General features: G+C 38.9%; 2 protein-coding genes and 1 long non-coding RNA gene across 5 annotated transcripts in view; 2 read left to right on the forward strand and 1 right to left on the reverse strand.

Annotated features, from left to right (window-relative positions):
• Nucleotides 1-6,341: 6,341 nt before the first annotated feature.
• usp25 (ubiquitin specific peptidase 25) lies at nt 6,342-35,265 on the forward strand. Of its 2 annotated transcripts, XM_053516158.1 has the most exons (26): nt 6,342-6,554; nt 9,771-9,848; nt 10,565-10,709; nt 11,545-11,668; nt 11,765-11,927; nt 14,578-14,664; nt 16,137-16,274; nt 16,479-16,555; nt 16,871-16,944; nt 17,773-17,924; nt 18,077-18,204; nt 18,295-18,390; nt 19,931-20,095; nt 20,286-20,560; nt 20,640-20,710; nt 21,579-21,807; nt 23,187-23,417; nt 23,972-24,111; nt 25,285-25,443; nt 26,796-26,891; nt 29,249-29,427; nt 30,191-30,269; nt 30,470-30,549; nt 30,903-31,026; nt 32,785-32,980; nt 34,345-35,265. In XM_053516158.1, exons 1-26 carry the CDS (start codon nt 6,513-6,515, stop codon nt 34,524-34,526), a joined length of 3,510 nt encoding a protein of 1,169 aa, XP_053372133.1. In that variant the 5' UTR covers nt 6,342-6,512; the 3' UTR covers nt 34,527-35,265. The 2 variants fall into 2 exon arrangements, with proteins under 2 accessions (XP_053372133.1, XP_053372132.1); XM_053516157.1 differs by lacking the exons at nt 25,285-25,443; nt 26,796-26,891 and having other exon boundaries at nt 6,345-6,554.
• Nucleotides 35,266-54,833: 19,568 nt separating this feature from the next.
• LOC128545407 (uncharacterized) lies at nt 54,834-107,286 on the forward strand. Its single transcript, XR_008365862.1, has 4 exons — nt 54,834-55,467; nt 84,011-84,060; nt 105,463-105,500; nt 105,913-107,286. It is a non-coding gene; the product is annotated as an uncharacterized LOC128545407 (long non-coding RNA).
• A 33,862-nt stretch (nt 107,287-141,148) lies between these two features.
• The window catches only part of wscd1b (WSC domain containing 1b), an 18,728-nt gene continuing 15,697 nt past the window's right edge, over nt 141,149-144,179 (reverse strand). For both annotated transcript variants that reach the window (XM_053475792.1, XM_053475793.1), the window contains exons 7-9: nt 143,907-144,071; nt 142,399-142,599; nt 141,149-141,670 (exon numbers count right to left, since the gene is read on the reverse strand). In XM_053475792.1, the coding sequence (XP_053331767.1) occupies nt 141,318-141,670; nt 142,399-142,599; nt 143,907-144,071 (719 nt within the window). In that variant the 3' untranslated portion in view covers nt 141,149-141,317. The remainder of the gene's footprint in view (nt 141,671-142,398; nt 142,600-143,906; nt 144,072-144,179) is intronic.

A 144,179-nucleotide genomic window follows, 5' to 3' on the forward strand; every position in this document is an offset into this window, starting at 1 on the left:
TAAATCAGTGTATGCAAACAGAAAAAAAAAGTTTGGGAAAAGAGTAATACCTAACAGTCCTTATATGAGGATCACATGAGGATGTATAGATGTTGTTGAGAGAAGATTTCATGTCCTTAAATGAGGACATTCAGGTCTCAAGAGCTTTAAACTCTATATGCTAGTCTTTTTTTTTTTTTATGAGTTGGTTACAAATTTTGATTATATTTTAAAACATAATGCTTTATTATAACTCGCACAAGAAATTCAGTCAGGGGTACGAATAGAATTCTCACCTTTACCTGAATGTCTGTGGGGTTCTTTCAGGAAGCCACACACACACACACACACACACACACACACATTGTTGTAGCTGTGAAAATAAAATCAACTGCATAGTATTTTTACATCGCTTTTTCCCTTTTATGTCAATAAAACAACTCAACAACTGCACCATCAAGGCACAGATTGCACAGGACCTTTGGAGGTCTCCTGCAGTATCTGGCACCAGGGTGTTAGCAGCAGACCAACTAAGTCATGTAAATTACAAGGTGTTGGCATTGGCTTCTCATGATGCTCCAATCCATTACCTATTGAAGTCTCTTAGATCTTTTGGTTTGCCCAATTTTACCTGCGTTGCATCTAGGACATTAACGTCGGGAACCGACTGTTCATTTATTGTCTAATATATCTCACTCCTTGACAGATCACTGAATATCTCAATATAAGGAGATAATCAATGGTATTCAGTTTGGCTGTCAGTGCTTTATCGTTATGGCTGATCAGTGTATTAACATGCAGTTGTACAATCAATCATAACAGAAATTATCATGGGACAGGGGCGCTAAAACTTTGAAAGCTTCGAGAAATGTTACATAACACTGAAATACACAAGCTGCACATCTACATCTCTCTCTCTCTCTTTTTTTGAGAGTTTTCATAATCAACAAAGGCGATCCAGGACGTGAGTGTAACCTTTGTTAAATTTTGTTTTTGGAGCCACTGACATTGAGCACATCTTAATATACAATAAAAATAAACTTTAAACATTTATTACACACCTGATTTGTAAAGTGTACAGTCAAAAGACTAACGTCTCGGAGATCCCTCGGAATGAACCAATGCATATTCGTTTGTTTCGTATTCGTATGTTCTAGCTTTGTCTTACATCCATCCAGGATGCACACGTAAGTCACACTGTTTAAATTCAATGTTCACTGATCTAATTTAACATATACGGTATATGTGCATACTAACAGTCAGTAATTACAACCTATTCATGGCTTTAAATGTTTTTTTGATCAATTTAGTAATTTTTATAATTGCATGTTTTTTTTTTTGTTTGTTTTTTAAATCATTACACCGAACGTCTGGCTGGCAAGTATTATGATGTCATAGAATACAAGAGCCAATCAGCTTCCAGTATGCAAATCCAGGCCATATAAGGCTCGCCCCCCTCTAGACATGTAACCCTGTGTACTCATCTAATCTTGATTTCATGATAAGGGACAAAGTCTAGGTGACTTTTATTGTAATGACAATTTTCTTCTGTAAACCTTCCACATGCAGGATTTTTTATTTTTTTTTGCTTGGTGTTATAATAATAATAAAAATGTATGGCCTTCAAAACAAGTCATGAACAAGGCCATATAAGAGACGCTGCTCAGTCAGTGTCACGCTGTAATCAAAAGTAAACATTCACAAAAGTCTGAGATTATCTGAGCTCAAAGGTGACCTTGTTGGTTTTTTATTTATTTATTTATTTATTTGAAGCAGTCGTACAGCAGGGATGGAACAAACGTAGGAAACAACAGCCTGACGTGCACCTTTAAATAGAACTACTGAGCGTCTTTATGCTTCACGTACGAGAGAGAACCAGGTCAGTGAACAAATGAGAGCTTCTGCGTTGTCTTGCAGGACAGGACCTTATGTAGAAACAGTGCACGCTTACGTTTCCCCTATATGGTGGCTCACATTGAACAGAGTTATGCAACTGTTTAGGCTGGGCAATGATGGTGCAACAGTGTCCTCTGCTGGAATTTTATTCTCATTGCAGGCAATTCAAACAAACTAATTAAACCAACAAAAAAGATTTCTGGGCTTAAGGTGAATTATTGATGTGCATGTTATAATATGTACAAGCTAGCATTACTATCGACCAAAACACAGTATCGGTGCTGATTTTATTTGATATTTTTATAATATACATTTAATACAGAAAAAGTGTCCGCCGAAAGAAGCTACTGTTGAAGTTTATGCAACGTGGAAGTGACCGATCTTGCTTCCTTAAAAATTTCAAATTGCTAACCTCAGCGGCTATAGAGAGATGATTTTATATGTGTCTTGCTTCAAACAATAATCATTTAAAATGCAAATTATTAATATTTCTTTATGAGTATTGATACTAAAATCAGTCTAAGCAAGAAGTATATGACCTGTAACTATATAAAAGGGCATAAAATTGTATTTGGCAAATGTGGGTTGTTTTTTTTTTATCTGATAAGAATTCATTTCATCAAATATGATGAAAATTGGAGTTATATAATTCTATCTGAAAATTCACTTTTTCACCTAGGGGAGACACTTTTTAGCACCAATACCATGTTTTTGGCCGTATAGTAACAACTTATAGCAGCTCCAAATAAATGTATTAGGAATATTTGTAATTGCTGATATTGTCAGGAGACACGACAGCTACAAAAGAACAATCTGCTTTAACTTGTGAGATGGAGATTAAAAAAAAAGAAGAAGATGCTGGTTTAGTAATGTAAACTGTAATGTCACTTTTTTACTGCTGTGGTATAAGGGGAATAAAACACATCAGGGTGTGATGTTTTGGAAAAATATTTACATTTCAGGTCATAACAGTTTCATTCACTTACTGCTTCACACCACAGCCCTGAGTGTTTCGTTTCTTATCATTATATATTACATAATCTTTGAAATGACTGATAAAATAAAAGATCATATAAAAATCAAAAGGTGTTCAAGTCAAACTGGGACTTTTGATAACAGAACACAGTTATAAGAGTAAAACCTCCCTTTATTTTACTATTGCTTGGACACCATCAAGGTAAAAGGTTTTCTCAGTACTGCCTGCTGCACATCTGAAACTCTGGCCTCCCAGGAACTCCTTTAATGACCCAAGCATGTGGAAATGGCTGTTAGCGAGGTCAGGACTGTACAGGGAATGTGACGACAACTCCCAGCCGAGTTCCTGTAATGTGCATGATCTTGTGTACATTTCCCACAGACAGATGCGTCACTTCTTATCTTCTTATCCGTAGATTTTCAAGGATCTGAGCTGAATGTTCACGTGAACACCTTCAGTGGGCTTCGAGACACCTCGATCGGGATCGCCCTTCACGGATATACGCCCTTACCTGTGCTGTAAGCGTCAATCACGTTTACATCCTCACTCACCAGAAATGTCATCACAAGTCCCGGTTTGACTCGAACGCCCTTCATCTATAGAGTTTATGTTATATATACATGTATATTATTTGTTACTGAAATAGCTTTTTAGTGATTTACCCACCAGTGTTGGGAGATCTGACAACGCTAAAGGGAAAAAATATTTTAAAAATGATAAATAATTAGAATGTGATTTAATTACTGAGTTATGTCTGCAGATAAAGACAAAAGAATGAATCGAACGTTGCCATGGTGACCAGAGGAACCGAGATACTGTAGGACATGAAATGTAATAGCTATTAAATCTAACCTACAGCAGAGTACTAGGTGTGTGTGTGTGTGTGTATGTGTGTGTGTAAAGGAAAATAGTTGTAGGAAAAAAATTCACTTATGTGGTTTGGCGTAATTAAGATGTATGAATTTAAGTAGCAAAACAGAATGTAGAGCACACACACACACGCAATTCAACACAGTTTATTAGAGAGTTATGTGCTCACTATATCCTCTACCTCTCGCTCGTTTTTTTTCGCGCTGCATACAGGAAAGGGCCTTCAGCCCACTCGATAGGTCACAGCACAACCTCGTGGAGGCGGCTTACCTCTCCTCAACGCAGCCCACTCCATCTCCAGAGCGCTTTTCAGAAAATTGTGTTTACGTCATATTCTGCCGGCTTAAAGACACAGCTCACATTCGTACAAAAATAAATAAATAAATAAAAATGTACAAATTTAAACCTACAAAAACAACAACGTTTGGTGCTATGAAATGAGTAAGGAATAAAATACCTGGAGGTGTGCAGTTATAGGAAAGTAATCAGTGATGTGCTGTGATAAAGCATTCGCTAATGTTTCTTCATTTAAAGAGTATAAGGCTACAGTTACGCTGGTAAAAGTGTTCTATATCTCATTTACCAACCCGATACTATTTTTTGTTTGTGTTTGCTGTGAGATTGTTCATCCTATGATTTCAGTCCTCCTCTTGTACAGTATATCTGACTTTACCTTGAACAGATGATGCTTCTAAGCTGACCCGCAAGGGCACGATGCTCGCCAAGTTCTTAGGTTGGAATAATGTAAAATTTTAAGCTGTCATTCAATCCTTTTGACTGCTTTTCTTTAGCGATCTCTTGAAAACCCGAGCACTTGCGATACACATCTTCTGATTTTGCCGATAGAGCGACATCGTCGAAAATGTTTTACGAGGTTTGTTACTATAGATATATGAGAGAAATCGATTCAGTGATGTATCCGTGATTCTTTTGTCTGGCAATTCATGTATTAGCACACTGACTCCAAAATTGACTCTAACTCATCTTCTATATCATGGTATCCTGTATACAGTGTTCTCGGAGGGCATGGAGTCTATCCTAGGAGATAGGAGGTTAGGGCACAAGGTGGGGTGCACCCTGGACTGGATGCCAAGTCATCACACACACACACACACACACACACACACACTATGGGGCAATTTGGGACCACCAGTTAGCCTATCCTAACCTAACCTAACCTACATGTCTTTGGACTAAAGCAGGAAACCGGAGTAAACCCTGGTGATTCCCATATCTCCTATTTGTTTTCGCACTATCCTGCCACAGAAATCCTTCACCATACTATTTCTCTTTCTTTAATTTTCATTTGCCTGTTCTGACTGAGGATGGGATGCAACAAATCTGAGGTATACCTGCTTCAGGAACACGCACGTATATCATAATAGGAATCAAAAAGATCAGATTGTGATTTGTGCTGTTCATAGTGTTCTAAAACAAACATATCTGAATCACATATAAACAAGGAACCCTGTCTTTTTACCTGCAATGTGAACAAAGCCTTAGGTTCTTATTTGCCAAACCTAATAATTTGCATTTATTAAAGTACATTTCGTAGTTTTTATCCATTTATGGTTATATGCATGGTTATTCCTGCTTTGGGTCTGTGTGCATGGAGTTTGCATGTTCTCCCTGTGCTTGGTGGGTTTCCACTGGGTACTCTGGTTTCCTCCCACAGTCCAATGACATGCAGGTTAAGCTAATTAGCGTTCCAAAATTGCCGTAGTGTGTATGTTTGTGTAAGGGGCCCTATGATGGACCTGCACCCCGTCCAGGATGTACCCCGCCTTGTGCACAAAGTCTCCTGGGATAGGCTATAGGCCCCCCGCGACCCCGTACACAGGGTAAAGTGGTATGGATGGATGATAAATGAACTTTGCAATCTTTTCAAAACGTTGTCTATCACGCCTGTAACCATGACAACGCTCACCACTTTAGCTTATCTATATACTCCGGCTCATTTCTCTGTCCACATTTATTAATAACGAATATTAGCTATACTAAACTGAATTTTTTTCTCGGTTATTATCAATTTCCTTTTTTTTTTTTTTTTTTGTTGTTGTTGTTAATTAATTTGTGTTTGTGTCGTGTTCGGTGAAGATAAAACCTTCAATTTGAGTTTATTACAGTTTATTTGGGCAGGCTTGTCAGACAGGAAGGGCAGGGCCATGAGTAATCTTTAGCAGCTGGAGTTTCATTTCTTCCTCTTTTTTTTTTCTTAAAATAAATAAATAAATAAAGACCTATCCTTTAATAAACCTACAGAGTTTCAGTTTCAGTTCCTCTTTAATTTCGTCGATAACAAACCGTTTCGTTTCATTAATCACACCCCATCATCATCTTGATCGTCTTTAATCACCAGCCTGCGCATAAGAGCTGAGTATGGCGTTATAACGCGAAACTATATAAAGCAGACCAAACTAACAGAAACTCCAGTATACACCAAGGCTCTTGTTCTTCTTCTTCGTGTCTTTCTGTTTTCCCCACTCGTATTCCTACAAATCTGACAACCTGCGCTGTGATTGGCCAGCCCTGTTGGCAGATCTAAGCTCCCGTTGGTTCATTTGGAGAAACTCGCGTTGTCAGCCAATCCGATTAAACGGAGGCGGGACAACTCGAATGCGGATAGGGAAAAAAATCAAACACAACACTATCCCATGGCTGTGCTTCCCATGGCGCCCGCTGCTGCGCTGCTAAGCGGGGGGACGTTTTAACTACTCAGCAGTTTATCTTACACGCGTTTATTTATATATAGATATTTTTAAAACTCCTGAGTGATTTTCTTGTTGCGGCCATGACCGTGGAGCAGAACGTCCTCCAGCAGCACTCCCAGAAGGTAAACACGCTCGTGCGCTGACCGTTTTCTGCTATGCGCCAGTTCTGGGGGAAAAGTTAGCATTAGCTTTAGCATTAGCAATCAGCTAATCAACCAGCTAGCCGGTCTCAAAATCTCCATAGTTTGTTTGCTTGCTGATTATTTCTCTTTTGGGATTGGGGTTGGAACTGCGTCGCGTTAACGCCGGTGTGAAATGTCAGCCAGTGAGCTAGCTAAAGAGGCTAATGTTGACATGCTGCGCGTGACACGCCTAGAAACGAGTTGCTAGCCGTGCAACGCGTCGTTTAGCATAACGTGACCGCTTTAACATGTCTTGTGTTTTAGTATTTGATCATGGTAAACATATTTCGACCAACATCTACACATATAATGTGTTTATAACGCATTTATTACACTCTTGCCACTGATGCACGTGCAAGTCAGTGTTTAATATTGTGTGTGTGTGTGTTGCTGTGCTATAGTATACACACATTAAAAAACAATCTCGTTCAATCACAATTAAAGGCGCAGTAAATGGTTTAAGCCCCGCCCATTCTGTGAAATGGGCGTGGCTTGTTGCACAAAAGATGCTAGCTTTGCTTTAATCTCTTGTCGTTTGACGCTTATCATAGCGCAAGGTGACACGAGCATCTATGTGGTTTCGTTAAAAATCGACCAGCGAGAAATTCCGTCCTGGGTGTGACGTTTTTATCATAATACGATACGCTGCGTCTCACCTTAATCCTATCAGGATAGCGGTTGATGGAGTTTCCGCATTCTCCCCGTTCTTGATGGGTTTCCTCCGGGTTCTCCGGTTTCCTTCCACAGTCCAAAGATATCCATCTGAGGTTAATTAGCGTGCCCAAATTGCCCATTGTGCGTGAATGTGCACCACTGCGGGTGTAAAAAATGGGGAAAAGCGAACAGACGGCTACCAGGAGATCTACGTCAGGCAATATTGGACATAAAGTATATTGGACGAGAATCGCCGACTCTCTCCTTTAATACTCTTAAGCATAACCTTTACAAGTTAATGTAGTGAGTTTAATTGAAAACCACCCATTACACATGCACCAGCCATAAATGTCACTTAAAATTTTTTTAAAACACATGTTTTGTTATTGCACTTTGTGTCATTTGAGGTCTCCTCTCTCCTCCTCTTTTTTTTTTTTTTTTTTTTGGCATTGCCGCTGGTAATCAAATAACGGTTGTGAAATCATGTCCTCCGTGTTGGGAAAGTTGGTGAGTCGTGCCATGCGAGGGGAAAGCAGAACGAGTTAAAACAGCAATGCTGACGGTTCAGTGTTTTTCAGAAATCGATCCGTATTGCACACACAGGTGAATCATGTGAGAGTGTGTGAGAAAAGAAAGAGGTGAAAGTTTAGAGTGATTTGTTAGCTTGCAGAGGGTTGGACCAGTTATTAAGGATATTAGTATTTGATCAGTGTTTGGGTTTTCTGTGCAGGTTTCGGAGAACAGAGGTGCTTTAATTTTATATATATATATACACACACACACACAGATACAGGGCTCCAGATGATGACTGAGACGTTCCCCAACACGCGGAATGTCATACTTTTGCGACAAGTCACCCATAAAAGAAAGCAGCAATCTTTAATCCTGTCATAGTCTCCTCGTCTGCGTCTGCCTGTCAAGCACATAGGTTACGTTATAGTACATAGTACTCGTGATGTTAATCAGACCGTTTAACCCTCATACACTTGCAAAGCTTTAGGGCGTGCTCTCGTTATGGAGCGCAACTCGCTGTACTATCACAGGTACTATGTACTATCTCTTGTACTCTCGTGTTCTCTGCACAGTGAACGCATGCACACATAAACTCTAAGACATTAGAAGAGATTAATCTGGCACTTAATTTGCGAGTACCTTCTAACAAGCATGACTTAGCGTGATATTCCTCTGTAGCTTGCAGTTCAGGGGGCACTCAATATCGGATTTGTTTTTGAAGGAGGACGAAAAGCTACAGCATTTTCTACAGCATTTTTTAAATTGTTTTTTTGGTTTAAATTATATTTTCTGCAAGCTAGCTTAGGTTTGCTAACGTTAATCAAGAAATAGTGAGGATTGACAAAAAAAGTAAATACTTGGACACCCCATGTCCATCCAAACCTGCATCCTGTACATCAGATGCAACTGAGATTGAGACGAGTCAAACTGTGAAAGTTCTCAGCCCAGCTGGATTCGGTCTTTATTCAGTCATCATTATCAGATAATGTTAGCAAAGCCCAGCTAACCAGGTTTCTTGAACCCATGAGTCAAATAAAAAATTCAAGAGTTAATTGTAATTTTAGGAGACAGTAATTTTGTATCCTAAATATGTTGTTTTACCTCGAAATATTTTGTTTTTACAAGTCAAAAGTTCCTTAAGATTGTCTGGAGTTTGGTAGATAAATAGATAGAAGGATAAATGTTACTTAATCCCTCAGATGAACATAAACTATGCGAGTGTGTGAGCCATGATCAAAATTTCCCCTGACACTTGCCAGACAGTTTCTTTACTCGTCATCCTACGACATTAAATTAAAATTAGACCCAAAAACAGCTGGTTTGAGAAGTGACCCATGACTTAGTTCTGAATTTAAACTGGTGTTAGGAGTGTTTTTTTTCCCTTTAGTCCTTCATGTTTTCTCAAATTTTTTGTGGGTAAAACGGTGTCTGCATTATTTATTGCTGTTTTTTCGGGAAAGACGATTTGAGAGCCCGAGCGCATGATCTGTGAGAAATCTCTCGGACCCGTTTTGAGTTACATCAGAGTCACATAGCCGTCATGACACACATGTGGTTTTGGCTCGTCACTTCTAATTGCTCATCGCTTCACACAGTTCCTTCTTTGGGCCTTGTGAAAGGCTTGTGTCAGAGATTAAAAGTGGGGTCACTGGTGGGTGATTTTTTTCTTTTTTTTGTTATGGTTTATCAAAAATGACTGACTGCAACTTTAAAAAAGTTAATTTTGCATATATATATATATATATATAAAAAAATCTAGTTCTGTTATATAATTATATTTGTATACGTTATTATAGTTGTGATTATAGTTGAGTTATTGATCTGTGGGCCGTAATGTCTCCAGAAAGGATGCCTGCAACGCTGCATTGAGCAACAATCAACTGATTCAGATTTCACTTGTAGCTCAATCACGCTGCCTGAGTGGTGATGTTTATACGGGACTTTCCTAAGTGTTAATACAAATATTGATTTATGTGTCTCTTTTCACAGCACCAACAGACGTTACTAAATCAGCTGAGGGAAGTTACTGGAACTACAGATGTTCAGCTCTTACAGCAGGCACTACAGGTAGAGATGCTCTCTTAGCGCTACATCGCGCATCACAAAATGATAGATAGACTTTATTCATCCCGAAGCTTTTCTAAGCATGCTTACTGTAACCAAGCCAGAGCTACATGACAAAGTGTTTTGTTCCACTTATACCTCAGCGGTTCGCCAATCCAATTTAGTTTATTATAAAACAATACGTTTTATTTTTAAACATCTGTTTATGGTAAGGAGGTTAACAATTAACAAGTAAGAGTTTTTAACCCGATAATATTTGTTTTGCGTAAAATTTTTTGCTAGCTTGCAGTTCAGGCGGTGCTCAATATCGGACATTATGTTGTCCGTGGCTTTGTATTTGGATGAGGACGAAAACAAAAAGCTATATATGGACAGGCTTTTGAAATTATTTTCCAGTTTAAACTGTATTTTTGTTAATTTGTGTTAGATTAACTTAATTAATTTGATTTGATTGTGGCACACGAACTGTTGAAGTATAAATTAAATGGAGAAAACCACTGAACTCGATTGCTAACATGTCCAACCATCAAAGTTAAGGAAAATGTTAGAATTTTGCACTGTTCGCTTAAAGTTACATTTAATGTTTTCTAACACGTTAGTTCCCAATTTCAACAATATTTTTCTCATTTTCTCATTGAATTCAGCCACGAGTAACATCCGACAGGATTTACCGTAGCGCGTCACCACGCCAATATCTCATGACTGCGTTATGTTTCCAGGTCAGCAGCGGTGACCTAGCCGAGGCAGTAGCCTTTCTTACAGAGAAGAATGCCAAAGTCCCTCAACAGGATGAAGCCACCTACTACCAAACCACGCAGGTCGGCAACGACAGATACATCAGCGTGGGCAGCCAGGCTGACACGAGTACGTATATACACCTGATAGTGGTTTAAAGGAGCACTGAAAACTTTTTAAAACTTTTAATTTTTGTTGGTCATATTATTTTAATCATGTAGCTACTGTTCGTGTCGGCCTCAGTCCAGATGACCGATGGTTAACTTTTTTTTTATGCTGCGTGTGTTGACTGAAAAGTATTTAAGAGTGTCGCCTCCCTTAAACATGACTCATAAATACGTGAGTAAGTGTATATATAAGCTCTCGGCATGTAAGAGCCGGCCCTGATAATTATTTAGTGCTTTTTTTTTTAACCCTTAAAACACAAGCAGCACAGAAATGTGCCTGGAATCACAGCATTGGTTAACGAGTACATTTGACCTCTACAGGAATAAAGTTACAGTTACAAAATACTCATATTTTAATTTTATGTTTTTTTTGGTCATACACCAACTTGTGACTTGTTTAAAAAAAAAAATATATCAGATATTATATTTTCCATGACTTTGTTTTTAGATGAGGGCAAAAAAAAGCTATATTTACCGACAGGCTTTTCGAATAATTTTTCAATTCAAACTGTTATTCTGTTAATTTGTGTAAGATTAATTGCTTAACTTGTTTTAAGTAATTTTTATATAACGGATTAAAATCAAATCAATTTCATCATATTGCCTAGACTGAAATGTCACTCTGTATTGCGCAATCCTGATGTGCAAAAATATGATGTGTTTATTAAACTATAATGTTAAAAAGTTTTAAAAGTTAAAGCTTGGTGTGCAGTTTAGCGTAGTCTGTTTCTTTCACTTCATTTCGGGACTTTCATGGTAAATTAACAAAATAACACACTGTTTGGGTGGTGCTCCAGATGTGATCGATCTGACTGGAGACGATAAAGATGACCTGCAGAGAGCCATCGCGCTCAGCCTGGAGGAGTCCAACCGGGCCTTCAGAGAGACCGGCATCACGGACGAGGAGCAGGCGATCAGCAGGTGTTGTACATCACACACACACACAACGCGTTAAAAAACCTCAGACTCTTTATTGTCTTTATTATTATTATTCTAACGTGGTGTTTTCTTTCTCAGGGTGTTGGAGGCGAGTATAGCCGAGAACAAAGCCAGCCTGAAGCGCACCCACACTGAGGTGTGGAGCGACTCGCCCAACCCTCACGACAGGAAGCGGCTGGGTAACTGCCCCGTGGGCTTAAAGAACGTGGGCAACACCTGCTGGTTCAGCGCCGTCATACAAGTGAGCTCCGTTGTGCCCAGGTCTTACTTTTCAGCACGGCTCTCTGATCTCTAAATCGGTCTGACATCGAGTCGCGAAAGTGCTCGAGGCTTGTTTGACACATCACACGTAGAACAGGATCACTTTGTATTGTAGTGTTGTCCAGAAGGTTGAGTTTTTCTTTTTTTTTTTTTTTTTTATCCCAAAATTGTCCCAGTCGCCAGTGCAATGTTTGTTTTGCGTAATGTTTCTTTGTAGCTTACTTATGTTAACTTGTCCACCACAAGGGGGTGCACTTGCAGTTCAGGTAGTGATTAATATAAATAATATTGATAATTAATTTGTGGCTCTAGAATGGTTTAAATTACACTTAAATGTTCGTCATTACCGTTAATAACTAACGATTAAGTTTAACAAATTCTGTGACCCTAGAGGGTAGTTAATTTTCCATGCAGTTTGCAGAACAATTTAGTTCTCGTTTTCTCTGATATAAACTTTTTTTTTTTCTCTCTCTCTTTTGTTGATAAGATTAAAGATGCAACTCGTTAAATCCCCAATTTTGGTCAAAACAACAGTTGCTCTTCTGATGACCCTGTGCTCTAGAGTATACAGCTGCTTCAACGGATACTAAATATGGAATATTGCACAATTATTTTCTATAAATAAAAGCCAGTTAGAGATGGGATAACAAGATATCATTATATTATGTGTAAAATTACCCTGCTTGTTTATAGAGCTCTCTAATATCGCCGTAAACTCATTTCACGTAGTAAACAGATATCAAACGCATCCCTTTTTAAGGGAATAGGAACGTTAATTCTCCCCGATCCTGCCAAATAAATCTCCACTCGTGTTGCTGCGCTGCGCTGCGTGTTGCTCTCCGCCGGCCAACAGTAAAACATGAGCCGTGATGTGGAGTGATGTGTGTTTGGGTCACCGGATACACACGGTCACATGCTGTTTTCCTCGCCGCGTGTAACCGGACTCTAGAAGATGCCAAAGCAGAATCATTCAGAGGGCTACGGGGAGTGCTGTTGACATTCTGAGCTGTGCAGAGGCTCGTACATTAATAATACAGCCAGGAGTAACGCTTGCACAAGAGTCCAAATCAAAACACGCTTTAATCAGTTAAACTGAGCAGCCAGCTAATGCATGGCACCTTGAACACGCTGTCGCGCAGCAGTTACACGGGAAAGACTTAGGACGTAAGAAAATTTAATTAAATACCAAATAAACATGGGGAAAGTTCCTCCAAATTACAGCGCGCCACATATTTAATGGTTAAAACACCGATAATGACAAAATGGTGACTAAAACAATCTTTTTTTTTTATACATCATAATAATAATACAAAGATTTTCCTCCGTATTTTTTACCCCCTCCTAATTTAGTCATGGTCAGTTCCCGCCCATCTGGCTGGCGGCTCTCGCTCCGACAGACCACAGCCAAGAAACCAGAGAGGGCGAAGGGTATCGCATTCTTCCTCTGAGACATGTGAAGCCAGCTGACTGAATCTTTTCAACCTGCTGCTCACACAACATTACGGAGCACGTTACACACACTCCGCCTGTGATTGGCTGTTGTCGCCGTGATTGATATGGCTGCCTCCCCCCCCAGTGTGAACCTTCTATAGCGCAAATACTTTTTTGTGTTGCACAACTTCTGAGTCTGCCTCCTATAATCTTTCAGTGATTAAAAAGTTCAGACGTCTTCGGCTAGAGTGAAAAATATAAAATGAATTAAAAACACCTACACAAGTGCTTTCTCCTTTTGCAGGGTGCTATTAATTTTGTTATAATGAAATAGTTGTTTACTTTTTGTTTTAGATTTCTTTCTGTCAAGTAGGGCTTGGCAATATGACTATCGAAATCAGATCTGGGGGTTCAAACTCTCTCCCACATGCTTAGTGCAGGACTGGGTTGCCAGGTCAAGCTGACAGATTCTAATTTTGTGGTGCTGAATATCACACCGAGTTCGACTAGAGCCCTAATCCATATGCACATACTACTACTCAAACGTTTGGAAACACAAATTTTCTTGTTGTTCTGGAACAGTTTTTGCAACAACAGTACTGTGTCAAGTACATTTGCAAAACCCCACCAAACACCATGATGAAACTGTCTCTAATGAAGACCTTTACAGGAAAGCAAGACCAAAACTGGACGGGTCGCAGTCTGATCCGGGGTTTCAGTAGCTACAGTATGAGCTCGGGACGTCGTAGCCGTTTTCTCGTTGTAGTCGACTTCGCCTACTGTCTCGTTCAGCGTGGAGCGACAGTCTGACGTAAAGGTTGATGACGTAAACGACACGTCTGTGACTGAAGTCTATTTCTGTTTTATATAGATGTAGATACAGATCTAGATTCCCCAAAGTTCATTGCTTTGAAGATTAAAAAAATATATATATTTAGTAGAAGTGATTGCAAAATGTAATATTTCTATAATTTATTTATTTGACCTGGAAACGGTAATATGATCAGAACCATAAATTTCCGTTGGAGCCTTAAACATTTGCACAAACTTGAAATTATGTATTTGCCTTTTATGTACACCAAATTTTTTGTGAATAAATTCTTCACATTTAATCCTTTCTGAAATAAAAATAAAAAAAATAAAAAACTTGCTATTTTCATCAATTTTGACATATTTGCGTTTTTTTTTTTTTTTTTCAGTCCTTGTTTAACCTTCTGGAGTTCCAGAGACTGGTGTTGAACTACTCTCCTCCTACTCGGGTGCAGGATTTACCTCGGAACCAGAAGGTAGATCATCCACTACTCTACTCTAGAACACTCACTCACACAGCAACCTGACTGTATTATTTCCACACACACACACACACACACACACACACACACACACACGCATGCACACACCAGATTAGATTTCATCCCAGTGACCTTTGGTGAAGTCCTGCAGTTCCCCGGTTTCAGCCCAGTTCCCCCGTTAGCCACCGTGCAGGAGGAGTGAACTGAAGAAAGCCATGTTTTTTAGGCTCTATCTGTTATTTGGCTTTAACACTACGTCTAATCTGCGTTAAGCGGCTTCTAGGGCCACCGGACCGCCGAGCCTCGTAGGATTCAGTCCTGCACTCGATTACTCGCTTCCTTTTGAAGGATGGTGGAAAAGCACAGGAAGGGTTTAGGCTGTAATCTCTTAGCATGACAAATATCACTCGGAATTCAGGACATGTTTAATTACTATGACTAGAGATTTTTGATCGTAAAAAAGTTACCACATTCCGAATATTTATCCACGTTCAGCAGAAAGTAACCCACGTCTCCAAAGGACACTCCTTCTTTGTCTCAGAGCGGCAGAGAAAAAGTTTGGACTTTATTCAGCTGTACTCCTGGCATGTCAGAACACGAGAGATTAAGATGAACTGTGTTGCTTAATGGATGGTATTAAAAATTATTTCCTAGATAAAAAAAACAAATATAATTGAAAATCATAAATCTAACCATCTTCCCAAGCTGTCAGAAAAACATCATGCTAATGTTTCTTTAAGTTGGGTCTTGTTTGATAATCGTAATTCTACACACATTTCTATATTTGCTTTGTATTTATTAATTTTTTTTCTTTTCCACCATTAGTACAGTACAAGTACAGTAGCTCTACTTTGACTTAAACGGAAATATTAAAGCAGTGTCTCTTATTTATGTAAAACAAATTAGGTGAAAAGCAAATCAGCACCTGAATTCAGAAACCCTGGCGCAGCTCAACAATTCCTGAAATTCACTAAGAGTCTGCAAAAACTTCAGGAACTTATAATTGATTTTTGTTGTAGCATTTCGTTGCCATTTTAATATATTTTATATATAATTTCTACATAATTATGTACAAAATCATTAAGAATTTCTATATACGGTGGAACCTTGAATCACGAGCATAATTTGTTTCAGAAGTGGGCTTGTATTTCAAAACGCTCATAAACCAAATCAAATTTTTGCATAAGTAATAATGAGAACTCAAATTATTCGTTTCACAGACCCAAAAAATACATAAAAATTATTATTAGAAAGTATAAAGTAACAAAAAAACATTAAACATTAAAAACCTAATGTACGCTCCTGGGATTTGCATAAAAATAGAAAGGAGCGAGTGTGACAAAGTTACCAGAAAAACTCTCCATCATGCTCAGTGAAACTTGGTATTGTGATGGTATTGTATTAAATTATGTAGATATGATGTATACATATGACTTGATTATAATTTTTTTTCTTCGTGTGTTTAGGAGCACAGGAACCTGCCCTTCATGCAGGAGCTGAGGAACCTCTTCTCCTTGATGGTGGGTTCCAGGAGGAAATACGTGGACCCGTCCAAGGCCGTGGAGATCCTCAAGGATGCCTTTAAGTCTAGCGAGTCGCAGCAGGTTTGCTTCCGATGTTTTGCGGTATCCCTTGAGTTAACGCGCGTATTAACACACACAAGTGATTAGCGGTGATAAGTGGCCATCGATTGGTGCGGCTCTGCTGCCGGTGTTTTGCGTGACCTGTGTGTAAAAATCCCTGCGGCTCTTTTATGACTTTGTGTGTGTGTGTGTGTGTGTGTGTGTGTGTGTGTGTGTGGTTTACAGCAGGATGTAAGTGAGTTCACTCACAAACTGCTCGACTGGCTAGAGGACGCGTTCCAGATGAAGGCAGAGGAAGACAGGTAAGCTTCAGCACACATCTGCTCTAGCACCTTTACGTTTCTTTTTTTTTTATTTTTATGACGAATGGGCGACTTTCCTCGTGCACCCTCATCAATCAAAGTGACCTATGACCTTTTGAGTATTATGTATGCCTAGCCATTAGCAAAGTGCTACGATGATGAATGAGCTGCATTTACCTACATGACTTCGATTAGTTCCATTTGAATGAGCACCGAACCTGACCCACGGGACGACGGGGTTACATTTACCCAAGTGCTACTGATTTTCTCACTATAGTTCTCTTTCTCTCCCCCCATTAATCCCCCCCCCTACAGGGAGGGTGAGAAGCCAAAGAACCCAATGGTGGAGCTGTTTTATGGGCGCTTCCTGGCTGTAGGTGTCCTTGAAGGTAAGAGTTTATGGATAGGGAAGTTATGGTCAGTGGAGACCCTTTCGTCCTTTGGTTGTTTGTCCTTGATCCTTGATGTGGGATTGACCTTCTGACAGAGATGGGTTAAAATCAAGATCATAGCAAAGGCCTCAACCAGAACAAAAACGTGGGAAAATTATGAACTTAACATACTAGGAAGTTTTTTTTTATTCAGAAAATATAATACATGGGTGTATGGGAGTACCAGACTTGACTTAGTGTTAGAGAAATATGATCTGTGGGTCTGAGGAAAAGGGTACAAAGATTTAGTCGTGTGGATTGGTATGCTTTACATTGTTCATGTCAAAGGCGTATAAGAATCACTTTGTCAGACTGACATGAACAAATTGGACTTATGAACATGCTCCCGGAACAGAGCTGTATGGTTATGTTGTGTGGGACTGTAGGAGTCTTGGGGTTTTCCATATTCGTTACAGAGAACACTTGACCCCAAACTTTGGTTTATTTTGATCAGTTTATTTTGATCTCACTATAGTCCTGATCTTGCTTTATCTGACTTTCATTTGTTCAGTCTCCTGAAAGCAGCCATGCTAGGACAAAGATAAAAAAGTGAAGACAGCGGTGCATTCGTTTATCGCAGCTTAGCCTGAAATATTATTTAATGATTAAATGTGAAAGCTTGTTGACAGATGGACAAAGTATTAAGAGGCAAAGAAGTTGTCTTTAGTAAAAATTTATTAAACTAAATTCCATAGTAAGCGTCAGAATAATTTTTGAGGTATGAGGTGTCATACCATAGAAGTATGAGGTGTCTTTAAGATCTGCATGTGTGTTTTTTTTAATCAGGGAAGAAGTTTGAGAACACGGAGATGTTCGGACAGTACCCGCTACAGGTTAACGGCTTTAAGGACCTACACGAGTGTTTGGAGGCCGCTATGGTGGAGGGCGAGATCGAGTCTCTGCATTCTGCTGAAAACTGTGCCAAGTCTGGACAGGAGGTGAGTGTGGATTTGTCTAAATTTGGTTCTTGTTTTTTGTTCTGAAGCCATTTTGTAAAAAGTCAGGCGGCAGGTTAAGCACGGTTTAAATTAAATTCTCACCATAAAAATAAATAAATAAAGTTCTGATTAGTTTTTCTTTTTCCCTTCAGCACTGGTTTACTGAACTTCCCCCTGTTCTGACCTTCGAGCTGTCACGGTTCGAGTTTAATCAGGCTTTGGGCCGACCCGAGAAGATTCACAACAAGCTTGAGTTTCCCCCGACACTCTACATGGACAGGTGAGTGACGTCCTCATCCTCTGTCTCTCAGGCATTAGAAAGATACGGATACTGAAAACGGTTTGACTGGGAAATCACTCGTCTGCTCAGGTACATGGACAGGAATCGAGAGATCACACGGATCAAGCGGGAGGAGATCAGAAGGCTGAAGGAGCACCTGACCGTCCTCCAGCAGAGACTTGAGAGGTGAGGATAAAAACGGCTAGGCCATACACACACACAACACACACAGCGTTAAAGCGAGTCTCGTTCTCCGCGAGTGTTAATTCAGCACAAAGGCGTCTCGTGTCTTCGGTAGCGTAATTGAAAGCTGTTACATTGTAAATATTTGTAAAGCAATATGTCCTGTAGTGTGTGGTGAATGTCTGAGCGGAGACGAGCTGTCACTGTGGCAGACCTCACAACAGCACCGTGCTTAGCTTATATTTATAGAGCCTGAAATTTGGATGACTTTCGTTTTCTCTCTCGCTTTCTATATCCGTCTTTCCTTCTTGTATCAGTCTGTCTTGCTTTCTGTCTCTCTTTCACACCGTCTGACTCTCTGTGCATCTTGTTTTTTTAATAATATTTTTGTCTCTCCCTCTCTCTCTCTGTATATCTTTTTTTTCCACTTCATCTTTCTTTTTATGCCTATCTGACTCTCTTTGCCTCCGTCTCTCTTTTTTCCTCCTTACCGCACTCTGCTCTCTTTTTCTCTCCCTTTCTGTCCATCTGCTCTCTTTCACTTCTCGTTCACATCTCATCTCTCTTTGATTGTCACATCTCTCTCTCTTCTTCTCTTTCACTTTGTCCACATGTCTCTCCTTCACTCTTTCCACATCTCTCTCTCTCTTTCACTTTCTTAAGATTTAAGATTCAAAGGTGCTTTATTGGCATGACAAATATTTATATTCGTATTGCCGAAGCTTAGAAATAGATTGCAAGAAAAAAACAGGAGTAGATAGTAAAAAAACAAAAATCAGAATAGTATTAGAAAGAATAATTATACTCAATAAATGTATGGAACATAAAAGAGTACAGACATTTAATTAAAGTAAAGATAAAGTGAAACTTGTGAACATTATAAAAGGAAAAAAAAGGAAAGCATATATATACTTCCCTCTACAGTTAATGGCACCCACGGTCAAGATGTGTTCTTAGGCTTTTAATATTTATCTAAAAACTACAATAAAAATGACAAAATAAATGCTTCCATTACATTTATTTTACCTGAGTTGTTAGGGTGCCAATAATAGTGGAACAGATGAATTTTTTTTGTTGGGCGTGCCAATAATTGTGGAACAGGTGATTTTTTTAAAAAATATATACGTTAGGGGTGCCAATAATTGTGGAACAGGTGATTTTTATATGTTGGGCGTGCCAATAATTGTGGAAAAGGTAATTTATATAATTGTGGAAAAGATAATTTATATATATTTCTTATAGTAATGTTTTATAGTCATTTTTTTTTTCACTTGAGTTAAAGGTTAGAATTTTTTATTTTCAGTGTGAGGTTATGCTTCTGCAATAAACAATTAATTTATTGAAAGCTTAAGAACACATCGTAACCAGGAGGGCACTGTACATTATAATAATAATAGTAATTATTAAGTATTTTTATTATAACGGTGATCAGTGTGTATTTGTTCTTTCACTCTGTCTCACATGTCTGTCTCTCTCACTGTCTCTCTCTCTCTCTCAGTATTAACCAGAACATTCTGTCTCTCTCTCTCTGTCTCCCTCTCAGATATCTCAGTTACGGCTCCGGTCCTAAGAGATTCCCTCTCGCGGATGTTCTACAGTACGCCATGGAGTTTGCCTCCAGCAAGCCTGTGTGCACTTCACCAATCGAGGACTTTGACACATCAGCGCCCCCTGGTGGTACAACATCACTGGTGCCTCCTACACCGAGGTGAGCCACTAGCCTGGTCGATACATCTGTTTACAGTCATCCGATTCGTTCCGTCTCCATCACTCGGTCTAATTTGTTGTCCTTTTCTATTGATGGAGACATCGTTGTGATTGTCTCGCAGTGTGTTTACTGTTTAGTGAATATAATAGTGTGTGGATTGTAATCTGTAATGCACTTTAAATCTCTGCAGCGTGGCAGAGCAGAGCCCTTCGCCTCCTCCAGATGGCCCCGGGGCGTCTCCTCAACCTCAGCAACCTCAACAGCAGCAGCAGCAGCAGCCTCAGCAGCAGCAGCAGCAGCAGCAGCAGCAGCAGCGCATACCCATCCATAAACCCTTCACCCAGTCCCGCGTGCCCCCCGACCTGCCCATGCACCCTGCACCACGACACATCACTGAGGAAGAGCTGCACGTGCTCGAGGGCTGCCTGCACCGCTGGAGGAGCGAGGTGGAGAACGACACCAGAGGTACAGTGATGACAAACAACACACACACACATGCTTTCATGTACGTTTTCACAAGCTTACCATGTGCTTGTCATGCCAGATCTTCAGGGGAGTATATCCAGGATCCACAGAACCATCGAGCTCATGTACTCAGACAAGACCATGATGCAGGTCAGATTTGTTTATTTTTTCTGTGTAAAATTATAAAAAAATGTAATAGAAATTCTGTGTGTTATTTCTATAGTAACAACCTGTATGGTGCAGAGTGGAATTAAATGTTGTTATTTAACAAAAAACATGTATATTTATTTATGGAAGTAGTCAGTGTCAGTGCTAGTCGATTATTTTCCCAAAACAGGTAGTCCACGACTTATGAACGAGTTTTTTTCCGAGAGCACGTTCGTAAGTCTAATTTGTTCCTAAGTCGGATAAAGTAAGTCTTATACACCTTTGGCACAAAAATACAATGTAAAGTAAACCAATAAACTTAACTAAACCTCTGTCCCCTTTCCCCACACTGCCATAAGGTGGCCAAAAACCATAATAGCTCCTAAGGAAATTAATCTTGCACAAATGTAAGCGTCTTGTCTATGCACCTTTAAATCGCTAGGCGAATCTTAGACAAGACATTTTGTCTCGGAGCTGTTTTCCACTATATTTGACTGTGAACTCTGACTCGTTGAGAATTTTCCGAAATTAGGACTATTCACCATCGGGTCATGTCATCGTGGTTCGGTTTAACTAAAATCTGTGAGGCCGACTCACACATACGATATACCGGACTTTTTTTTTCGCTTACAAAAAAAATTGTAAATATTGGTATCTGGTGCACTGCAGTGTGTATATTTTTTTTAGTACAATACACGTGAGCTACTTCCGTGATTTACCCGCAGTTTGTTTGTATCTGCGGAAATTCGTAACTTGAATGTTCATAAGTCGGGGACTACCGGTATAGTAAATGACAGAAAGGAAAAAAAATGCTAAACTATACCTTCCACAAGCACTATTCAGTCACTCAACCCTATACCGGTCTTTTTAGGTGCCGTACCGGCTGCATGCGGTCCTGGTGCACGAAGGCCAGGCCAACGCGGGCCACTACTGGGCGTACATCTACGACCCGCAGCACCGCTGCTGGATGAAATACAACGACATCTCGGTGACCAAGTCGTCGTGGGAGGAGCTGGTGAGAGACTCGTTCGGAGGCTACCGCAACGCCAGCGCGTACTGCCTCATGTACATCAACGACAAGAAGCCCTTCCTGGTTCAGGGTAATTACACGGAAGCGCGCACCACTTCTAATGATGATCTAACGATCCTTGTTTTTTTCCTCAAAATGCGAAGAGCTTTTTATAGGAACCTTCTTGTTCATTTTGCGTTTCATATTTATGCTCACAGCGTGTCGTTTCGGTTAACATCATTTATTTTGTGCTGCAGCTTTGAGATCGCGTAGCTCATAAGTGTCTGTCTCACTCTATAAATATCTGTGCTTCTTTCCTCACACTGTGTCAAGACACACACACACACGCTGATGTTTGGTAAAGATTTTGCTGAGATAGATGTAGATCACAAGTTTATTTACTCCAGTGAAAAACTAAAGAGATCAGTTTTGGATAATGGATACTTAATACTTGTTCTGTTATTTGCTACAAATGATAAATATTCATTAATCATTTAATTAAGAGAAATAAAGTATAAAAAAAAAAAAAGGAAATCTAAAAAACACTAGAGATAGAGAAAAATCTATTCGGTTATGAATCACGATGCTTTTGTGTGTTGTCCCGAGTGGCGCAACAGAAATGCATTTTTATGACGTTACATTATCAACAATCACAGATGTCTTACTAAAGTCTCCAATTTGCTTTTTTTCCCCAAATTTTGTGAGTGAATTAGTCTCAAACCCACTCATCACTACACACACTTACACCAGAGTTAATCAAAACATTGATTAACTTAACCTGCACATGCTCTGACGAGTTGAGTTTGAAACTTTGGAGGCGTTTGAGGAGGTAAAACATCGCTGGCTATTTATAATCCTACAGGTCTGAAGTAATCACACATTTTTATCCTGTGTGGTAGAAGTGATTTATTTGCGAAGTTAGTTTAGAAGTAATAATTATGGCGCATAACATAAGAGATACGTGCTGCTTAGGTAAAATGTAGCGTTTTTTGTTTCATTTCATTTAAAGTTAAAATCTTGTATTTATTTTATAAACTTTATAAGAAGTTGTTCAAATGCTGCGCCTGGTTTATAAGGGACGGGCTACATTTAATTACTCGTTAAGTTTTTCTAAAGGTTTAAAATTGTAATAAAATCTGGGGAAAGAAGTAATATCAAATTGTAATATTTTATAAAATCATGATCCTTTTAGAATCACAGTTTTAATCAAATCTGCACCGAGGTATCATGACATCGTATCGTATCAGGAGATCGACTAGTCATTCCCATTCCAAAGTCATGCATAATGAAGGTCTGTTAAAAAAAAAAAAAAAAACAGTCACGTTTCCTGAGATTACAGTAACACCCCGTATCCTCGAGAATGTTACGGTTTTGTGTTTGTACGTCTGGAAAGCAGGTGCCCTAAGATATCAACATTGGCTGAGTGTGTAAACAAAAGCCTCTGTGTGTGTGTGTGTGTCTCTCTCTCAGAGGAGTTTGATAAGGAGACAGGCCAGGTGCTGAGCGGCCTAGATAAGCTGCCTCCAGACCTGAAGGAGTACGTGAAGGAGGACAACCAGCAGTTCGAGCGTGAGCTGGAGGAGTGGGACGCCATGCAGGCCAGGAAAGCCCAGCAGGAGAAGATGGCCCTGGCAGCAGCAGCGGCCGCCGCAGCGTCTCCTCGTCCCATAAGCACCGAGACGAGCCCTGCAGAAAGCACCGGTCAGACTTTATACCAGACACGTCATACACATAAACAGAAAAATAAAACATAGCTCTATATGTTGGATAAGCACAAAGTCTACAAACTCTGTCATTAGTTAAAGTTTTTGCAGCTTTAATTCTGAAACTTTGTAGGTGTTACGCAGGAAAACATCATCATTGATTATCAGGATCATCAGCATCATAGAGTTCCTGTGGTGTTACTGATGGTAGATTAATTCAACACCAAAATCATTATCAGTCGTTTAGAATCGCATGTTCAACATCGAAGCACATCATATTGAAAGAATCGTTCCTGCGAGGTGCAATCAAACTGTTTTATTGTGTTTTAAACAAGAGTTGTTTGGTTTTTTAGGATTTTTTTCCTTTTTTTTCTTTCTTTTTTTTGGTCATGCAATTCAAAATGCAATGCATTTCAATAACGGTGTAAAAACAGGTGGATGAAAACCCCTCCAGAGACTCTTCACATATGGCTGAGAGAGTTGGAGTGGTCCTAATGAGTTGCTGACTCGCTCTGAGTGTGTGTGTGTGTGTGTGTGTGTGTGGACTCTCAGCTTGCCAGCAGGACCTGGACTACATGGAGCAACCGTCGCCCACGGACGACTCCAAGCACCTGCAGGAGGACACGGAGAGAGCCATCAACAAAGCCGCAGCTGAACAGGATGAGAAGAATCCCGAGGCCCTGCTTTACGCTGTAAGAAACTAAACGCACACACACACACACACATGCACATGCACGCTGAGAAGCCAGACGAGTGGTGTCTGGGTCAGTTCCTCTGGGGGCGTTTAGCTCTTTTTCTCTCTTTTTTTCCTAATGAACTCGGAGGACCTACTGGGAGACGCTGTTAGATTAGTTTAAGCGCAGATGAGTGTAAGGGTTTTAAAGGCACATACTACTAAAGGTGTGTACTAGATCGTATTTATTTAGATCACATGATTCCTTCCGGCATCAACTCTAATCTGCTTTTATGTCCAATAATGTTTGGTTACTTTGGTTTTTGTACCTCGAGTAGGTTTGGTTTGGTTTGATGGCCTTGTGCCGTGATTATCATGTCTGCTCTGAGAAAAACGCTCCAGCACGGTTCTCACCAAATACTCGAAGCATTCACTTTTTTTTTCACAAGCAGTTAAACCTGGATAACATTTCCTTTCTGTGGATCCGTGCTGCAAACTGAATGAATTCATAAGGCCATGTTTCTTTATTAAATAACACAAACAGTACTTGACGCTCACCCCTGACACGAGCTCAAGGAGCAATCCCTTCATAAAGAAAAAAAAAACAAATCATAATGCTCGAATTGTAAACTGTCTTGGGTTTTTTTCTTTCTCCTACATCATGAGTCATGTTGTACCGCTAAACACGTGTCTCTTCAGAATATTGAGTCTTTCAGCTGGTTCTTGGGAAGTAGAAGAAGTGTGTCGTACTTTCAGAGCAGGATTTGTAATCACTGATATTGTTTGACAATTATTGGTCTCTTTGTGTTTAGTTGTTCAATATTCATTCAATGGTTTAATATAATGTTGGCCCCGCCCCCCTTTACAGCTATAGCAGCTAGGTTTAGCAGTGTCTGACCTCACACATGTGCTTCTGGAAGAACAGTCAAAAATTCCCATAAACACACGCCTAAACCTTGTGGAAAGCCTTTCGAGAGGAGTTGAAGCTGTTGTAGCTACAAAAGAGGCGGAGCCAACATCATATTATAAGAACTTGAATGGTACTCAAGTTAATACGCATGTAAAGGCAGATAAGCGAATACTTTTGGCAATATAGTGTGCATGTTATATATTAAATCCTCATTATGTTCACTGTTTTATTTCTGTCCCTGTTCTGTCCCTTGCTGTTGTCCTCACCTCCATGACCTGCAAGGCTGAGTCCCATGCCTCCCCTGCCCAGACCCCTCTCCCCGACCCCGCCCAGGATGGCTCCTCCTCCACCGCAGACGCTCCCCATCGGGTGGTGGAGGTGGCCATCCCTCACGTAGGAACCTTTGTCATTCAGGCACGAGAGGGGGGGTACGACGACGAGGTAGTGCTTGTTCCTGCTGCAGCCTATGTGTGTGATTCTGACCTGGGGTTTTGTCTAGACGCATCATTAACAGCCTGTTTAAATTTCATGAGTACTTGTTAGTGCGCTGAAATAGCAGACACATGCTCAGGTTCTCTGACGGGGGTTTCTGCGTTCAGCATGTAATCGGACATGTGGTTTGGACCTGACATGAGTTTATATGTCTTTAAACACACTTTTTTTCAAACCCAATGTTGGGTTGTGCTTGTTGCTTGTGTAGTATATACGGGAGGAGTCTCCAGTCTTAGACGTTTTGTAACAGCAAGAGGTAAAGCAATAACTTTTGTTACCACTGGAACGTTTAAGGGTGAAGGGCATTGGTCATTGGTGCCAGTTTGTATCGCGATATAATTTATTTTATTTTTTTTTTATTCATTAATATCATATCAGCCAGTATCTGGTGATAGTTTTTGTTTTTTTTCGATTTCATTACAATTCTGAACAAACTTCACAAATCATTCGCTCCTACCCTAGAGGACACTGTGCTGCCTGCTGATGTGTGAATAGTTCAGAGCATGCCACCTGCAGGATTATAGAGTAACAGCACCATCTTACCACCTTAAATTTAACAATATACGTATAAATCAACAAATTCTTGGATTCATGTACCAGAAGTCCCCGACTTACCAACGAGTTTCATGTTCAAAAGTCGGATTTGTTCTCAAGTACGACAAAGTGAGTCTTACACGCCTTTAATACGAATCTACAATGTAAAGCATACCAATCCACTTGACTAAATCTCTGTCCTATTTTCCATCACGTGGCCAAAAACTGTAATTGCACCTAAGGAAATTAATCTTACATAAATGTAACAGTGTTTTCTCTGCGCATTTAAGTAGCAAGAGAAATCTCAGACAAGTCATTATGTCTCAGAGCTGTTTTCCACTGTATTGGACTGTGAACTGCTATCTTGATCCGGAAGTACAACCGCGGTCCGTTCGTATCTGCGGAAATTTATAACGCGAATGTTCATAAGTCGGGGACTACCTGTATTGCATTTTTTTTCCTCCATCTCTAATAATTGCATAGTCCCTTGATTTGAGTAATGATTAAGACATCCTATAGAGATAAAGATTTTTGTAGATCTCACCTGCCACATTTATCAAGTTCTCAGGCTTGTAGAAACTTCTAGACCGCACATGTTCGAGCAGAACTTGTTTGTTCATTAGGTTTCTGCATGACGTTTTGCACACTCTCAGAGCCGCATGTTTGCTTTGGTGTGTATGTCTGCACCTGACTCGTGTGATCAGCATCCTCCCCTGTGTAAAATACCAAGGCCATACCGTATTAACGTGGTTTCCTTCCTTGGGCAGACAATGATGACTCCAAACATGCAGGGTATTATAATGGCCATTGGCAAAGCCCGGAACGTGTATGACAAGTCTGGTCCTGAAGCAGCCTTTTTCAAGGTACTTCTTTAGCATGGAAGACTGCAGCCCTGGCTGTGCTAACCCTCTGTGTGTGTGTGTGTGTGTTGCGTTGTGAGCTCTTAACGTTTTGGTATCATTTTGCACCAAGACTTAATTTGGGATTTTGCAATAAAAATTTGATAATGTAATCAGGGGTCCAAGCACTTGATGCTGCAATCTTATTGTTTTTTGTTAGTGGTCCAATAATACAGTGAAAGAACACTGTTCATTTTGTGGGTATTCTTTTCTTCTTTCTTCTTCTTCTTGTGTTTCTTCACCATAAAAGGCCAAAAACTGCAGGCCGAACCGCAAGTCATAGTGACATGAAAATACCCCCGATACACAACACTAGAAGGTGCGATTTGTCCGATAGAGCAGCGACTCAGCAAGGTGCAAAACGATCTTCATTTGCTTATGAGCTAATCTGTTTCACGCCATCAGTTAAAGAGAGTATCTTGTACATTTAACTCTTGACATGTAATTGTAGCAGGATAAACACCAGAATCTGGTTACCAGTCAGCTAAAGCTAGTTTTTCTCATTAAGCAGGACAGGAATGCTGCAGAAATCATGTCAGGACCATAAATAAACACAAGTCTGTTAGCCATAGCAATAGTCCCAATAGTCTCAAGTCTAGTCAGAAGTTAGTTCTGTGCTAACCCTAAAGTCTCCAAAAAAAAGAAGTGAAACTCTGTGCTTCCTCTCTTTTAGAACAAATTTGATAAGACATCCACAGTACAGATAACGTACCTATTCTTACACATGTATCTAAATTCTATCAGCATTAGCCGTTTCTACATAAGTAAATCCTGCAAAATACCACTATTCTTATTTATTTAATTTTTATTAAACAAGAAACCACTTGGAAACAAAGACAGAACCAGGAAAATTCCATCGATCCAAATAGTTTCACCATGACGGTTTATGAAAGCGTCATCTCTCGAATAGTTTAAGGTGTGAAATTGCCACGAATACTTTTATACCAAAGTCTGCATCAGTGAACAGTTGGTGATCTTAGCAAAGTGGAATTTATATCAACCTAAAACACCTTTCCTGTTTTACGGTTATACTTTCAAACTCAGACCACACAGTTAAAGAACTGGGTTAATTTAGGGTCGTGTTATCACCCAAATGAGGATCGTTTTTGAGTTTAGTTCATCTATTTAATGTTTCTTCCTCACGTCATTTCTGAGTTTTTTAAATTTATATTTAGAATAATTGTTTTTGTAAAGCTGGATGTGAGCTGGATGTCCATTGTAAAAATTCCTATATATGTTAAATTACATTGAATTGAACATAAATGAATTGAGGTTGACATGTTCGCCATGTGTCCATGTGGGTTTCCCCGAGGGTTCTCCAGTTTCCCTAAAAAACAAACAAACAAAAAAAAACATGTCGATATGGGCTATTGCCAACAATGGTTCAGCTAGTTATGACAGAGTGCTTGGACCCCAATAATCGCTCCCTGAAGCTGTATGTCTAGTTAAACTGTGAACTGTTGCTTGGTTGTGTAAACAAAAATAAGCTGCTTTTTTTTTTTTCTTTTTCTGAAAGTCAAGCTTGTTGCACAGCACAGTCGTATAACATCAGTGCATTCGCGTTTACAAAAAACTATTTCCATTTGGTTTGTTTTTTGACATTTTGTCTTAAAGCCCTGGTTTTAATTGCCTTTTGGCTGCCTGCATTTTCACCCTCTTTAATTCCGCTTTCGATTCCGCTACATCTGTCCCGCCTTGACGTGTTTTGTTGATTGGCAGTGCCACCTTGACTGCGAGTCAGATGACTGACAGCTCTTAAGACACTAATCGTCTGTTCCAGCGGGCTGTGACGGTGCCTGTGCCGGAATAGCGGTTGACGGATAAATCATCAGCGGCGGTCAAACTCTCGCAACTCTCATAACTCTCGCTGCTGTGATCTGGATCGTCTTCGAGTCCCAGCGAGAGCCGCCATCTGTTTTTCAGTCTGTCAAGAAAGATGTCTAATGACTGATGCGCATTTTTTTTTTCTTTTTATACCCGTCTCTCCTCAATTGACGAGACATCAATCGGGCGATGTGTACACCAGCTCTAACTTTGCTGGTTTTGTTAACGAGCTCTTACAGAAAATCAGCCCAAGATTGTCGAAATAGATCGTCATACTGTATGTGAGCAGATTAAGGCATGTATCTTTACATTGCCAGTGTCAATCATTGTGTGAGGACACGCCCACACACTGTGTCCACATATCTAACCAGATAGTTGTGGACGTTTTTTTTTTTTTTTTTTTTACTTGACCGTATTTTATCCTTCCTATGCAGTTAATTTCCTGTTTTGTTTGTTTGTTTTTTCTTTTGTTCTTCTTCCTCCTGTTCGTCCACCAGGCGCTTAAAGTCGAGTACACTCGTTTGGTGCGGTTAGCGCAGGAAGATACGGCGCCTCAGAATGACCATCGGCTGCAGCACATCATCGTTTACTTCATCCAGAACCAGGCGCCTAAGAAGATCCTGGAGAGAACCCTGCTCATGCAGTTCGCCGACAGGAACCTCGGCTTCGACGAGAGGTAAAACACAGCGCTTAATTTGTCTTTTTACGTTTTTTTTTTTTTTTCCAGGATGACATCGACTTGCATGATGTAGCAAAAAAATAATACCAATTAATGCACCATTAGAATAATGTTTGATGTTAAATAACTTTGATCCTGCAGTGGTTGTTTTCGAGTCTGATCGTAACAGTTTAAGTGTGAAAATGCAAACTTTTCCTTAATTACGTTTTAAAACGTACAATTTAAAATATTGGTTAGAAGTTAATCTATGTTCAACTAATAGGAAAGCTGTACACCAGTTTGTCTTTATTTCTTAATTATTTTTGTCTTTATTGTTTAATGTTTAAAATAATTAACCATTTCATTCTTTTTATCTGCTCAAAAAACAAAAAAATCTGGCCGTGCCATGTTCCTGTTCCCGAATACCCGTTCCCTTTCTCCTCCCCCTCCACCCCCATGTGGGCTTGTATCATGCCAAGTGTGCCACGCAAGCCGTGTTTATAAGCGAATTGATTTCCTCCTCCTCCTCTATTTTGAGGAGTGTAATTAGATTTTACGCAAGCGCGGCCCAAACACGCCGCCTCTGGAGCTGTGTGGAGTTTTTTTTTTTTTTTTTTTTCATTTTTTCTCGCAGTAATAAAGAATGATTCATAGCCTTAGGCACGAGGCCTCGGGACACGGCTTGCCGTCTTGTCGTCTCGTTTCTCAGATTAGCTCGTGAGTCACCAAAACCCCCACCACCCGGCGCCGCAGCTCTAACGGCGGTACGTTTCTCTCTTAGGTGCAAGAGCGTCATGAAGGTGGCGCGAGCCAAGCTGGAGCTCATCAAGCCAGACGAAGTCAACATGGAGGAGTACGAGGTCAGCAGCTTCATCATCACAGTGTTCCCAAATGCCTGTTACGCTTAAAAAATTTTTTTTTTTTTATTATTCCGTCATGTTCAGGTCTTGAATAACTTTTATATAAATATTAAATGAATATATCGTCTGATTTCACTCGATAAGATGCTGGCGTATTCCTGTCGTACGTTGTTTCTGACTTCTTGTTTTTGTCTGAACAGATATGGCATCAGGACTACAGGAATTTCCGCGAGACCACCATCTTCCTAATGATCGGCCTCGAGCTGTTTCAGAAGAAAAGGTAAAAGCACACCTGAGAAAACTGTGACCTTCCTTGAAAAGATATGGTTTTTTTTTCCACTTTTTTTTTTATAAATCCACCAGGGGGCAGCGTTACCATTTGCTATCCTTTTGTGAGCCTCCCTTATCGAAGGCAGGATTGAATCCTTGTGAGAAATGCAAATCTTTTAATTAGTACATTTAATTACGGTTTATTCGTAGACAGTCGCACTGACGAGTCGCAGTGAAGCAGAACCGGTTTAATGATAATAACACCGGCACGTCACGCTCACTCAGGACGTTGTGCTCAGGGTCTGTTTTCCGTGTAAATGCTGATCTTAGCGGTGCTCCGCTCTTCTTTTCTTCCTATTTTAGTTACGTGGAGTCGCTGATGTACCTGGTGTACGCGTATCAGTACAACAAAGAACTGCTGTCCAAAGGGCCGTACCGGGGACATGACGAGGAGCTCATAGGACATTTTCGCAGGGAGTGCCTGCTGGTGAGTGTGTGTGTGTGTGTGTGCGTGTGCGTGTGCATGAGTGAGTGCGTCAGCTCCAGGACAACCCTTTGCCCTCGGGGTCACCCCTCCCATTTATATATATGTGTGTGTGTGTGTGTGTGTGTGTGTGTGTGTGTGTGAATCTCCCTCAGCTGTCTGAAGCAAAGTTTATCATCAGAAATTCAAAAAAATCATTAAGAGATTAATCTATAAGAAACACACACTCATCGTAGGAAACAAGACATTAATCTGACTCTTAATTTGGAACGAAGCAAATAAGATATCAAACCGTGTCACGGAGTACTTCGATGTTTTAACAAAGACGTGTAAGTGATGCTCAATTTTTTATTTTTTTTTTGTGCCGAAATTTGGACCGTGTTTAAAGAACTGTTTAGACTTTACTGTGTCACCATTATAAGGAGTCATGGAATTTACGAATACATTAATCATCCAGTTTTATTGCTGCAAAGAAGACGTTGAAATCCTGCCATCACCATTAATCAGTACCAACACACACGCACACAAACACACACACACGCTTACAGACCTAACACACCCACTGCCCTAGTTTATATTACCCCAAATAATTGAAGGATGATGCAATTGGTTTTAATACAAAACTCCCGAGTGTAATGCAACCTGGCTGGAATTTTAGACGTGCTCGAAAAGATTGTTGAAAGGTCAAGGATTTTTTCTTCTTCTTCTTCTTTTTTTTAATTTATTTTTTATTTCTCTGACAAAGCGGATAAAGGGAACACTTCAAATGAACAACTGAATTTGAAATGCATGGCGTTTTTTGCTTTCTGAGCCACAAAGGCTTAAAAGGAATGGGTTGAAACTTCACCTTGTATCCCAAAACACGTCACATATCGTTTCAGTTTGTGTTTTTCTCATCATTCGGGGCCGACCCGCACGTCAGACCCGTAGACGATCCCTCCGGCCTTCCCCGTCTCTCCGTCTCCCTGCTCATTAAGAGCGTTTCACTCGAACGGCTGTAGCGCTTTTGTGTTTGAAAGTGCCGCGTATCTGAAGCGTTCTCATGAGTCGTGATCATTTTGCTCGCGTTTACCGCGTGACACCTGAAAGCGAGCTGGGGTTTTGTGTTTGAGTTTTTTTTTTTTTTTTTTTTTTTTCAGCTTTATCAAATAATCCTCAGCCACGTTCTGTTTGTGTGTGTGTGGGTTGCTTACTCTCAGTGTGTGCTCCTTCTAAGAACTTTGGGACCTGTGTGTGTGTGTGTGCACCCAGTAACCCTAAACGGCTATTGTGCTCTAATGTAATCATCGGGGCTGCGACTAGGAAGCAGACGCTGCTGCGAGTGTAAACACATTACCGTGCCGTTGTCCTCGTTTCACCTCCACCATTTTGGAGCCGTGCGGGGGCTCTGGCTCACTCTCAAGCCCTGGCTATTTCCCCCCGCTGTTCTGCTTTAATTGGAAATACTGCTAACATTGACATAGCTAATGTACTGTGCAGCTTTTTTTTTCTTTTTTCTTTTCCCTTTAATGCGACACACGCCTATTCGCTAATTCCGCAGTTGACTCGCAGAGGCCTGCAAGGTCAACAGGGTTGCCTGTGCCGCAGGGCTCTCGAGAGCACATCGGAAGGCACGTCATCAGCCTCTTGCGTCAGTAACGTGCAAAAAAAAAACGAATAATCAAAAAAATGTTCCAGATGAGAAATACTTTAGAGAGAGACGCGCACAAGCCCCAGGAGCTTTGTATATAATGCGTACATGTACACGTATGGTTTCCGCAGAAGCTGAACGAGCACGCGGCGGCCATGTTCGAGAGCGGAGAGGAGCCGGACGTGAGCAACGGCCTGAGCATCATGAACGAGCTGGTGGTGCCGTGCATCCCTCTGCTGCTCCTTGACGAGATGGAGGAGAAGGACATGGTGGCCGTTGAGGACATGAGGAACCGCTGGTGCTCATATCTGGGACAGGAGATGGAGCGTAAGGGCTGGTGTAAATAACGTACACGTAGATAAGAGGAGCTGATATCGAACATATGTTATTTAAAAACAAACAAACATGAAAACCTTTTAGCGATTAGTTCCTACTTGAGATAAAGACGTGGACTCGCAAGTAAGTGCATGTGCAGCTCTGACTCTGATTTACTCTTTAATTATATACGATTTGATGAAGCCAATAATATTTATCGTATTGAAAGTCTTTGTTACACTTTTAGCTGTTTATAAATCGTTCGAATTCGCCTTGAAGCTGAAATGCGACGACAGAGTAAATCCTTAATACAGGCAGAGACACAAGTCATGTTTCAAATTTCTGGTTGGGTAATGCGTCATTTACATGATTTTTTTTTTTTTTTCCTATTTAAGCTCATGGACATCATGGAATAATAGGAATAATAGCTAAAAAGCTCAAATTTGAGATAAGAGAAAAAAGGATTAAATCCTCAACTTGTGCACCGAATAACGTAGGATAGCATGACGGAACTGAATTAATGCGGAGTCGCCTGAGAATCTGCAGCATTCTCATTTAATAATGACGGGAATAATGTTTTTTGACCGCGTATGACCGACTAAAATATGAAGAGTGAAATTCAAATAAGCAAAAAACACTCCTTTATTAGATATATTATACAGCGTATATGTATGTAACGTCGTTATTTTGTTTGTTTTTGCAGGAAACATTCCTACATAATGCAAATTCCAGGATTCATGCAATTCAGTAGACTTTATGTTCAGTGACATAAGGCAGTGCCTAAGATATTAAACATGCGTTAATATTTTTCTTTTTAAAAAGATTCTATTATTATGCAAACAGTAAAATTTGTTCTGACAGCTCTAATGGAAATCCATTACGCCTGTTTTTACAAGCAGCACGAACCAGACTCGAAGTTCGAGGGAAATCATTTAGCTGTGAAGTTTGTGAAAATTGAGATGCATGAACAAAATATACTGTATGTAACTGCAGATTTGATTTAAATCCAGTCCCTAGTTTTACCGCAAAAAAAAAAAACATCCAGCTATGATTTAACGAAGCATTTTAAAGCACACATGCACACACACAGGCGCTCTTCTGTTCTTAAAAGTCTAACGTGAGGCTGCTAATTAATTAGTAATGCTGCTGTAAAATCCAATCAGCGTCCTGCCGTGTGTGTAAATTATCATCCGGGTTTTATTTGCTAGTTTTATAGTTTTATTATTTTATTTCGCCGTCAGATCAGATTGGCAGTTTATTGTTTCAAGTGTCTCAAAGTGTTTTCATCAGGGATCACAGCGAAAAGTCTGCACCACTTATCTGTTGTTTATTTGTTGTCTCTCCGTATCTAAACACACATTCCTGTGTGTTCGCAGCCAATCTTCAGGAGAAGCTGACCGATTTCCTCCCCAAGTTGCTCGACTGCTCTACAGAGATCAGGAGCTTCTCTGAGCCGCCCAAGCTCCCGCCGTACTCCACCCTGGAGCTGTGCGAGCGCTTCGGCCGCGCCATGGCCTCCCTGACAACACTCAGCCGGACGCCCGCCGACGGCAGATGAGCTTCTTCACGGACTTCTCCTCTTATAACCCACCCACATCCTCCTCCTCCTCCTTTCTTCCCAAAGCCTTCCTCCAAAGCAGGGCTGCTTCGGCTGTTAGTTCTCTTTAGTTCACTTTTTTAAATCTTCATCATCATCATCTTTATCCGTATCATTATCACTAGCATTTGGAATATTTGGCTCATTTTTGTTTTTTTTAAGCTATAAACAAATGCACAGAGGAGAAGGAAAATGAGCGTTAGCAATTTGGGATTATGAACTTTACAGCTTAGAATTTGCAGCATGCTGCTCTGGCTTTATCAAGCGAGGTCAAAAAAAATGTATTCAGTTATTTTAAAGTTGTTTTTATTTGCTGTTTTTTTTTTTTTTTTTTTTTTCCACTGATCACTTTTATTTCAACGAGTCAAACCTTTTTGGAGTAAAAAGGAAAGACCTGCTGCTCAGCCACCCCTTTATTACAGCATTATCGCTATGTTATTTTGTTTGTTTGTTTTTTATTTCTTAAAGGATGGGACTGAACGTAAAGACCAGGAGAGTCAGAGATGGCTCGCAATGTATAGAGATGTGTGTATAGGTCTTCGACCTGAGGACTGCAACTCTCAAAAGTTTTAAGCGCTTTGCTAGGCAGCCGCGGACACGCCCCGCGGCTTGTTAATAAATTGAGAGAATAAAGTTTTATTTATGGCGCTTTTAAGCCAGATACCTGTTTTGCTCAATTAAAGCTTGTTATTTTGAATTACGTGGGCTTCAAATGAAAGAGTGACACATTTCTTTACAGAGAGAGTTGGGTGGGAACGTTTCTCGCACGAACACGGTGTTTGTGTTTTGCAATCCATTAGGCTGTTTGTAAGAGCTTCGGTTCTGCGCTCGGATAAGCTTTCACAGCCATACTCTCCATCCAGACGTTCGCTACGTGCTGCTTTGCTCTACAGCGAGCAGGAATAGGTGCTGCGTTCGTGCATTCCTGAAAACATTTCCTGCAGGGAAAGAAGGGGCCATGTTTCCTGCCACACAGAATTTGGGCCTCATGGGATGTGACACAGTCATGCTTTGATACTAAACACTATGCTGACCATGATGATATATTTACAACTGCTAGCGAATCTCCTTCCAAGAAATTACGATAAGGACTAAAAAATGTCATTATAGTTGAGTTTAGAACTAGCTTCAATACAATCCAGTGCACACGTTGTGGTTTGTTCACTCATTTTCACTAAGCACTTCACCAATCACTAAAGCGTATCCTGGGACTATTGTCCGTGAAATAGGAAATACAGGTACACAAATTCACAACTACATACAAATGATCCACAATCATTATTATTTTTTTTTTTAAGCTGGGAGGAACACAGAGCGACCTACATGTAGAGCCTGAGAATCTCCACACGGACGGTAACTCAAGGTCGGGATCGAACGACGTGAGGTGGCAACACAACCCGCTACGATATTTGTGCTGTCCGTAACTGTTAAAGTCAAGGTTAACATGATGGCACGTACAGTATACCAGAGTCTAGAATTAAAATCTCACAAAGCAACTCGTCACATTTCACCTTTTCGAAATGTTACTTCATGGTGAAGCTACATAAGAGAGTGATGATGATGTAAGCAGGGGAAACAGTCTGACAAGTAAATCGGAACAAAATGACAAAGTGACTCAATCGAGCTTTTAATGAGCACAAATATAACCTAGGAGAGAACCATTGGCATTAAAAAACTGTCGTGCGGATGGGTCATGAGGCCTGTTTTAGTAATATCTGGATAAAAGATAATAATTAGCAAGACATGCTCACTGAATGGAAACGACATGCGAAAAGGGAAAGTCTTCAGACAAGCGTTCCTGCCACCTGCTTTCCAGTTTCTTCATATTCCATAAGCTACATTTTGCATCTCAGTAACTTCCATACATATGCTGGTGAAGGAACGATTGTTTCAAAGCTGCTACAACGTAACTGATAGCAAGAAAATAACTTTTCTTACCGATAATCTGTGACAATAAATAGTGATAAAGAACATCTTGTGCATGTTGCACTGTCACTATCGTTATGTTGTTTGTACCCTATATTCTACTAATAATTAGGATATTAGCCCGATAATAAAAATACATCATGCAACCACCTCAATCAGAACTTACTGCCCCTATCTGGACAAACAGATTGAAAAAAAAATTGGAGAATTAGAATTTTAGATAAGAGGGGTGATGTAAACCTTTAATTAATTTGTGACAATGGTTCCTCGTACTTTTAGAAGTATTATTTTACAATTTTGGGATAAGAGAGTCTTGGGATAAAAGAAACTCCACAGATGTGATAACCCGATCCTTCTGTACATTCAGGTCTTCGTAATTTTATTGCCACATAACGTTGCTGAGTTTAGACCTGAGCAACTGAAGCAACCACAGATCATAACCCTGCCTCCAGAGGCCTGTACAGTGGACACAATGCATGATGGGAGCATCGCTTCATGTACTTCCCTTCTTACCCTGACACGCCCATCACTCTGGAATAGGGTCTGTCTGGAATCATCAGTTCACATGAACTTTTCCAATCGCTCCAAAGTCCAGTCTTAATGCTCCCTAGCAAACTGAAAGCTTTTTTTTTTCTGACGAGTCTCAAACAAGTGGTTATTTCTCTGTGTGTATGGAAACTTTCTTACTTTCACTATTAAACATAGCTGTGATTTCCACTATTATTTTTTTTCAATCCAACTTCATGAATCATCTAAGGATCACAAGGAATGTTTTTTTTCTTTACCGACCACATTTTATCCATGAAGCTGACAGTTCAGCACTATCCTTCCAGGTTTTAATAATGTGTTGAAGGGTTCTTAACATAATTCCAGTCATTTTCCAGCATAAGTTGTTTGATCCCTTCAGAAACAGTGAGCTTTTTGGCCAGGCAGTGTATTAGCCATTTAAACACTTGATCTGATCGCTTCTCCTTTTTTGGAATAAATATTGTCTTTTTGCACAAGCCTGCCCCACATTGAGGTACCTTAAGGTGACATGAGGTGATTTTCTGGGAATGCAGAGGAAGTGGCACTAAGAGGGCTCACGTTCTTTTTCTACTATATTTCTGGCAGGTTTGATGCTTCATATGAAATAAAGAAAGTTATGTTTTAATTGAGCACTCTTTATAAACTCAGATCAAACTAGATCAGCGTCCATGTGAACAGTTTAGCTGGACTCTCTAATCAAAATGATTTCATACGCCCCGATCTAAATCCTATTGAACATCTGAAAGAGTCGAAACACGCAGTCTGAAGAAAGCACCCTTCAAACCGTGGACAGCTGGAGCAGTTTACTCACGATGAGTGGGCCGAAATACCTGTCGACAGGTGCAGAGCTCTCATTCAGAGTTACAGAAATTGCTTCATTGCAGTGATAGCCTCAAAAGGTTGTGCAACAAAATATTAAGTTAAGGGTACGAGCATTTTTGTCCAGGCCAGTTTCATTAGTTTGGTTTTTGAAGTGCTTTTGTTAAACCATAATTCAAAGCAATGCCTGGTTTTTATTAGTAAAAATTTTTTTTGTTCATTTATTATTACTTTTGTCAGTTTCAAATCACTTCAGTAACCATTTTGGGTTTTCCAAGGGACGATCATAAAATTATTATTGCTAAGAAAAAATAATGTAATGAAAACGAACGGTGGTCATGAGCTTAGTCCTTAGTCCTCTACATTTTCCCCACCAAAGGCGACACACACACACACATATTTAGATCTATAGTAGAGACTGTAGAATCAGCCAAAATAATTTTGACACTTCATAAAAAGAAAAATAGTATGATAAATAGTATGAGATTTTAATACTAAATTTATTTTCATACTTTATATATTGCTGATATAATCATATGGAATCATATATAACAATATATAAAGTATAGAAATAAATTCAGCACTAAAATATTTATACGTTGTAATTTTTTGGCTGACTCGCACACAAAAGTTAGAACACTTCTCCAATTTCAACAAATATTTTAGTATATCTTCCCAAAGGACAATACTATAGAAATGAAACTTATGTATACTGTATTTTAGAGCCGTCAATGTGCAGCTTGTATAGGAGTAGAGATTTACTGTCCTCTGAAAATAACTCATTATACAGCCAATATTGGCAACAAAAGTAAGTACACCCTAAGTGATAACAGCTGTACATTTTAACCGTGCAGAGTCACATGTCCTATTCATCATGTCCCTGTGTTTGTTAGTGGCCGAGTTTGTCTCCAGACCTGAACATATTGAGCATGTGTGGGACGTCCACAAGCGGAAGGTGGCGAAGGGCTGTGTGTCTAAGATCCAGCAGCTTCGTGATATTATTATGGGGGAGTGGAAGTGGATCCCAGCAACAACATGTGCAGCTCTGATGAATTCCAGGCCCAGGAGGACATGTTCACTTAGGGTGTACTCTTTTTTTTTTGTTGCCAGTTATTTAGACAATAAAATAAAGTCTGCATGTTGATTTATTGTTAAAGGACAGTAAATCTGTACTGCTATACAAGCTGCACATTGACTACTCTAAAGTATTTCCAACTTTTATATATATATATATATATATATATATATATATGTGTGTGTGTGTGTGAACACTAAAATGTGAAGGGTGTACTCACTTTTGTGAGATACAGTATTTATATATAAAATGTGTGTGTTAAAAGTAGTCAAAATGAATAGCTTAAAGATTTTATTTAAAGAACAGAAAATTAGCCGTTTTTGCTAGCTGTGCTTTTACTCGAATAAAACTACATTTTTAGTACCAATATTATAGCTGCACTATGATTTAACAGCCGTAAACCCTTTTTCTTACGTATTATTACATTATTTTGGTGTTGAATATTAAATAATCTTGTTTTTTAATAAACATACTGAGTTTATAACAAGGAAGTCGTTTGAACTAAAGCAATTCTGAGGTAAGTTAGGCGCGTGTTCGCGCTGCATCCCAAATAACAGTTCTCACTACGTTATGGAAGAGTGTGCACTGCAGAGTGTGTATTTGTGCGATCTTTAGAGTACAAGGTGCGGTTTTGAACAGAGCCATAATCACGTGAGAGCGGATGATTGGCTAGTAGATTTGTGGCGGGATTTATTTTTAAATTAAAAAAATTAACGGCAATTGCTGAGAGGAAAATAACGGCATTTGTTCTCGCTGCAACCGAAGGAGAAAATACAGAGAGAGAGAGAGAGAGAGAGAGAGAAAAAAAAAAAACAGATTTTACATCATTAAAACAAGCGTAAAGGGATAAAGGTGCATGAGCTGAGGTAAAAAGTTTTTACCTTCCGTTTTAACTGTGATTTATAATGTTTCTGGTAAAAAAAATAAATAAAAATAATAATAATTATTTAGTGTGAAATGATGTTAGCGCCATATTAAAGGACTTAGCTCTCTACCTGAGGAAACACTGGAAAAAGTAAAAATCTGTTCATTTAATAACTAATGACTTTTAAGATACTAATAATAGATATTTTTTTTTAATAAAAAATGATAATTTCATGTTTTGCAATTAAAATAACACTAATTTATTTAATTTATGTAGTCTAAATATATACAAGGGTGAGTCAAAAATTATTAGCACACTGTCTGTAGAATTTATTTTAGAAAAGACAACTGCATAATTTTTTTCGACATAATCTCCTTGCTTTTCAGTACACTTTGTCCATATGTCATCAAGTTCCCGCATTGCCTCATTAAACAATGTTTCAGTCTGAGCTGCTGGTCACGAATGCACCGCTGTCTTCAGTTCTTCATCAGAAGTGAATCTTCGTCCTCGTATGGCTGCTTTCAGGAACAAACAGGGTAAGTTTGATGGAGCGAGTTCAAGACTATAGGGAGGATAATTTAACACCTCAAAACTACGTTTTTTTTTTACAGAAGTGTGCGGGTGTGCATGGTCATGCGAGAATTTCAATGTCCTTTGTCCTCTTCGTTTAAAAAATTTAGACATCAGGTCTTTAATAAGCGTCTTACTGTAACGAGTTGATTGTTGAACCTTTTTCCTGATGGTGTTCCAATACTTCTGGTCCTTGAGAATCCCAGGAAACTGATGAGCTTTCCAGATGATGGTTGACTTTAGAAATTTTTCTCGGTCGATGATTGAGGACGTTTCTGTTCCAGACTCTGCTGTTTACTCTCAGGCTCGTAGTGATGAATCCGTGTCTCGTCACCAGTAACGATTCTCCTTAAGAAAAACTTTTACCTTCCTTAGAGTCTCACTCCAAATGTTTTTTGTTCTTTTGGCACCAGGTACACCCTCAAACCACAAAAAATTCATCACGGCACACCGCTCTTCTTTTGTGGAAAATTACAAGTGGGGCATTCATTCAAACAGATGAACAGATGTAACGCGTTCACACCTGCACAGCAGTGACTGGTAGCCTTGAACGGATAGCGCTGATAAAGTTTGACGCAATATAAAGATATAAAGTTTGAATATAACCGGAATGCAGACAAAGTTTGACGCAAGGATTTTTAAAGTTAAATAAATCATTGTGAACCACTTATGTAAACTTTTTACTAGTTAAAAAATATAAAAGAGTATTGTACATGTGCACATATTCTGCATATTTAACATGTACAGAGCATTCCAGGAGCGTTCTGCACTTCTGACAAATACCATAAAGGTTCATTTAGGTTTATTTCTCCTATGCCTAAACCATTTGTGTCTTCAAATTGAATCAGTTTCCCATTTTTCTGAATAAATATGAAAGCATATGATTTGGTAAAGTAAGGCCAACAATAAGGACGATTACTTATGAATAGTTCTACGGTGGAAAAAAAATAATGAAACAATATGAAAGTTCATATGAAGTCCTTTATCAGTCATACCATCATGACGCTTAAAAATCACACAATGTTTAGCCTATGCTGGAAAGCTGCGTATCACCAGAGGTCACCTCTGCCTACCGTGGCGAGCCACAATCTTACGACGGATTGGTGGTAATTTGTTGCAAAAATCATGAAAGTGGTTCAACTTATGTTGTGGTACCTATAAAAACCGGTTCCCTTTTTAAGTGTAATTTGGAAAAATAAATCCTGGTAATGGTAGCAGGAAACCGCAGAAGTGTAAACTTCTTCAACATGAAAATGCCTGAAGACACAGAAAACTCCCTTACCAAATGCTAAATGCCTCACACACTCAACAATAATTGATCAGGGTAAGGTAAGGTAGACCTGATAAAAAAAAAAAAAAATAAGAAAGAAACAATAATAATAAACTCCATGGACAATGAAGTTTATTAATTATCATCAAGAGTATAACACAGTGAAAATCAATATGAAAGATTGTTTCAACATCTACCACCATTCAGAGAACTTAACAATCCGTCACGCATCTCCATCCATCTTTCTAACATTACTGAACGTTAGCACCTTGTCAAGTCAGTGGTGTGAAGGAAACTGTGAGCTCGCTAAAAACTAATGTGAACTAGATTACCAAAAAGAAAAGAGAGACAGCAATAATATCTCAAAATAGTCCAGATTTAACATAATTCTTTTTCTCACTTTGTGTTCGAGGTCTGTTGAGGCATCTTCAGGAGGAGGGTTAATATTGTCCTATAGTCATGTTGTCACACTTTAACAGATCAACTGACTGACACAACAGACAAGTAGACAGTCGAAGTACCATACAATGAATAACATAACGAATATGAATAACCTGTGCTGTTGAGGGACGATCTATGAGAATAGCTGTAACAAAGTTGAAGTACATGTTAAGACTATGAGATGGAAAAAAATTTGTATATTTGGCCACAAGTTTGGATTTATTTCATACAGTTTTGTTTTAAAACTATGAAATAACACACATGGCTTTAGGTAATTAAGTAACAACAGTCAGTTATTATTCTAAGACATGGAGGTCAAGATTAAAGGAGATTATTCCATATTTTGGACATACTATTACATATACTGTTGGATGTGGAATTTAATTGCACACTCATAAGTGCGTTTAGAAATTTATCTTTAAAATTTTGACTAGTGGTATATACTAGTAGTTTTTTTTTATACTGTTTTTATGATATAAGAGCGTTTTTTATTTAACTTTTGAGTAGCATATCTTTACCTGTGGGTCGATTGCGATGAAACAAAGCCAATATGTTACCTCAAGCTCGACCAAATACACCAGTGAAAAAGCATAAAAGTTTGTTCAGTAGTTTTTATGTAATGCGTGCACGAACAAACAGACAGACAAAAAAAAATTAATTAAAAACCACCTTGATGTGTTCTATTACTTACCTTTAGTCCCCCCAATTTTTTTTTACCGCAAATATCTTCAATGTACAGACACGCCCCCTTTACAGTTATTTATGAACACCTTCTTTGCAGCAGGGGTAAGTTATTTAATTATTTAATTACCTTGATTACCTTGTTACTTGATAATCTATTGCCATATGTGTAATTACATAGTTTAAAAAAAAAAAAACTGTATTGGAGTTTGAAAATGTAGAAAATAAATCCAAACTTGTATTCAAACTTTAGACTGGTACTGTAAAAGGAAGATGATTTCTTGGATAAACGGTTGTTTATCTTTTAAACCATTTATCTCTGCAGCTCATTAATATTCAGTTATATGCTCTCGTTGTTTATGATAAATGACAACAAAGCAAGCAGTTAACATTTCAAACGCAGAGAATCTAACACATCAAACATCTAAGCCGTAAACCTGAAGTGCCCTAAAATTACTTTATTTTTAACAAAGACAAGATTTACCATAATTAACTTCTTACGCATAAAAGCTCATAATTAAACAGGTATAATTGTCTTTGGTGACAGTGAGTACAACGAAACAGTTTGCCAAATGTACCAGCATTACGGGCGGCTCGTGATAATGACTATAATGGATTGCGAATTTGCTTTGTTATTTAATAAACTCTTTTTTTTTTTGCACTCACACATCACAAAAATTACACTTTTATTCATGTTTAGTGCCGGGTGTTGTAAATGTGGTAAGTGAAATCAGTCTGACCTTGTGCTAATTAAAAAAAGAGGACCTTACTGTCCTGTAGTTTAAACGACTTGTTTATAGTTGGGGAAATCTGTCTGACTTAACGAATGGAAATCCTTAAGCTGTAGATTCCCTTCTCCTCCTCATCCTTTTTTGTTTTTTTGCATTGGCCAGGTGTTTTTCGCTGTCTACGAGTGATCATGAAAGCCAGCGTGGGGAGGAAAAGGACATGATTTAATGTTAGACTTCTGGTTTTCTAGCCAGGTTTGGACCAAAGAAGTTTAGAAGAAAATCATCCAAGGTAAGCTTCATCATCAGAGACAGTTTTGTGTCAACTCTACTTAAGAGTCTCCTGTCCTCGTTAAACATCGTAAGCATTTGGTAAATATTTTGCTAAGTAGATATTGTATAAAAATTTGCAAATCTAGGCTCTAGGCTTCACGTCTTAATCGTCATCAGACAGCAGTCCGTCCTTCTCCACTTCGACAACGCGTCTTTTGTCCTGAATATTGTCCTTATTATGAATTTGGATTTAAAAAGTCGGGGAAAAAAACTCCTCCCGGTCCTTGACTGCCACACTTCGCTGATAACGGTCCGCCGTTGCCATGACGACCCTCCGCCGTCACAGCGTCTAGACGGCCGATGACACCTGACACCGCCTCCCATGAGCCGAGGTAGGTCGAGGACGTCGGAAATCGATGCATATCAGGGCTCTCTGGTTCGGATTATCGTTGCGGGGCCTCCTATTTCTCACTCCACTTTGAACCCACACTCATCTGTGCATGTTTTTTTTTGTTTGTTTTTCCATTTGAAATAAATTGGGTTAAATATTATAACAATAAATGAAAGATTGATCAAAGGCTTTCATCTTTTTCTATGTCATTTCCAAATATATTCTGAGAGCCGGGAAAAAGCATTGACCTGACTGCTAGCTTGGCTACTAATACTATCATCTGCTGATCATGAAGCACTGTTTTTGTTCTTGTTCTTGTTGTTGGTGGTGTCAAAAAATAAAATGGCCATTTATTATTTTTCTGGAAAATGACATGTGCTTGTTTAGTTAAACCAATTTTTAGATCAACCATTAAGAAAGAAAAATCCTTAATTTGTAAGATTTAAGTATAATTATAAAGGTGCCATAGACATCACATTGCAATTTCCCTCAAATTGTGTCACTAAAACATTTTATTATACCATCTGCAATAAAGTCAGTACCCAGCTCTAGATGATTTTTTTTTATTTATAATCCCACTCCCTTGTGTATGTCTTTGGTTACCAAAGTCCACAATAAAAAAAAAAAAAAATTAGAGGGCATTTACTTTAAATATTTTGGGTTCATCAGTGTCTTTCCGCTCCTCAAATGAGTGTCAGAAGAATCTCACAATGAGAACGTCCCCACCTTGCCACCTTAAAGAGGAAAAAGAAAAAGAAGGGGGAAAAAAAACATCTCAAATTGATGTCAGCTCACTTAGAGTTTAACAACCATTTCTGATGGCTGCTCTACTTGGGCCGTGTTTTATAGTCGGATAAAAGTTAGTAAGAGGAGGGGAAAAAAAACACAGTCCGGGCACCGTGCCAGAGTGTGGAGTTTCACAGGAACATCGAGGACACACAGGGAAGCTAAGGCAGCCTGTTCCAACCTGAAAGGGAAGGGGGGGGGGTGAAGGGGAGAGGGATCAGGTTGAAGCACAAGGGGGGGGGGGGTTGTCGCTGTTTAAGCAGACACTCTTGAGGTGCCACTTCCATGGAGACACATCTGTCCTGAACAAGCTTCTCATCAAGGGGACAAACAAGAGGCAAAAGCCGGCATTGGTCTTCAGCGCCTCTACAGCCATCTCCGTCTTAGTTAATCATCAACCCTGTTGATGAAGAATCCGGTTCTTACAATTATACACTAATGAATTTTAGCTCCAGACAGTCCTGTTTGTAATTAGACCCAGACAATGTAATGCAATTTCACCAGAGGGAGTAGACATGCCGTTGCTAGTGATCCCTTCAACCAGGTTTTGCTTCTCTTCTTTAAAACAGGAACATATTTATTTTCTGTTTTTTTTAATTAACATTATCATTTTTGTTCTCTATTACCAATAAAATTGTTTAGTTTGGACACAACAAATTAATAAAAGTTTTGTATACTGTCTGTATTTTTGTGGAAATTTAGTGGAAATTGTGACTACTTTATTTTATTACCCTGAGATTTATTCAGTCTCATACTTTCGTTGAATTAATTAACATTATTCTCTCTAAGACTTTTTAAAGAAGCCAAATGAAAAACAGCTACTGCACAATCATTATACTGTATGTGTACAGTCTTAAAAGCCTGCTAGTATCTACCGCACTTTCCCTACTGATTAATGAAGAGAAAAACCCCCTTTTGTGTTGCAGATGTATAGACCTACATTTGCACCTTTTCAGTTTAATAGTTTTCGAGCTGTAGATCATAATTCCAGGCAGCTGCTTTAGGATACACCACTTTGGGGGTCGCACACCCAGCAAGCCTTTTATTCTGCACAGGTTTTCTGGTTGAATGGAATTACTTAAGGCTGAGTTTTTCCCCCCTTTCCATTCAGTGCCATTTAATGCATTCATGCATACCTTTTAAATTCTGCTCATCATAAGTGCAAAAGAATATAACTTCAGTAAAGTAAAAGGTGTTTGCAAATGAAAGAAAATATATATCAATCAAACTTTACACTTCTATAAATACTAATGATAGCGTTTTAAATTGAGTATAGGACACTTGAGGATATCTGTAGTTTAGAATGTAAAAGAATGTAACAATCATATAAGTAATAAAAATTTAAATGGCCAGGGGTAGCTCAGTGGTTAAGGCATTGGACTACGGTTCGGAAGATCCTAGGTTCAAACCCCACAACCACCAAGTTGCCACTGTTGGGCCCTTGAGCAAGGCCCTTAACCCTCAACTGCTCAGATGTATAATGAGATAAAAATGTAAGTCGCTCTGGATAAGAGCGTCTGCCAAATGACTAAATGTAAATGTAAATAAAGAAAAGGTGTTCAAACAACAAATTGAAAGAATTAACAAAACTGTACTGTGTTTTATGTAACAGTCCAAAAGTCTAAAATTAAAACATTTCTCTCACGTTATATTGTGCATACTAATTATTTTGGTTTATCAGCATCTGACGTATATATATATACCTAACTGTAACCAAAAGCATTTAAGAAAAGTTGCTTCCTTTAATCAATTAAGTTTTGAAACTTTTGGGGTTATTGTAATTTTTATTGTGTTGAGTAGATGCCGAATTTTTGAGTTACCGTACCTTATTTCACAAAACTAATATTCTATTAACACATAGCTCAGCTTTTTAGGACGTAGGTTTACCCACAATTCAGCTTTTCTGAAACAGACAGGGTGAAGGGACAGCTTCAGTTGAAGATCGGCAGTATCAATACTTAAAACCCCAACCCTCCTGGTTAGTATTTAGCTTTAAGAGCCAGCACTGCCCATGCACAGCTTTCACTACGAAACTGCAATTTTACGTACCACATGAGAAAAATGTGCATCTGTTTTGGTATTATACATCAAATAAGCCTAAACTTGTATATAATGTTATGTTATTTATGTTACTATTATTTTTTTTATATATTTAATTATATTTTGCATTTTGACAATTGTTAACTTAAAACAAATTTTATGGGCTTTTAATGTTAATTAGTTAACAGGAAAAAAGCAGAATTTGTGTAAATTTGCTTCCTCTATTCATTTAAGTTATGAAACTTTTATATTTATTGTCATTTTTATTACAGCTTATTTCTGCAAAAAAATAAGATGTTTTTATTTTTATTTTATTTTTTTTACACATGTCAAAGCTTTAGGACATAGAATTAGCCTTAATATACAGTAGTTTTCCTGGAACAGATTTAAGAGTCTCAGTGGAAGCCAAGCAGTATCAGGATTGAAACACCAACCTTTCTGGTTAGTAATGCAGAGCCTTAACCGCTGATCCACTACTGCCTTGACCATGTGCTTGTTGCTTAGCTTTCACTATCAAACTTAGGTTTTACATACAACATGAGGAAAATGAGCAACTGTTTTGGTATAGGCCATAAAACAAGCCCAGAAGGGTTCGGTTTTAAGGAGGACGGCCAACGCCAAAAAAAAGAAAGGAAAAAAAGGGTGAAATTCGAAATTGGTTTAATGTTAGCACGCTAGTGTAATGAGTGATAACTATGTAAAAGTATAACACATCAAGACTAGTTAAGCAATGCAATAAAACATTTATTTAAGTTGTTTGCTCAGAAGCAGATTTAGTATTTTGGCAACTGTTAACTTAAAACTAAGTTTATGGGATTTTAATGTTGATCAGCTAACAGGAAAAAAGCAGAAAAAAGTGCATTTTAAAAATGATTTTGCATCTGTTTAAACAGGCAGAAGTAGATCATGGAGTCCAAAACTAAGCCTTGTTCCAATATAATCCAATCTCTCATCATAAAAGCAATGATATTGTCCTGTTATTCCTTATAACTAAAACATTTTTTTTACATTATACTGTGCATACTCTTTTTGTTCATAAACCTATTAGTTATATATACTTTGTGTATATGTATCTGGTATATATATATATATATATATATATATATATATATATATATATATATATACAGTATATGTCAATGTTCAACCATTTCCAACTCAAGAGCATTTGTGAAAATTTGCTTCCTCTTGTCATTTAAATTGTGAAACATTTATATTCATTATAATTTTTATTGTGTTGAGTACATGGCAAAATATCTGAGTTACAGTAGTTACAGTAACTTATTTCAGGAAAAAAACGGAAATCTTTTTTTTTTTTTTTTTTTTTACACATCACAGCTTTTAAGTACATGGGGTCAGCCACGATACACCTTTCCTGGAACAGATTAATAGGTCAAGGGACAGTGTCAGTGGAAGTTAGACAGTATCCAAGCTCTTTTTGTTTGAGCTTTTACCTTCAAACTTAGGTTTTACTTACTACATGAGGAAAAGGATTAACTGTTTTCATATCTTCCATCAAACAAGCCTAGAAGGGTTCAGGTTTCAGGAGGGCAGCCAATGCAACAACAAAAAACGGGAAATTGTAAATTGATTCAACTTGATTCAAAATGAGTGATAACTATGTAAAAGTACACCAAGACTAGTTAAGCAATGCAATAAATATTGTTTTTAATGTTATGTTTACTTGAGTAGTTTGCCCAGAACCAGATTTTGTATTTTGGCAATTGTTAACTTAAAAACGAACTTAATGGGATTTTAATGTTGATCAGGTAACAGGAAAAAGCAGAAAAATGTGTATTTGAAAATAGATTTGCCATCTGTTTAAACAGGCAGAAGTAGATCATGGAGCCCAAAACTTAGTCTTGTTCCAATATAATCCAATCTCTCATTATTTATGAAGTAAAAGCAATAATATTGTCCTGTTATCTCTTATAACTAAAACATTTATTTCACATTATGTTGTGCATACCATTTTGGTTTATCAACCAATTAACTATTTATATATATATATATATATATATATATATATATATATATAAACACTGTATATATCCACATACCACCCTTTCCAACTTCATTATTTATAAAGTAAAAGCAATATTATTGTCCTGTAATTCCTTATAACTGAAACATATATATACACACACATATATATATATATATATATATATATATATATCATGTTCAATCAACTGAAAAGCATGTGTGTAAATCATTTAAGTTATGACATTTTTATATTGACTGTAATTTTTGTATTGCTTGAGTACATGAACAAATTTCAAAAAAGTTACAGTAAGTTTTTTTAGCAAAATAAAAAATCTTTTTTTACCCATATCACAGTTTTTTAGAAAGCCATGAACAGACAGGGTTAACGGACAGTCTCAGTGAACGCTCAGCAGTATCAGGACCCCAATCCTTCTGGTTAGTAATGCAGAGAGCCTTAACTGTTTAGCCAGCACTGCCCTGCCCATGTGCTTGTTGCTAAGCTTTCACTACCAAACTTCAGTTTTATTTACTAAATGAGGAAAATGCGCAACCGTTTTGGTATCGTCCCTTAAACAAACCCAGACTTGTCTTGCCTGAGTTAATCAATGAGAATATGAATCAGGAGGGCGGCCAATGAAAAAAAAAGGGTGATTGTAAATTTATTAAACTTTAACACACAAGAGCAATAAGTTATAACTATGTAAAAGTATAACACAATAAGACTGGTTAAATAATGCAAAGAAACCTATATTTTATATTTTATCTTTAACTTTTTATTTACAAATTTTGTATTTTGGTAATTGGTAACATAAAAATAATTTTATGGCATTATGGCACAATGATATACTGGCCTGTTATCCCTTACAACTAAAAACATTTCTTTCACATTATGTTCTGTTTACCATATTGCTTGATCAACCCATGAGAGACACCTGTACATACTTGTTTGTTGTGTTGAGTATTTGCACAAATTTCACAACTTCCACAACTTATTACAACACACTGAAATTTACACACATCCCAGATTTTTAGGATGTAGCGATAGCCACGATACAGCTTTCCTGGAACAGATAGAGCTAAGGGACTTAGTGGAAGCTCGGCAGTATCGGGATTTGAACTCCCAACCCTTCTGGTTAGTAATGCAGAGAGCCTTAACTGTTGAGCCACCACTGCCCTGCCCATGCGCTTGTTGCTTAGCTTTCACTACCAAACCTTAGTTTTATTCACTAGATGAGGAAATCGTGCAACTGTTTTGTTATCGTCCATCAAACAAACCTAGACTTGTCTTGAATGAGTTAAACAACGGGAATATGAATCAGAAGGGCGGCCAATGCATAAAAAAATAAGTTGATTCAACTAAGACACACCCGTGCTATGAGTGATAATAAGTATATGCACAGTATAACACACTGAGACTGGTTAAGCAATGCAATAAAACTGATATTAAGTTATGTTTACCTAAGTTGGTTGTATAGAAGCAAATTTTGTATTTTGGTAATAATTAACCTAAAACTAAATGTAAACAGAGTAGAAAAAAAGCAGAAAAAAATATATTTAAGAATAGATTTGCATTCTGTTTGAACAGACAGAAGTAGATCATTGAGGCCTTGTTCCCATATAATTTAATTTCTTATTATTCGTGAATTAAAAATGCCAATATTGTCCTTTTATCCCTTCACTGTTGTGGTTTCTAGCTTCTCATTTTTCATTCTTTTAAAGTAAAAAAAAAAATCTCAATTGTTCACTTAGTTTATTACTAGCATTAGTGATAACATTAATTCCCAAGGCCATCTTAAAACCCTTCTCCTATCACAAGAGGTGTTGTCAAGTGATGACAGGACGTATTTCTCTTTCATACACATCGCCAAGCTAGCTCTTTCTTTAGAAGCTTGCTTTAACTTAGTGATAATTCGACATAGCAGGCGTAGCGTTTGTTTCAGTAGCCAGCAAAAGTAAAACATTTATTTATTTATTTTTTTGTAAAAAAGGTTAATTTAATAATAATAATATAGAAGAAAAAAAAAATTCAAGGTTATCCATCGGTAAAAGTAAAGAAAGTCTGTAAAGTGAGAGCAATTTTCAGTGGATGTCATACAGACGAAATTAGAAAAGCTACATTTGATAATCTTTTCTCTAACCTTGATCATGAATAACTTTTTATATAGGTTTTATATAAGCAAGATTTACAATTGTGAGCCCATAAAAGCACGGCTGGAATGTACGGAAAAACTATTTTTATCTAATTAATTTTTTAAAGCAGTTTATTGTCAATCAGAAGAAGTGTGTGTCTATATCTCTATTGCTCTCAATAGTGCCTTAGAGAATCAATTACTGAATGCTTTGTGCACTTGAAAATGTTTGAGAGAAGTTCGAGAGATGGAGAAACCGAGGCTGTGTTATAGTATGAGCTCTGTCCTAGCACTAACCCTCTAACCAGTGTGTTATTTAGCAAAATAGGCCGAGTTTAAAAGGAATAAAAGGTAATTAACTCATGGAGGAATATTCATTTCGAAACCTTATGAATGACATCGTTCGCTGATCGATGGCCATTTAAATCTTTAAACCCCATTGTTTGTGTTGCCAGTTTACTTCACACACTTTCGCTTTATATATAATCTGTCAGCTATTTATCCTTTCGCAACTCTTAGTTTTAAATCAACACACTGAATGAAATATATGACACAAATCTTTAACTTGGAGACAGTTTTTAAAAAGTTGTCCTCGCAAAGAATGAGTTGGGTCCTCCTGCCAAACCACCGAGAGAAAGAGAGAGAGAGAGAGAGCGAGTGTTAATTATCAGCGTTTTCACACACTGTTATTTCTGGCCTTCGGCAGCGATCGTTTCTTGGCTCTAGATCTTTATGGTATGGCTGTCGATTAAAGGCAAAACAATCATCCATTTACCGATATGTCACGTATATCCTTGCGATGAGCCTTTTTCTGTTCTAAGTCCTGACATCTGTAGAGTCCGTACAGCTTGCACAAGAGTATCTATTAATTTTTAAATTGTTCACAGATATCTTTCTGCACACAGTCCTGTGTTTCGCATCCCAGACAAAAGGGAAGAAAATTCATATTCATGACTCTTTTGAACAAATAAAAACAATATTTTCCGTGAGAGCGCTTTTCAAGTTTTAGATGTCAAATCAAAACGTTTCATCATTCAGTAGAGTCAAACTTTCAAGCTTGATTATATTTGTTCTATTAACCAATATTTTCATACAACTTTTATATAATTTTTTTTAAACACAAAAACAAACTTTTTTCGAAACCAAGCCTCTGAAAGAAATATTTTACCAATAAAATTATTCTATTAAAAAACTCAACGAACATAGCACAGGTCAATGAAGAAAAAAAATATAATATATATATATATATATATATATATATATATATATATATATATATGGAAGTCTTGCTGGTGTGTGTTTACGAGGAGGCTCCAGACATCAAACTGTATTCATTATAAATAATAAGAATAATAATAATAATAAGAATATTATTATGATTGTTATTATTGTCATAGAAACAACCAAAAACACATGATCATGTGTATCCGTGCTATTTCTTTGTTTATATGACCCTTTTTTTTTTTTTTTGTAAAGTTGCTTAAAATGAAATACAATTCAGTTCATCAGATTTTTTGGGCTGTGCTAAATAAAAGGATACGTCACTCTGTACTGCACAATCCTGAGCCCTTTATATGTTCATTTAAAATTTTTTTAATATATATAAAGTATATAAATAAAGTGTATATAAAGATGTACAGCATGCAATCATATCTACAAAGAAAGTCATTGCTGCTGAATATTTGGAATTTCCTTCAGGATCAATAAATTAATTTATAAAACTAATCTATCTATCTACAAATACAAACCTTAGAAATATTAGTTTCTGGTATATGGTTTAAAAAGAAACAAACAAGCAAAAAAAAGTAATACCTGGATAAATATGTTATGAGCTAATGCTGTTTAATTCACTACCAATAAATTTAGAAAAATCTCAATGAACTCTTCTTTGAAATGTTTTTTGTTCTTTGTTCTTCCTCACCAGTGTTGATTATCTTTCCTCATTTCAGAAAGTGTTGACCCAGAAATCAGACTGTGCCTAAACATTTCAATAGAGAACGCAACCCTGCGTTTAGATGCTAATATACTGTAATATCACGAAGGTAAATTTATGAAATTAATGCACATCTGTAGGCACATCTGTTTATATTTATAAATCCTGAAATATTGTTAGAAAAATTTTAATTGCAAATGAAATCATTCATTTATTTATTTATTTTAAGATACTGAACCATAAAGTTTTGGCATGATGAATTAAAACTAAATAGTATCAGGAATATGTTCATAACATATTTATCCAGTTATTACTTTTTTTTTTGCTTGTTTGTTTTCAAACCATCTACCACAAACTAATATATTTCCAAGGTTTGTATTTGTAGATAGATAGATATTTAGATAGATAGATTAATTTATTGATCCTGAAGGACATTCCATATATTCTGCAGCAATGACTTTGTTTGTAGGGTACACAGGGGAATGTGAGAACTGACCAAAAGTTACTAGTGCAATGCTAACAACAGGAAGCTACAAGATGCATAAAAAGAATATACACCAATATATAATTTGTGAATATAAGTCACAAATAATAAAATATAATAGCCATAAAATAATGATATTAATAAGTGAAATGAAGTGAATTTCAGTGCAACCTTGAAATTGTGCAATTGTATTTGTAAATTATGTTTTGGATTTTTTTTTTTGTTTTTTTCATGCTCAATAACTTTATAAATTAACAATAAATGTTTTAGTAGCTTTTGATGGGTTTAATAAAATTGTTACAATATTATTTAGCTTAAACCCAGAGAGACCCTGCTGCATGTTTGATTAAGGTCAACCCTTTAAATATCTTTTTTTTTCTTTCTGTATATGCTCATTTTATTTAGTTTATGACTGAAATTCATGTCCATTTCCATTTCGGTCCTGTTTTACTGCTTTACAACTTCTCAGAACAACTTTACTCATGGTTTAAATATGTTGTGCTACGTGTTAGAAAGAAGGAAAAAAAAAACAAACTCCAGCATCAGTGTTTCTCATTTAGTTTCAAACTTTGAGCAGTTCAGCAGTATTTTAAGCATCCTGAGTATATTCATCATTTTGATAGATTTAGGGCTGTGATGGTATTTTGAAAAACAAAACAAAAAACCAAGTTGTGCCGTGATGAATGTGTGATCTAACGCCTTTCAGTTTTCCAGCGCATCATATTTTTTTTTCTCGCTTCACGTTTACAAATAAGACGACCTTAAACGTCGCGTGTCACCGCGGTGGAAGTGCCGGGACTCCAAGCCACGCAGAATTACAGTCTGCTCCAGTTTTCTTCTCCCTTTTTTTAAAAAAAGTCTATGAGAATCTTGCCGCGTATGTTTCAGCTGAATCGTTCTCTGATAACGTCATCATACCAAATTATTTCCTTGACTCACTTTGGTGCAGTTTTTTTTTAAGCATCGTTCCATCACTCTGCATGTGAATGGAATAAATAGCATTTAAACCCGAAGGAGGGGTAAAAAAAATATGAGGGGGGGGGGGTTTCTGTAAAGGTTCCCGTGTTTTCTGTTTAAGTCAGGAAGCAAGTCTTGTCAAGAGATTTTGCCTTGCTAAACATGGCCCCTTCCCCCCTGTGTAACTTATTCCCCCTCACTCCCCACACACACTTGCTGTGTGTGACCTCGAGGTCGCGGTGAAGTGACTTTGAGCCTTGTCAAACTGGGCCTCTTTGAGAGCAGCCCTCGCATTCCTGCTCACTCAGACGGGCCATGCAGCGCTTATTACCAGCGCTGAGGAGGAAGTTTCTGCCGGTAGAGAGTATGCGCAGTTTCCTCAGCCCGGGAGCTTTGGCCTTGTCCCCTCCCACTGCCGAAAAAAGCAGCGATTCCACAAAATGTGCAGGAGGGGGGGAAAACGGCACTCGGCAAACTTAAACCTGCATCAGGCAGTGCCCGAAGGTTTTCCACTCGCTTCGCTTCTTTTATTGCATTTCATTTTTATTTTTTTTGGTCTTTTGTTTTTTTCTCTTCACTCTCTCTCAAGCTCTAACCCGAAACACAACGATGATCTCCACATTATCAGAAGGGAACGAGCAGCGTTTCGGCCATGTTTCGCAGCGCCGTGGTACAGAAGTGCATTGTATTGGGACCCGAGTAAGGAAGGAGGGAGCGAAGGAGGAGGAGGAGGAGGAGGAGGAGGGTGCTGGAGAAGCACACAGCTGCACGGCACACAGAAGCCGGTTTCCAACCCTGACAGCGAGCGAGGGAGTGAGTGAGTGAACGAGGGGCCTCGCTCTCGCTTAGCCAGCTCCGTCCAGGAGAAAAAGAGAGAGAGAGAGAGAAATAGAGAAAGAGCGAGAGATTTTCTTTCTTTTCTTTTCTTTTTAACCGCTCTAAAATACAGAATGGATCGGGACGAGAAAGAGGATTCTTTTTCCCTCCTCCCGCGTTACAGGCTACTACTTATCCACTACAGTGAGTACAACTCTCGCGCTCGGGTCCGTCGCTCTGCTAAAGTTGCCTGGATGCACCGCACACTCTCTCTCTCTCTCTCTCTCTCTCTCTCACTCTTTCTCTCACTCTCTCTCTTTTTTCTTTCTCTCTTGCATGCACACACTCACACAAAGGGCTGTTTTGTTTTAAGTGAAAAAGAAAAATCCTGAGAATGATGCAGAAGTGATTTGTGCATGCTTTTGTTTACTCTTTCTCGCAAAACCGTACCCGTAGAGCACCGAGTTCTCTGAGTGTTCTTTCTTAGTCTACCTTATCATTTTTGGCAGGGTCTTGGTGAAACTAGGGTTTTGTGTTTGAATTCTGTGTGTGAAGCCGCCTCATAGCCCTAAAAGGATGTGTATGTGTGTGTGTGTGTGTGTGTGTGTGTTTCTACCTAGCGAAATAGAGAATCCAATCAGATAAGGGCTGAACATAAATCTGCCCGAGGCCTGCACAACATGCCTTTTTTTTCTTCTTTTTTTTCTTCCTCTTTGTACTTATCCTGCTGTAATACATTTCACTTACATTTTCCCTGCATTTTACAACTTGACTCGAACTGCGCACATGATTTGAACTTGGCAGTGGATGAGGGGGACTTTTCGGAAACGAGTGCGCATTGAACTGCCTGAGCAGTTGCACAACTAAGTGGTTTCCTCGCTCCTGCAGAGAATTGGACACAGGTTTTCTTTGTAATAGGAAATGTGGTTTGACTTGGCGGTACTTATCGCACCGTACGCTGTGTTGCACTGAATTTAAATCACTTACGTTTGTGCTTTGAATATTTCTGAAATAAATAAAAAAGAGGTATGAGTTTCCATAACGTGAGTCTTTTAGAAATGGGAATTGAACAGGGACAATATAAAGGCCTGATAACCTGCTTTCGGGAGTTTTTATTTCATGCAGGGATTAAACGTGTTGGCCTGGAATATCCTCATCTCACTCCAGAAATTTTTTTTATTTTTCAACTCGTGTTTATTGAACAAATAGAAATTGAAAAAGTAATTAAAATCTGTTTAAGAAATAATACCTACAAGGTTTTATTCAGTATTTGAGTAAAGTGAAGTGAAGCTGAAACCCCATTAGTTAAAAAAAAAAAAACTTTTTTTTTTTACTGTGATATTTTAAAGTTGACTATTCTAGTCATGGAGTATATTTAATAATTATATTTATTAATAAACAACATACAGTATGAGATTAGTTTTTTAGCTATTTAGTGAAGTTTTAAATTTGTCTCGTCACTAAATTAGTTTCAACTGAGTTTTTTATTATTATTATTTAATGTAAAATAACTCTGATTCTAGCAACTGCTGCTTCTAATATCTAATATCGAACAAACTGAAAAAAAAATAACCTACAAAAGTTTATCAAAGACACAAGCCTTCGTTCTTTCTTTCTTTTACTTCTTTAAATCACTTTATAATTTTTTGTGGCGTTTCCAAAAACGTGGTTCTCAAACAAAAGAAAAAAACTTTTGTTCAGTTTAGTCGACTCGAAAATGATTTCCAGAATGTACCATTTTGGAGTGGAAGTGGGATACGGTGATCTCTCTCTCTTTCTCTCTCTCTCATTTTCTCTCTCTCTCTTTCTCTCTCTCCCTCACTTTCTCTCTGTACACTCCAGTGGATCTCGCTCCCTATTTTAGGTATGTAGGGCACTATCTTCTGAAGTAGCAGATTCACACACCTTCTTATCGAGGGCTCATGAAGTCATTGTGGCGAAGGTTTATTTTTGGCCGAGGTCTCTGCCGTTCCCTAATAAAGCGTCTCCAGGCAGGAGTTGTTGCCCAGATTTTTCTGAAACACGGCTATCTACTAACCCCCAACACCCCCCCTCCCCCCCAAGTCCGTCCGTCCTTCCCCCCCTCCCTCGTCCATCACCACATACACAGACATTCTCACGAGCATTTCACACAGCTTCCTTCCTTCCTTTGAAATGTGCTGTGCTCTCCTCACCGACCCTAATGAGCACTGCTCTAGTTCTTCCAGTCCTTCGGAGGGAAAAAAAGGGGCAGTATTATTTTTCATACGCGCGCATGCGAGCGCGATCTAAACCGATAGCCAGGTGGATGTGGGTTTTATTTCAGGCCCCACAACCCACCCCGAGAGCAAGGTGCAGAGAGCTCCTAACTGCCTCTCAGGCCGTAAATGTGTCGTGCTGCCATTCGCAGTGAAAAAGAAGGAAAACCACAATTAGCCACAGTGTTTTATGAGCTGTTAGCTTCCAGGTGTCTGGTGGCATGTCGAGGAACAGAAACCCCCAGCCCCACCTCGCGTCCCCCACCTTAGAACATGTTTCCCCAGGTATTATGTTTCCTCGCAGGGAGTTTGACCGTTTTTAAAACCGGGCTCGTTTCTCGGCTTAAAACTATTAAGTGTTTTATGTGCGAGAACTTTGAGAGACGTAAAAAGTAGACATAAAAAATGTGACCCTTTTTTATTTTTTTTAAAATAGTGTCGCGTGTGTGTGTGTGTAAAACACATATGTTCTATAATAAACACCCCTTTATTAAACCTAATTAGAATTTTATTTAATGTGTCCAAACGTCTTAACAATAACTACAGCACTTAAAGAAATCGTTCTGTGAAATATATTAAGGACACTCAGTTCTTTTTAAAGTTTTGGCGCTCCAACCATTAGCATAAAATACCGTCCGTGTTCGATGGTTACACATATGTCACACACTTAGTCGCCTGACAGGCCGTTATTGTTAAGATAAGTGTGTTAAAGATTAAATAATCACGGTTAAGATGGATTCAGGCACGCTAATTGTGTCGGTGCAGATTTTTTTTCATTATTCTGCCTCAATTACCGATTTTGTCATCAGGACAGACGTATTGTTCGTTATTATTATGTCCCCCCCCATTTAGAACAATCAGAACACTTTTAAATGTTAAACTTTTGATAACAACCAATCTTTCCTTTGTGCTCTTTTAATTTTGTATTATTTTTTTCCCCTCATTACCGCGTCTCAGGCATGACACTGTTTCAATACTGGATTTCCTACATTGTGTACCGTTGAGGTGCTCTGTCTGTATTCTCTCTTTCTTACTCTTTCTCTCCTCCTCTGTCACACACACACTCACACTCCCTCTCTCTCATACACACACACACACGCACAGGTTTTGTTATCAGTGAAATGGCACTAAGGAGCTTTCTCCCCCACACGGTCCCTCACCGGGCGAGCCATAAAAGCGATGATGTCATGTCTGAGCCGGAGACTGTGGCCGTTCGCGGTGATCCATTTCTTATTCAGTCGCACTTGAATGGCACAAAAGGGATTGAGAGAAGGAAAGAGAGAAAAGAAAAAGAAAGAAAAAACCCAAACAAATTTAGCACAGACGGTATATTTTATCTGCACAGTTCCCAATCCGGACAGGTGTTGAATGTAAATAAAACGGTTAAAGAAATGAATAAAATAAAAGAAATTAGTAATAACTTCCCAGAAGGAGACAAGATCTTATTTTTAGGCCAAAGAAAAAAAGATTTTTTTTTTTTTTGTCGTACCTTGAAATGTGTGCATGTGCTGTCACGGGGAGACGGCAGCCCCAGAGATAGGAGAAGACTGGCTGTCTAAGCACAGTGGTATTACTTCCTCCTCATTAATAAGCCCACGGCAGGGGCTCATCGTGAGGGCGCGACACGTTTCCCCGTCTCAGAGCCACAGTCCACTCAAAATGACCAGTGCTGTCCCTTTGATGGCCGGGCTGACGGGCGGGGAGGCAGTTTTCATTAGGACGTCTTCCAGGAGGGTGGGAAGCCTGGGGAGGTGGGGTTGGGGTGTGGGGTGGTGTAAAGAGTATATGAGGAAAGGGGAGTACGCCAGACACAAAAGGCAAAGGCAAATATTTAGTGTGAGACAATGGGAAGGCAGCATGGGGTTAACTTGTCCTATTGTCTGCCCGTAATTGGAGGAGCGGCACGAGGGGAAAGTCACCGGTCGGTGCTGTTAGCGATCCCGGCTTTAGAAGCCGGACCGACTCTGAGGAGCTGTAAATGCGTCTCATCATGTTGCTCTCAATTTGGCCCGGATTATTCCAGGGAAAATGATATCACACCGACAAGCAGCAAAACTATACCCGCGAGTTTCTTTTATCATTTATCTGGATTCATTCATTGCTGCCGCAGCTCTGCTTGTCCTGAGACCAGACTTTATCTTATATACAACAAAATAAAATGAATAAAAATAATAATGCTAAAATGTTGACGCATAATGATGCATGATCAGTTCATATTGATCGTGATGTGTAGGATTATGCACTTTTAAAAAAGTTTTCCATTTCAGTATTTGTTCTCACAAGGTTATGAAGGCATTTCATTTTAAACTCATTAAGTATTTAGAGATAAAAAAAATATAGTTTTATATTAATCGATGGAACTAATGTTCTAATGTGCAGACAAGGCTTTTCCTTATTACTCCAATCATTATTAATTCATGTTTGTTAAACGCTCACATTCATCTCCTTCTAATCCAATTTCTGTTTAACATATGGACACAGTCTTTATATATTTAAAAAAATATATCTATAATTACGCGCTCTTGAGCGGAACAAAGCGGTTTTAGTCGATTAAGCTGGCAGGAAGTCTGAAGGTGTGGCCCAGTAAGTTTCACGTGCATATGCGAGCGGAGAAGGCCGAGTCTCACGTGACCCCGCCAGACCAGACACTAGGGAGTCTCCTCCTAAGGGAGTGTGTTTGTGTGTGTGTGTATGTGTGCACGCAGCTAAAGGGCTCTTGTGAGACAGATTTAGAGGCAATAAAGGGGGATCTGGCAAGTGGAAACTTAATACAGCCTGCTGCTGCTATTGTGTACATGAAGTCTCCAGCTGCAGGAGATAGCAGCGTGTGAAGTAATGAGTTGTCTGGTTTTTATATTGACTGGTCTGTTGCTGCGGTCATGGGGCCCATTAAATTTGCTATTGAAAGTGAAGGGATTATGCAGCCAAAATAAATTAAACGGTGGCAATGAATAGATGGGGGAAGAAGATGAGGCCTCTTACCTCTCAGCGTACCTGCTAATCAGATGAATGTTTTTCCTCTCTGTGGATAAAATAAAAATGGAGATTGCTTTTTAAGACGTACGTGGTACGCCGTCGGCTATGAAAAGAAGCGTCTCAAGGAACAAAGCTATTTGTCATGCCGGCATATTTGGAAAGTTTTTTTTTTGAGATGCAGATCATATGCTGAAAAGAAAAGGAAAAAAATAATAAATAACAAAAGAACAACATGAGAAAAGTCTGCGTAATTAGAAGTAGACTGATGCGAAAGTCGTCGTCTCAGAGAGAGGAAATTAAATCAGAGACCTGGACCTTTCCCTGGGATTGGGATGGGGGGGGGGGGGAGGGGGGTAAGATTTGTGTCTCTGTTTACAACCTCCGTGATTGGTTTCACTTACGCTTGGCCAGAGAAGCACACATATGCTCGCGCTGGAAGAGCCGACAGCAGAACTGAGAGATCTCAAGCTGGAAATGTCTGCCGTCTGACGTGAGCAGGATGAACTCAGTGCCCCGGTGTTTAGGGATCATGGTGGTGTGGTGGTGGAGGTGGTGGTGGTGGTGTGGGGGGGGGGGGGGAGGTTGTTGGTCTGAGTCCCCAGACTGTGCGGTAATCAGATCGGCTCTTAATGGCTGTCAGGGTCTATTTGAGCCCCCCGGCCCCAGCTACGATGAAAAGCAGCACATATTGGTCAGCTAGGGTTTCACTTGACAGCCTCATCTCATCTCAGCCTGTGGCGGCGTTTGCAGGCCCTCTATGTGTCTTTTGAAATGATAGGGCGATGATGTCATGCCGCTATTCTCCTTCTTCGCGTGCCATACAGACGCAAGCCCCGCGGTAGGCGCAACGGGGTCAGGGCTGAACTCGATGGAGACTAAAATGGCCGTCAAAAGAATAATAACCTCATTACGTCATGTCTCTATTTTCATTCTGACGCAAGACGAATTCGCCGGGCGAAGCCAGCGTGTTGCTATTTCGGTTGGTCGCGAGCCAGTTGAGTCCTGTTGCTGTTTTTACGGGGCAGAGACGGATGTTCTGTGATGGAGAAGGCGGAGCAACACACCGTAGTGGGCGGGATATTTTAAGTACACTGATCTTTAACATTTGTTCAACCCAGTTTTGAATAGGACAGTTTGTCACTCCAAAAACGACTCAACAACAATGAATATTACAAATAATGCAGTAGTTTTTAAAATAAAAAAGAAAATTGTATTTTGTCTTTTGGAGCTGGTCGTATACTCCAGGTTATATTACTATTAGGTCTGTGAAACGGGGGGAAAAAAACCTCTGTCTTTTAACATGTTAAACAAATAAACAAATGTAAGCATGTAATGAGATCATTGATAACTAAAGGTAACAGGAATTTTTATTTTCTGTAAATAAAACCTCGATAGTTATCTAATAGTGAGACATATTTTTTCCTAATAATAATAATAAGGAGAAGAAGAATAAAAAAAAAACACATTGCAGTTAAATTCTTTTCATCTCATCTCAAATCATACATGCAGTTGGACCAAAAATCTGGATGCATACACCAAAGGTTTATGTTATCACGATTATATGACAACAAAAGCTCAAATCGAATCGACTCCCTCTGACTCGGCGCCACTTGCGTGTTCACTGAGTACAAGAACGCTGGACATTTCTTACTAAATCAGGACCTGAAGATTTTAAATGCAGAGATGACGTCATGTCCTCCATTAGTGCTTTAGATTGCTGTTAGTGAATTGTGATGGACGACTGACTTGGGATCAGCACAAAGAAAGAAATCAAGTGGCGTTACTATCTGGGTCGATTCCATCATTTATTGTCTTCGGAATAAAACAGAAAATATCAAATTTCATGTAAAAAAATAAATAAATAAAAACAATAACGGATTCAGACTATATATTTATTAAGTTCCCTTAGTATTTATTATTTGTAAAATAAAAACTACTTAAGTGTAAATATCGTAAAATAAATGCTAAAGAAAGAAAATTTTTTTTTTTAATGTAAACATTCCCAGTTAAAAATGTATTTTATTCATTTTTTTGATGTTTGTTGGAGTATCAGATCTCCGATATTCAATCCACCAGTTACTGCTCGTACTGGCCCGGTACTGACCTGGTAGTGACTCAGTCACATCAGAATGTGCCATCTCAAGTACAAACTCGTATATATGTACACTAATTAGTGCTGAAATGAACTTTTTCTTGAAATGTTAAATCTCGCTAAACATCCTGTTTAAACTGTGAGACCGATACAGTAGATTTTTAGCCCATATAGCTTTGTTTGTTTTTTTTATTAATGATTGGTGCTTTTGCTTTGCTAGCCATTGCATTCTTTTTTGAACAACGTAAAATGGACGATTCTGTCAGCAAGCTTTTCTTTTCATTCCTCCCGCTAAAATTAAATATAAGATCTAAATGTCATGACATCGTCACTGCACGGCATCCGAGCTGATCTGATTGGAGATCAGCGTGGAAAATTAAGTTCATTGCTCTTTCCGTCATGACAATACCAAAAAATATATACAGCAGGCCAACTTCGTATCGTGTTTTTTCTTTTATTTAATTTAATTTTATTTTTATTGAGGCTTATCATCACACAAATCTGAGCCCGCGGCATCCAGAGCATCTCACCTGCTTGTGTCTGTACAATCAAGTACAAAAGTTTCTGTCAAGGTTAAATGTGACTACCTGAATATCGGCGTCTGGATAACGCTCATAACCAGGAGGTAAAATTAACCGTATAAATATAGTTTATAATTTGTCACGAACGGTCCCCTGAGTTCAGAGGATATTAAATGAAAGTGGAGGCAAAGGGCAGGCGGTTATTGCGAATATTTAAATCACATCAAAACAGGAAAGTGTCGAGCTTTTTTTATTAATATTAATACTACTCTTCTTATTATTATTAACATTTTAAAACATGAAAGTTTTTGTCGGTGATAATTAAGAAACACTTTGTTGTTCAGCTTCTTGGCTTGAGGTCCGCTGGATGTTTTTGTCAGATTCGCCCCCTGGACCTCGTACAGAGGCGTCCGTCAGAATAAATGTGTCTGAGTTATTTTATTTCATTTATTTTTTTTACTGCTTTAATGATGTTACGCCGTTGCTACCATTCGTAATCCGCGTTCATGTTTGTAGAACGCTCGTTTTCACCAGTCGGTCCTTGCGGCACGCCGACGAAAACTCTGTCGAGTAAAGAAGGCAGACTTGGGGTTATATAAATATTTAACTGTTATGTGTTATGGTTATTAATATCCAGATAATAAAAGAGTGTTTATTCATGAGACTCGTGCCACATCGCTTGACTTTATTTCTGTGATGTGTATCGGGGGGAAATCAGAGGACATTCAAAGACCACACACACACACACACATTCTCTTTCTGCAGTGTTTCCTGAGACCGTAATAAATGAAATATCACGCTGCACAAATTCCCCCCACCCCCCATTCCCCCCCACCTTTTCCCACCTACCTTCCTGCAAGTGACGGCTTCACATCTGCAAGCCAGTCTTAAAGGAAGGAGGGACGTTTGTCCCGCCTGTGAGACAGGAACAGTCTCTCTGGACTGCAGTATAATGGTGTTGAATAGACAGAGAGAGAGAGAGAGAGGGATGTGGTGGAGGTTTTATCGGTTTGCTCGCCGTCACCAGTCACCTCGGCTAGGTTTAATAATAATAATAATAGCGGCAGAGGTGTGTTAAAGTCCTCCTTCTGATTCCCCCGGCGTCCCTACAGCAGGCTTTGATGAGGCTGCCGGAGGAAGCGGGGTTGCGCGCGCAAGGCGTTCCCCACGCGTCATTGTCTGTTCACACCCTGAAAACTATGCATCATACAGCTCGCACACACACGCGCATGCATGCACATGACGACACACATGACAAGCTGCTCGGCTGACATTGGGATTGACCTGCGGGCGTGCATGTGCGAGAGCTTAGAGCGCTCAGGAGGGGGTGTGTGAAGTGAGGGTTATGTGTGTGCGCACATGTGCACATGCGGACCATTTCGATTGTGCATATGGCAAAGGCAGTTGTGTTGTTTGAGAAGCGGAGGGGAGATTCGGGTGGGTGGGTGTTGGTGGTGCTGTGTGTGTGTGTGTGTGTGTGTGTGTGTGTTTGGTGGGGGGGGCTGGGGGGGGTCTATTCTGAACACAAAGCGAAGAGGGATTTTTTTTTCTTCTCCCCCAAGCCAAAGTCTCCCAGCATGACTTCCTGGGTGACGGGATCTCACACGTTCACGCAGCGATTTTATTAAGCATTGATATGCTAATGGGGGGCAAAGGAGGAGCAGATTCTCACATAAACTTGATCTGGCCATGAATAGCAGCCTGCTTGGCCTGACCCCCTGACCACCCGGGCCTGAGTGCAGAGGAGAAATGAAAAGCAAGCACATTCCATGGCTTCTCTCTTTCTCTCTCTCTCTCTCTCCCTCCGACACACACACACATATGCATACATACACATGTCTCTCTCTCTCTCTGTCTCAGCGACAACAAGACATTCTCAGACCGACCGCAACCATCACTCAATTCACGTCCCTTTCTAACCTTTCTTTGTTTTTGCATTTAATTTTGTTTTTAATCTGCTTGTTTTTTTGTGGCCTGAAGAATCACGCAGATATTTCTCCATGTGTTTAATTCTGCACATTTTAAACGTGCTTTAATAATAATATTTCTGTTTTTTTTGCTTGTTTTGTCAAAACAAGAAAGAAAAACAACAAATGGTAATTATGTCGGTTTAATGTAACATGCAATTTTTTTCTCCCATCCTCTCTATTTCTGCTTCTCCTTTTTTTGTTGTTGTTGTTTTTCTCCGTTGATTTTCTGCTCCCTGAAACAAATGATCTCTGCATTGGAAGGAAATGTGAGATTCTAATAGTGATTATATTATCTGCAATTTAGATCCATGAGCTTTAAAATAAAAAATTCTGACAGTCCAACTCCTGGGATTTAAAAAGAAAGGAAAAAAAAAAAGCACATTTGGTCCCAAGGATTGTTTTTTTTTTTTTCTGCCATGCCTCCTTCATAATCTCACCTCAGGGTGCTAGTCTCCTGCCGGCCCAATTGCACGGCTAGCACCAAATAAGATTTGTCCTGCTGGATATAGAGGACGTATTATCAATGCCCTGCCACATTACATTATACTTTATGATTCTGTTAATCATTGTCAATATGAATTATAACCTTCATGAAGAAGCTTCTTGTGTTTAAAAATGCTGTCTTCAACTTGGCAAAACTTAAACTTCTTGTCTTTGCTGAATTATTTCTTAGTATGTCTACCCGGTGTCATTTTTAAACAGAGATTAAATTTAAATATAAAGAGGCTTATTTGAAAAAACATAAACAAAACAAAAGATGAATTGTATTAGTCATGTTTAAATAACCAGTTTGTAACTGAATAAAATATAAGCAAGCTCATTTTAATAAATAGATATCAGCATCACGTTGCGAGTTTATTTATCTTTTATCTTTCTTTAACATCTTCCTAATGTACCATGTGATGAGTGACAGTAATATTGTGGTCTATTAGCCAGAATGAGGTAAATGGGTTTTTGCCTTACAGTCATTTCAAACGAGGACACTCTGTTGTTTTTCCATTAGCCTCATTTAAAAGGGAAACATTGCAACAGAAAGGCAGATGGAACACTCGTTTACTCACTCATTTATGAACCTGGGTGTCTTCAGGAATGTTTCGTTCTTTTATAAACTGCAAAGCCTTTGTGCGTTCTTTGTCTTTTTATTCACACAAAAGGTTAAAAAGGTAATAATGTATCTAATAACAAACCAACTGATCTGACTAACTGTCTAAATAATTAACTAACCTTTACATCGTCTTTGCTTCAACGTAAAAAACAAAAGTATGTTATATAAATTTCAAAATAGTTAGCTAGCTTATCATTACATTTTGTAAGGTTATGTTTTTATCATTATAGTATATCATTAGTACAAATGTAGTCAAAAATTGCATTAGCATCAACGTTCAACAGGTCAAATGTCTAATTCATAAACTTACTGTTATATTTAAAAAAAAAACGTTCATTACAACTAAAAATAAAAGCAAAGAAAATTTTTTATAAAAAAAATAAAACTACAAGATCATTGTTCTCAATAATCCATAATAATCCTCCTTGTCCCTCTAATTACTGCAACATTCAACCTGAAATGCTTTTATGACAACTGTTTCTACATACCGGAGAGTCATTAGGTTCAATTACCAAAATCACACGTTATGTTTTTGAAAAACAAAATAACACTTGTTCTACATCAAGGAACATTAGCGTTTAATAATGTGACTTCATTTTATGAATTATAGTGATAAATGTGAATTTATAAAATACATCTTTAGCAAATGATCAAATTAAATCTGTAGTTTATAAACTGAGAATCTAATTCTTAGTTCAGTTGATGTTTGAAAGCCAACTTATTTATACTTCTTTAGTCACAATTAAATAAATCATGCATGTTAAATTTGTACAAATGAATAACAATCAAGAATTATTATCATTAAAGAATGTAAAGATGATTGATTATCATTGAACGTTAGAATAAAAGTGTAGCAAAAGAAATAATTAAAAAATGTTTAGTAACATTCAATAAAATGATTCCTAATTCAGTTTCTATTAAAAACAAACATTTCTTACATTGTTTGTAATTATTTAGGCTTGATTAACTGGTAAGCGAATGCTTAAAGAACATTTATATGTAATAATACATTAAAAAGAAACAAAAAGGAAAATACAAAACACAAGAATTATTTTACATATACTGTAAAAAATCTTTTGCTACCTAACTGTCATTTATTTATCCTTTCTTTAGGTTTGATTAAGTGAATCAGGTGCATTAAATTAGAATACATTAACAACAGTTAGACAACATCAAAGACCCTTATTATGTGGTCACATTCCAAACGCTAATTTGACTATTATTGTGAAACAATATTGAGACTTTAAACAAACAACTGCTGCATCCGTATTTTTGGTGTGTAATGGAGTGAATTTGGTCGTTGGGTGTGAATGTCCTTTTTTTTGTGAGTGTAATTAATTTGGTTTACGTCTTGCCCACTGTCATTTATCATGAATGAACTGAAACATTTGCATATGAAAGTGGAACCGTAGGATCCCGCGCTCTTCTTTCAATCCGTAATAACGTTCCTTTCCAAACAAGCCTGATTCAAGCTGTTTATTTTGTTACCATTTGAACCGTTGCGAATGACAATAGCCCATTAGTCAGCTATGCACTAGGTAAGTGAGGTAATGTTGACATTAGAGCTCGCGTAACGGCGGGACTCGTGCTGTAATGCCTGCGTCTCTCTGTGGGTGCTTCATGCACATGAATGCCTGTGGGATGTGGGACGTGCAGGGGGGAAAAGAAAAGAGGGCGGGCGATTCCAAGTGACACCGTCATTATGGATCCACGATCCATCGCTGGAGAGGAGGGCAACGTTAGCCCGAGTGAATATGACACCTTGAGTAGTGCCTCTGGACATTATAAACCCTAGGGGAGGACTCGCACTCATAGCTGTTTTTTTTTTTTTTTATTTGTTTTTTTTTCTTCCCCCTGTTATTAGTAATGGCATCCTTAGGTGCTATGTTTATCCTTGAGGATTCCTCATTGTCTGTCTGTCTGCTCCAGTCTGTGGACGTGTGTCAGGATGCTGTGGATCGTGTCCCTTTTTAGTGCCGGAACAGTCTGATCAAATTATAATAGTGTGAGGGTTTTAATACATCAAGGTATCTGATTTAAAATATGTTCATATATAATTTTAATGTAATCATTCATTTAATTTATAAGCAAAGTATCTTCGACACAGCGAGTTCTGTTCAAATTGTTTTTATCATTATTATTATTATTATTTTAATAATTATTATTAATGTAGGCTTTGAAACAAGATATTAAGATTTGTGTGTGTTTAAAATTTTCGTCTCATGTCAGTTCTGTTTTAAAATCAAATAAAACAATTCTATGGCACAATCATAACTATGTATATCTATATATCTATACATTATAAAATGTACTATCTTGGTGGTTTTAATTCTTTTATATCAACACATGCTGATATTCCTGCCAGATCACACTATTTTAATATAAAGATAAACGAATAATAAAAACAAATCTGTATCAGATCTACCTTGGAATAATTTTTTGTTGTGCTGTCGTTCAGTTGATGAAGTGATGGATCCTTCGGTGGATATTACGTTGATTGAACTACTGCAAGATTTTCCATGTGAAAACTTAAAAATTAAAGACTTATTAATTCCCAGATAGATTTTTTTTTACTTTGGATTTTATGAGCTAGCTTGTGTTCGTTAGTTACAGAAATGCACATTGAAGTATTTTTTTTTCATATGTAGTTATGTCATAAAAAATGCTAAAGAAATACTAACATTTTAGCTTTAGTTAATTAGTAAAATGAATAATAATCTACTTATAATATACAGGTGCTGTCCAGTTTTATAATTTATTAATTATAGCTCATTTAGATTTAAAGGAAAACCTACATTTTTAACGCTTTTACCTGCATGGAATAACAAGCGTACCGCGATGCAGCAGGTTGGCCTTGAATATATTTAGATCCCAGACTAGTTTTGATTTATTCTGCGGTCATCCAGGCCTTCCTCTAATGGCGCTAATGTGATGGATGTGTGGAAACTTGAGTTAATGTGTTTAGACGTGGCTGACAACCACCATGTTTTTAAAGTGCGCCAGTCATGCGGGACACACAGGAACGGCTTAGACATGGAGCTTTCATGCTCTTTGACTACTTTTGTTCCCGACCCCGGCTTGAAATGTGTGCCGGTCTTCATCTGTTCATCTCTTATTCTTCACAAACTAGCTTGTAATTAAAAACATTCTTTTTCCTTTTTTTTCTTGCTTTGTTGTTAATACTTTGTACGATTTTGTACAAAATGAAAAAGGAAATGTATTTTAGATGCTTTTCAATATTTGAAAATTTCTCCATATGGTCTCTACAGTCTCTTGTCTTGTTGAAAAAAAAATGTGAAAAAGGACATTTTATTTAGAGATTAATATGTATAGATATGTATAGATAGAAAGAAACAAAAACAAGGAAAATATTCATACAATGAAAAGCATTCATGGTATTTATTTATTTATGGTATTTATTTTTGCCCTTATCATGGAAGCACATTTCATTTTGGATTTTATAAGCTAGCTTCTATCTGTTAGCTACAGTAATGCACAAGGAACTATAATGTAGTTATGTCATTAAAATAAATGCTGAGGAAATATTAACATTTTAGCTCTGGTTGATTGGTTGAATACATTTTCAGAACAATTAGGTGTTTATATTGAAATAACTTTCCTTTACATTATAAGAATCACATTAAAATAGTTTTATATACAATGATTAAAATATTATTTAATAGATTGACATAAAAACCATGACCATTGTGTAAAATTAGGCAAATTATCATATATACACATATATTTATACTTTCTTTATTTAACCTTATTTTAGTTCAATAAACCGTATACATGTTTAGTTTTTAAATCTAATTTAGGTTCATTACCACATCAGCCTTTACACAAAGAATTATTTACAATGATGTAATCTTCTTTTCTGATGTGGTTTTTAATGACATTAATTAATAGCCAGTATAACAGTGAAAGTTTTAATGTGTACTGCATCTAAAAATCTACACATAATTTTCTTTAAAAGAGTACTTTCTTTCCTCCGAGCTGCCGATGAGGTTTGAAATCCTCTCCATCTTTTTACGACCCCAGTCTTACTTTGTTATGCATCAAAGTCCACCAGCGTAAAGACCATCGCTCTGCTCATTTTCTGCTTCCTGAGAACCATAACACTGCCTTCTCACTTCACTGCTCCTTTTCCTTCCCTCGCCTTTGAATTTGCTCACTTTCAGCCAGGGTTTTTTTTTTTTTGTCCTCCTCCCTCTCTCCCGACCTCCATGGTAACCTGTCAGACGGAGTGCGGCGACGCCTCCGTCAAAACACGCCTTACGTGGTTTAAATGTAGTGCACGGGTTTCGATCAGCGTTCATTTTTTAAACAGAATTTTAAAGAATGACCTCACCTGAATGGCAGTGCTGTTTATAGGCAACATTTTGGAAAACATCATGAACAATATTGTACAATTTTTTTGGAGAGTGTTGAGAAAACAATTGCATTTACAATAAAATAAATGTCTACATTATAATTTAAATAAAATATAATTTTTTAAGTAACTTTACATTATGAGCTTAAACGATGCAGATTAACCTACAAATGTAAAATAGGTTTAATATCTAAAACCACATGGAGTGTGTGTGTGTGAATGTGAGTCTGTGTATGCACCTCTTTATATTTAAACTAGGAAGTGTCCCTAAGGACACAATGGACGTGATGTCACATCTTTTGCCTTCGCTGAGTTTTTTTTCTTCTTACTTTTAGTTATTTAATTATTAAAAATAATTTCCAAAACACATGAAGAATCCAGAAGTCACGTAAAAAAAAATACTTCCTTTAAAATAAAAGTTATTAATTATAAAATGATATATATTAAAATTATAAATATACTACTATACTACTTTTTTAAAAACTTATATGTATACTTCCTTTATTTTCTTATATCTTAAGTAGATTAAAATGTTTTATAAGTATAACAGCGCCGAATCAAAAGATGACTAGCAGCAATAATTAATTGCATACTTATGTTTTATAATTAATCTTATATTTATATACATAAATTGATTAAATGAGGAATAGGAACAGGAGCAGGCCACTTGGCCGGTCCTTACCAGAGAAGGAGAAGGAGGAGGAGGGAAGGGAAAAATGCTTGCTAAGCTATCTGTTTCACACATGCACCGACAGAAGGTTCGATATTCATTCGATCGATGAATGAAAAGGCACAATGGCGAAATCAGACAGGGCTCCTTTTCAAATCGCCGTCTCTGACGTCCCACAGTCCGCAGTCTCACGCCTGCAGCCGGAGAGCAAGGGTTACATCAAGGCTGCTCCCTGGACCGTGCAAACCAAGTCTAGACCAATGACCTGCTCAGTGACTGCCCCCATTGAAGAGCTGGACAAGTTCGCTAGGGGATGAAGAGAAATCGAGGCGGGACCCGCGTGTTGAATCGGGGTGCAGCCCCGTGGCCACCGGGAGGTAAGAGGAGGCATCTGCTTCCATGGTTACGGGCCAGGGCACGGAGACCTCGCTATTGAGGAGCCTCTAGTTCTCATGCTCCCGCCGAGGCAATGTCACGCATTTTAAGCGGACGAGGACGGTCCAGGACAGACTTCGCAAACAGCATGGCAGCTTTTTTTTTTTTTTTGAGAGCAAAACAAAAATGATAGCACATGGCAGTTTTGGAGGGGGGGTTAAAAAAAGAGGGGGGAGGTACAGAGGTAGAGAGCGTCACATGATCTCAGCAATACTAGTTTCTTATTTTAGAAGAAGGTTTTATCCATAGAGGGAGATTAGTTCGACTCTGGGAGGATTATTATTATTTTTTAAGTATGGCTGTGGGTTTCTGTGTGTTTTAAATGACAGGTTATTGGGTATGTCAGTTATATTTTTTTAAAAGGATAAATGTAAAATGATCAGATAGTGATTTATAGTGTGTTATCTTTTTCTTTATTCGTATAATACCTTAATTGTTGCATGTTGTTTGTTTAGCTTAGCTCTTGTTCTAACACTTTTCCATCCAGTTATTTGTCACTGTGACATTTTTTTTTTTTTTTTAATCTTTCATACTTCACATCTCAAGTGTTTAAGAGCGAACGTATTTAGCTCCTGGCTTCTGTTGGCTTGTGAACCGGGTGCGCTTCAGGTTCGGGGGGTTTGTGACTGTGACCGTGGGGGAAGTGTCGGAACGTTGAATTTGGTCATGCAGCTGACGCTCGCCCTCCCAGAGTGAAAAGCAGAGCGGACAGATGGCCGTCTTCTAGGAAGGGCTCAGGGCAGCGGATTTGCTTGCGGATCGTGGGAAAGTCTTCGGCTGAGTTCACCTGCTCGCCGTGCCACAGCGGCAGGATTAATACGAACCTCGGTGCAGTGCACAAAGAGGGAAAGAGCCGCAGCACACGGCAGGTCTCGGGACATTACTCGCTAGCTCACGTGGCTGGAATGGTGGGGTTTTGAAATGTGGAGCCTTAAAAAAAAACCAAAACAAAACAGGAGCACAGGAACAGCAACAGTTTAAGTCATGTTTGTATTTGTCTCGATGATATTCTTCTTGTTATCTGAAGAAATTGTTTGTTTGTCCTTGAGAATCCTGCCAAGCTCTTTTTTTTACCCTTCATCGTTTCACACAGTAATTTTCTTTAGTTGCAGTGTAAAAGAATGTACAGCAAAAATATTTTAGGTTCCAGTTCTATTCAACGTTTCTATTCAACCAGCAGTGTATTTCGACTAGTTTTATATTCTAAACTTCTACATAGGAATCTCACTTTTCTTCCCAGAATTTTTATATGTGGCTAGTTTTTTTTATTACGCATCATTTTTCGACTCACCAGCACTAAGAGAGATTATGTTGCATTATAAGATACAATAAATAGATTAATGAATAAATAAACCCAGAAATTCTTTTTTTTTTTCTTTTTCTTCTTTTTCTTTTCTGGAAGTCGCACAAAATTAAATGTGGACCACAAACACACTATTTCGATTATTTTTTTTTGTAAAGCGCAAAAATTAATCCAAGACCACCCTTTGAGAACAGATGCTTGAAAATAAATAACAGAAGACTTCCTTTTTTCTTCCCTGGCGTAGATGTGATTCAAGGACGTGACTTTTATTTATTTATTTTTACTAATTTATGTTTTCTAAAAACTCATAGAATGGGAAAAAAATAATTTAAAGATTTAATAGTAAATGAATTCCATTAATTAAATAATTTCAAATGAAATGATTAAATATGCTTGGTGATTCTTTTCACAATGTTTTTTTTAAAGCTTTAAAATAATTAATGACACACAATATATTATATTATATTATATTATATTTTATTATAACACCATTTTTTTTTCGTCCTGGTCCTGATCTTAAAATATATACTCACACACCCGCTCTATTATTTACACGTTGAACAGAAATAAAATGAAAAGAAAAGTGTGGATTAATATTTAATCATCAAAACATTTTAAATATTTAAAAACAGGAGTAAATCCAGTGTAAGTGTAAGTGATAACCGCACTTCCGTGTACGTCCCCAGTGGCAGTGCCATTAGGTGTTTGTTGTGGTCCTGGGTAATGGGGCAGAAAAAAAGGCATCTGTTGAATTCGCCGTGTGTCGTCTGACTTTGTCGTTTTTCAGCGAAAAGGGCTGTAAAACAGGAGCTCATAGACTGCACCTCGCTTTTGGCTCAAGTCTTCTTCTCTCTCTCTCTTATGTGAGAAGACAATCCTGGCAAGGGATCAGGAATTTGTGCCAAAAGGGATTTAAGGTGAGGACAGAGAGGACTTTGTTAGCCGAACCACGAGAGGAAACTTGTCTTTGTGCGCCCTGTCAGAGTCCCTCATGTTTCATAAACTATCTGAAAAGCAGAGGCGTTCGTCTGATCTCTGTTTAAGAGTGCCACTGGTTAGAGTCAAGAGCACTCCAACAGGGCCACAAGATCAAACACAAACATTAGCCTGCACATACAATGGCGTTTAATGATATAGTGCTCGACGTGCTGTGTGAATTTTATGTATTTCAACAATATCCGCAAAGCTTCCCCGGGTTGTGCTTGGAAGTCTGCGATGATACTGAAAACCTCGTTTATTTAAACCATCGAATTAGTTTTTTCGGGTTTCTCTTAGTTCTAGTTTTCGAGCCCAAGGTCTCGTGTGCTTTGGCAACTAGGAGGGGTTGATCTCTGCACCACCTTCAGGATCAGCTCCAGCCTCTGGAGATCAAGGTCTAGTTTGGAGCAGGATGAGGACAAGGTACTAATTGGGTTACTGGGCCTCATTAGCCCTTGGCGTGTCCGTCCCTATATAAATATACACAGGGACCTTCGGAGTCACGGCTTCGCTGACCTGTTCACGTCACGTGCTATTTTCAAAATGGTAAATTGCCATCGGCCTCGAGGCCAGCCATCATTCATCATCGACGACAGAAGTGCAGTAATTACAGCAGTGTCGTGTTTACTTTAACATAGGGTGTAAAGCCGTTTCCATAATGAGCGGTCTCTGCAAGCTGTTCAAGATCGTCGTCCCTTACTGTTACCGAAGAGGAAAAAGCAAGAAGTTCGGTGTAAAGGTACCTCTTGCCAGGAAATGGCTAAGTTTTAACACAAAGCGTGTTCATAACATGTAGAGACAAATGTCATGCAGCTGTCTGATTGTGAGTAACAATACACCAGCCTTCCCACGTTTCGTTCACTTCTGAAAACATTGCGCTCCAAGAGAATTACACAATGAGTTTTAAACGGAAAGTATACAAGACTTTTATAAAAAAAATATTTAAAAAAATGTTTGAAATTGTGTTGTGAATGGTTTGGGAAAGTTCCCAGTCAGACCTCTCGCCGCTGATAGATAGTCGGAGACTAAAAACTGATGTCACTTGACATTACATACCCCACCTTTAATGTTTTGTTTAAGAGCATGCCCTAAGAATAATACATACCCAACGAAACAACCGGGGAGGATCGGTTGCAGTGGTGTGTAACCCATTTAAGGGCTTTGTTCCAAACAAAGTGGCCCCCCAGGGTACGTGACACTTGTCTCAATGGCCTCTTATGTGGGATTTAATGGGTTAACACCAAACAAAAGAGACTGAGAACATGTAACACAGCAGGGGGACCCAGTGGTAACGCCACGAGTTTTTCGAAACCAGCCAGTTCCTGTTGACGTCGCTAACTCGACGGAGCTGTGGAGGGCTGACCACATGTTGGACCATTTCACCAAATACTGGACCAACATAAAGTCTTGATTATACACTAATATGAGCTGGAAGGATAACGAAAAGCAAACATTTTTACTGCGGTCTTGAGAACATAGCATATATTTTGAACTTCTCTTCCTCGTTTGGTAGTTTGAGGAAATCCAGACCGGGTAGTAGTATCGCTGCTTGTATGTCAGTGGTTTTTTTTAAATCGTGGCGAATCCATCCGGAGACGGTTGCTTTTTGGAAATAACAAAATCACCGGACTAGTTCGGCTCATATTTTCCTCTACATGACTCAGATACTAACTTTACCAAATATCCAGAATTCCATGACACAACGTCGCGTGCATCATAATTTACCAGAACTTCACAGAAAGGGTGTAATTTGACTAAACCTTCTGGTGGGCCAAAGTGCCCTCGCCAACCTTAGTGGATTTTTTGTTTTTTTGCCACCTGGGTCTTTGTCTTTATAAAACACTAATTTGTGCATATAAATGCTACCTAGACTGTTTACATCTTTCTCGGGCTGAGAGAAGGTCATTGTTTTCCTCCTCTATAAATGAGAAGCAATTTTGGTTCTGCAAGTTTCCTACATAGCTCAGAAGAGAATTATAATTACGCCTTTGTGTATCATTCCTGCTGTGGTTCTCCGAGCGTTTTCTTTTTTCTTTCTTTTTTTTTTTTTTGCTGAGTCGGCAACATCTCAGGCGGGGGAAAATGCCAAAGTTTTTTTTTCTTCTTTTTTTCTTTAATGCTTAATTCTGTTTGGCGTTAAGTTCGGTACTTAAGAAGCAGGCCGTGACGTGGATGTAAATAGCATAAATAGTCTGTGGGTTGTATGTTTTTATGACTCGGTCTTTAATAAGCTCGTAATTTTATATAGTTTTACATTTTAAAGCTAATTTCACTCACCTCTCCTGGGATTGAGCATTAAAACGGCCAGGATGTAACAAACAAACGTAGGATGTTTGTTCGGTTTATGTTAGAAACTTGCCTTTTAGTAGCTTTACTAACTTATACCTGAACTATGTTTATTTAATGCGTCTTCTTAATTATAGCTCCATTGGAAAAAAAATTGTTGTACTGGTGTTTATTTAAAGTTAGCGTGATAACTGTTAATTTTATATTATTTTGTTATTTTTATTCTTACAAGCAGCTTAAGATTAGTCTTAGAATTTCCTAAAAGTCAATTTGTTGACAATGTCGAGCTTTTTTTTATTACAGTATATAATGTTTTTTTTTTTTTTTTTTTGCAGAACCAAATCATGGTGATTTTAAAGCAATAAGTTTAAAGAAACATTCCGGATTATTATCACTATTTACTGATTGCACTGTAAATCAGCATTGTTTTTTTATTTGGTTAGTTTTATCTGTGTATATTATTTCTAAATATCAGAGACAGATAACCCAGCGCCCTTTGCGAAGATTTGCATTATGAAACCACCGAATAACGTACCAGCCATTAAAAACCTTGCCGTCATTCAAACGAATTTCGTCCGCCCGGGTCAATTAGGGCGATGCGATTTCAGTCCATGGCGTGCGCCACATTTATCGATTTCGAGCGCGTTGATGAAGTCACATGGAAGCGGATACGTATCGTCCATGCTCTGCCAAAGTCTTGGAATTCATAACGCATCGATTGGTTAAGAGAACAAGTCCCTCATGCTGAGCATTATTTGGTCCAGGTAATCGATTCCTCCTATTCAGAACCTGATTAAGCCTCCAGTTTTAATTGAATGCGTTTATATATCCTGACCCTGCACAAAAAAATTAAAAAAATAAATAAAAAATAAGACAAAGGCTGAAAGTCATGTCTTGTTTTATTGAACAGGGCTTAAGAGAGACCTTGGGTTGGCTGAGCCCCTCAAAGAGATGCCTTGCTTTCTCAAAGTCGGCATTAATTAAATTAGCGCTGCTCATGCTGTGACATTGTTATCAGGGACTTCCCTTTTAATGGACTGATTTCTCACCACTGATGGTGCCTTGACTAATCCAGCTCGTCCCCACACAGGGAATTTAAGGGTTAAACATAGAGCTCAGCTGTAAAAATTTTTTTTAAAGTAGGATTAGGTATTTTTGAATATTTTTTTGTAATCAACACTTTTGCCTAGGAAGCTTACTCTGCCTAACAACACGCACACACACACACACCGAGGTAAACCTTTCTGTCTATGGAAGCGACAGGAATGCACCAGAGTGGCAGTCACTTCCTCCGCTGGCATCCGATTAACTTATGACATCGGCTGTTGTTTTAACGACGCATTTAATGGAGTAATTTGGTCAAGTAATCATCCGCGCTCCGATTGGCCACGTGTTTCCAATGTGTGTCGTGCACAGGCTCTCTCCTTCCCTTTTCCCTTGTCAACAGCCTGGTTTCTGCGCTCGTCCCCGCCCACGGGAGGCAGCTGCAGCCAATGGCGCTCGCCGAAAAAGTGCCTGTTTAGTCTGGGCCCGCGCTCCCCGAATTGATTGGCAGTCGGGTCAAACAAAGTCATTTTCTTGGCTCGTTGCCTGGCAAACCTCTGCAAGCACTTAAGGAAAGGTAGAAGGCTTGGCCTCTTTCCACTGGGGAAACTGACTATCTCTTTTTCAAAGACATACCTTGCCCTCCACCTTCCTTTTTTTTTATTTTTTATTTTTCCCCCTTTTCTCCCCGCAGAGCTTTACCCCGGAAAAATTAGGGCACTGGAAGCTTTTTACTAAATTACATTTACAGAACCGCATGTGCAAGCTGCTTCATTGTTTTCAGCAGCAGCACACATTTTAACCAGTCCACCATCAACTCTCCCTTTCTTTTTTTCCTCCTGTCTGTGATTTGTTAGAGCAGCTGAAGCAGACCATGCTCTCATGTTCAAAGCTCGCACGAGGATCGTCGCTCGCCCGTCCGTCCGTTCACGTGTGCATACAATCGGAAATATCTGCCGCGATGCGAAAAAACTCCATTTCTTTAACCTGCGTGTTGCTCTTTCTTACCTTGCTCGGGGCAATATTAAATTAGCAGTGATGAAGCTCCTCGCTGCAAATCTATTTGGCTTTGAGACCGAAATAACGCTTCCTCCCTCATGAGCCCTCTAGAATAAGATGCGGATATAATGTTCCTCAAGAGCCTTAGATCCCTCCGTGCAGGCTTTCACTGAAGATTAACCAGGCACGTGAAAAATAAATGTCTGACATTTCGTTTTTTTTTGTTTTTTTTTATTATTTCTCCGGGAGCGATCCAGCTCAGGCACACTGGACATGTGCACAAACTGTTTTTGGTTTGTTTGTTTGTTTGTGCATATAATTGATAAGGCAAATAGAAAAACGCACAATATGATATATGATATGATAATCCATCACGTGTGCTGACAACATTGGATTATGCCAGTAAATAACCACAGTTAAGTAAATGCAACGAGTATCGATCGACTGCATTTTTCTCCGACTCTGCCTATACCAACACCCACCCCACCGCGCCTCGTGCACTTGGTACATCCCGATGGTGGCACCGCATTATGGCTGTTTCGCATTACAGGGACGTCTGTCTGATATCCCGCCCCCCGTCTGGTTTGTAATGGTTTACCCTGTCCTGTGGGAAAACCTTTTTGCCGTATAATTTTTTTTCTTTCCTCCTTCTGGCCCCTGTTGAACTTTGACCTTGAGCCGACTGCTTTTCTGGATATGAAATTGTCCTTTTTTTGGGGACATCAAGGCTGGGAGAGAAGGTCACAAACACAAAGATGCGGCGGGCGCATCGTGTAGTATTAATCAAGAAGAAGCGGCGCACTTCCTGTTTATGTTCCAGCAATGATTTTTTTATTTTATTTTTTGGCCAGTGGAATATCTGAGAGCGTATAAGGACACGCGTGATGCATAATTTATGTATGTTTATTATGAAGGCAATGAGTGTGCATAAAGAATGGCCTGGAGATGATGTTGTTTTGAAATTTCCTCTCGTATTTTCTTTCGTTCATGCCTTTTTGTTATTAATTACCGTGCGAGTTCCAAACATCTTTTGCAGCTGCGTTTGTTTTTTTAAGTCATTAAAACGGAGTTGCGAATAGTTGCGAATTAAAGGACGGAATACATACAAACACAGTGTTTTAGGAAGGTGTCGAGCCGCAGTATGGATCCTTCACAACTTTAAAACCTTTTTATAATAATAATAATAATAATAATAAATGTTCTTTCAAAATGAGCTTTGCAGTACGAGTGTTCCACAAGGATCATTTCTTGCCTGTTTGGAATGAAACTTTATTTTCTGATAGGAAACTCTGTCTCATATTCGCTAAGAGCTTGTAATCGCCCAAAAACCATAAAATGTGTTAGTAAGGTGTTGGATCACTTGTGAGCCTCCAAAGCAGCTTCAGTGCACCTCGGGCAAGTCTCCGGATTTGCAGTTTTTCCAAAAGTGAGACGGCTGGTTTTGGTTGACGTTTTAATATTTTCTGACGGTATTCAAGAGCGTCTCTCTAACATATGTTTATTTTGGGTCGAGATTGGATAAACGTAAAAAATAAAAAAACAAAACAAACGAAAATCTTCGGTCAAAGTCCTTGTGTGTTTTGAATGGGGGCGGAGCTATCATGTAACTGACCACACCCACAGGGGCAGGACGGAACTATTCCACGAGACCTTTGTATGGATTTTGCATCACTGCTTACATCTAAGGGGACAGGAAATAAACACCACACACACCTATATATATATATATATATATATATATATATACTATATATATATATATACACACACACACACACACAGGATAGCAGAGCCAGGATAATTTCCGTTAGATTGTCACTCGCCCGTATAGAAGGAAAACACACGTGGAAGTGTTTTTTTTTTCGCCGCTTAAATTAGATTGCGCTCCTCGCTGGACGGCCCTGAGTGAGTCATGAGGCCTGTCATATGGATGAGTTATTAGAATGAACTGCTTGACTTCAGCACGTTACACAGTCTCGCCTCGCAACCAATCAGAAAACATGAAGGGAGAAAAAAAATAATTCTCCAAGATCCCAAGTGACACTAAAAGAGTTTATCTGAACACGTCTGCACCTTTCCGACGAGTTTCTCTTTAACCGCCGCCAGACCCAAGCCGTGCCTGGACACCTGGACGCTCCTTAACGCAGACTCGTCACCATTTGTGTGTGTGTGTGACTCGTCACCAGCGTGTGTGTGTGTGTGAAGTGATCTTTTCCGAAGGTATTTTATGTACTGTCCTACAGTACACCTCTGTGTTCTTCATTCTCCGCTTCACTTCTTCACCTGGACTTTCCATCCATTCATTTCGAGGCATTATTTGCGACCTGTGTGTGTTTGTGTGTGTGTTATTCAGCAATTGCAGTAAACATGACTAGGCAAAGTTTGAATTTGAGGTGAGCGAGTTATAATGAAAATCTGAAAGGTGTAAAGAGTTAAAGGAGCTGTTTTGTTTTTTGTTTTTTTTCCTTGTTCGCCGGTTTATCTTTTAATCGCAGTATTGCTAATAAGAAAATTGCTCAAAACATTCTCACAAGCCCAGTCATGACCAGGTTTGTGGTTTGAGTTTTTATGTGGAAAAGAAACTGTTGGGTTTTTTTTTTCAAACAAACAAATTCTGTTTACAGACTTTTTTTGTTCTTACTTTAGCTCATACACTTCCCAGACATCATCATCATCATAATAATAATAATCATAATAATAATAATAATGAATGCACTCATCAATATGGAAAAATGCATACGAGTAGACGTTTAACTCCAGTTATTCCTTGCTTTCACGACTTGAGACAAATAAACAAAATGCTCCTTGTCCTTTTTTTTCCTTTTCTTTTTTTATATCCTCAGGAAAGATAAAAAAAATCCACCTTTAATAAAGTGCATTCCTATAATCCCTGGTGCTGGTCTACGGGCGGCAGAAGAGCGTCCACTCCGATGCTATCTGCCGATGCAGGCACAAAGCCGACGGGCTCAGGGTAATTGAATCCACATATCGAGTTTTGTGGGTTGGATTCCACAGGGCCAAGGCCTGGCATGCATCTCTCTCTCTCTCTCTCTCTTTCTCCCTCTCTCTCTCTCTGAGGAATGTCGGTCTAAAAGCGCCGCGGCTCATACTTTCCCCTTCCGGCCCACGAAACAGTCCACACTTCTGGAGAGACATCCCCGATGCTCAGTTAGGAGTAAAAAAAAAAAAGAGGCTGCGGACGTACAGTAACGGGTCTGAATCAGAAAAGTCTCGAGTAAACGATTAGACTTATTTGTTGCCAATAGAGGAGGGTATTGAGTTCAAAACCCGAGGTGATTTACCGTTATTGAATGGAATCCCAAGTCTGAGTTCGGCACGTGGAGACAAAACACCAGCTTTAAGTAAAAGCTTTGAAGTACAAGTATTCCACAGTGACTTTATAATCTCCTTGTTGTGGTTGTTTATGTTTTTTTGTTGTGGTTGTTTTTTCATATTCATGGTGATTCTCTGATCATAAACTTAGACACCAATATCACTTGTGTTACGTGCGTTTAATATGAATCCCAAAAATAGATCCCAGGACAGTTTGTCTGGAAATTAAAACAAGTACAGGATGAGACGTATTAGTTGTCTGCTGTCGTGTTTATTTGCAGATATAAACTTAAACTTTTCTGTTCTGCTCCAAATTAACAAGTTAGTTTTATTTCTGTAAACGCACCGAATTTTAGTCAGGTATTTATTTATTTACGCAATCCTGTGCCGGAGTTGCTATGCGAGACGAGGTCGAAGCATCTTCGGCGGAGGTATAGGATCGCAATCTGACACGCCTGGTCTATATAACATGACACCGGATCAATGGCGTTACTTGAATTAACTGCGGCGAAAGTCGTTAAGACTCCTTTTTATAATAATTTCACATCGGCGTTCGCTTAATCGCTTGATAATTAGCCTATCGCTCAATTAGGTTTCAGGGCTTCAGGACGCACCGATTGTTCGAGAGGCAGAATCGCAGATAGTTTTTGTACCACCATTCTCTAATCGAACGTGTTTCCGTTTAGAGGACAAGACGAGAGCTGGAAGTGTCGTAATGAGGCTTTGAATTATGACGCTGCTGCAGCATGTAGTCGCCTCGTTCACGGGACGAGTTAAGATTCAGGACACATTCCAGGGTCTGAGCATCTGCCTCACCTGCCGTCTGCAACCAGAGCAGCGGATTTACATGCCTGGGCTCCGTGTGTGTGTGTGTGTGTGTGTGTGTGTGTGTGTTTCTGGGTTCGTGAAAGTTTGGCCAGCAATCAGCAACAGCTACCCATGTAATGAGATCTCACACAGTTCATAGGAATTCCAACAAATTAAGTTATTTTTTTCTCTCCGAGATATTTGTGCACGTTGATTCAGGACACCGTCTCATTTACAGGACTTCAGTTATGGCACTTGCGTGCGCGTGAAAACCGAGCCGCCGGTCATGAAAATATCAGCCCGACTCTGGACAGAGCAGAGCATTCCTGTTCTCCGTCACGCAAGCCGGCGCTCACGCTCCATGCACTGATGACGGGCAGCGTGCCAGGTGGAGGTTGCCATGACTCCCAACACCACTCCTACCCGCTCCCTCCCCTCCGTTTCTCCCCAGGAGGTTGCCGAATTTTTCGGGGTAGGCAGGGCGAAGGGTTTTGATTTAGACAAAAGATGTCTTCACACTGTCAACCGAGTGGTTCGGTGGAATGCTTTTCTGATCCCGAACCGGAGAACCGCTTGACCTTTCGGCTGGGGTTTTGTTATGAGCCAGAACAGAGAGAGTGAGTGATAGAGGGAGAGAGAGAGAGAGAGGGGAAACTTGGAAAGCAGGGAGAATTCTTTTCCTTTTTTTAATTTATTTTTTATTTTTTGCCTTTCGATGCCTGAGAAAATGGCGGACGACGCAGCACAGTGCAGACCTGTGTTTACCTGAAATTTCCAAGATTTCTGGATTCCTACTCCAGGCTGATTTCGATTTTGGCGCGGCACTCGTTTTTTTATTATTATTATTATTTAATTTCTTTTCCCCCTTACTTGTTCTCACCAAATCTTGCGACTTTTCCCTCTCTCTCCGAACGGTGAAGGAAAACAGCGGCGGAGGAGGCGAACGCTTTAAAATATTCAAACGAAAGAGCGAGCGAATGTCCAAGACGAATAGGTGAAGTGTTGGGAAGCTGGCACGGACTTTGGAGTTGGTAAAAAATCCCTAGCACCACATACACGAACGCTCCAGTCCACATGATCGTCTCGTTTTTTGGTCAAATCGACTGAACGTTAGCTGTTGTTTTCATGGCAAATCCATTTGGCGGTGTTTCCTTCATGGGCAGCTTTTTTTTCCCTCTTTCTTTTGCTCTTTGGTAAAACCACTGTGTGTGAGAGTGTGTGTGTGTGTATTTGTGCAGCGTTACCATGTTACAGCACTGTACGCACTGGCAAGTGGCTCTCAGAGGAGGTTGCTGCTAAACTTTGTTAGTGCTACTGAACTCGTTCTGTTAATGAAGGAAAAAATTTGCATCGATTCTCGAGTCATGTAACTAGTGATCAATGGAACTGCACATCTGTCTTTCTTTCTTCTTTACTTTCTTTCTTTCTGTCTTTAAGTTCCATGTTGTCAAGACTAGAACTGCATACTGTCATGTAATAGTACACCTTTTTTATAACTATAAAGTAGTTATAACTATGTAATTACACCACGATATCAAAGTGTTTAGTCTGATGCGTCTCATGTTGTGACTGATGACTGACAGAGATTTTTCTGTGTGTGTGTGTTTCTTTTTTTCCAGCAGGATGAGCTGCGTGCGTTTGATACACATCTGGAGTTGTGCTACATCAGGTAAGCTTCCCAGCGTAATCTCTTATACTTGGTGCGTCACTAGAAATACCGTGCGCGAGATCATCATGAGATCATCACGAGATCTTCTCAGACCTGGGCGTCATCGCCAAGCTCGCACTCGAGAGAAAAAGTGTCGCAAGTTTTACAGCTTAGCTGCTTTTGTGGTCTTGTATGTAGTTTAACTTCTTGTTCTTGTTTTTCGCCAGCTATAATAGTCCTTCTTGATTAGCACTGGCAATGAAGGCGTTTCTTCTTATTAATGTTTTTGTTTTTTTTTTTTTTTATAAAGGCGAACCACTTGACAAAAACCCGTAGATCCGATCTTGTGGTAAATCTGGTAACCCAAGCTCGCTTCTGTGGGTCTCTGTCACTGCGGTGCAGTCAGCCTTATTTATTTATATATTTTTTTACTTTATCACAGTGGATTAGTTCAGTTTTTATCTTTGAAACGTAAAACCCGTCCTGAACGAGCCTCAATGGAACGGCGCACACCATGTCCTCTTTTGCAAATCTTTTGGGAATCTTTTTTTTTTTTTTATATATATGAGTGTTGTGCTACAACCTGATAGTTACTGTAAGCTTTTTCCATTTTTCCATTTCAAGCCCAGTCTATAAAAGTCCACTCATCGGAGCGGCCTGTGGAGACGAGAAGAATCCGTGTGCATCCAGGTTGAGGTAGTAGGTTGTATGGTTTAGAATTACACCATGGGAGTTAACTGTACAACCTTCTAGCTTTCCTTGGAGTACACTCATGCCGTCCGGCGAGACCTTTGTCCTGATGTTAACATCGCTTAAACGAGGAACCTTGCAGTCTAACTTACATGCTGAGAAAAAAAAGAGAAAGAAACACATCCACAGAGTTTGCTCCACCGAGTTAAGACCTTGTAGGGTAACTGATAGTTTGAGTATGTGATTTACATTTATTTTCCAGCAAATTCCGGTGTAATAGCGTTTGAATGTCAAGTGCTGGACACGTCTCACTTTCAGGTCACGTGTGTGATTTAGTCTTATAATGAGTTTGCATTTGGACAAAGCTTTGCCCGTCCCTGAGGTTGGCTCTGACCAGGTGTTTCCCATTTCCTTTCACTTTTACCTCCTTTTTCTTCACATTCTGATCGTGTACTGAAGCGATTACGGGATAATAATGCTCCATCACCATTTCCGTTGCAAGAAATTACCATTATGTTGCTCAAAACAAACGTTTTTTCCCCTAAATGTCTATAAATTATAGTGTACACACTCGGGTATGTTTTGACAGATTTCTTCTTATGACTTAAATGATTGGTTTATATTATTGCTTTTGTATTGCTAATACGTTATTGTTACTATGGTAGCAAGTCAATCACAAGGTCTTCCCATGGCATGGTATCATCTATACCACGTTCCAAATTATTACACAAATTATATCTTTCTCTGATTTTCATAATTAGTCAATGCAAATGACAGTCTGATTTTCAAGTCATCAACCATTAGGGTATAATTCGAATTTTATTGAACAAACCTCCTAATGATAATATTTGTTTCAAAAATAAAAAAACTTTTTATAGGTTGTAAAAAACTGAAAATGGTCGCTTGTTGAATTTGCAGCATTAGGAGTTCATATTTACTGAAATCAAAAGCTATTTTAATCAAAAACATCCTAACAGGGCATGTTACATCTTAACATAGGACCCCTTCTTTAATATCACCTTTACAATTCTTGCATTAATTGAACTTGTGAGTTTTTGGACAGTTTTTGCCTAAATTTCTTTGCAGGATGTCAGAATAGCCTCCCAGAGCTGCTGTTTTAATGCAAATTGCCTCCCACCCTTATAGATCTTTTGCTTGAGGATGCTCCAAAGGTTCTCAATGGGGTTGAGGTCAGGGGAGGATGGTGGCCACACCATGAGTTTCTCATCTTTTATTCCCATAGCAGCCAATGATACAGAGGTATTCTTTGCAGCATGAGATAGATAAGTGGTCAGTCAAAAACTCTATATACTTTGCCAAGGTAATTTTCACACCTTCAGGAACTTTAAGGGGTTATTTACCAGCTCTCTCCCCATGATTCCGGCCCAAAACACAACTCCGCCACCTCCTTGTTGACGTCGCAGCCTTGTTGGGACATGGTGGCCATCCACCAACCATCCACTACTCCATCCATCTGGACCATCCAGGGTTGCATGACGCTCATCAGTAAACAAGACTGTTTGAAATTTAGTCTTCATGTACAGTATGTCTGGGCCCACTGCAACCGTTTCTGCTCGTGAGCATTGGTTAGGGGTGGCCGAATAGTAGGTTTATGCCTACGCACAACTGCAAGCCTCTACACCTTGAGGTTCTCGGGACTCCAGAGGCACCAGCAGCTTCAAATACCTGTTCGCTGCTTGGTAATGGCATTTTAGCAGCTGCTCTCTTAATCCGATGAATTTGTCTGGCAGAAACCTTCCTCATTCTGCCTTTATCTGCACGAACCCGTCTGTGCTTTGAATCAGCCACAAATGTCTTTACAGTATGATGATCACGCTTAAGTTTTTGCGAAATATCTAATGTTTTCATACCTTGTCCAAGGCATTGCACTTTTGGACGCTTTTCAGCAGCAGAGAGACCCTTTTTCTTTCCCATATTGCTTGAAACCTGTGGCCTGCTTAATAATGTGGAACAACCTTCTTCAGTACTTTTCCTTTAATTGGGCTCATCTGGCAAACTAATTATCACAGGTGTCTGAGATTCATGTCAGTGATCCAAAGAGCCCTTAGACGCAATACCATCCATGAGTTTAATTTAAAAACTAAACATTTAATGTTTATGACACCTACATCCAATCTGCATAATAATTTGGAACGCGATGTAAGGATGTTGATAAATAGATAAAAGTGTGTTGTTGTTTAAGGTGGACGAGTTATAGTTTACGGTCAATCCGTAACGTAACAAGCTAAAGTTATTAACTTCAAGAAAAATCGAGTGATGAGGGAACAATGTAATGTACATGATAACAGGAAGTAACTTGTTTTGTAGACGTTAAACATAACTGTAAATGGTTGAAAATGGAACATCATTTGTTACTAAATCAATAAATTGGAATACTTGCTATGTTAAAAGAGAAAAAAAAAACTTTGATAACTTTTATATGTGCTGTTATGGTAAAATAATCTGGGTAAATTATATCAAACTACCCCAACTTGGATTATTTTCCTAGAACCACATCTTACTTACGTGTTCTACACAGAAACCTGCACTAACAAAAAAAAAAAAAAAAAGTTTCAAAGATTTAAACGTTTTTTAAAGAAACGTTTTTTAAAGAACGGTTTTTAAAAAAAGTAAGATCTTTACGTTAAACTCATTAAAAAGAATTTAAATTTTTTCATTTATTTTAGTAGTACTGAATTAAGAACAATATGTAAAAGCTAGGCAAAGTATTTTGGTGATGGAAAAGCTAGATGCAAAGCTATATTTCTGGCTTTTTTTTCAATTAGGATTTGTATTAAAGTTTAGGGAAAAAAAAGAGGGTGGGCGGGGCCTGTCATTTCTTACAAACACATACAGTATATCTACCTTATTAGAAACATTAGAAAGCTAGCAGAAACTCAGTCGAAAACTGCCGGCCTTGAACGATTCGTGTGGTTTGCATATAATGTGATTGTGTTTAAGTTACACAACTAAATACCATAAAGACCAACAGCTTAACTGAGCCATATAAATCACCTCAACTCTGTTTTTTTTGTTTAGTTTTTTTATGTAAATGACAATGTTTAATTAATCACACTAAACACATCCCGTGCACTCGATAAGCGTTCGGCGCATTCCTTGAAATAATTCATGAATTAAAAACGTAAAGTATTATGCAAGTAATTGGTGGACGTGCAGGGTTTTGTAGCTTACACTTTAAAACATGCAGGAAAAAAAGTTTGCGAGCACACAAGCCTCTTAACCGCTTAATACGAAGTGACAGCGGAATTCACATTACGGTTTCCTTTAATGCGGCGGGTTAATTAACTTTTCCCCTTCTCGGGGGGGAGCCCACGCTCTGAATTAGTGGTATTTGGCAGGATTTATATATATATATATATATATATATATATATATATATATATATTCTTTTTGTTGGAGGTTTAATCCGCCGCTTCATGTGTGTGTACAGTACACAGCACACACAGGCTGTAATGTAATACAAATACACCTACAACGCAAACACACAGGCTGAACTGCAGCGGTAAGAAAAATCCCTCGTGGTGTGGTTTTCTTATCGTACGCTCTTTGCACATCAATCCTGAAGGTGATATCATTGATGATAAAAGGTAGTATTATGTCTCGATCCGTGCTGAACCTGCATTTGGATTGAAGGCATGTAATTTTCTCCGAGTTCACACGCCTTCAGAGGTTAAAGCACATTTCAAAAGCATCCAATAAAGAAGAAAAATCTTTTACATCGGGCGCTGAAGGTCAGAGACATTCTACAGTTAGTTCTCAGTTTTGCTCCTGTGCACAGTATCGGTGTACCGTCTGCGATATTTGGTTCGCTTAACTCCGCTGTCATGAACAGTTACAGTATGGATTTCATCACCGTATCTGAGGCTGTGTTTATGGGTAAAGCAACGTCAGGCTGGTGGGTAGCACAAGTTTCACTTGTGTCAGTTCAGCTGTTGGTTTAGTTTTAATTATCACATCATCAGTTTATCAACGGCGGATTTTTTTTTCCCACCCAGACTTTGGATTTTGAGCTAACTATGACTAGCTATAAGTGGCATAGAGCTGCGCAAATATACAGTAAGTCGGCCACAACAATGTTGGTGCTGATTTTATTATTTATTTTCCATTCATTTTTAATTTATGTTCTACATATAATACAAAAAGTGTGTGTGGCCAAAGAAGCTGCTTCTGAAGTTTAGGCAACATGGAAGTGACCAATATTGCTTTGCTAAAAATTTCAAGGTGCTAACTTCAGCCATTTTAAAGAGATGTTTTTATATGTTCCCCCAAAATGACCATTTTTTAGTGTTATACTGTCTCGTTTCAAACAATAATCATTTAAAATGTGAATTATTTATATTTCCTTAAGGGTAATGATAATAAAATTGGTTGCATTACCTGTAAAAAAAAAACTTTAAAAGTTAAAAAAGAGATTGTTTTAGGTAAAAGCTTAAGAGGCGAAACAATCTCTAGTGTCCGTAACCATTTTGCATAACTTGCACATTTTAAAATAATACACTTTTTTTCAGGTTTATGTGTTTTCATGTGAAATCTAAATTCTTCAAGTTTCATCTGAACGACAGTTAAAAGATTTGAATAATAAAAAAAAAACGTTACGGACACTACAGGCATAAAAGGGCGTGAAATTGTATTCAGCAAATGTGTTTCTTTTTATTTGATAAAAAATATAAATGCTTTTTGTATTTACAAAAAAAACGAAGCATGGATCAGGAGATAAGAAGCAATAAATATGAAAAATGGTATTATATTGTATGATCCTATTTGTAAATTCGCTTTTTCACCCAGGGAGACACTTATCAGCTTTTTAATTCAAATCAATTTTATTTATATAGCCCTATTAACAATGGTCATTGTCTCAAAGCAGCTTCACAAAATGCAAAGAAAAGGTTTGTACTTTTTAGCATGTTTTGGCCGAGTACTAAAATCTAAATTTTGATTAGTTTCCCAATGCAGTCTGATTCTGGAACAGTATTACTGTTTAAATAGATTTTAAATAATATTAATCCTTATTCGCAGATAATTGACAGATAAATACTATTTTATTTGTTACATACACACAAATGTACACAGTATGATATACAGTGAAATACGTGGAATACGACTGCGGTATAATAAAGAACGGTAGGATAAAATAGAAAGTTAGAAAGATTTCACTGCAATAAAATCAGAGAATAAACAACAGGGAAAATTTGTGAGTGAATTTTCCAAAATGTTGTCAAATGCCTGCTGAATGTAAGCAGATAAATAAATCTTTAATTATAAATCTTAATCAAGAATTAATGTATGAAATGTTCGGGTTTTTAAAAAAAGATAAAAGGAAAAAATACGTGACACAAGCAGCGAGCGAAGGAGACGTACTGTAAAGCAAGCAGTGCTGAAACTACTGTATAAGTGTTGGGTTTCACGCAGCAACAAAATATTTTAAACAAAAGTTCCTAGAATTGTCAAAAAGTAAAAAAAAAAAAAAAAAGAAAAGTTTCTTTCTTTGTTTGTTACAGCATGTTGCATTTATTTTTTTCCTCATTCAGTTTTGCCATTTGGAACATTTTCGGATTCTTTTCTATTTTTATTTTATCTGCTTTTGATGCTAAACTGTCAGCTACTCAGGTCTAACTTTTCAAGAGTCAAAATGTAGTATTGGTTCTGATTAAATTTTTTTATGTTAAAATGCAAATTATTCATATTTATGAGTATAGATACTAAAATTGGAGTGAGCGTCTGAAAGCATATGACCTGTAAAAATTGTTGCTTAAATCTGTAGTGTCCGTAACCATGTCAAAATCATGTTGCAATATCTTATGAGTTTTGGCGTTTTAGAATGATACACTTTTTCAGGTTTATGTCTTTCCATGTGAAACTGAAAAAACTGGCCATGTTTCATCTGTTAAGATCATTGAAAGGTTTAAATTAAAAAAAGTTCACTGGCCACTACACCTATAGCAGATGAGACACTTTTCAGCATCAGTATCCTGTTTTGATTGTTTAAATTCTTTTAAACTAAATGTAAAATTAAAACAAAAAAGCTGAATCCTGTTTCCTCGATAATCGTCTAGCGCTGATAACACGACATTTCATCTTTTTTTTTTTTAAAGCCCATTTTGCCAAAACATCCGTAACACATTATCTGCGGCAATCGAGGAGACGTGTATGACAACAGTTGCAGGTATAATGAACAGGCATGAGTGAATTACTTCACTTGATTACGCCATTTTTCAAAACGTCTCAGAAAGTAAATAGGCTAAACCGAGATGTGCAATCAATCTACAAATTACAGAATGATTTGACGGAGCAGTGTAGTGTTTTTCTTGGTTTAAACTAAAGGACTAAAGGAGCATCAAGCACTTTTCTGTTTAACATGCTTGATATTTGACATCACAGACTTGAGGCACTTGTAAAATTAGGGCGCATGATTGCAGCCTGTCTTTCTCTGTATGTGTGTGTGTGTGTGTGTTTCAGCGATCACAATGATGCGTCACTAATGAAATATTTGACTGAAAAAAAAACTTTCTTGAAATTTCCTAGTTTCATCCAAGTTTTGTCCACACTGCATTTTCATTCGTTCTTTCACCCGACCACACATCATTATTAATAATAATAATAATAATAATGATAATAATAATAATACTGCAAACCATGATGAAATTAGGTTAGGATATCAGCGCGCGCACACACGATCCAGCTTACATGAGGGAGTCATTTTCATCCTTCACTGCCTGGTGTGTTTGCATAGACTCAGTGAAGGCTTCCTTCATCCCACCAGGCCTTGACATTTTACCCAGCTCTCCAAACCAGTGATTTACAGACAGAATCCAGACCCAGGCCCGGCGCACAGAACGCAAAGCTGGAACTGTACCATATGCGAGAGGTCTCTGTGTTACGGTCTTCGCAGTGCATTCCGTCTTTGATATATATATACACGGTTTTATGTCACTCTGAGGAAAAAACTAAGTATCTTCTGCAGCATGCGTTCAGGCGTACAGAACGGCTCGTTCCCGGACCCGAGTTCCTCTCTCTCTCTCTCTCTCTCTCTTGCTTTCCCGCTCAGCACGACACGGGCGCTGTCTCTGCAGAACGAGGACACTGGGTTGCTTTGGCCGCACGCCACTGCTTGTAAAGCACATTCGAGCCGACCGGAGAGCGGAGGAAAACACGGAGGAGGTTCTGAAACCCCGCCGTGCGGTTTTCACTTCACCGTCATGAAGCAAAACCTGTCGACGTCAGCGCAATTGATTTAGGAGCGTGAGTCACTGAGAATCATTCATCAGGACGCTGAGACGTCGTATAAATGTCTGTTTTGACTCGAAGCCCGGGCGGCAGAAACGCGATTACGAATATGAATTGGATCTGAGGAGGGATCGGCGAAGCTGATGCGGAAATTCGTGCGTAGATCCGTTACAAAAAATTAAGGATGCCTTGTGAACATTATATATATATATTAAATATTAAATATTAAATTGCTGGAATCCTCGGCTGCATAGTGACTAGGTTTCTCCTGGAACTGTCTGAGGAAAAGCCTCAGGAGATTTACATCCACAGCGTATTCTCTCTTCCGGATTAAGTCAAACTTATTTTTTATTGTAGATTTATGTTGCTGTGTGTTTCTATAACTGCTATTAATTAATTGAAACACAAACAAACGGCCTGGGGTGTTAATGCAGGCTTGATTCATTAAGAACCAGAATCAGAAAGAGCTTAATTGCCAAGTACAGACAAAGCACATACAAGGAATTTGTTTTGGTGACAGAAGCTTCCAGAGATCAAAACAACACACATACGCACATACAGCACACAAAAAAGAAAACAAGAATTGGTATAATCAAATAAATATCAGTGATATTGCACAGTGTTGCATCTATTGCACATATTAATATCGCACATCTTTTTTTTTCTGCACAGGCGAATTTGATTTACTTTGTACCACGGACACGGTGATATCCACAATGAAGATGTCATCTAGCATTAAGTCCAACTTGCTTGAATTTTCTGTATTTCTTCCACCTCTTAGACTGACCTCACACTTTTCAGGAAACTTTTCACCTGGGCCTCGTTTGATGCTCTTCAGTGTCAATTGCTTTAATAATTAATTTGTTGAAATGATGCCGACAGGAACTTTTTGCCATCTTGCCCATCCCAACATCTTTTCAACTTTTGTAAGTTGTAAAAAGTCGATTTTTTTGGTTGACTTTTTATATGTTGTAACATTTTCAGATAAACAGGAACCAAGCCTTCTGTATTATTATAATATTTTCTTTCTTTCTTTCTTTCTTTCTTTCTTTTTTTGCACACATGCAAGTTAGTTTGTATTGCTTGAATTCTGGCGTTTCTTTAAATCGTGACGCTGATCAGACTGAGGACGTGCTGCATGATAGAAGAAGCGCTGAATCCCTGGCTTTGCGTCTAACTCCCTCCACTCTGAACCCCGGCTCAGCTGTTCCGTCCATCATCCCGGATCTTTTTCCAAAATAAAATCAGATGGTTGGAAAGTTTTTTTAGTTCAGGATTTTTTTTTTTCCTTCCTGAGTCTTTTTGCTGTGGAAACACTGATAACTGCTGACAAACCACTAATCCCTTGTCTTAACTTTTTTTTTCCCTTTTAAAAAAGAGAAACAACTTCTGCTTAAAGCCTAAAGCTAGGCAGACACTGAAAAGTGAACGTGCAGGAGTTTGTTTTAAAAAACAGTTTTTTTTTGTCCTCACCCCCTGAACCCCAATGGTTCCTCCAGATGTAGCAGAGCGAAGCGTGTCAGAGAAATCCAGCCGCCTCAGCAGAATCAGATCCAGCTGGCGCGGCCGGGCCGAGCTACAACTCATTGGTTACAGCTGGGCTTCGATTTATGTGATAGCTGAACAAATAAATTACGGGATTAGATAGGGCAGGGAAGAAGACACTCTTGTTTCACTCCACCGTCGGCCTCCTAGACTCCGCATCCCTCAAGTGTATGCAAACAAATAGCCTCGGATCTTAATGAGGATTTAATAGCATACAGGAGTCCATGTCAAAGAAAAAAAGGGAAAAATAAAGACAATTCTACTTTTCACTAGACAGATTTGGACTTGAAAATAATAAACAGTTTATTGAGTTCACGGTGAAGTGAAAACATCTTTCGAATGAAAATGTGAAACAATTCATAATTGTTATAACTTTCATGTAAGAGTAAACAGGACACTGATTCATTCTTAAATTCTAAATGTTTTAAATTGTTTTATTTTTTAAATAAAAAAAAAATATTGAAATGGGAAAATCCTGTTCAATATTCTATACATTCAGGTCTTTCTAGTTCTTACCAAATGCAGTTTATTTATACCTAAATTATCAGATTTCCTAAAATATTTTTAATATGATCATATAATGTCAATATTGTGATAAATTAAAACACATCTAGAAATCTTTTTAATATAGTTTTTTAACCATGAACTTTAATTGGATAAAACTTTTTGAAATAAATGTAAAAAGTCTTAAAATAAATATTTTTATATAGATTTTAAAATTTTAATATAGAAAAAAAGTTTAGTAAATAAATGTTTTTGATTAAATAAAGAAATTTAAAAAAAGGAAAATAGAAATAGAAATATAGAAAATGATCATAATATGATGTTTTTTCTCCTATAGATCAGAACGTAGCTACAATTCTACACTTCTGGTTGTTGATCTGTTTTTATTTGCGACGTTGTCAGACGTTCACTTTTCTTGTCACTGCTGTTTCCTGTTGTGAAAGTTCTAGTGACTCAGCTCACTTTCCTCATCCCTCCTTCCTGATGCCATTTCACCTTCCATGCTTTACTTTTCTCCTGTAATCATCTTTAAATATAATACTGTAAAACCAAAACAGAGCCTGGACAAAAAAAGAAAAGCATCATGTGTCTTAAAATGCTGAAAAATGCTTCAGGAGAACGTATAAGGAATCGATCGCTTTAGTCTGATTGATCGGTTCCACGTACAGAAACGTGGCAGAACGTGTAAAGCTTTTAAAGCGTCACTGATTTATTTATTTATTTTTTTTCGTTTTCCTCGTATACAGTACATGAGCGGTTCTTCAACACGGATGTAGGTGCAGTGAATCTGTCGCACATTCTCATATGGAATTGATTGTTAGTTTGCGTGCGTCTGCGTGTGTGTAATTGAACACTTAGCCTGCTGCCCTTCACCCATTCAAGTCCGTGAACGTGACCTGAGCATCACTGCTGGTGGAAAAGTCTCCCGGAAGCGAGCGAGCGTTTTTGTTTTCATCCAAGCTGCTCACTGCGATACGCCGCGTGGAGAAGCGCCGCGGTAATAAAATGCCTGAATCCTATTATTTGACTGCAAATAAATACACATGCGATGTACGTGACTAAGACGTCATCGATCTGTCTGGAGTCAGGACTGGCCTTTGCTGCGTAAAGCACTTTCTCCCATCAATACACCCGTGACCTTCGACCTCTGGGACGAATCGATGGGATCGATCAGTGGCTGCAGACCGGACCGTCATCTACAGGGACCAGGCACGATAGTCATTAATGCTGTTCTCTCTGTGTCTGCGTGTGTGTGTGTATACATTCATTTGTTCATTCATTCATCTGCTAATTTCTTACAGGTTATTCTTTAACGTTATAGTAGCCTTTGTTAAATTAACGATCACATTGATGTCTAAAAAAAAAAACGTCTTTCTCCTGCTCGCGTTTAGATCGGATAGATGTCGGTAAAACGGAGAACGTTTCCTGGCGCGTCTCGTCTTTTCGAGCTCTCGTGTCAGGTCACATTAGAGTCCACTTAGATGACACATGAGCGTCGTCTTTATGATTTTAAAAGCGAATCTAAATGAGCTACACATATAATCACGGACATATATACTGTGTATACACTTGATCATCAAAGTTGTAGAATTTCCTTCATCATTAGATTATTCCAGATTTTAAGATAATACCTGCGCTCTGTTTCACTCATTCAATGTAAATATTGACAATTTGAAACAATAACATAAACAATACAGACATCATAAGCCTTTCATCCATTCAAAATGTATATTTTTATATTATTATGATATTGATGCATGGTTTTAAAACTCGATGCACAATGTGTTTTTTTTATATATATTTTGATTTATAACATTTAGCGACCAAAGTCAGTTCTTAAATAAGAAAAGATACAAGAAAAAAAAAACAGATCTCAGCTTCTTGGTCTTGCTATAAAAAGTAGACGTATGACGATAGCTGTGAACGTTTTAAACAAATAGTCTGGAGAGTTTCCCACCATCGAGTGTATTAGCAATTAGCACTCATTTTTAAATTTTTTCCCTTAATAATAGTAGCAACCTTGTGTGTGAAGAAACGTGTTGACTCTCGCTGCGAGAACGCTCTTTTTATCGACAAAATGGCGCTGAGCTGAGCACCTCGAGTCTCAGCGCGAGTATGCGTGTGTTTACACGTTCGCTCTCGGGTTAATAGTCGCCGTTAATGTGTGTGTGCGTGCGCGCTTTATTGTCTGGATGGTATTCGTGTGTGAGACGGCGGCCCTCTGCTGACGGCCCGTGTGTGCGTGGGCTTGGCCACCGGCCCAGACGCTGCCAGAGCCGTAATAGAGTTGATTGATCACCATCACTCCTTCAAGGTTTCTCTGCTGATTTCACCAGCCCTTGCGGCTGCACACCACAACACACACACACACACTTTGCCACCCTTCTTCATCTTTAGCATAGCTTTCATATCGCCGAAGTTCCCTTGCAGAACCACAGCCCTTTCAGAGTGTGTGTGTGTGTGAGAGAGAAAGTGCGAGGCTCTGCAATGCAGCGGCGTTTGCATTAAGCACATAATCAATGACCGGCTGTCAGCGAAAAGGGTCGCGACCCCCATCCACGCCACAGGGAGCCGCGAGAGAAGGTCACAGGTTGTGAGATTAAGACGGGGCCGTCCTGAAGCGCTCCCAGACAGATAAATCAACCATCATCCAATCTCATCAAATGTGTCTGCTCCCCGGAGAATTGATTCAGACTCCACGACTGACTGCTCGGTTTTTTTCTTGAAGGGGGAAAAAAAGAAAAGAAAAAAAAACCACACCAGTGGCTGAAGGATTTTTCGAGCAATTTTTTTGTTTGTTTTTTTGTTTTTTTCTTAAGTGTTGTTTGATGAACTGCAGTGGTTTTGTCACGTGGCACTGCGCTCTGTGTGAAGAAAAGTTACGCTTCCCAGAGGCGGATCAGTTCATTTCTGAACGTTTCGAATAAAGGATCAAGTAAAACCATATGCTTTTCACAAATTTCTTTTTTGATATTTTATACAAATTTGTAAAGTCCTGGATTATCCAAAAATACTTTTTCAGTAGATTGCAGATAGATAGGATCTCAGCACTTTGTTGCTTTTTTAATTAATTATTTTTTATTGTGCTTCTAGTAATGTAATCTTACACACCTCCTGAGTGTGTGTGTGTGGTGGCATTGCGCTGTGCAGGCTGTGCGTCTTGTGTACGTGCATGCATTTTGCGAGACCTTTTTTTTTTCCCTAAAGGAAGGGATTGATCATTGCAGGAGGAAGGCTTTGCAGCAGTCGAGATGGAGCGAATGAGACGGAGAGAGAGGGAGAGAGAGAGAGAGATAGCGAGAGGAGAAGAGAGGGAGGGCGGCTCAGCGCGGCACGCTGCTGCCGACCGGATCTCAGACACACGAGGCGCTGGAGAGACTCTACGCCAGACAGGTGCGGCGACCTGGAGGAGAGGAATGAAAGGAGGAGAGGAAGAAAGGAGGAGAAGGGGGGAGAGGGAGGCGGTCGCTGGGGGAAATGATCCAGACGGGTATTTATTTATTTTTTTTTTTTTTAGGTGAAAAGGGGAGGGGGGTAAGCGAGTGACCGTTTCCGGTATTGGGGTGCAGGAGAGAGAGTGTGTATGAAATGAGAGAGAGAGACAGAGAGAGAGAGAGAGATTGCGCTGATGGTGGTGGTGGTGGTGGTGTGATGGGGTGGGGGGTGGAGAGGAGATGACGGGGTAGACGGTAGGAGGTAGGTAGACGACTGCCTCCTCACCTCACACACTCCTGTCCCACCTCAGTGACCTGCCTCTGTTTGGGATAGCTCGCTCACCTTCTCTCTCTCTCTCGCTTGCTCGTTCCTCTTACCTTATACCGCTACTCTGAAACGACAAATCATACGCGTCGGCTCAGACGGCATGCCCGTGCGCGCGAGAGAGAGAGGGGCGACAGGGAGGAGGGGTCGTTTAAGGCGCGTGTCGAGCCGTTCTCATTTCCGGCAGCGTCCGCTCATTCCATATTCCCTCGAGGAGGAGGAGGAGGATGCTGGCTGATTGTTTGTGGGGGGGAGGAGTCTGGTTGGTAGTGGTGTATGTATGTGTGTGTGTGTGCATGTGTTTGTATGCAAGCGTGGCTAGGGAAAAAAATAAAAACGACATTTCAGGCTGGCGCGTGTGCTTTTGAAATTGATGCCGGGGCCGGTCTGATGTTGGGACCAGCGAGAAGACGGTGAGAAAGCCGGCTCTGCCGCGTCTCCACCGATCGATCCGGCGATCACATCTGAATGACAACTTCGGTCCGGAGCGGAGCGCACCACTGTCGTAAAAGAAGGGAGAGGTGGGGGTGGTGGGGGGGTGTCGCAGTGGCTGCGTGTCTGAGTTAAATGAGTGCAGGTTGGAGGGGGTGTAAGGGGGAGCAGAGGAGAAACTGCAGCCGCCGCCGCTCAGCGTCTCACACTTTTTTCTTCCTTTTTTTTTTTTTTTTTTGCCGACACCGTATCGTTTGCCAGAGGCGCGAATCCCGAGTCCTTCCCCCTTTTTTCTCCGTGTCTGAGCTGCACCTCTGCCTTTCCATTCAGCGACGCTCGCAGCAGATCAGCAAGGTGAGAGATGCACACCAGTACTGTGACTCTGAAGACAAAGAAGAGAGAGAGAAAGAAAGAGAGAGAGACTGACCGTCTGACTGGGGGCTTACCTCAGCCAACAAAAGCTAGTTAGAGCAGAGCAGGGTGCCTTGGACTCGCCGCTGCATTTTTGATGGTGAGATGAAAAAGTCTGAAAGGCGTCTTCTTTTTTTTCCCTTTTTTAAACTCGTTTGTTTTATCGGACTCGTTGCCTCGTCCTCTGCTTTCGTCCGGTAGGGTCAGCGTTCGGATCGTAGCGAATAACGCGGAATGCAGGACAAGTTATCTGGTGAAATATCAGGGTGGATAGGAGGGGGGGGGAGAGAGAGTGTGTGTGTGTGGTTGTGTGTGTTTTTATATCTTGATCCGTCTGCAGAGGGCCGGTGTTGTTGAACCGGTACCAGACAGAGCTTTGGCCCGCCGACACGAACAGAGCCGGACGCTGAACAAAGAGCAGCCACACAGGAAAGAGAGTGTGTGTATTTGTGCTTGTGTGTGTGTGTGTGCGTGTGTGTGTGTGTGATAGACAAGAAGACAGAGACATTATCCTGGTTCTTTCCCGCCCCTCACACACTCTAACCCCTGCACCTCTTCGGACCATGCTGTACTTCTCCTGTTCCCTGAGACCCTAACTTGTGAGCTGAGTGAATGCAAAATCACGGGTTAGGCTCTTGGGACCTGGGCGGAGGGCAAGAGCGACTCAGATCCCCGAACTTTCCTCCCGAGGACAGGAAGACACAGGAAGGACGCCGGATCGCGCCGTAGGAACAGGGACTAAACCGGAGCAGGGTGGACGGTGCGGTGCAGCAGTTAGACAGACAGACCTGTCTGGGAAGCTGCTGTTACAGCAGTTTGCTGTCTAGACAACGCCTTTCTTCGTTTTTTTTTTTCCCTTTTCCACGCAGCTCACGGCGCGCCGCATGTTCTGTAGTGAATCTGTGTTCCGCTTGTCGAGGCTGTTACATCAAAGTTTGCAAAAAAAAAAGAAAAAAGATTACAATAATAAAGATATTTCTTTTTGTCAAACTTGTTCAGCTGTTGATGTGTTTTTCCCTTAACAGGCCACTAGGCAGCACACTGTGTCGTCAGACCTCCGTTACTCAACGCCAATAAAATACTTAATGTGCGTCAAGGTGCGTAGACTACTAACATGTCATCTAGTCGCCATTCCGACTCAATAAGAAACTAGTCCTTTAACGATTTTCTTAACGAAGGCGCAACGAATATCATTGACTTCTAGCGGGATAAAAAAAGTAAAAAACAAAACCGAGAGCTTGAAAAGGAGGTTCGTGTTCGATATTAAAATGATATTAAATTCTTACAATAAAATAAACGTCCAGGCATCGAGTTCATCCTTTAGTCCTCAATCAATTACCCTTGTCGCTCCTCGTGTTCCTTCATTTATTCACCACCTTGTCCTCAAAAGAGTTTCACATATTGAGTAAACACATGCTCATTGCTCATCAGTTTTTTTTGTTTTTTTTTCCCCTCACTAACAGAAAGTCTGACTCCCGGTACAGTTTCTGCAGCTTAATTAAATCCACACACACACACACACCTTTTCGTCTCATAATATCACCGCAGACTTTCAGAACCGTACGGCAGATTAATTTCTCTAATGCCACCCAGGCAATCCGCGCCGGCTGGAAAGGTGGCCTGACATTTAACAGCAGACCTGCAGTAGTCCGGGTTCACTCGGTACAGTACGGCTCGCTCTTCTTCATCCTTCCTTTCTTTCTTTTTTTTTCCTCCTCCGTGAACTGAACTCATTAAGTGTTACGACTAATTTTGTTACATCCTCCCTGGAGTGTTCAACTTTTAAAAAAAATCTAATTTTGCTAAATTACACACATTAGAAATGCTGTTTTCTAAAAACAATCGCTTTCCCCTCAGACACTGTCTCTCTCTCTCTCTCTCTCTCTCTGGCTCTAATTGTATTTTCTCCCCCCGTTTGGTCTCGCACCGAACAATGGCCGATGCCAACTAATCAGTGTGACTCTTTACCACGGAGCCCCCAGCAACAGCTGAAGCGCTGCCATGCTCCGCGCATACCAAGCAGTCAGCCGCGGCACGGCAAGCGCCAGCCCGGTGCCCACCGTGGGGCCAGACACTTTTATTAGAATCTGTCTGACACTTGCCGAAGCCTGGCAGCGCCAAGGCAATGATGAAATTCACTGCTCTCCCTACCCCCAACAACACACACACACACACACAGCACGCTTTTCGGAGCTCATCTGAATAGTCCTATAAATATTCGACCCCCCTCCAGAGCTGAGTACAGAGGATGTGGCGCTACCGCAAATGAAAAAAAAATGTTTAATAAATGGATTGATGTGTTTTAAAGGGTCTGGTGAGCTCCACACACACACACACACAAACAGAGAGCCTCACTCCGCTTCTTTGTAATATTTAGTCTGAAACACATTGGCATATCATTTGCGTGTATCGGTTTGTTTTACGCACTAGACAGAGATGAAGGCACACACACACATAAAGTTCTTTTCATAAAGAGGTTCAAGTGCTGATGGCATGATAATCACCTACTTTAAATGGGAAAAGGAAAGCTTTTTAAACACTGATTTGTACCGCTTGCTTTACCCATGCCTCCTAACTAACTCATGTTTCATTTATGTGACTTTATTATGAGGGAGTGTCTGTCATCCTCGCACATTTATTTCAGCTTTCATCTGCTTGATTAGCGTACTGTGCTCACTAATAAATCATAGAGCAGGTGTTTTTTTTTTTTAAAGAAGAAAAAAAAAGTAATATTCTCTAGTAAGTTTTGTCCGCCCCCCACCCCCAACACCCCTCCCCCGCACCAGAGGAAGGACATTAGCGTTTATCATCTTGTCACGGTCACTTATTTTTCATGATATGGCTTTACCTCGAGTTCACATCACTCGCGTCAGGCTCGACTTCGTTCAGGAAATAATCATTTAACATTCCTGCAGTCCGGTAACAAAAGTAAAACAAACCGCTGGAATGCAAAAAAAAAAAAAAGACTCCTAATTTGTAAAAATCAGCAATTCACTATAATGAGCATTCATGCCACACTGATTTAAAGCAATTTGTTTGAAATTAAAGCCGCTTCTGTTTTTTTTTTGGGGGGGGGGGTTCGTTCTGTGGAAAATATGGCACACGACGCTCGTTCTGCTCGGCCGTCTCGTCTGTCTCGACGATCGTCGTGAAAAAATTCTGTTAAATGTCAAGCGATAAAGGCTGACGGTGGTAGACTTTATATTAAAGCGGTCTGTCGCAGGCGGGGAGGGGGTAAAGAAAGAGCTCGTGTCCCTGAAAAAAAAACTACTTAACATCTGTGCATGTGAAACATGCTGAAAGTAGATTAAGAGTTTGAGACGGCGTCCAGATTCGGAGGATTACAGCCTTGTTTTTCCTATCGATCGACGCTCGCGTTAACGTCAGACTTTGCCGAAGTCTTATCAAGCCAAATCTGAGTAACCAGCGGTGAGTGCGTGTGTGTGTGTTGCTCAAGAAGGAGGCGGGGGAAAAGAGAGAGCGGGGAGCCTGATGTCTGAGTTTCCAGACACTGCAGCGGGAGGCCAGACAGTCACCTGAACACAATCACAGATTGTGTGTTTAAATCAGAATTGGACTTCGTCCCAATCCAAAGTCAAACATCCACTTTATGTTCACAGATTTGCACCAACCATAAAGAAAGCATGCTGGGCTTACGCGGAAACATTAGGATCGTTTACGAGAGCACTGCCATAACGGGTTTTGCCAATAGCTCTGCAGTTAGTGTGCGGTGCGTGACAAGGTTGTGCATTTGAAGAGCAGATTTTAAAAACGATTTGATGCTTTACAGTATTCTTCAATAAGTTCAAGGACATGTCTTCGTTAATACTACTACTGATAGACACAAAGGCCACGCCCTTGTAACTGAGACTAAAACCTGATTTATTCTTTTGTGTACAAGTGTACACTGTAGGTCTTGCATACTGTAGGTACTGCCTGACGTGCACCTTCCCAGAATTATAACTAACACGTCGCGGCGATGCAGACCGCAACAATTGTGATTAGTCCACAGTGCAACAACACGTTCTATGTGTCCATCTTTGAATTGAGTTGAAAGTCGTCCTGACCTCCTCCTCCTCTGATGTCTTCTCTGTTTTCTGTTTCACTAAAAGCAGTAAAACTCTATTAGCTGAAGCTCCAAGTAGACCATTAATCATTGTTTGTTGTACACCAAAAAAGCTTGCCAGAGTTTGGCGAAGAGACCTAAAATAACATAAAAACCCCACTGCCAACTAGTGGTTTGGTGGTGTAATTGCAGAGGGACCCAGAGAGACACACCAGTGCAAGTATAAACGCACACAATGGCGGAGGCAACTTCTGTAACCTGTGGCGTCAGCTTTGTGTAGACTTGATGCAGAAGCGCGAAACTGGCACAGAGGACACACCTCCTTTACTCTACTTGTAGGCGCAGAGGATGCACCTCTTTTACTGTAAAGAAAAACATAGAGGACATGCCTCCTTCACTGTAAAGACAGAAATAGAAGACATGCCACCTTCACTGTTAAGATACACACCAAATACATGCCTCCTTTGCTGTAAAGACAGACTTGGAGGACACTCCACCTTCTGTGTTAAGACAGACATAGGGGACACACCTTATTTACTGTACTTGGGGACAGAGAGGACACACCTTCACTGTAAATATACACACAGAGGACATGCCTCCTTCAACTTACTGATAAACTCAGAATACATGGCTCTACCCCTTTTCTGGTAGACACAGAGGACACACGTCCTTCACCATACTGACAGACACAGAGGACACACATTTTCACTGTATTAGTGGACACAGAGGACACATCTCCTTTACTGTAGTGTTAGATTTAGAGGACCCGCCTCCTTTGCTGTACTGACAGACACATAAGACACAGATTTTTACTGTATTGGTGGACACAGAGGACATGTCTACTTCACTGTATTGTTAGATTCAGAGGACACACCTCCCTTACCATACTGACAGACACAGAGAACACACAGTTTGACTCTATTGATGGAGACAGAAGAAACGTCCCCTTAGTATAGTGTTAGATTCAGAGGACACACCTCCTTCAATGTACTAATAGACACACAGGACACACTTTTTCACTGTTTTGGTGGACGTAAAGCATACATCTCCTTCAATGTAGTGTTAAATTCAGAGAATACATCTCCTTTACTGTAGTGATAGACAAAGCGGACACACCTCCTTTACTGTACTGATAGATGCAAAGGACACACCTTCTTTACTGTACTGATGGACACAGAGGACACACCTCCTTCACTGTATTGATGGACACAGAGGACACACCTCCTTCACTGTACTGATACATGTAGAGGACATGCCTCTTTTACTATAGTGATAGACACAGAAGACACATCTCCCTCACCATACTGATAAACTCAGACAACACTCCTTCACTGTATTGCTAGATGCAGAGGACACACTTCCTTTACTAAATTGATAGACAATAGAGGACATGCCTCCTTTACTGTATTGATGGACACTGAGGACACATTTCCTTCATTGTATTGATGGACACAGAGGACACACCTCCTTCACCATACTGATAGATGCAGAGAACACGCCTCTTTTACTGAAGTGAGAGACAAAGGAGGACATTTCTCCTTCACTGTATTGTTAGATCCAGAGGACATGTCTCCTTCACCATACTAATATATGCAGAGGACACAGCTTCTTCACTGCTTTGATGGACACATAGGTCACATCTTCACTGTATTGATGGACACATTGGTCACATTCTCTTCATTGTAGTGATAGACACAGAGGACACGCCTCCATACCTGTAGCGATAGACATAGAACGATTTGAAGGCAGACTGACGGAAGTAGAAAGTTGACTCCCGAACTCGTGGACGTCACAATAATGGACCATGTGGAACCTGTTTTCGCTTCCGAAGACTCCTGGTTCAGCTGTTAGTTCATGTTATCATGCTAACATGCATCATCGCAACGCTGTTCACCCAAATGACTCGGTTAAGAAGTGTGTGTATGTGTGTGTAAAAGCGTGTGTATGGCTTGGACTAGACTTCTGTTTGTGTGTGTTAACAGTTTTTATTGTTTGTGCTGAGCACAAGTGTCACCCACTCCAGTGCCGTCTAGGTCTTCTCCTTCCTTCCTTCCTTCCTTCCTTCCTCGTGTCCGCCCTCCCCCTTTCTCTCTCTCTCTCTCTTTCTCTCTCTCTGGGATCTCTGCAGAGCTGCTTCGGAGGTGTTGCCAGGGAAACGTGCTATCTGGTCGGAGTTATTGAACCGCGACTGGCTTTTTTTTTTTCTCTCTCTCTCTCACTGTAGAGGATAATGAGGCTCTGTCTCACAGCTCGGCCTTTCCAGCGGCCACAGCTTCGATACGACCCACAGCTGGCGTCACCGGCCAACGGCAACATGCTCCGCAGGTGCACCGGCCCCAAACGTTGCGCTGCAGACGCTCGCTCACATAACACATACACACACACACCGAACAACCGACTATATCGCTGAAACCTTCCCTCGAGCGAAGCCGTGTTTGTGGTTGTGTAAATCGAGTGTGACCGGTGTGTGATTGGCAGCTGAACGTGGGAACTTTAGTGAAGCTGTTCTGTGAGGGGAAAGAGAGTGTGTCTCACACACACACACACACACATACACACACACATACCTACAATACACAGCTTGCGGTCTTCCTTTGTACTAGCGCTCACAGAGAGCTTTGGCAGGGAAAAACTCGTACATCTGCTTTCCTGCATCCTCAAGTGAACTCTGAGAAAACACACACACACACACACACACACCCTCAGAGCTGCCTTTTCGTGTTATTGTCTCATTAACTCATGTCGTGCTCCTCTTTTTTCTTTTTTTTCAGGAGTAAAAAGTTAAGAAGTCACCTTGTGCAGCATACAGGTAAAAAAAATGAATAAATAAATAAAAAGGTTCTCTGTAATGGAAGTGTGTGAGTTTTTGTGAGAGTGAAGGATACAAATGCAAAAATGGGTATGGGTGTGTGCATGCATATATTTTATCATAAATAAATAAATATACATCTGACTTTGTAAGGACATCTGTCTGGTCCTGGTGCTGTTTTACAAAAAAAAAAAAAAAAAGGAAAAATTTGTTATATTAATAATGCTAACATCGTCCTTGTAAAGATATTAAAGCATCAGTTTATGCAAAGCTTTATTGTGTAATAGGAAAATAAAATGTAAAAAAAAAAAAAAAGATAGTATGAATATAGTATTTTTACACACAAAAAGCTATGATGGTGGTTTTTATTTATTAGGTTTTGAAAAAAAAAAATTTTTTATGTATTCTCCAGATCCGGTCGACTTTAAGTGATGATGAAGAATTCAGTTGGTGCAGTTCGTCCTCATAAAGTCTGCGACTTTCCTCGGAAGTCGATCTGAGTGACGTAAAGGCTTTTCCACTGCAGCCATGCATAAGTCATGCGGCTCTACCGCTTTCACCTGCGGCAGTGTGCGTCACGTGGTAGAGGTTTTGTGTGTGTGTGTGTGTGTGTGTGTGTGTGTTGGCAGTAGGGAAGGCACAGCTGGTAAGTTCTGCATCACAGTCACACTCAGACACACATGAGTATATTCATCATATCAAACAGAAGGCAAGAGGTGGTCGAGTTCAGCATCTCAGAAACACACACGCATTTGTCTTACTATCCTTATGAGGAACTTCCCCCCGAGATCATCATCATCATCATCGCAGCTCAGCGATATTAAATTAAACCCCGACCTTATTGACAAATCAAGCAGGTTTTTATTTTCAAATACTAAACAAAAAATGACACTCATATATATGTTTACACACATCTTGCTAGTCTAGTGAGGACCTGACGAAATAAACGTCCCTGCAAATGTCCACAAATTTGTTTGATATTTTTATTCTTGTAGGGACATTTGGTGATCTAAGACAAAAAAAAGCATCCCGTGTACCCCCTCATACACACAAACACACACACACCCACACACACACTGTTGTTTTACTCTCATTGTGAGGACTGTCTATCGAGGACCAGCCAAGTGTCCCAACAAGGTCAAAAATATTCCTATCCTTGTAAAGACTAAGATATAAATACTTGCTCACAAAGTCTAAACATAAATTCATTAGGTAAGTACAACTATAAATCTGTCTTTTTTTTTCTTTCTTTTTGAATAGTAGCTACCAGTCAAAAGTTTTGACACCCCTTCAAATTCCATGGTCGTTCCTGATTTTTATATTTTTCTACAGTGTAAAACAATTTGGAGGCATTAAAACATGCAATAATCTCATAAATTTAAACAGTTGATATTGAGATGTATCTGCTACTTATGATCTGTAAAGCTTCATAACGCCTCTAATCTGTTTGTTAATTGCTGATTTCTGAAGCTGGTAAGTCTAAATGAACTTCTTCTCTGCAGCAGAGGTAGGTTTTGGTGAGTTTTTCTTTTCTGAACAGCTGACCTTCGTGTCTGTAATTAACCTAATTACATAAAACCATTTGTGTTATTTTATAGTTTCGAAAAAAACAAAAACAAATCCAGTATTGTTCTAGAATGTAGAAAATAAATCCAAAATTGTGGCCAAACTTTTGACTGGTACTGTTCGCTAATAAAGCTGAAGTTGATAACAATGATAACGACAGTATTTAATTCAATGTAACTGTACCTTTGAAACTGCAAAATGATCAATAAAGTAAATTGGAAACGATCCTTCGTCTCTTCTGATGTGTCGATGTGTTGTTTGGTATTTTTAGTTTGCTGTGGTTTATATGTCTGTCCTCTCAGACGTATAAACCACAAAGGTTTTTGGGGGAAAATTTGAGGAAAATGGTGTTCATCGTGACAAAATGTTACTTTGCTTTTAATTTGTTAATTAAATTGTTGCACAGTTCGATCAAGTGCATTTTCACCTTGTGAAGTCTGAACCTTATGGTACTTGATTACTTATGGTCAATTACTTATGGTAATTGAAAGAACTATCTATGTTTAGGAGTTAATGTACTAAACTGTATTGTTTTTACCTTTAATCAGTGTCTTTATGTACAGTATATAGAAGTGTAAAATACTGTAAAGCATCATACATAAAGGTTCAGTTTAGTGTTAATTTTCCAAAGTGTATATAAGCAGATATATAACATGTACATGATATTAAAACACAAATACACACCTTGTTGGGTGCCAATATTTAATCTTTCCCAATTTGTATTTGTGTTTTAATATCATGTACGTGTTATATATCTGCTTATACACACACAAGCAGAATGTACATGTACTTGTAATTCCGAAAGCGTAGATGATACCTGCTTGTGTGTGTGTGTGTGTGTGTGTGTGTGTGTGTGTGCGCATTACTTTATGGTATATACAGGAATGTAGCACCCTGTGTATAGTATGTAACGTCCTAACGTGTGTGTGTGTGTGAGTATGTGTGTGTGTGTGTGTGTGCTAATAAACACTGTTCTTTGTGGTGCATACATTCTAATAAGTGTGTGTGTCTTAATAAACAATCTATACTCCACTGTATTGCACACTGTGTGCTTAATTGTATTTAAGTGTGTGTGTGTGTGTGTGTGCACCTGAATTAGACATGTACCTGCATTCAAATGCATCATGCTGTGTTGTGAGTGCATGTTGTTGCTGTTTTTGTGTGTGTGTGTGTGTGTGTGTGTCCACGCTGTCATGTGTGCACTTGCATCTACATCAAAAACGCACAACTGTCCGTTCTGCTTTGCGTCTTTGCATCTGTATGTGTGTGCTTTCATGTGTGTATGACAGTGTGCATGTGTTTCTGCTGTCATATATGTGACTGTCTGGCTGTGTGTGTGCACAACTTGTGTGTGTGTGTGTGTGTGTAAAAGTGTGTGTGTGTGTAAGAGAGAGAGAGAGAGAGTGCACTCAGTGCACCCTCTCCCCCTCCTCCCGAGCAGAGCGGCCCATGCTGCAGATATCATCCATCTCCCTGTCACCGTGCGCCGGGGCTGCTGGGAAGGCAGCAGACAGCGTCTCAGTGCCGAGGACGGGAGCTGAATTCTAATTCAGCCACCCAGGACGGAAAATCGTTAACCTTGCAATGTGGGAACAAAGCAGAGGGGCTTAGGCAGTCGCGCTGTCCCTCACCAGCCCGCTCCTATTAACTCCACACACATTTCCCTGTCTGTGTATTACTCAAAGCAAACTCCTGGGGAGAAATCGCTGTAACACGTCTCAGAGCCTTACTGCAGCTAGCTTACAGAGTTCATCTTTAAAATCCTTAAAGGGGCCACAGCGTTAAGCGAGTTGGATTTGTTGCTAAGACAGATAAATGCGAGTTGGCGGCGTCTCGGCAGTCGCAGCGATGTGTCGATACACCAAACGAAATCATCAGCGAAAATATCTCGTACGCTGCGCGAGATGATAAAACACTAGATATGTTTTGCTTTTTTTGCCGTAAACATAAAACGTTTATTTTTATTTTTACTATTATTAACACTAGCCCGCAGTATGTAGTATGTAATTTTTTTTACGCTAGCTCCTGCAGATCTTCCTCAGACGTCTACTCGTATAAACGACTTTAAAAGACGACAATCCAGGGAGTGTCAAGATTTCAATTATCGTCAATTATACTTAATTACCCGGTCCTGCTCATTTAACGCCGCATAGTTCTAACCTCAATGAATCGCAGACGCTGAGTTAGCACAATGAATCAGCAATCGTCAGGCTGCGAGCCAAGTCTAACATCTCCTTCGGCTCAGCGCCACCGTCGCACGTCTCAGACTTTAAACAGGATAAGCCGGTGATCTGGAATTCAGGGTTTATATCGAGGCATGGATGATACAAATCCCCATCAATAAATTTTCAGGTACAAGCTGAAGTACAAGCTTTAAGATCTTTAGACGAGGTAAAAAAATATTATGTATTTGATTCAATTGCTTCAGTTTTTTCTCTAGCAAATGTATGACTTTAACAAATTCGAGATCTTTTATCTCCGAGAGACTGGTATTTCAATTCAATTTCATTTGTATAATGCTTTTAACAATTGTCGCAAAGCAGCTTTACACAATCAAAATAATTATTTAAGTTTGTATGGAATGTGAATGGTCAGATAGTCCTTGGTGAGCAAGCCGAGGGCGAAAGTGGCAAGGAAAGACTCCCTGAGATGGCAAAAGGAAGAAACCTCGAGAGGAACCAGACTCTACAGGGAACCCATCCTCATTTGGGTGAAACAGAGAGCAGGAATTGATCTGCATTCATACTGTGTGTTAGGTATAACAAATCCCATTTATTCCTGTTTCACCAGTGTTCCTGGGGTGGACCTTGGCTCCAGGACAATGACCCAGATCTACATGCTTACCGAAAATGAATGAAGAGAAAACTGATGCAGTGTTCCAAAGGTTTGCATCCATGCTCCTAACACTCCTGGTCCAACGAAACACCAAATTACCCAGTATAATACCTTATTACTTTGACAAAGCCCTGCTTCAGGTTCGGCGTCCTATTTTAAGGCAATCCAAATCTGTCCCATGTTGAGTCTTCCGAGTCCTCCGAGTCCTCCTTCTACCCACTGATGTGTGTAAATTCATAGTCAGAGAATACACCATTAAATGCCTTGGATTTGTAGCCAAGACAGATGTGGAGCTGAAATAGCGGCGAAAACGTGGGCGCCGCCTCTGAGGTCTCTCCTAAACAGAATGATCGCTCGTCCTCTGAGAAGATATCAAAGCCCGGCATTGTTACACGAGACACTAAAGCTCAGACCTGGTGCACGAGGAAGCTATTGTGAGCCAGGGTCTGGTTTTAAAAAGACAAGAAACAGGGGAAGTCAAGGTCAGAGTGTCTTTTCAGAGTCAGAATCCTGCCATGTGACCTTGATAAATTACCGGAGCACCATGACTCAGCAGAGGCAGGGCTCCTTCGGATCTTGATTTGCAGTTTTTTGTGTTTTTTTTCTCTCAAACCATGGTTTTAGTTTAGCATCTCGGTTTCACTGGAGATAATCTCAAGGCCACCGTGTAATGTCATTGAGTTTGTATAAGCCCCCTTTTCCCTCCAGCGGTCTGTTTGTTCAGGCTTCATGCTCGCAATGAGCTGATATCTCACTGTAAGAGGGCTGTTTTTTTACACTGTTGTTGCAGGCCCAAGTTGTGGTTTTGAACCCGATGGACCTTTGCGGACGCGCAGGCCTGGGAAACCAGATCCGCACACAAAAGGCGACTTTTAATTCGGAAAAGGGTGGGAGGGCTGATGCTTGTATGTGTATGTGTGTGTGTGTATATGTGGAGGGGGTCTGCCTGGGTAAAACAAAAAACTCTTTGCTTGTACACGTTATCATGAATCTGCTGACTTTCCCTCTGAAGTGCAGCCCCGAGGGATCTCCTGTGGAAAGAAAAGAGGAACAATAAAGCAAACTATCATCCTGCGCGAAGCCAAACAGCTCGGCTTCTCTGAGTTACAAAACCAAACCCATGAGGAGCAGAGTCCAAAGTAAACAGCTGCAAGCGAAAGCACAGGGAGCAGGATTCGCTTTGACAAAGGAGGCTCAGTGTGTGTTCTCTTTTTCCTGTAGCGTCTGCTTATTCATATCCACTGCCCTACATGCGATAAACCCTTTAACCCCAAATTTCGGGATTACCGAATACCTACGACATGCCCATCACGCTGTGGATTTTATTCCGAAGTAGGTTCAGTTCGTCCAGGATGTGCTTCCGTTGCGCATGTGTACACAAAACCTCGACAGAAAGGCTTGATTAAACAGCTATTGATTTCAATTCACCACCGCTATGTGTGCCTCAGACACCAAGGCCGCAGATGATGTATCGATTTATTCCCCGGCTCGCTCTTTTCCAACCCCCCTCTGCAATAATTAAGGCTCCCTGAGCAAAGATGGCCGCCACAGCTGGCCGTGCACCAGAGTGTCTGTCGCACACAACATGTCGGGCGTTTGAGAACAGATAAGCGCGGCGTCGCCGATCTGATCGCTGCTCCTCGCGCTCCTCACACAGCAGCACCTTTCACACTGTCGCACAGAGACTCTTTCACACAGGTCAGCCTGGACGCAGGATCTGACTGGCTGAACAAGGAAGTGTTTATTACACCCGGGCCGGAAGGCAGCTGGAGATTAGAGTACGTGTGTAATTGCCTCTACTTAAGCGTATTGGTGTAAGGGCTCTCTGACCTGCAGCTGGGAATGGAGTGTTAAGTTTCCGCATATATTTCCGAGTTTATAAAGCTCGCTCTTATTCCAACATGCCGTACCACGTAAGAGTGCGTCTGACCTTAAGTTCTCGAATGAACTTTCAGCTAAATTGCATTTGTATTCAAAACCATTAGCAGTACAGTTGCACTGTTTCCAGCTCAAATAATACTAGTTCATTTTAAAAACATGTTCAATTTAGTGACATGCCTACTGTAAATACAGTAGTGTTTAAAGTCGATCCTTGCAAATTGTCATCCTTGGAAAAATAAAAAATGTGATCTTTAAATAAATTTGACCATGATATATACTGTATGAATGTGGAATTAAAATAGGAAAAAAGACCTTTTCGTTTAAAACCATGAAGAAAAATTCAGCACATTTACCAAAGATCTGAAAGTTTAAATGTAAAAGCTTGAAGGTGTTTTACAATAAAATATCGCATAACATTTTATTCATTCACATGTATTGACAGCGTGGCAAAAAATTCTGGAGTTGATGTCACACAAAACCCCCTGAAGGCTGTTGGCCTAATCCTCCTGCGCTACACGAACAATTATCATTTTATTATTAAGTTTGTGTTGCCATAGTAGATTAGCTGACTGAGCGGCCCCGGGCGGAGTAAATGGTGGAATTTATGACGCAAATGCGGATCAGTAAACATCCCGTACAAACTTTATTCATAACGAGACAAAGCATCGGTTGACCCTTTGCACTGTGAAGAATGAGCTTGGCCTGCCTGAGTGGTTCCCAGCTCACTGTGTCTGAGTGTGAAGAGTCACAAGCATGATGTAGGACACCAATTTAGAAGGCAGAAGCCGTGGTATGTTGTAAAGACCTAATATCTTTACCTAGAGCAGCGGTTCTCAAACTTATTCCTGGAAGAGCACTGCCTGGTATATTTTAGTGACATACCACTTCTGTCAAGAAAAAGCAGTTAATCGGTTGATTAGTTAAATCAGCTGTGCTGGGACCAGAGCCGAAACCCACTAATCTAGAGTGGATGTGTCTTGAACTTTTCAGTCCGAAGAACATGCCAAGATCCACCATTTAATCATTAGCCAAATGGATTTATCACTGGCTACTGGGTATTCTCTATTAATAAATAAACTATTAATTGTCTTAATTGTTTACTCTCTATAATCCTCTGTCCTTCTGCATGAACTTGTATGAAGAACCCTACAGGAAATGTCTTCCTTTTTAAAGAGTTTCTTATGGTTTATCTTCTGAAGTTTGTCACATTAAGAAAAGGGGAAAATAACGTAACTAACAGTGATATTAAGAACGCTACAAAAGTTGTCTTTATTAGAAGCAGTTTGTAAATCAAATGTCTTTAGGAGCCATAGATTCTCCAAAGAAGCCCAAGAATGATAAAACATCCAATTTCATCAAGGAATTGCACTGAAGTTTCAAAACTGTCTCCGTCCTGTGAACAGCCACATCAAAACGAGATCTCAAATAGACGTCAAGCAGCTATTTTACTGGAACAAGTCTCACAGATGTTCTCAGCCTCAGAAAGAAAAAACAGGACAGGTGCTGAGACACATTTTGTGCAGTAGCAATAAAAAGAAGTACCTTGGGGTCTAGTCTGGAAAATTGTTGATTAGATTTATGCAATAAACTAATTTTTTTTTTAGCAGAATGATAAAAATTTATAAAAAACGTTTATAAAAAATAAAGCATTTTATAGGTAATAAGCACCTTGCTAAAACTACAGTTTTTTTTTTTTTTTACAAAGTAGGCTATCACTTTTATCTGTATTATTACTTTAAAAAGACATTAAATATGCCTTTTTATTACTTTTAATGAGTTCACCAGCAAGGTAACACTTTGCTTACACCATAATCATGGCTATAAAATTTAATCAATAAATATTTGCTTCTATTTTTTTAACTACATTATCATTCAGGAAGAAAGTGAGTCTGTTTTTTTTAAGATGGCCGCCTTCATGAGGTTACATGAGAATGTTTTGTTCATGTTTACAAGAAATTCTTAAACCTCAAGAGTCCTGGTTCGATTCCCTGTCTGTGTGCATGGAGTTTGCATGTTCTCCCTGTTCTAGGTGCATTTCCTCCAGGTGCTCCGGTTTCCTCCCACAGTCCAAAGACATGCAGGTTAGACTAATTGGCGTTCCCAAATTGCCCGTAGTGTGTGAATGAGTGTGTGTGTGAGTATATGTATGTGTGTGTGTGCCCTGTGACGCATAGGCACCTCATCTAGGATGTACTCCGCCTTGTGCTTTACAGTATGTGACCCTGTATACAGGATAAAGCGGTATAGACAATGAGAGTAACTCTTAAACTACAAGAGTCTGTAAAGCCCATATTTAAGATTTTGCGTGAGAAAGATTTTTGTACGTTTTAGTAAGATAATAAATCCACCCCACAGTGCCATTCCAAAACTGAGAGGCAGACTTTTCCTAATTGATGTGATGGCAGTATGGTTATGTCTGGAGGCATTTATAAGGCAAGAACAACAAAAAAGATAAGCCCTAGTGTTTTAGCTCCCTCTAGTGTCCATCATGTGTATTGTTGTTTTTTAAAGTACGAATGCTACATTCAGTAATTGGCAACTATAAATAAACTTTTCATAAAATATTAAATATGTATGATTAAATATTTACAGTATATTTATAACATTTAATTAAATATTTATGAACATATTAATTTTATGAATATTAATATTTAAAGATAAAAACAATGCAGTGGGGATTACATTTTTAATTCATAAATCAAAATGTATCCTATAAAATATCATTAACCAGTGGAATCCTAATTTATAAATATAGCTGCAAAGCAACAATGATTGGGCCCAAGCACTTGCGCCATCACCACCCGGACACACCAGACAGACAATGGGCACATGTGTCATAATGTGACATAACAAAACCTCATACTATGAGTGTGTCACAAGCAAGTTATTAGCCACTTTTCGTCATAAGCTTAAGGCTTCACCACGCCTGAACCATTTAAGATATCAAAAATCCCTTCGCAATTTTGCCTTCTCAATGTCATAAAATGATATTGGCCCGGTATAGTGGCAATCGCATAAATCACCTAAGACAAGTATATTAAATTTAATTCCGTTTTGCAAACAACGCAAAATAACTGACTTCCTGTTGAATATAGTCCATAAAAACCAGGCAAAAGTTGTCCGGCTCAATGAGATCTAATTTTGTACTGGGTTTTACATGTGTACTGTACATGCACATGTGTATAAGCTATGCAGCGAAATCTCCTGTGAAGGCCCTGTGCCGCACTCATGGCCCAGCCGCTCACGTGTCCTAATGGCAGCAGATTTCAACCTGTGTGATTATTTTAATGACTTTTTGAGCATGTTAAGTCCTCCAAAAAGCCCTGGATGTTTGGAAAAAAAAAATCCTTAGATTGAAATCTTTCATACACTATGATGCTATAGTGCTTGGGCCCTAAAGGTTTTGGTGGGCCGCAAGACATTTTCAAATTTTGTTAACTTTGTTAAATGGCTGGCATACACCCTTGTATGTTACCTAAAGTGTGTAAATTAACACATCCTTTGAACTGAATTAGGTATATTTTACACATCCATCCAGTAAATACACATACATTTCAGTATATATTTGAGTCAAAATATTTGCTTAAGTTTCCTACAGTATATCTGATATCTGATAAACCAATTGCAGTTGGAATGTGCATTTAATCATTATCATGTATCTAAACAAGCACTCAGGTCCAAACTTCTGGCCATTCATCCATTTTATGCATACTGTAAACTACAACATATTAAGACATTTGGGAAAGAAACTACGAAGGTATTGCACTTTTGAATATTCACCAGGGTTCGTAACCTGCCTCCAGGACTCCCTGGTAAGATCCCTTATACTCTGTGTTATAAATGAACTAATGTGCAACATATGAGTCACGGACACTGTGTGTGAGAAAACTGAAATATATAAATGATAATATAATACAATGTGTTGTTATTAAATTATAAATAAGACCGACGGGGCTTGCAGAAGTGTAGAAAGTAAGGTGAACATCATAGCTTTTCTTGTGACGATGCCTCGTGTGCAGGGGTGAGGTTATGAAACTTTTTCGTTCAACAGTAAGTTACGTCATCCATTTTTTTCTGATCGAACAAAAGACAAAAGTTAGTTCTTTTACTCCATTTTTCACTGATATTGTGATTGACTGCCAGTCAGCCAGTCAATTTGACTGAAGGCCATTTTAAAAACACAACCCTGTCACACAAATTACGGATTAAAAGCAAATTATAATTATAGAGTAATTATAAATTATATATTCAATAAATAATTATAGAATAATAATGTTAAGCAAATGGATGTCTTCATTTCATTATCAGACTTGCTAATTAAACACATTTGGTGTATTTGTTAATGCTACAACATACATATTTATATTTTAAAGGGTAATTAAGGCCTGAAATGTATTTTTCTAATGAAGAAATATATGTTAAATATATATGTTATGTTTTTTAAAATAGTTATGTAAGTTACATGGAATTATGTGTTAGAAAACACTCACAATGGGCCTGACAATTTGCAAATTATCAGTTTGATTTAAATTCAGAATTAATTTAATTAAAGGTGTGGCTGCAGTGAATATCCAGTAGAGGGCAGCACTGCACTAACTTGTTATTTATATTCAACAACTCTTGAAACTGTCTGTTCTGTATGGAAGGTCGTTTTATTCAAAAATAAATAAATGAATAAATACAGTAGATGTGACCCTGATTTAAATAGTATAAATAATTCAAGAAACTACATATTGTTATACATTTATTCATATAATCAAATATAGCATTTTTCATTGATAATATAAATGTATTTAACAACATAATATATGTATTTTACTATATTTATTCAAGTTTTCTCTATAAGTTTGTCGCATTTCAATGTGACTTTCATTACAGTTTATAAGCACACTAATTTCACAATGGAATATTTAAAATTTTTCAATATTAATTTTTCAGCCCATAATTCTACATGCGTCTTGTCTAATCTGAAAAATATTACCTACTGTATGTAATAGTGTTTTTTTACGACCGTCGAATAACCTGAAAAAGACAAACTCACAAACTGAATCTGGCACTTCGCAGGCACAAGCCGCTTAAATGATTTAATTACATTCACTGATGAAATAGCCAAGCCAATTTGGAAATGATTCCAGTTCGAACAGGGGAGAGAAAAAAAATCCTCTCAGCATTTCATCAGGACATCTTCCTGAGATCTGACGCTCTGCAGATCTGTCCCCTGAGACACGGGCTCTCCGAGTTGAGCTGCTGAGCTGCTGCTTCGCCTCTCACTCGGTGAAATGCTAAGCTATTAGGAATTGATTGGCGTGTGATTGGCGCAGGAGCAGATTAATGTGCTGCTGTCAGCAGAGATGATGAAGACGGATTCAGTCGACGGGACCGGCGGCGCTGCTCGGCTCAGTTAGCTGCCATTTAATGACTCTAATGCAAAGTCGGAGTCCAATTGTCATTACATTCGCTGATTAAAGCAGAACCAGATGGAGGAACATAAGGAGGAGCGCTGGAGTGTTAGTGTGTCTGTCTGTCTCATGCACACGCTCTAGCATGAATAATCACGTGTAGGTCTGCAATTTAAATGTATCGTTTCTACAAACTTCACGTGTTACAGTCCAGACGTTTTGTCCCATGCATGTTAGTCTTTTATATGTCATTTTTTGGGTATATTTATTTTTTTTGTCAAGCGATCCATTATGGTGGTGCAGTGGTTGACACTGTGGCCTAGCACCTCCATGGTCAGGGTTCGATTCCCGCCTTGAGTGAGAGTGTGTGCATGGAGTTTGCATGCTCTCCCCGTGCTTGGTGGGTTTCCTCCCACAGTCCAAAGACATGCAGATTAGGCTAATTGTGCCCTCACATGATTCATGTTCCTTTTCCACCAGTTTTTATCAAGTGAAGATTTGCATAAATATTTTCATAATTTTCATGCATTTATTTTAAACATAGTAGGGCATGTGTTTTTATTTTCCTTAGTTTACTTCAGAATAAGTTTTTTTTGCATGTGATCTATTAAATTTTTTTTTAAATATATAGGTTGTTTTTTATATACAGCACATATAGCATATTACTCACTTACCCACTTTATCACTATACCTCTTTATCCTGTATTCAGGGTCACAGGGGGGCCTGAGGTGGGGTACAGCCATGAAACACAGACACACACACACTCATTCACACTACGAACTCCAATTAGTCTAAGCTGCATGTCTCTGGACTGTAGGAGGAAACCGGAGTACCCGGAGGAAACCCACCAAGCACGGGGAGAACATGCAAACTCCATGCACACAGACCCCGAGGTGGTAATGAAACCCCGACCCTGGAGCTGTGAGGCGACAGTGCTAACCGTGACGCCAACGTGCAACCTAACATATTACTAATGATTTATTTATTTTCATGCAGTTCTTTCATTATTTGTTTTTCTGTAAACATTCATGTTTCACATGTGGATTTTGGTAGTTATTTTCCTCACGTGGGATCACACTGTTGAAACGCACTGAAACGCACTGTGTGTGTAATTTCTATAAGGCACCTGGCTCTGTAAAACGAATTTCACTTGCTTTTTTGGATCCATTACAAGCTCGACACTGACATCACGCGACACCTTTTTCCGAACCTGTGAAATCTCGGGAGGAATCATTTTTCGTCTCACCACTTAGTCTGGGTCTGACGGCCTCTGCCTCACACACTCCACACATCTCAGTCATCTCCTGAGAATGATCAAAAGTAATGATCCGAGAGGGGAAGAATATGATACTCTCTCTCATCATCGCTACCGCCTGCCCAATAAAGCTCCAGTTTCCTACTCAGACTCTGCCTCACCTGTACAAAATTAGTTTAACATTCTTATATCAATAGGATTTCTTAAAAATCATCAGCACAACATAATAAATCATCTTAAATCTTTTAAACATCACCTAAATAGCTTATAAGGACACAGATAATTTACCATGTGCCTATAAATATGAATTAAATAATTAATTGGACACGCCTCCATGTCTTCCTGCCTTCAGATCTCTTCCTTCCTAATTACGGGATTAGCTACAGTGTACAGTACAGTACTTTGAAATTCGGTTAACCTTCAGGATGAATAAGTGTACACCTTCTGCCTTTTTTCTATTTAACGTAACAAGTTGAGAAACTCAAGAGTGAGAGAATAGTGGGAGTGTTTATAGTGAATGAAATACCATAACATAGTAGTGTTTAAGACAATATTAGCTAGGTTAGTTTGTTGGCTAGTTTAGCACATCCCGGTGTTAAAGAAGAGCGCTGTAATTTTGTTCCAACAATTTCCACCATTGGGACAATGTACATCCATTCGCGCGACATCAGACCACAGTCACGCTCCTTTAAGTTTCCAACAGGGTTTAGAATTCCGATAAGAGATTGGGATGGACACAACGGCTTCCCGCATCTTAGTATTATAACGTCAAGACTGAATCAAGACTGGACTACTGCAACTCACTCCTGGCAGGCCTGCCTTTGTCCACGATTCGTCCTCTGCAACTGATCCAGAATGCAGCAGCACGACTCGTTTTTAACCTTCCCAAGTTCTTTGAATATCTTTAGACGACGACTCAAGACGCATCTGTTTCTCCAGTACTTGGACTAACCCCCCCGAAAAAAAAAAAAAAAAAAAAAACTCTTCTCAGATGTGTTGGACTTATGGTACTTAGTTATTAACCTAGTTAACCCAGTGTAAGTATGTATCCAATGTTGTAAACATTAAAGCACTTTTTGTAAGTCGCTCTGGATAAGAGCGTCTGCCAAATGCCTCAATGTAAATGTAAATGTATAACATTACCTTTGTTTTTGCATTTTGCGCACGATTTAGTGAAGACATAGCATCATGGGTCCCAAGAATGGGATGACAGTAGCAAGAAGTAAAGAGAGCCGCTTTCAATTTGGTTTTTAAAGCAGTCGGTGCCAAGAGGAATCATAAATTAAGGTTAGGTGAGGTTTAAATTTATTTAATACTTTATTTCATTTACATGTCTTTTCTAAATGTTTTTTTTTTCATACGCAAAAACATGATTACATTGTTGGAAGTTGGTAGTATTCAAAGATTTTTGGGTGGCTGGAACAGATTATCTGCACTTACATTATTTCCTATGGGACAATAAGAACTTGCCTCTTGAACTGATTAAAGTTGTATGATAAGGTACCGCTGTATTAACACTGCTTTTGAAACCTCCTAAGACCAAGCTCCATACCATAGGAGAGCAGGCTTTTTGCTCAGCTGCATCTTGACTGTGGAGTGAGTGCTCGCCCAGAGTATCTGAGGACGCTACAGACTGTTGATGCTTTTAAATCTGGTCTCAAAACTCATCTTTTTATCAGAGCTTTTTGGTCAAAATAATTTTAAGCACTTTCAAAATGTATTATTATTATTATTAACATTGTGTCAGGGGCGTTCGTTCAACAGTATACCATCATCGTGTAGTCAACGGCGTTCCAGCGTCATTTAATCAAAATTACTCTTATATAGGGGAACCTTGGATCACGAGCATATTTCGTTCCAGAAGCAGCTCATATTTTAAAACACTCGTAAACCAAACTGAATTTTCTCATAAGAAATAATGGAAACTCAAATTATTCATTCCACAGCCCAAAAAAATGTATACATAAAAATGATTAAGTGAAAATAAAACAAATTAACTTGCACTTTACCTTTAAAAAAAGATCCTGACTGTACACACATGCATACAGACACAAAATAAAATGTTTTACACACACACACACACACACACACACACGTGGTCACAGTGTTATAGTAAACAGTACACGCATGCACGAATGTTGATTATACCAGTGAAAGACACGCACTAAGAACCAGCAGGGGATTACCCACAATTCTGCGGCGCAAGAGAGAGAAAAAACATTGGCTTAGTTGTGATCACGTGACACTCGGCGTCAAAACAAGAAACGCATGCGTGATGCATAATATTCGGTACTCGTAAACTAAGACTTGTTCGTTTTCCGAGTCAAAATGTATTAAAAATCTTTGTTCGTCCAAGGTTTCACTGTACTAACATTGTCCCAACCTGTATTGTCCAATTAACATCAACACAATATAAAATTCCTGCTGGGAGGTCATAATTAATATATATTCTCGAGAAAGCAGGATAATTTAGTGCTATATTATCGATTTAAATGCAAACAATAAGCTATGATAAGCGCAAAATTCAGACTTTAAAAGTCCGGAAAACATCATTTAGAAGTACTTTTTGGCTGCTAAAAATTTTTCTTTCATGTGTATTTTGTTCTTGATAGTCATAGAGAAACAAGTCATTTTGTTCTTGGAAATATGCATGGAGAACGTGACTGGTGATGCAGATATGACAAGCGGATGCCTCTTTAGGCTTCACCGTATGGCTCGTGCGCCTCAGGGTCGTTTCCTCTTTACAGCTCTGCTGTTTGACGAGCCTTGGCTCTTGGGTGTAACATTCGAAATGAGATGTGATGGGTCTGTCGGAGACGGTGCCCATCACCATTATGTCAAATGCGTTATTCGTCTGCACTTGTTTTTTTCTTAATCATTCACAACCCCATCGACGTGCCGGTCTGAAAACAAGCACGGCATCAGGACTGTCAAATTTACGAAGAAATACACTTATTTGCGAAAGTGCATCACGCTGGGAAACATGACACACACAAACGCTCATTTTCTCATATCTATGCGAGCCAATTGCTTTCTAGCTGACTAAAAGAGCGACCGCGTTTCTCCCCGGTGTGTTTCATCCCACTAAGACAATGAGCCCAGCAGAGAGCGGGAGATATTTCCCTTCCGCGCATAATCAGATGTATTCCTACAAGTGAGAAAAAAGAGAGGCCCAGAGCGAGCATTAAAGAAGGTGATTATGAGTTCGGTTGCATGGCAACACGATTTTGGTAGGCGACTAGCTGATTTAGCTTCATTTCAGACTCGGGGTTAGAGTGGCCTTTAGAAATACACCACCCACGAGTCATGGAGAGCAACCTGACCTTTCTGTCTCAGCTGAACTTCATGTGGTCCTATCAATGAAAGTGCTGGGTGTCAAATGAAACACAGGGCCGCTAATGTCACGTTCATGCGTGCGCTCGTGTTGTAGGACTCGTTTCACAAAAGTAAATGGAGTCTGAAAATAAAAGGGAAAAACATGATCATGAGTCACATTCAGCTTAAATAAACCCTGCTGTGTGGGCGTTGTGTAGCCAGGTCATTCTGAGGTGCGTGTGTGTGTGTATGTGGTAACAGTATTTACCCAGAGGTGATAGAGCTTGACTGTACTGAAGATCTGTTGGGTTTTTGGTTTACTTTCATGATTTACAAAAAGCTAACTATATTGATACAAACGTTTTTTTAAAAAACCTTGATGAGAAGTGGTGCGACCAACACGACACCACAGGTTGAAATTTCCATCAGATATTTTTGGGATTAATTGCATCTCTAACATCTTAAAATCTATAAAACTCCTGGAGAGAGCTGATTGGCCAAGCTCTCTCAGAGAAGAGGGATGAGAGATACTTCGCGCTCTCACATCAATCGCGGCTTTACAGCCAATCATGAGTGCTCGTGAGCTCACACAATTATATATACAGTACATATAGTATATAAAACTACAGCAGTAATACAGCACTGTCACGTTTGCCTGAAAGACCATAAAATTTTAATTTTTAAATTGTTAAAATAGTGAGGTTTTGTTTAAGGGGATTTTTGAGATGTTTAACATTTATGGAAGGAGTCTCCAGTGTCAGTCGTTTTTTTTTTCAGGAAGTCTTCTACCAAGAAAGAGGAAACAAAAAGAGGCTGGTAAAGGCATGAAATAGCTGCTTTACATAGTTTCTGCAGACGGATAAAACCTGTCATTGTTCATCTATATAAATAAAAGAAAAGGTTTTGAACTCAGAGCTGGTCAGAGCTTTGGAATAGCCTTCCAGACAGTGTTCGGACTTCAGATACAGTCTATCAGTTTAAAAGTAGACTCAAGACACATCTCTTTAATCTGGCATACAAATAACTCATCACATACCCTTGTACTCCAGTATATCTAAATGCACACCCCTATCTAGTGCTGATAATATCTTGAACGGCATCTATGCTAATTCTTTTCTTTTCCACCTGTTATTCTTTTTTCTACCTATCCCGAGACAACTAGCGATTGTTCCAGTTCCAGTAGGCAGAGGTCAACCCTGCGAAGATCTTGAGGCATCCAGAGAAGAACCAACTCTAGCTGGATTCTGCTTCATGATAGTTTGGATCTACACATGCTGCACCTGAGCTTCCAGTGATCCAGACCCCACCTGTGTCCTATGCCCCTGCTGACTCGTCCCTGTGCTGAACTGGACTCCATGATAACTTCTGTTATACTGAACGTCCAGCAGCCTAACACACATGATGTCATTATATAATTTCTGTTATCCGTTATCACCCAAATGAGGATGGGTTCCCTGTTGAGTCTGGTTCCTCTCAAGGTTTCTTCCTGCTGCCATCTCAGGGAGTTTTTCCTTGCCACTGTCACCGTCGTCCTCGGCTTGCTCATCAGGGACAATCTCACAATCGCATTATTATCTAAACACATTTTTTTCTCACTGATACACACTTCCATAAATTTTCTTTCCATTTTGTAAAGCTGCTTTGAGACAATGACCATTGTTAAAAGCGCTATATAAATAAAATTGAATTGAATTAAAAATTGAACTCGCTCTTTCAATGATATCTTTAAGTTTCATACATTGGAGGGACAGAATTCAGTCTCAGACATTTTTTGTCTGTATATCTGTCCAACCAGATTTTGTCACAATATCAGGACAGAATTCATTGAAACTTTTGCAGTACTTAGATCTCTCCCTGAAGTTTAATCTGCACCATAAGTGAAATCAGAATGTTGAGTAAAAGTGATGTTAGTGCAGTTATGTGGCGGATTTAATAATCTACTTTAAAATTATCTACTAATGCGCTACTGTCTCAATGTAAACAAACACCTGCACCAATAGAATAGAATAGAATAGAAGCTAAACTGAATATTTTTACTGGGATTAGTTCATATTTTCACTTTGGCTGAAATTTAACACGCTGGAGTCGTTTTAAGACAGAACTTCATCTTTATCTGATTTTCTTTTTATATTTCTCATCTGTGATTTACTCTCCGATTTCCGAACAGGGAGTGTATTTGTCTGACCACCAAAGAAGGACAACTTAGTGTAAACAAGGCGTAAGATCTCAACCCTCAAGATCTCAACTCAACCTTACAGAATGGGATTTCTTTGTATTAATAAGTTAGACAGAGAGTTCTGCTGTACAGAAAGACAGACAGACATGTACGTGGGCTTCAACCTGAAATAATAATATCTCTATTTATACATTTCTACAACCTCTTTAACCATCAATGAAACATACTTATGCTAGTTAATAAATAAATATGAACAAAAAAGGTTGGGGAAAATCCTGTGTTATATATACTGTATAGGATGCATCTACACTCACCTAAAGGATTATTAGGAACACCTGTTCAATTTCTCATTAATGCAATTACTAATCAACCAATCACATGGCAGTTGCTTCAATGCATTTAGGGGTGTGGTCCTGGTCAAGACAATCTCCTGAACTCCAAACTGAATGTCAGAATGGGAAAGAAAGGTGATTTAAGCAATTTTGAGCGTGGCATGGTTGTTGGTTCCAGACGGGCCGTTCTGAGTATTTCACAATCTGCTCAGTTACTGGGATTTTCACGCACAACCATTTCTAGGGTTTACAAAGAATGGTATGAAAAGGAAAGACTTCCAGTATGCGGCAGTCCTGTGGGCGAAAATGTCTTGTTGATGCTAGAGGTCAGAGGAGAATGGGCCGACTGATAGAAGAGCAACTTTGACTGAAATAACCACTCGTTACAACCGAGGTATGCAGCAAAGCATTTGTGAAGCCACAACACGCACAACCTGGAGGCGGATGGGCTACAACAGCAGAAGACTCCACCAGGTACCACACATCTCTACTACAAATAGGAAAAAGAGGCTACAATTTGCACAAGCTCACCAAAATTGGACAGTTGTAGACTGGAAAAATTGAAAAATGTTGCCTGGTCTGATGAGTCTTGATTTCTGTTGAGACATTCAAATAGTAGAGTCAGAATTTGGCGTAAACAGAATAAGAACATGGATCCATCATGCCTTGTTACCACTGTGCAGGCTGGTGGTGGTGGTGTAATGGTGTGGGGGATGTTTTCTTGGCACACTTTAGGCCCCTTAGTGCCAACTGGGCATCGTTTAAATGCCACGGGCTACCTGAGCATTGTTTCTGACCATGTCCATACCTTTATGACCACCATGTACTCCTCCTCTGATGGCTACTTCCAGCAGGATAATGCACCATGTCACAAAGCTCAAATCATTTTAAATTGATTTTTTGAACATGACAATGAGTTCACGGTACTAAAATGGCCCCCACAGTCACCAGATCTCAACCCAATAGAGCATCTTTGGGATGTGGTGGAACTAGAGCCCTGGATGTGCATCCCACAAATCTCCATCAACTACAAGATGCTATTCTATCAATATGGGCCAATATTTCTAAAGAATGCTTTCAGCACCTTGTTAAATCAGTGTCACATAGAATTAAGGCAGTTCTGATAGCGAAAGGGGGTCAAACACTGTATTAGTATGGTGTTCCTAATAATCCTTTAGGTGAGTGTATTTTAATCACGTGGTTTAATTAGCGGCCTAAATAAATCACATGTGCGAAATTTACGTTATTTAATCAATGTTACCCTTGGAACAGTCAACCAGGGTAGCAAAATTATAACAACATTATGAGGAGAGGAGAGAGAAAAAAACAAGAATTTGACAAGGTAAACCTTTTTTTCTTCTTTTAGCAGAAACTTTCTTTTAGTGCACCTTCTGGTTTGTTAGCTAACAGCTGCGTTTTATGATTAATGGACAGGACATGGCATTGACTGGCCGACAAATGAGTGAGAAAAATACCTTTTTTTTTTTTTTCAAAATATTTACCGCAGTAGAACTGGAGTATGCGTTTATACAGGGGTTTACGGTAAATGCAAACATGCTGGCCCTGGAAAAGTTTTTTTTATGGTCATGTGGTTTCAATGTAGCACTGATAAGGTAAATTATAACATTATTTATAACATTAATAGCAATTATATATTTTTATATACTGTATTATTCATTTTACATGTTTTTATGTAAAAATATAACATTACCACAAAACTCAGTTCTATAAAGTACAGTAAATATATAAAATACTGTAGAGTAACATTACTTATTAATAGTAATACAGTATCTCTTTTGTCCTGAATATAAAATTGAGATTTTTCTAAACTTTCTATAGGAAATTAATCTTTAGTTTTGAGAAAAAAAAAAAAAAACACGGTCACCTTACACCATCAGGGCGAGGGTGCGAGTTCAGCTTTCAGTCTGTATTCAGAGTTTGCATGATCCCCCAGTGATGGGTGGGTTTCCTCCAGGTTCTGTCCAGAGACGTGCAGTGTCTTCAAATTGCCGCTAGGTGTGTAAATGGGTCTGTGCTTGAGCCCTGCAGTTGGTTGGCACTCTATACAGGGTGTTCCCTGTCTCGTTCCCTAAACTCACTGGTTAGTCTCTGTGACCCTGCACAGAAAAAAAAGGCATTGAAATTGCATCTACTGTATATTAGTCTATATCTTATACAGTATCTTGTAATCATTATGTAGGGATGTGACAAAGATGTGATTTCTTTATAGCCAGACAAATATCTTGAAATAGGTTTAGGCTTTCTAACATAAAAAAAAACAACAACATAAAGTTATTTAATGACCGTGAAGTTAAAGGCATTTTTTTTATCTATTAACCAGAAGAAACTGCGATTTTTTTTTTTTTGACCCAAAACAAAGACGGTCTCATTTAATGTCAAACAAATTTTTTGTGCAATCCAAAAAGGAACATTATTAATGGAAAATAGCAATATGAATTAAACTTCTTCGTATCTTGTTCTAATATATAAAACATCTAATACTAAAGCATTTAATTTTTAATTAAAATGAAAAATTACAGGTTTAATGAAGACAGTAGAGACATTTTATGTAGTATGTTGAATATAAAAGGTAATGCCTCTATGCTTGATTTTACATTTGTCCATTAAAAATATTTAAATATATAACATTTAATTATAATTTTTTTAATAAGTTCTCGAAGAATGACAAAAATACTTTTATTACATAATCTAAAATATTAAACTAATGAAGGTGGTCTACTTATGCAAACTATAATTATTTTAACTATATTATTATTATGTGCTTTTAAGTTAATAATTAATAGATTTAAGTTTTTAAATAATCAAAGATTTTTTTAGAAATAGAAAGTTTTCTGCTCTTACAGCACAGATCGTGACTTATCATAAATGAGCACTAGGAACATTTATGAGAAATTTAATGATTAATACTTTATAAGAATTACTTTTGTTGAATAGAATTAAAAGTAAAATATTCTTGGACTCATATTATGTGAATCTTTGTTTTATATATACAGTACGGTACAAAAGTTTTCAGCCCCCTCAATTTTTTATATTAAATTAAATTATGTAGATTAAATTAAAGAAATAGAAACAAATGTTTTGCTGCGACAGGTTGCAACAAGTGAGACAAGTGCATAAAGATACAGTTTTTAAAAAATGGTTGTTTGGCAGCGACCTCATTTCCCCTCTCGTCTGTTCCAACCACTCAGCATCAATTACCAGCCTGATCATCCGCACCTGTTCTCACTGGCTCATGCCTTAAGTTAGATCAATTTATTTGCTTGAATGATTCATAGGTCACTGTGTGGCTTAACAAAAAAAAAAAAAAATTACCTGAAACAATTGAAGTATTATTTTTTAACAATTACTTATTATTTTTTTGTTTCATTTTTCTCAAGCATCTATATTTCTTAAAATTGTGCTTACATTTTCTAGTAAACATTAAAATGTGTTTAAAATGTGTCTGTGGGCTTTGTGTTTATTGTTTAATGTTTCTTATACAAAGCAAAAAGATCTTATTTCCTGTCTGAGCTCCAGTCCAGTAGGTGGCGAAAACCCAGCAATAAATTCAAAACAAGAGGAAGTGATGCTATAACAAAACTAAGTATTTGCAGTCAATGGAAGAGGTTTTTTTCCCCAAAAATATATTTATTTATAATTAATATAAGGAATTAATAAATTTGAAACCATTCAACTTTTGTAAGTTTATGTAAATCATTTTAAAAATGTGAACCTCAACTGCTGTAGATATGTTTATATTGAAAAAGGTTCTTACATTTGCAGTATTTGGTAGATGTCCTTATCCAGAGTGACTTACAGTTTCTCTCATTTTACATCTGAGCAATTGGGGGTTCAATACAGTAGAACACTGCTCAAGGGCCCAACAGTGGCGACTTGGTGGTGCTGGGGTTTGAACCTAAGTCCTTCCGATCTATAATCCAATGCCTTGACCACTGAACTACCCCTACCCCTTTTTAGTGAGTTTTTTTGGTGTTGCGTTTTCATTATTGCTGTGAAGTTAGTGGTCATGTGCTGCTCTCACAACCGGACACAAATGCTTTTATTGCAATTGCAGTTTGAACAATCTTACACAACGCCACAGAACAAACAGGCTTTGCACATCACACCTAAAGCAAAAAGCACAAGCTTCCTTTCTCACTTACTATTTTTTATTGAAATTGAAGTTAAAATTCTATTGATTTTGCCATTTTCACATAATGGAGAAATTCAACTTGTTTGTGCAAATATCTCAGGTTTAGGAAAGCAATGCAACTCTATTGTATGTTAATTATAAAGAATAATCTGCAATTTATTTATAGTTTTGTCCTTCAACCACACCCCAGTGCATTTTTACGCATCCATATGTCCAGTGCATTAATCACCTCCAGCATTTCCAGCACAAACTCAAAAACCTGACCAAGAAAGTCAAGTCATGTCAAAAATAAAGACGTCCGTCTCCCTGCATCTCCACGGCATCACAGGAGCCAGCGGCTAATGAGAGAAGCGCTGTAGTCAAGGCTCGACATCTTCTGATGGCTGTCTCTGCCGTAACTTGTGTGTAAGAGTGTGTGCTGTTTTGGACGGAGGGACACACTGCTGTCAGAGTGATCAAAGCCCCGCTGCAGTGTGTGTCCTGACAGAGGAACACAGCAGACAGTTTGACGTGTGTGTAGATGAGCTGTCAGTACTTTGTGCTGAAAAAAGCTCGCATGTGCTGTCAGCCGGATTTGATTGAAAAACCAGAGAAATCGAATCAATGAAAGAGCAATCCTGAGTAAATAAGAGACATCTGAAATCTGCGTAATGGTTTTTAAGATGACGAGACCCTGGCCTGAGGGAATTATTTACATTACTTTGATGTCTTTTCCCTGATTAACGATGCAGAGGTTTATGAATATGCTTTGCATTGTGAAATACAAGCCTGAGTATAAGCAAAAACATTAATATACAGCTGGTAAGGACGGAGAAGAGAAAGGAAAAAAATAGAGATGTGCCACTATTCTGAGAGCCAGTTAGAAGTCTAGTGTTTCCCTCCCCCTGTATCCACAGCTCAGTGCTTCCATGTCTCAAGCAAAAGAAGTTTTGGATAAAGCTGACATCTCCTAAGTGCCATCTCAATACGCCGACAGTCACTGCATTTGAGAAACATTTCCAGCGAACGCTGATGGTGTGTTCCTGCTGAGAGAATGTTTCCTGAATATTCATTCACATTCAGGAAAAATGACATGAAAATGAAGCGGCACGCTGCACACGTGATGGCACGGAACCGTTTCACAGCGTTGGTGAGATGCTTAAGATGGGTCGTCTTTCACACGGACAGTTGGATAGACCGTTTTATTCTGGCACGCGTTTATTCATGCGCCTACAGGACAATTCTGCCAAATCTCAGAGCCTTTCATTTTAAAAGATGAAAGGAAGAAGCACATGCTTTCATATGCTCCATCTTTAAAGCTAAGCCCTGCCAGGCGTGTGTGCCGTACCACTGATATTTCTGTGCTGTGAAGAGTATTACATTTTATAAAGGACTCTTCGAATTACTCAGTATGTTTTAAAGAATGTTGAGATTAGTTCGAGATGAATGGTTAGCACTTGCGGTTCTCACCCATGATACAGTAGTTTGGCAGTTTGAGCAGTCTTGCTGGTGGCAGTGACAAAATAAAGCCTCCAACTAGTAGAGATGGCGGGGGGGGGGGGGGGGGCATCAATTCAGGTTTGTATCATGATTCTTTTTTGAGTTTTTTTTTTTTTTTGTATGTGTGTGGCAATTTATATCACCACGTTTACCCCTAAATTATTAAAGTTTCTCTATAATCCTACAGGTGGTGCTCTAAACTATTCACAAATTGGTAGGCAGCACAGCATCCTGTGTGGTACTGTAGGAGCGAATTAGTTTTCGCAAAGTTAGTTTGGAACTGTAACAAGATATAAAGTGTAATATATATTGATTTAGGATACAGCCAGTTCTTAAGGCGAAATTTCATATTGCGGAACATGTTTTCCCATAGGAAATAATGTAAATGCAGATAATTTGTTCCAGTCACCAAAAATATTACCAATATTACCAATTTTCAACACTTTAATCATATTTTTAAAACACTAAAAACAATCAAAACATTTTAAAAAAGACAGGTAAATAAAATAAAAGATAAAATAGACATTAAACCTCACTTAACCTTAATTCTATTATCCCTCTTGGCACCGGCTGCTTAAAAAAATCAAACTGAAAGTGGCTCTCTTTTCTTCTTGCTACCGTTTTTCTTAACGTTATTGGGACCCAATATTTATTTATTTATTTTTTGCTTGGCTTTCCACTGACACAAACAAGTTTTGAACGGCCTTTCAAAATTAACTGTTGTTCAGCTTGGTTTGGTTGCTCGTATGCAGAAAATGTTTGCAAATTTCCAGTTCAGCAGGGAATTCGTAATGTACCACTGTATTTATAAAATCGTGATACTAACAGAAAATCGAATAGACTCCCATCCCTAATATCTAGGAATGCATCTATAAAATGCCATTATGTGTGTATCATGTGACTTAAAGGGGACACATTAAGCAAAAGTCACTTTTTAGTCATTTTAGATGTTGTGTGTATGTGCAAACAAAAAAATAAATGAAGTAAGGAAACTAACATTTTCTGTTTTTTTTTCTTGTTGTTGTTGTTTTTCCATGTGTGTATTGGCCACAGTTTAAACAAGCCAATTAGATTTTCTCCCTAATGTGACCTCATATAAGAAAACCTTTGTGAAAACCTCAAAATAAGGCTGTGTCAAGAAATAAAGAAACGTGTGTGAAGAACGGGAGCACGTCAGTTGAATGAGCTCTGAGGCATATATGCCTTATTTCATCAGCAGCTCAAGGTGCAGTCTAGCAGATATTGCATCATCATTAGATTTAAAGGATAGTTGATTGACATCACTAAAGTCTCAAGCAAAGTCATAAATAATGCATCGATATCTCTCTCTCGCCCGCGCGCTCTTTGCTCTCTTTTAATCATTGTGCGAGCTAAAAGCCAAGTACCCCATTAAAACTTTGATTATGCTGAGTCAGCTAGCATTCAGTTACAACTCTGTTTCCTCCAAGAATAAAACCCGACAGCCTTCTGTGTCCTTGCAAATGACTTTCTTTGTTTAATGGATTTTACATTTTTCATTATCTTTTTGACCCCTAAGCTAATTAAATTGCCTTTATTCAGGCAGATTGCTGAATTGTTAAGGGACAGTTTGTAACTTCAGAGGACTTTGTCATTATTTGTCAAATTTTTCTTTTTTTTAAAAAACAGGGAATGTCAGTAATTCTGGCAAGTAATGAAACAAAAAACACACAAAAAAAATCTTCAGTCGCTTACAATGACATACTGTATCACATCCGACTCGTGGCTGAACCTGCTGTATAAAGTACAAAATCAGTGCAATAAATTAAATCCAGAAGCAAGCATGAGCTACACTAGTGGTGTAATTCATCTCAAACATCTTTACCGTACCTCTATCCCGGCCTAAATTTACCTGTCCGTCTCAGAGATGGTGCAGTTTTACTTTTATTCTATTAAATGCAGCATTTTTTTTTTTTTTGCTGCATTCAGCCAGCCTTAAAGAAATCTGTCTTTTTCCCCCCTTCACTTTGAGTAAGTGCTTCACGGCGGATGTATTCACATGAACACCGGAGAGCATTAGGAGATGAGAGAATGAAATGCAGTTTGAACCTATTGCAAGAAAAACAAGGTTGAAAAACATACATGCTTATGGATCTTCAGAGATGCTTTTTAGGTTTGACACACTGTAGATCCCATGTGTATGTGTGTGTTTTTTCTTTATTTGATTTTTTTTGTGACCGGTATAACCAGAGAAAATTGTGTGTTACTGTCGTCATTTCCAATAACGGCGGTGTTAACAGAGCCGCATCTGCTTTTAATGGAGGTTTTGAGTGATTTAATGGTGCTGGTATTGAAGAGCGTCATAAATTCAGACTGCTGTTAGCTTTTCATGGATAGATGAAATATCCCCTCTATAGGAGGCGGAGATCATTTATTTACAGTATGTGCTTTGTACGTTTTTGTCGTGTGTATCCAATGATGACTAAAGTGGACATGGAGCGGAAGGAACTGTAATGTTCGGCCTTGGTTTTCCATGAAATAGATCAGATCAGAAAATAAATCAGAGAATGTTTATCAGAGGACTCGCTCAGCTTGGAGACCTGCTGCTGGAGCGGTCATTAGTTCACATTTTGTACATCCTTTTTCATACTCATCCTCTTCTCCACCTTTTTTCAAAAGTAACTCAGGACATGAGGTCAGTGAAAGTAAAAAAAAACAAAAAACACATGGGGTCTACTGTGTGTCAAATCTAAAAAGCATTAGGATCTGAAGATCCATAAGCATGCACGTCAATCTTGTTTTTCTTGCAACTAGTTCCAATTGCATTTCATTCTCTCAATTCTCATTTCACTGGATTTTAGTTAGGGGTATCAGAGTAAAGGGGGCTGAATACAAACGCACGCCACACTTTTCAGATTATTATTTGTAAATAATTTTACAAACCAAATAATTTTCCTTTTACTTCACAATTATGTGCCACTTTTTGTAACATGATAAAATGTGGAAAAGTTCAAAGGGGTATGAATACTTTTGCAAGGCATAAATACAGTAAATATTAAATGAAAATAAAACAACAACACTTAAGTTTCATTTTGAAGTGACAATTCGTGTTATTTTTTATATCGAAAACATTTTCCAGTATTTTATCCGAACACATCATAAGGGTTAAGAAAATAAAAGTCAAGTTTGTTTGAAGTCTGAGGTCTTTGTTGTCTAAAGGGGGGGTTCTACTTGGAACCACATTGCTGAAGGTTTCTACATTTTCTCCAAAGAAACGCCCCATGATCCCCTAATAGGTCCACCAAAGAGCTTTAACCACATATGCAAAAAAAAAAAAAAAGTGAAATTCTGTGGTCTCACTCTTTCTTTGTAGAAACGAATATTTATGACTAGTGCCGCTGTCAAGATGGACGTTTTATTGCGGCTGCTGTTTACTGTCGCTCCATCAGCGAGATGATCCTGTGTGAAACAAGAAGGCCAAGCCAGACACTTTTATTAGCCCTATATTTGAAGTGGATCTTTTGTGGTCGAGATTTATTTCCTTTGGGAAAGAAGAGGCACTGAAGGACAGGAAGTTTACAGCAACAACAGCGGCTGAGGATTAATCGGATAAGGGCTTGAGCCGTTCCTTATGGCCCCCAGTGAAGTTGTTATGGTTCAAGGGTAGAATACTAAAAAGCAATGCAAGCATATACTCTGAAATTAATTAGTAGGTTGGTGTCCTGCCAATTTATTGATTTTTGACGTGATGAGATTGTAATATCAGTCATCCATTTTTCTGATTTGCTTGGCATGCTCTCGGTGGTTATGCACTTCCCATAGTTTACATACTGTATAGGACAAACTTCCCACAGTTTGTAAGAAGATTGGAGACAGTGTAGATCATGATCAATTTCTGGAAGTACACTATATGGTAGAGGAGAAAGAGTAGGCGAAAGTCACAGTTTATGTACCTTTTGATTTTTAGAAAAAAAGACACAAAATGTAATTTATTTTTAATTAAACTTGTAAACGCTTTCCAAACATAAAAGGAATGCACAGAAAAACACGCACCTTTCTTTCGTTAAAGGGGTCATACAGGCCTACATGCACTTTTTTAAGCTGTTTGGACTGAACTGTGTGTTAGGAGAGTGTGTACACAACCACTCTACGATGATAAAGAGCCGCCCAGTGATTTTCTTTTCATTTATTACAATAACATCCCCCTTCTGAAATCAGGCCAATCGCAAATGCCTGTCGATGTGACGCCACACCGACAGAGGCCGCTCCTACTATAGTTGATTGACACTGGTGTTTTAGCAAAGACCCGCCCCGAGTGAGAAGAAGCTGTCGGCCATAGTTTTTCGCCGCTGGAGCAAAATGCCGCCTAAGCGAGTGTGTTGTACAGTCGTTGGGTGTAATAGCGAACACAGCAGTCGTCATTCACTATCAGATCATAAGCATTTAAAGGAACATGTACTGAAACAGGTTGCTGAGAACAGAGCTAGTTTTTACCAGTTAAAAGTAGTGTTTTTTTTACACAACCATTGAGAATTTTTAATTAAATATATTACAAACTTTTCATTAGGACCCTAAAGATCATATTAACATTTAATGAAAAATGTGTCTGGATGACCCCTTTAAAAATATTTCTAAGTATCTAGGTACAAGGATATAAAAACCCTTGAAAGCTGTGCGGCGCAGATCTGAGCTGTTTTTTTTTTTTTACGGAGAGGCTCCAGACATCAAAATGTGCATTTCTGTTTTTCAGATATGTCAGTTAGAAGTAATATCAAGAAATAATTCCCTTTATTACGTGTACATTTTTACCGCTACTGCAATATGGGAATGATGTCGCAAAAATAGAATAGTAGAACTCTCAAAATTAGCATGTTATTATTATTATAATTATTATATAATCATGTGTATCTGCGCTATTTTTTTGCCTACAATTTGTGACCCATTTTTTTTTTTTTGCTTAGTCATGTTTGTGTAGTTGGTTAAAAAGAAATATATGAAATTCATCATCTTGCCTAGATTGTGCTGATAAAAAACCCGGATATGTCACTATTTACTGCACAATCCAGCACCCTATATATGTTTATTAAAAAAAAAGTTTAAGTGCTCTGATCTTTAAGGGCTACCACCACTATCTGTAGCAATAAACAAAAATGAAAATAAAACTTGTTCTTTTAAATAAGGGGCATTTTAAAGGATATGTAAAAAAACAACATATTTGCATAATTGCTATAGATGGTACAATAAATATTTAACTCATAAATAACTCAGTCAACGCTTCTTTCTTGAAAGATGTAAACAAGGAGCATGTCATCTCCTACAGTACTACTCATCTTGAATTCGAGTTCCTTTCCTGTTTACGGAGCGACGTCAAATCAACATGGCTGCTCACAGCATCAAAAATAAACAAAGTAAAAACTCTTATCCTTAAATTAATTATATAAATTTTACCTCCAGTTTCCCATTTTGTCTGTCAAACGCACTGATGTCTGAACTTTAATAATTCCGACCAGGGAAATGTCTTTCAACATTGCTTGCTTTCACATTAAACCCAAGACAAGCAAAGACTCTGCATGATGTCCTTTTATTCTGCAGTTACACCATATTGTTAGTGGAAGTCATTTAAACATCATCTCTGCCTGAAGTACACTGATGCCTTAAGCCCTGTCTATATTATGCTTGTTTTATTTCTAGCCAGATTGTTATGAACACAAGGGCCGTTTTAGTCGAATAGCTTCCTATTAGCAGGGAAACGGTAATAAAGGCCATGTATGAGAGTTTACAGTATAGCTGACAGTCATGAAGCTATGATTATTTGAAGCAGAGTGTGATTTTAGCAGATGGACGACACATCAGCAAGTCATGAGCTCTGTGATGGTGGGATAGACTTGTTTGGCAGGGAAGGCATGTGCCACTGCTATCAAGGCCCTCACTTCAGACACAGAGGCTTAATTAGTGGTGAAAAGCATATGGCGTACCATTGTGGCTTACTAAACTCCAAAAGGCTGTTTAGTGATTCCAGCTCTAAGAGAAAAACAGATTGGTTCCTTGGTTCCCCATGTTCCAGTCTCCAGTCTTTTGCAATTCTGGTTGTATCCTACAGTAGTATGTAGTGTATGGTATGTAGTTTAACATATTTGGTTCGGGTGTGTAACTCCCATTCTGAAAAGATGTGATTGTATTACACATTCTAACATGTATATATACTGGAGTAGTGATTGGCTGCAGAAATAATTAGAAACAAACTAAAAGTTTTAGAATCCAGTTTCTTTCGATGCATGTCCTTCCTCAAATGCCTTAACACCAGACTGTAGAATTGGCTATTGGCCGTCTGATCCCTGGTGATGAAATTGCGATGCTCAAAATGTCAAAAAAGACGATGAGCATGCACTCGGTCGAGTTTCGAACCTGCCTCGCCTTTTTCGTTTGTGGAAATGATGGGCTCTTCCACTGTAAAGATGCTATGTCTCTCGGTCATACCAATACACCCAAGTTTCATCACCGGTAATGTCCTTAACGTCCTTAACTAATGTCCTAAATCCTTAACGTGAATGACAGGTCATTAACGGCACGCTGATGGAGTTCTTGGCAGACTTCGACGTGCTGTTTAGTCTGCTCCTGGGTCAGCAGCCTCAGGACGAACTTGGCAAAAACGTGGCCCATGTTCAGATCACTCATGAGGATTGCCTGGACTGTTCCATATGACACACTGACAATGGCAGCAATGTTGTGGATTGTTCACAAGTTCCTGATCGGTTTTGAGATTTTCAGGAGGATGAGCTTGTTTAAGGTATTCCTGATTTCTCATTGTCTTCCAGAGACGGGAATCATACCTGAAACCTGGACCCTGGAGGTGCAAGGCGACGGTGCTAACCACTACACCACCTGTTTAAACTCACTCACTCACTCACTCTCATTCATTGTCTATACCGCTTTATTATGTATTCAGGGTTGCGTGAAAGGTGGGTCACAGAAGCCTGAATCCATTGCAGGGCAAACACACACAACGGGCAATTTTGGGAACTAATAGCCTAATTAGTTAGCCTAATCTGCAGGTCTTTGGACTGTGGAAGGAAACTGGAGTACCCGGAGGAAACCCACCAAGCACGGGGAGAACATGCAAACTCCATACACACAGAGACGGAAATCATGCCTGGAACCTGGACCCTGGAGGTGCAAGGCAACAGTGCTAACCACTACACCACCTGTTTATACTGTTATAAAAAACGTTCGCAGGGTACGTTCAGTAAGAATATATATATATATATATATATATATATATATATATATATATATATATTTTTTTTAATCAGGACACATCCTGACAACGGCACTGATATAAGGGGGATTTAAAGGCGATAATAAGTTGCAGTAAAATCACTTAATATGATAATCGCACTGCTTTGGCAGCAGATCCAAAACATCATTCAACATATTTCATCCTCTGCGTCTCTGGCGTATAAAACTGCAATCTAAATGTGCTGGAGAAAGAAAACACTATCATCAGGACCCATAAAGCAGAACAAACAACTGCAGTTTGACCTCCTGGGTATTTTTAGAGCAACCAATCAACCTCTAATCTGGAGCTGGAAAACAGATGGCAGCTCGTTCAACACAACATGTTCCTGCTTAGGTGCAGACTTAGCATATAATTTTAGCTGTGTGTGTGCGCGAGCACTGGCAGCATGTGTACGAGATCAGTCATGGATGCAGGCAACGAGTCTGGTTTAAATAATTCCAACCTACAGTAGGTCCTTATTTATCAACATTGTGTCTCGTTTGACTAATAAGACTGGGATTCATTAAATGCGTACGCATATGATATGCACAGATGTAAGCAATGAAGCCTGGTAAATACCAAATGTTCACAGCCATCACATTGCTTGTTTAAATACAGACACCCACAGTTAACCATATACGGCATAAAGACATCGGCTTAAAGGGACTGGGTTTTTTTTTCTTGCCATGGAGGATCATGCAAATCAAAATTATTTATTAATTATTTATTTCATTTCTTTTTAGTGGAGATGAACTAAAAAGTTAAGCTTTGCTTTTCTGTATTTTGTTTGTATATATATATTTTTAAACACATCGTTACCTCTAAATCCTCCTCTTTTGGGACTACTAAAACTTCTACTAGAAACCGCAAGAGAAAAAAGAAAATAAATAAAGAAAAGTATGAGGGAAAGACATAAGAAAAAAGATATGCATTAAAAAACGGAAGTATGCATGTGCTGTCCACATTAACAAATCTACACCGAGGTTAGACACAGTACAACAAAGAGAGAAAAACAAAGTAAGTAAACAAAGTAATATACAGTAGTTTGACGCTTGATATCTTTATTTACTGTGAATTTATTTTAGTACATTATAAAGCCTTTGTATTTTGTGTTTGCCTTGTTGCTTTTTTACTATTTCGATTATAGTCTTTTCTAGTTCACGCCCATTGCTGATTGCCTGATTTACCCGTGTAAAAGGACCGCAAGAAAATACTGCAAGAAAATACCTTTTACTCTGCACCCGTGTCCTCTGCAGAGTCGTGGTACAAACATTTTTCATTCATTTTATTTTAGATTACCCCCTGATGGTTCAGAGGCATTGACTTTGAATATGTTGTTCATGTCGCTGCCCATTACACTGGAGAAGTCGACAAGTATATGTTGAAGCACTCCAATCCAGCGTAAGTGATTTTTGTTGGTTCTAGGACACATGAGACTTGAAGTGGAAACAGAATATGCATGAGCACATGTGAGAGGAAAACCGCCTGCTTCAGACGCTCTCATTCAGGATAAAGTGGCAGATTGTACGAAATATTCTCCTCAACCCAAATGAAGTCGAATTTACCGAGACACGATGTCTGCCGCTCAACCTGCGAGACGGATTATAGCTGTTAGGTTATGGTTGAGCAAACATTTGCATCAAACCAAGTTGATTTGTTAATTACGTCAAATCAAAGGAGAACATTTTCACCACCAATCATGTTTCACAGAAAATCTAAAACAAGTGGAATCAGAGATTCCATAGACTAAAATAGACTCGCATTTAAAAGTACACGTTTGTTTACTGTTTATGTGCTTCAAAGGTTGTTTACCAGATGATAAGAAATTTAAGTTTCCATCTAGATGGACTGAAATTATTACTGTAATTATTAGATTTTTTTTTGTAAAGTATAATCCTATTATTATTTGGTCATTTAATGATCAGATAAATAATCATGAAATACATTAGTTTTAGTGTTAAATAATACTTTTATTAAATATCAAGAGAAATTTATCATCCAACTTTGTGTTTTTTTATCTACTGTTACTACTGATTTGCAGGCAGTTTGTTGCTCTATCTTTGTATTTTGCAAGAAATTAGCCTCGACATACGAACGAATGAACCAAACGCCATCTAAGTCGCGTGTACGTCCGGGAACCGTTTAAAACCTTTTTTTGCTTAAGTGGAAAGCTCAGAGTAATTTCACTCATTTTTTTTTTTTTTTTTTCCATTTTGTGCAAGATTTAGTGAAGACATGGCACCATGGCTCCCAAGAAAGTTAAGCAAGGTAGCATAAAGGAAAAGGGAAATTCAGTGGAAATAAAAAAATAATAATAATAAACCATCGCTAAAAAAACAGCTGACGCCAAACGGAATAATAAATTAAGGTTAAGTGAGGTTTAATGTCTATTTATTTTATATTTTACTTTATTTACATGACTTTTCTAAATGTTTTGATTGTTTTTATAGGCACAAATATGATAATACAGTAGTATTGGAAATATACTGGAACAGATTATCTGCATTTACAATACAATGTAACCTTGGATTGCAACTTACTCGGTCTGCAAGTGTTTTGCAAGATGAGCTAAATTTTGTAAAAATAATATCTTGATACCCAAGCGAAGTCTTGATATATACACGTAGTATGCATGCACTTTGTCTGTCGTGCGTGATCACAACTGAGCCAATGGTTCTTCTATTTCTCACGCTGCAGGATTCTGGATAATCATCTCCAGTGCTCAGTCTCAGTGCATGTGCATCACTCGTTTAGTCAACATCTGTGCATGCGTGTACTGTTTATTATAACGCTGTGATCATGTGTGTGTACTTGCGTAAAATAAAAGAAAGTGTCATTAAAGAGGTTCTTTGTTAAAGAATTTTCCCAACAGAGCAGTGTTTCTGTAGGTGTTTTTGTGTGTGAAAGTCATCCTATGCAGTAGCCCCCTCCCTCCTCCTCTCACCTTCTCACCAACACTAATGGAAACACTGCTCTGTTGGGATTATTTTCAAAGGTGAAGTGCAGGTTAATTTGTTTTATTTTTATATTATATTTTGTATTAATTATTTATACATGAATATTTGTATGCTGTGGAATGAATCGTCGAAGTTTCCATTATTTCTTAAGAGGGAAATTTACTTTGATATATGAGTGTTTTGATATATAAGCACGCTCCCGGAATGAATTATGCTCGCAAACCAAGCTCCAACTGTATGTAAATGCGTTTTGCAGTACAAATTTCGGCCTTAAGAACTCACCTCCGAAATGGATTAAATTCGTACGTATGCCAAGGTTTCGCTGTATTGTTTTTATATTTTCCTATTGCGTAAGCCCAACCAGACTGAAATATTTTATGTGACAGAATTCAACGTTATTATTTATTTCATTTGATTGTTAATATTAAACTGAGCTTAAAATTTATTTTTTCTTTGTAAAGTCAGTATGGAGTTCATGTATTATGAATTAATAACATATTTGTTGAACTCAGTACAAAGAATGCAAATATATATTTTCTACTCAGTTTAGTCTGAAGCAAGCATAAGACAAGTGCATGGAAAGTCTATAAAGTATTCTGTGTAATGCTTTATTTACTGCATTTGTTCCAAAATATTATTTTTGTGAAGGACATTTTGGCTGACTGTATCCATTGGGAAACAGTCTACATTTCTGCCCAAAGATAAAAATTGATAAAAGTTGTTAAGGTATCTTGTGTACCTTAAAACTGCTGCTGTATTTATGTGCTCATACTACTGTATCTGGTCATACTGAACCTTTTTAAATGGTATATCTCCTTATTTCGTATTACAAAAGGATTGGTTTCTTTTGAATTTGGTTTCTCTTAAGGTTTTTCCTCATTTCATCTGAGGAACCATCAATTCTGGCTCCTTCATTAGGAGCTCTGACTTCACATCTGGATTTCTGTAAAGCTGCTTTATGACCACATCTGTTGATGAAAGTGGGTCAAAAATATAATTTAACCGAATTAAAGAAAAAACCTTGATAAATAGAAGTTCAGCAGTGGGATTTAATGTGTACAAACCATAAACTGAGTTGCTGTTTATTCAAGTAACATAATCACAAAGTAAAAAGAGCATCAACCACCAGAAGGCCACAAGATGTGTTATTTAAGTCTGAGCTCCCAGGCACTTTTCTGGTTAATGTTTCCCCCCATTCTGTCCTGTGGAAAGAACTCCACCACTCTAGCGTTCATCATCGGAGTGTGTACTCCTGAGGCAGGCCACTCAGATTTTTGTCCCTGAGAGCACGGTCCACCTCACGTACGTAGCCATCTATACGAGTCCTCATGTCCTCTGTGAACGGGTCGAAAGTGAGACGTTGAGATCCTGCTCGTTTGAAATGGCCGTCTCGGTTTCTCTCGGCACAAAAGAGACGTTTCTCAGGAACGCTGACATTTAGGAATTCCGTGATGAGCCGGAGCTGATGGATAAGGTCTTTGAGAAGCTGCTCATAATGCACCACCAGCAAACGTCTGGAGAACTGTAGCCAGGCCAGAGCGTGAGATGCCCACCATGAGGAGTATGTCTCCACAAACTCGGGCCACTCTAAGGATGACAGGAAGTAGTTTTATAAAACTCATGGGGCTTAAAAAGAAAAAAAAAAAATTAAAGTATTGAAAAGTGAAGTTTTCCCTCATTAAAAAAAAGCACCAATCATGTCTTGATATGTAGATGTCTCCTGTGTGATTCGGGTGAGTTTCCCATTTCTGAGAATTGTGTAAATATTTACTCAGGTTAGGAGTTTGAATTTCTTTGCTGCAATGAATCACCGCAAATTTAGTTTAATTGTTTAATTTAATGACTTCCACCCTCGTTATTTGCAATTTTATAAAATTGCACTTGATCCAACACATTCTGGCAACAGTTACTTATCCATAATGTGATGCTAAATTTGTGTCATAAAATTTTAATGCGTGTGTGGGATATACTGTAGGTTATTTAATCATATTTTTTGGGGGGGTAATTTTATGTTGCAGAGTCAGCTTTTCCTGCAAAGTATGGCCATGTTTTCTTTCTAACTATGCTTATGCAAGTGATTTTACATTAAAATTTCTGACATTCATATCCAAATCATCACATTAATGACTATTGTCATAAGCCTACTGTACTTTGTGATATATATTTTTTATATATTGAATTTTTCCCACATACATCTTTATTGCATTTTTTTATGCAATATGACTTAGTTTAATGATTGTAGCCCATAAACTGCTGTGATGAAAAACACTCAGTGTCAACACCTAGACTTCAATAACAGACAAATTCCTGATTACCGTTACTCTTCCAGAGTGTGTCTGCTGCATAGCCCAGGTGCCCAGCATTCTTGCGATTGAACTCCGCCACGAGACAGTGGTACGGGTTCCGAATTAACAAGATAGCAGAATCGAACTTCTTGATTTCCCTCTGCCCGCTTTCATGCGTCTTTACACAGATGGTCCTGCCACTTCGCCAGTAATCCTTCTCTCCCTTAAAGCCTTGCAAAAAAAAAAATTATTTATACATATAATACAGAAAATGTGTGTGCCAAAGAAGCTACTTCTAAAGTTTATACAACATGAAGGCAACAACGTAGCTTCCCTAAAAATTTCAAGTTGCTAACCTCAGCCGTTTTTTGAGAGGTGATTTTATATGTGTCCCAAAAATGGCAATTTTATATCAGCGTTATACTGTGTCGCTTTAAACAATAATAATTAAAAATGCAATTAATTTTTTTTTAGTATTGATACTAAAATTGGTGTAGGCTTCTAGAAGCATATGCCCTAAGGAAATTGTTGCTTAAACTAAAACGAAATGGTTTTTGGTAAAAGCTTAAAAAGCCAAAAAGTCTGTAGTGTCCGTAACCATGTCAAATTCTTTATGCAATATCCTAACAATTTTGCATTTTAGAATTATACATTTTTTGAGGTTTATGTCTTTTTTATGTTAAATCTAAATTGGCCAAGTTTCATCTGTATGACAGTTAACATCATTGAAAGATTTAAATTTAAAAAAAGTTACAGACACTACAGACATAAAAGGGTTTAAAATTGTATTTAGCAAATGTGTTTTTTTTATTTTATAAAAGTATTAATGTGTATGTATGTTTACAAAAAACGAAGCTTGGATTAAGAGATAAAAAGCATTAAGTTTTATCACACATGGTGTTATGTTTCTATATGAAAATTCAGTTTTTCATCTACTGTAGGTGAGACACTTTTTACCACTAGTTGGACAAAAGTTAGTAAGATATACAAGTAGTGGTCTTTAATTTCTAAACTTTTCCAATCAAAGAATAATGCATTACTAGATCCTTTATTTTTTAATTTATTTTTTTTTCCCTGATTTTCTCCCTAATTTAGTCGTGTCCAATTCCTCCCCGTCACTAGGGGGCTCCACATTAAGGCTACTACTACCACTCGGAGGACAGCGCTCTCCGCTCCTTTCGCTTGCGCGAGCTCACAGACGCCCCTGATTGGCTGTAGAACACTAAATACCTCCCATCCCCCCCCCTCTGAAAGAGCCAATCAGCTCTCTCTAGACCTCCAGCTGCGAGAGGTTATAGCATCACACAGGAATCAAACTAGCAATCTCCGGATGGTAGGGTGAGTGCTGCACCACTCAGAGGCCTAGAGCCTTTATTTTTTTAATTACATTTTGGTAAAATATTGATTTTTACAATTTTAAACTGTATTTACTTGTGGACCCTGGTGTTTGTTGTAGTAAAATCTTCTTTGGAAAATTGGTGATAAAAGTCTGAACATAATAACAATTAATCCTGTGACATTAAGTAACTGGGGCTCACCTTTATTGTACAAAGAGTCATCAAAGTAGTAGCTGCCTGTGTAGTAACCCGTCGCAAGCTCGATGAGATGCCGAAGCCAAGTGTTACCCGCTCCAGGGAAACTGGATAACGCGGTGAGGGAGGACGAGCTCTCGGGCAGAAACGTCCTCTCCCTACACCGAGACTCTGACAACACGGGGGATATGAACATGCAGATCAGTGTGATATGTGTACCATGTATTTATCTTTTTATAAGAACTCTGTGTCATCCAGATGAAAGTAATACATTACGAT

This window comes from Clarias gariepinus, chromosome 17 (genome assembly GCF_024256425.1).
Source record: "Clarias gariepinus isolate MV-2021 ecotype Netherlands chromosome 17, CGAR_prim_01v2, whole genome shotgun sequence".
NCBI lineage: Eukaryota > Metazoa > Chordata > Actinopteri > Siluriformes > Clariidae > Clarias > Clarias gariepinus.

Coding starts and splice junctions, on each gene's coding strand:
- usp25 (XM_053516158.1), top strand. CDS start 6,513: ATGACCGTGGAGCAGAACGTCCTCCAGCAGCACTCCCAGAAG. Junction 21,808..23,186: donor GAAGCCCTTCCTGGTTCAGG/GTAATTACACGG, acceptor TCTCTCTCTCAG/AGGAGTTTGATAAGGAGACA. Junction 24,112..25,284: donor CCGAGGCCCTGCTTTACGCT/GTAAGAAACTAA, acceptor ATGACCTGCAAG/GCTGAGTCCCATGCCTCCCC.